The sequence below is a fragment of the Lagenorhynchus albirostris genome, chromosome 5 (genome assembly GCF_949774975.1).
Source record: "Lagenorhynchus albirostris chromosome 5, mLagAlb1.1, whole genome shotgun sequence".
In the NCBI taxonomy this organism is placed as follows: domain Eukaryota; kingdom Metazoa; phylum Chordata; class Mammalia; order Artiodactyla; family Delphinidae; genus Lagenorhynchus; species Lagenorhynchus albirostris.
The window spans coordinates 27,902,124-28,007,845 of record NC_083099.1 but is presented as its reverse complement, the minus strand read 5'-3'; the positions used below and the strand labels follow the sequence as shown (position 1 = coordinate 28,007,845).

General features: G+C 48.3%; 2 protein-coding genes across 5 annotated transcripts in view; one reads left to right on the top strand and one right to left on the bottom strand.

Moving 5' to 3' along the window:
• Nucleotides 1–6,803, bottom strand: part of NME9 (NME/NM23 family member 9) — a 23,587-nt gene extending 16,784 nt beyond the window's left edge. The window contains 2 exon segments of the mRNA XM_060149768.1: nt 519–576; nt 6,774–6,803. Of these exon segments, the coding sequence (XP_060005751.1) occupies nt 519–576; nt 6,774–6,803 (88 nt within the window).
• Nucleotides 6,804–21,849: 15,046 nt separating this feature from the next.
• Nucleotides 21,850–78,808, top strand: MRAS (muscle RAS oncogene homolog). 4 transcript variants are annotated; one of them, XM_060149773.1, is made up of 6 exons: nt 21,850–21,947; nt 46,714–46,924; nt 69,577–69,730; nt 71,082–71,181; nt 76,090–76,169; nt 77,874–78,808. In XM_060149773.1, the coding sequence occupies exons 2-6, from the start codon at nt 46,732–46,734 to the stop codon at nt 77,971–77,973; spliced, it is 627 nt and encodes a 208-aa protein (XP_060005756.1). In that variant the 5' UTR covers nt 21,850–21,947; nt 46,714–46,731; the 3' UTR covers nt 77,974–78,808. The 4 variants fall into 4 exon arrangements, with proteins under 4 accessions (XP_060005756.1, XP_060005755.1, XP_060005754.1 ...); XM_060149772.1 differs by lacking the exon at nt 21,850–21,947 and adding an exon at nt 22,243–22,386; XM_060149771.1 differs by lacking the exon at nt 21,850–21,947 and adding an exon at nt 22,243–22,632.
• Nucleotides 78,809–105,722: the final 26,914 nt, after the last annotated feature.

The following is a 105,722-nucleotide window of genomic DNA, read 5'->3' as shown; positions in this document are numbered from 1 at the left end:
CATGCTTAGTGTTATAAGGCACTACGTTTGGGGGTAAATTGTTGCTCAGCAATAGATAATTGATACAAGGATGACAGCGACGAGGAGGCCCAGTGACAGTGGCTTTGCTGTTTCCTAATGACTGTGCAGCCCCTGGTTCCACTTGCTTGGGTTGCCTGTCTCTCCTTCCAGCACTTGAGTTCTGAGAGATCCCGTATTCCTTTCAGTACCTTCCCCTTTTGTGCCTCAGGTAATTAGAAGAGGTTTCCGTTGCTTAACACCAAACAAGCCCTGAGTATGGCTAACCATAATCTAAAAGAAGGGAACCCTGCTATCCGGCAGTACTGACTAGTTTCCTGAACTGAACTCACAGATGTTCAAGTCAGATATGTATTTAAACACAAAGAAATTACCTGGTTCTTTATTTATGAAACTCGAGGTTATAGGAAAATGATGCTCTTGGCAGTTTTCTCTTCATGGTTCAATATGTCATTTGGCAATTTTGAAAAGGATGGGTCTAAAAAATTATCTTAAATTACCAGTTAGTCCTTTGGAACTGAGCATTTCCTCCCAAAGTTCCTGGGTACTGATGTTGACCTAGCATCAAAGAGAAGCAAACGCTGTATTACTGAGGGTGACGATGGGGAGACAATTTTATGTATTCATTTGCTCCAGGTATCTACCTATTGTTCTCTCTCGCTCTTGTTCTCTCTCTCAATGAAATACTTACAAATACAGCTCAGCTGTCATCTTTCCCCAATCCTCTCTTCTCTTTTCTCTCTCCTCCTGCCTCCACCCCCAAGAATAACCACTATCCTAAGAAAATCTCATTTAAAAAATTTTTTAACTTGTTACTTGTCCAAAAATACTATATAAAATTGTTTCGTGTCCCTAAATATGCATAAATGGTACCATACTGAAGATATTCTTTTTCAATTTGTGTTTTTACTCAACATTCAATTTTTTTTAATTAATTTATTTTTATTTTTGGCTGCATTGGGTCCTCGCCGCTGCGCGCGGGCCCCCTCCAGCCGCGGCGCATGGGCTTCTCACTGCAGTGGCCTCTCCCGCTGCGGAGCACGGGCTCCAGGGGCGCGGGCCTCAGTAGCCGTGGCTCGCGGGCTCTAGAGCACAGGCTCAGCAGTTGTGGTGCACGGGCACGGCCGCTCCGCGGCACGTGGGATCCCCCCGGACCAGGGCCCGAACCCGTGTCCCCCGCGTCGGCAGGCAGGTTCCCAACCACTGCGCCACCGGGGAAGCCCAACATTAAATTCTGACATTTATCTGTATCTATGTACAGAGAGGTACTCATTTTTTTGTGTGTTTTTATACATTTTATCGAGCTATAAATTATATATAATGAGATACACAGAACTAAATTGCTACGAATCAATGAGTTTTGACAAATGCACACATCCAGGTAACCACACTCCTATCACAATACAGGACATTCCATTTCCCAGAAAGTTCCCTCCTTTCTCCTCCCGGTCACTCCGCAGTCCTCATCCCAGGGAAACACTCATCTGCTTTCCGTCATAATAAGTTCTTTTTGGGCTTCCCTGGTGGCGCAGTGGTTGAGAGTCCGCCTGCCGATGCAGGAGACACGGGTTCGTGCCCCGGTCCGGGAAGATCCCACATGCCGCGGAGCGGCTGGGCCCCTGAGCCATGGCCGCTGAGCCTGCGCATCCGGAGCCTGTGCTCCGCAACGGAAGAGGCCACAACAGTGAGAGGCCCGCGTACCGCAAAAAGGTCATTTTGCCTATTGTAGAGCATCATATAAGTGAAATAGTACAGCATGTCTTATTTTGCACTGGCCTCTTTGGCTCAGCATATTTGGGGGTTCATCTGTGTAGTTGTGTGTCAGTGGTTTGTTCATTTTTATTCCTGAGCATGTTCCATTGTATGACAACATCACAAACTGCTTGATAGAGAGTTTGGGGCTCTTATGAATAAAGACTTAGGAACATTCTTGTTAAATCTTTTTGTGTTCGTGTTCTCAGTTGTCTTTGGTAGGTAAATACCTAGGAATTAAATTGCTGGAACATAGGGTAAGTATATATTCAGTTTAATAGGAAACTGCCAGTGTTTTTCCTAAAGTGCTTGAACCATTTTAAACTTCTATCAGCAAAGTATAAGAGCTCTGGCTGCTCCTCATTCTCACCAAAATTTGGTGCTGTGAGGCTTTGAAATTTTAGCCACGCTAATGGTGATGTAGTGGTATCTCAGTGTGGCTTTCATTTCTTTTCCCTGATGACTAATGGTATTGAGCACTATTTAATGGGCTTATCAGTCTTTTGTATATCTTCTGTGAGAAGTGTCCATTGATCTGTCCATTTTCTTAAATTGGGTTGTTGACCAATTTAAAGTATATTATTAGATTATATATACTTTTGGTGGGGGACAAGTTCTTGTCAGAAATATGCATTATAAAAAATTTCTCTCCAAGTTTGAGGTTGGCCTATTAATTTCCTTAACAGTTTTTGTTGAGCAGAAGTTTTTAATATTGATGAAATCAAATGGATTAAATTTTAGTTTTATGGTTAAGGCTACTATGTCCTTCTTAGGAAACCTTTCCTCAAAGTCATAAAGATGCTTTCCTATTTTCTTCTGGAAGCTTTACAATTTAGGCTTTCACATTTAAGCCTGTGAGCCGTTTGAAATTAATTTTTGTGAGGGAACGATTGGGGTTAATTTTTTTTTCATGTGTAGGTATAGTTGTTTCTGCAAAAGTTGCTGAAAAAAATTTATTTCCCTATTAACTTGCTTTGTTGAAAACCAATTGATTGCATAAGTATGGGTTTATTTTGGACTCTATTCTGTTTTATTGACCTATTTATTCTTATTCCAGTACTATACTATTTTGATTACTGTAGCTTTATGATAAGTCTTGGAATCAGGCTGTGTAAGGCTTCCATATGTGTTTTTCTTTTTCAAGATTGTTTTGGCTATTCTAGCTCCTTTACATTTTCATATACGTTTCAGAACCAGCTTGTCAATTTCTGCAATTATTTTAACTGGGATTGCATTGAATCTATGGATCGATTTGGGATAAAACTGAAATCTTAACAAGACTGAATCTTCCAGTACATGAACATAATGTTTCTTGACACTTATTAAATAGTCCTTAATTTTTCACAGCAACGTTTCATAGTTTTTGGTGTGTATGTTTTGCACATCTTTTGTTAAATATATCGCAACATCTACATCCTAAGTAATTAACAGTTGCGTTTATTGCCATTTCTTCACATTTTTCTCTTATCTATCTACAAAGTATTTTGGTTTATATCAGAAATGAGAATCAAAGAAATACATATTATAAATAGTACATTATTAATAGTGTACATTTTTGTATAATGTTTTTATTTGGAAATAATTTCAAACTTACAGAAAATATGCAAGTACAGTGTAAATAATCTTATCTTGAACTATTTGAAAGTAAATTACTAACCTGATTTCCTGTTATCCCCGAACACATTATTCAACATAACCACAGTACAATCATCAAAGTCAAGAAATAAACACTGATATATTATTACTATCTAATCCCCAGAGCCCATTTAAGTTTTACCAATCATCCCAATAATGTCCCGAATAGCAAAGGATCTAAACAGAATCATGTGCTGGATTTATTTGTCAAGTCTCTTTAGTCTGTCTTAGTCTGTAACAGTTCTTCAGCTGTTCTTTGATTTTCAGGACCTTGATACTTGTGAAGACTACAGGAGGGTTATTTTGTAGAATGCCCCTCAGTTTGGGTGTGTTTGGTGTTTCCTCCTGATTAGAAGCAGGCTGTGCATCTTTGGATTGGTTGGAATGGTTGAATTGGTTAGAACTGATTGGATTAGTTGGAACTGATTGGGATTAGTTGACACTAGTTGGATTGGTTGGAATTAGTTGGATTTGTTAGAACTGGTTGGGATTGGTCGGAACTGGTTGGCTTGGTTGGAACTGGTTGGATTGGTTGGAATTAGTTGGATTAGTTGGAACTGGCTGGATTAGTTGGAATTGGTTGGATTGGAATTGGTTGGATCAGTTGGAACTGGTTGGATCAGTTGGATTGCTTGGAATTAGTTAGATTGGTTGGAACTGGTTGGATTAGTTGGAACTGGTTGGATTGGCTGGAATTAGTTGGATTGGTTAGAGCTGGTTGGGATTGGTCAGAACTGGTTGGATTAGCTGGAACTAGTTGGATTGGTTGGAGTGTCAGAATCAGAAGAATGTTCTCTCATATTATCCTCTCAGGTGACACACACTGTTGATCTGCCTCCATGATGATGTTCACTTTGACCACTTGATTAAGGTGGTCTGTCAGACTTCTGCACTATGAAATTATTCTCTTTCCCTTTGTAATTAATAAGTTTTTGTGGAGAGCTGCTTTGAAAAAATATAAATTAAAAGACCATGACAATTACCGCTCATTGTTAACACAGGTATGCTAAGGTGTTTGTCTCTTTAAAAGGGCTGGAAACATGTAACATCTGCAAATCCTCTATTAAACATCCATCTTTCTAAATAATTCAGGCTTCCATATATTTTTTGTTTCTATGAAAAAAAAAGAAAGAAAAAACAGAAAAGTCTTCATGATGCCTTACATGCTGTAAGAGAGTTGGACTGGTGTCATCCTGAGCCCACAACTATAGTCCTGAGGAAAATGATAGAACTCAGGAGTCCTCACCCTCTCTCTCATAACAGTCACTTTCAGAGACTCAGCTGTCAGTCAGTGGCAACTCTCTGTGGTGCACCCCCATCATGGACTGAGCCACACCAGGGCCAGGACTCTCTGGACAGCTGAAGAACCTCACTCCTAGGAGCAGCGCAGGAACAGAGAGGTATGGGAAATACCTGGACCTCGAGAAATCCTACATGAGGTAGAGAATGAATGGCGAATGTGTGGCACCTTTTGGCCACACTGTCTCTTGATATCCTGCAATTCCTGTCTTAGTCACAGAAGGAACCCTAAATAGTCTTACCCAGAGAGAGAACAGGGTTCCTGGGTTGGCAGACCCTAAAGCACTGCTTTCAAGGAGTTGACCTGGTAGACAGGCAACGCTTACACAGATGCCTCAGTGCATAGCCACCCCGACCTCAGCAAATGGGAGCACTTCCTTTGAGGACCGCAGTGAACTCAGAGCTCTGAGGAACACGCGTGGAAAAAGAATTGGTGAAAAATGCTATTACTCTCAAAGGGGATATAAGGTATAGACACAAGAAAAGACAGTCGTATGGGGCAAAAATCTTAGAGCCACGACAGACAGCATTCAGACCAGCCTGGAAATGTCTAAAGAAGTCTCATCATAACAACTCTGCTGGTTATGCATTATCCGTCCTGTTTACATAAAGAGCATGGAGGCTCAGAGAGGTTGAGGAAGTCATTCACAGAAATAAGTGGTAGGAGCAGGTGCTTAGAATTGATTTACAGACAGAATACAGACAGAGGAAAAGTTTTATAACTCTAGAGTACTAGAATATCAATGCTGGAAGGCCCTTAGGTATAATTCACCCGACATCCTCATTCCACAGGTGAGCAAGCTATAGCCCAGAGAGGTTACGTGATTTATCCAAAGTCCCGGAGCTGGCTAAGAGAAGAGGTAAGAACTACATCAAGTCTTCGACTTCCAGTCCGAAGATCTTCCCTCCTCCCCCACCCCGCCCCCTGCACACTATCCTCAGCCTGACGTTGCTTTCTCCCTTTTAAAAATCACTAGGCTTTTGGAATTCACATGTAAAGTGCTGGTGCCACGGAGAACAATAAAGGAGAAATCAGATGACTCAAGACCACTGCCGCTCTTCTCTCCAAGAAGTGCCTAGAGCCTGATCACGTACCCTGATGGACTGAACTGACTATGAGACATTTTAAAGTGTGCTTTCAAAGGTATCCATATTATACATCATCCAGATGATCTTATGATAAAGCCCTCCCTTCCGCTGCCAGGACCCATGCCTGCATCACTTAAGAGTCAACCACCACTTACTGTCCAGGACCAGGGAATAAAAGAGCAGACCCTGGCTTATGGAGTCACTTATCACAGGCACAAATGAAGTAAGGCACTCTATAATGAAAGTGTAGCGCACAAAATATCAAAACATATTTCTTGAATAAGCGAATGATTTTAGAGAGTAGTGGTGTGAGAACTGGGTCTGCAGAGAGGGCATAGTTACAGACACATGGCCAAACTTAAAAGAACCGATACCATATTCTCTCAGCAAGCCACAATTATACTTCAACAAAAAAAGATGTCAACATCGAATTATACTGATTCATATTTTCTTGTTTTTTTTAGTTTTACGTTAATTCATGTTTGAGTGTTATGGTTGCATAAGCACTATAAGCATAAACAGCTTACACCCAAGTTTATGTGTGTTTATATTTAAGTGCACAAAAAATTTGTCATCACTAGAGATCCAAGATAAGGTTTTTTTTTTCCCTTTAAGATGGAAGGTACAATATTCAAGTTCGAGAACGCTGTCTGTCACATACTACTGGCAAACAATATCTTTTTTTTTTTTGCGGTACGCGGGCCTGTCACTGCTGTGGCCTCTCCCGTTGCGGAGCACAGGCTCCGGACGTGCAGGCTCAGCGGCCATGTCTCACGGGCCCAGCCGCTCCGCGGCATGTGGGATCTTCCCGGACCGGGGCACGAACCCGTGGCCCCCGCATTGGCAGGCGGACTCTCAACCACTGCGCCACCAGGGAAGCCCACAATATCGTTTTTATACTCCACTTCCCGCTCCACACCATCCTCCTCGCCCCCCAACCCCAGTCAAGTGCTGGAAGGAAGCTTCTCTTTGAGGCTTACCTGCAGGGGCATTTCCTTCTTGCTCCCCATGGCACTGCAAAGAAGACAGAAGCTCTGTTACTGACAAAACGTTGCGCTGATCAGCAAGCCGAGACCCTCCTTCAGACAAAGCCCCCCCGCCCCTTTAAGTTAGAGTGGCAGCAAATAAACGCAATGATGCAAAATGAACACCCCACGGGAGAAGCAGAGCTTGCGGCCCGCGGGCTCATGGCTCGCCGGAAGATTTTCTGCGGATTTGCGGAGCCCCTTTCCCGCCCCGGAGCTGGCCAAGGGGTACGCGCAGAGGCCAGAGTACGAGCTCCCGGGCCACGCAGCCCGTCAGGTATCCGAGCGCCTGCCGAGGAATTCGGATGGAAAAAGTCTACAGAACCCTGCTATCCCTACTGTTCCAATTTATTCCTGGGAAACTGAGTCACTGCAAACAGATACACCGTCTTCAACCTGCAGCGAGAGTTTCCAACAAAATTTGCTGCGACCCAGCCACGGTCGTCATGGCAACACAGCGCTGGCCTAAGGCGGCCAAGAAATAAACAAGAGTACACATAAGCCACGCCTACTCTGAGCCCAGCGGAAAGGCAGGAGGGTGTCCCGCCCCTTGCTGTCAGAATTGGACTGTAGGAACACTTTCATTGGCTAAAGAGGTTGTCCCTGTCTGGGACATATGAACCCACCAAGCAAAGACCCGGTGCATCCATGTACTGTAGAGTTGCATCCTCGAATCCCTGCATCCCTTCTGTCCCACCAGGACTGGCATGCAGCTTTTCTATTGCTAGTTAATACATGCCGGGCAGGGGTGACTCCAGGGTTTGAGGGTCGGAAGAGGTTCCCTTTAAGACAAAGAATACAAAATTACAAATTCAAAATTAAGTATGAAAGTCAAGTGGAGCAAATAGAAAACAAGTACAAACCTGTTGTAAATGATCTACACCAATTAAAAGACGGAAATTGTCAATGGATAAAACAACAAGGCCCAACTGTATGTTGTCTACAAGAAATCCACTTTAAATATAAAGAGACAGGTTTAAACGTTAAAAAAAAAAGACACTTAAAAGCAAAGTAAAGGGGTGGAGAAAGCTATGCCATGCTAACACTAATCAAAAGAAAGTTGGAGTAGCTATATTAATTTCAGGCAAAGCAGATTTCAGAGCAAGGAAATGTATCAGGGATACAGAGAGGGCACTACATAATGTTAAAGGGATCAGTTCTCCAGGAAGACATAACAATACTTACTGTGTATGCACCTAACAACAGAGCATCCAAATACGAGGCAAAAACTAACTGAACTGCCAAGAAAATATAGATAAACCCACTATTATAATTGAAGACTTTAACACCACATCTTTAGGAATGAGTAGATCCAGCAGGCAGATAATGAGCAAGGATATAGTTGAACTGAGCAAACATCAGCCAACCTGATCTAATTGACATCTAGACAATACTTCCTCTGAACAGCAGAATACAGATTCTTCTCAAGTTCACGTGGAACATTCACCAAGATAGGCCACATGCCACGTCATAAAAATGCCCTAACAAACTTAAAAGAATAGAAATCATACAGAGTATATCCTCAGACCACAATGGAATTAAACTAGAAATCAATAATAGCTGGTGAAAGACATCTAAAAGATTTATATAAATGGAGAGATATTCCATGTTTGTGGAGAGGAAGAATCAATATTTTTAGATGTGATCTATAGATTAAACACAGTTTCAGTCAAAATCCCAGCAAGCTATTTTGTAGATAACAACAAACTAATTCTAGATTTTATATGAAAAGATAAGAGACAAAGAATAGTCAACACAACAGTGAAGAATAACAAAGTTGGAGAACTGACACTATTGGACTTCGAGACTTACCATTAAGCTACAATAAGCAAGACAGCATTTTAGTGAAAGAATAGATACATAGATCAATGGAATAGAATAAAAAGTGCAGAAAAAGACCTGTACAAATGTAGTCAACTGATCTTTGACAAAGGGGTAAAGGAAAGTGATTGTAGAAAGAATGGTCTTTTCAAAAAATGGTGCTGGAGTAATTGGACATCCATTTGCAAAAAAAAAATCTGGACATAGACCTTACACTTTTCACAAAAATTGACTCAAAATGGATCATAGACATAAATATAAAATGGAAAACCTTAAAACTTGAGAAGAAAACAAAGGAGAAAATCTAGGTGAACTTGGGTTTGGCAATGACTTTTTAAGATACAACATCAAAAGAATGATCCATGAAAGAAAAAAGTTATAAGTTAGATTTTATTAAAATTAAAAACTTGTGCTCTTCAAAAGACTGTTAAGAGAATGGAAAGACAAGGGAGAAAATATTTGCAAAACACATATCTGATAAGGGACTTGTATCCAAAATATACAAAACTCAACAATACGAAAACAACCCAGGATTCCCTGGTGGTGCAGTGGTTAAGAATCCACCAGACAATGCAGGGGACACAGCTTCGAGCCCTGGTCCGGGAAGATCCCACATGCCACGGAGCAACTAAGCCCCTGTGCCACAACTACTGAAGCCTGCATGCCTAGAGCCTGTGCTCCGCAACAAGATAAGCCACCGCAATGAGAAACCCGCGCACGGCAAGGAAGAGTAGCCCCCACTCACCGCAACTAGAGAAAGCCCGCGCCCAGCAACGAAGACCCAACACAGCCAAAAATAAATTAATTAAACAAATAAGTTTATTTTTTAAAAAAGTAAACAACCCAATTTTTAAAATGGGCAAAAGATCTGAACAGATACCTCACCAAAGAAGATATACAGAGGAAAAGTAAACAAATGAAAAATACACTCAACCCCTTTTGTCATTAGGGAATTACAAATTAAAGCAATAATGAGAGACTTCTACATACCTATTAGAATGTCTAAAATTTTTAAAAAGAACTATGTTAAATGCTGGTGGAGATACAGAGCAACAGGCACTCTCATTTATTGTTGGTGGGAATGCAAAGTTGTACAGCCACTTTGGAAGACAGTTTAGCAGCTTCTTACAAAGCTAAGCATAGTCTTACCATATGATCTAGCAATTGTGCTCCTATATATTTACCCAACAGACTTGAAAACTTATGTGTACACAAAAACCTGCACATAAATATTTATAGCAGCTTTATTCATAATCACCCAAAATTGGAAGCAACCAAGATGTCCTTCAGTAGGTGAGTGAGTAGTCTGTGTTACATCCATACAATGGTATCTGTAAGACACAGCATTACCGACTGGGTCTACTAAGCGCAAGTGATGTTTTTGGCCACATGGTGGTGGTTATTCAAGTTCTTGAATCGTTTGAAATCTCCCTTAGATCTTAGTTCCCAAAATAAAATTCAAATCAGGTACTAAACTCCTCCTGCCAGCACTCAGAGAGATAAAGACTTTTTATTCACTTTAAAAAGGTTAGATTTCTCATCACGTGGTCTCTGCTATAAAATGCAGTCACAACTTTGCCAGGCTAAACCACAGAAACAAATATGGGGAATAACATGTCTTTACACCCTGACCTTACACTTACTGTTCTGTGTAATTAGTAATAGCAATGCCTTTTACTTTCAAAAGTGTACAGTTTACAGGACTTCCCTGGTGGCACGGTGGTTAAGAATCTGCTTGCCAATGCAGGGGATACGGGTTCGAGTCCTCGTCCGGGAAGATCCCACGTGCCGCAGAGCAACTAAGCCCATGTGCCACAACTACTGAGCCTGTGCTCTAGAGCCCGCGAGCCACAACTACTGATCCCGTGTGCCACAACTACTGAAGGCTGTGTGCCTAGAGCCTATGCTCTGCAGTAAGAGAAGACACCGCAGTAAGTCCACACACCGCAACGAAGAGTAGCTCCCGCTTGCTGCAGCTAGAGAAAAGCCCACGCACAGCAACGAAGACCCAACACAGCCAAAAATTAAAATTTTTTTTAAAGTGTACAGTTTAAACAGTATGGAACCTCCTCAATTTTCCCCCAAATGGATCACTCCAACTTTTAACATCTTGATTTAATGAAATTTCCATCTGTTACCTATTTTATGACATGGGTCAGTGATTTGATTGCTTTGCCCAGAAGTCAGATACCTTTTTCAAAGACACCCGTTTTAATTAAGCCCATCCTAAGGAAGGTACTTTTTCCATTTGTTTGTTTTGCTTTGTTTACTGCAAAAACTTCCAACTTAAGTGTTACCACTGTGTTTTGGAGTTTGAAAGACTGGAAACAAACAAACAGACAAAAACCCTTCTTCCTCCTGCGAGTTATGTTCATTGCCACAAGGTGGTGGTTTCCTCAAGGGAAACACTTCTGTGATCCAAATTGAACACCAGGAGCATTTTCTCGATTAAAACTCTTCAGAGCCATGATGTGACTGTGTAAAAGAAGAATGAACCTACTCACTTTAACAGCAAATCACAAACCAGAGCAAATTATTTCCCCAGATAACTTCCAGTCTTCCATGTTAGATAAGAATGTATACATATAATACATCTTTGTCTAGGCTGACAAATATCTCTGCTTCTGGATATTATGTTTTCTTTTTCCATAAGTACCAGCATGTCCCTACTGTAACTTGCTCTGAGGAAGGCAGCCAGGAGTCATAGAACTGGGAACTTTCGAGTCTAATAGGCTTGGGTGAGCCCTGGACCTACCACCTACTGCCCGTGTGAGCTTGGGCAAGTTACTTCAACTTCTTCAACTTCCTCAGCCTCGGTTTCCTCGTCTTTAAAAGGAGGAGTATAATACCTACCATTCAGGGATGTTGTGGAGAGAGATAATGCCTTTTAAAGTTTCTGGACAGTAAAGCCGTTATTGGTATTGTTGTTAAAGTATCATGTTTGGAGTGTAGGATCATTGCTGGGAGGTAGCTTCCCAGACAAGGATCAAGATGACCGCTCCCTCCCTTGCCTACAGATGGAGCCATTGGATTAGTTTTCCTCAGTCAGGGTGGACACGGTTAGTGTTACTCGGGGGCCTAAGTGGTGAAGTATCAGATGTAGAATCTTCCACACTCTGCCCCTAGCTGCCAGCTTGATGTTACCAGGATGGCTTTAATGACCAGAAATTTTACATTTTTTTTTGAAATTTTACATTTTTGATGAGATTTAATTTACCAATTTTTTTATTCTATTTATTGTTTTCTTTGTCTGAAGAGATCTTTTCCTAAGGAATCTTTGCCTACTCCCATGAAGACATACCCTTTATCTTAAAGTTATAATACTAGAAATTATTTTTTAATTATAATAAAATAAGTTATTTAAAATTCACATTTAGATGATTAAAATTCACATTTGAGATGATCCATCTCAAATTCACTTTTTCATTGAAATTTTTATTGAGATAATTATAGACTCACACAGTTGTAAAAATAACCTTGAGAAAATCTTTGTACACTCTGCCGAGTTTCCCCCAATGGTAACATTTTGTAAAACTATAGTATAATATTGCAACCAGGATATTAACATCAATACAATCCACCCATCTTACTCAGGTTTCCCTAGTTTTAGTTGTACTCATTTGTGTGCGTGTGTGTGTGTGTGTGTGTGTGTATGTGTGTGTATTAGGTTCTATAAAATGCTGTCATATTTAGGTTCATGTATTCACCACCATAGTCAAGATCCTGAACACAAGGATCCTCTGTGTTGCCCTTTATAGCCACAACCACCTCCCTTCTACATATCTCTCCCCACCAGTCCCTAACTTCTGGCAACCAGTATTATGCCCTCCGTTTCTAAAATTTTGTCATTTAAAAAATATCTAGTATAGCACAGGGAATTCTGCTCAATATTCTGTAATAACGTAAATGGGAAAAGAATTTTAAAAAGAATGGATACATGTATATGTATACCTGAATCACTTTGCTGTACACCTGAAACTAACACAACATTGTTAATCAACTATACCCTAATATAAGATAAAAATTTTTTAAATGATATCTAAATCATATCACACAGTATGTAGCCTTTGGGGATTGGCTTTTTGTCATTCAGCATAATTCCCTACAGTTGTTGCATGTATCAATATTTTGTCCCTTTTTAATTGCTGCACATCCCACAGTATGGTTGTACCACTGTTTCAGATTAATTTTTCTGGAGGATATGAGATAGAGGTCAAGGTTCTTTTTTTTATTCCATATGAATTTCTGACTGTGCGAGCACCATTTGTTGAAAAACTTTCCTTTACTCCATTGGATTACTTTGGCACCTTTGTCAAATATCAATTGGTTGTTAAGTGTGAGTTTCTTTCAGGACTCTCTAGTCTATTCTACTGATCTATTTGTCTATCCCTATGTCAGGACTCCTCTGACTTGATTATTATAGTTGCATAGTGTTATGGGCTGAATGTTTGTGTCCCCTCGGAATTCATATGTTGAAACCCATTTCCTAATGGGATGGTATTTGAAGGTGAGGCTTTTAGGAGGTAATTAGGTTATGAGGGTGATGCCCTCATGAGTGGGATTAGTGCCCTTATAAGAAGAGGCCAAATCATTAGCTAGCTCTCTTTCTGCCATGTGCCATCCTAAAATTTGTGTGGACATCTAAGGTCTTAATTCTAAATGGCCTCTGAGTTCTCTAAACTTCGCTAATATTTATCTCAAAGATTTGCATGTGTCTTGGAATACTACCATATACATATCTGTTTTAATGTAAAAATAATGTTTTAAAATCCTAACCATCAGAGATCTAAAATTCTTCTGTCTTGTTTGTTGACGGGGTGATGCTATTGGATTTCAGAAAATTGGGCTAAATTGAAATGAGCCAACCTTGCATTTTCAGTTTCAAAATCCAAGCAATTTCCCTTTTTCTGACTTGGTATTATAATATTTCAAATACTAAGACATGAAAACACATGGCTACAAATGATGATCATTTTCCAATCATTTTGCAAGCTGGGGCTGGGCATTACTCAGAAGTGGTGCTGAGGATGCTGGTCCCAGGCTCTGAGCTGCAGAATGATGTTGGGGGCTGGCCACATTGTTAATGTGGCAGAGAATGGCTCTCACTCAAGATCAGCTTCTTATCAGCTGCCAGGAAATGGGTTTTTTCATCAAAGGGTTTTTTTCAATGAAGAAAGATTTCTGACACTTAAAATTTTATTTTTTACCCTGCTGTCAGCAATATAACTATGATGAGCCTGCGTGTAGTTTTCTTTGTGTTTATCCTTTTTGGAATTCATCAAACTCCTTGAATCTATGGATTTATGTCTTTCACCAGTTTTGGAAAATTCTCTGCCATTGTCTCTCTGAATACAGTCATTTCCCACTTTTTGAAAGTTCACTTTATGTCATCTTGCTTTTATAAAAGACCTACATTAGTACATGTTTTCACTAATAGAAAGAAATCCATAGAGGCTTTTCACTTTTAAGGAAAAAGGAAAAAATCAAAAATAACATTCAGCATTTGTTTTGCATGGAGCTGTTACAGAGGCAGCAAAAGTAGCATTGCCACACTCCTTCCCAGGAACTACATTCAGTGTCTCAGCATCAAGGCACCATAGCTTTGAATGGTGTCTGTGAGCATGTGTGCCTTATTTCAATTTATTTTGTGCATCTATTAGCACAAAGGTAATTGCTATTTCATTTTATACTATTTCAGCCTATGAAAGTTTTCATAGGAACGTTCTACTTTCAGATAGTGGGGAAAACCTGTATTGCTTCTGTTTCATTTTCTCTCTCTCCTCTCCTTCTGCGAATCGGGTGATATGAATGTTAGACATTTGAATATGTCCCACATATCTTTTTGATACTATTATCTCTTTTTCTCTCCATCTTTTTTCTCCCTCTGTGCTTTAGTTTCAACATGTTCTTTTGACTCATCTTCAAGTTCATTAATTTTGTGCTCAACAGTGTTCAATCTGTTATTAAACTTATCCAATGAGTTCTTGATTTCAGTTATTATACTTTTTAAGTTCTAGAATGTTCACTTTGTTTTTATAGTTTTGGTTTTTTGGTAGATTCCACTTATCTGGTGCCATTTTTCTCCATCTAATCTGTCTACATTTTTCTCCACTTTATTCAACATATTAATCTAAGTGAAGGTTTTATGAATTTTTAAAGTACAGTTTACCCTTGAAAGGCACGGGTTTCAATTGCACTGGTCCACTTTTACGTGGATTTTTTTTCAATAAATATACAGGCTGGTGGCCCTCGGTATCCACGAATTCCACATCCACAGATCCAACCAATTCAACCAACTGCAAATCGCAAACTGAACACATGCTCTGAGGTTTGTTGAATCTGTGGATGCAGAACCAGCAGATACTGGAGGGCCGACCATGGGGCTTGAGCACCTGTGGAGTTTGCTGTCTGCATCGGGTCCTGGAACCAATCCCCTGTGGGTACCGAGGGATGACTGTGTAATACACATACAGTGAAATGTGTAAAGTGTGCTGATCATTAATGCACAGCTTATTGAACTTTCACGTTGGTATATATTCATAAAACCACCACCCACATCAAGATACATAACACTTCTGGCACTTCTGTCCCACCCAAGCTGTTATCTTCCTCTCGCCCAAGAGAAAACCACTATTCTGACATCAATCACCATCAGTTAGTTTTACCTCTTACTGGACTTCATAAATGTCTTTTGCATCTGGCTTCTTTCACTTAATATAGTATCTGTGAGATTCATTCCTGTTGTTTTTGTATCATTCTTAGTTATTGCAGTAGAGTATTCCATTGTGTGAATAAGCTACAATTTATTTATTCATCCTCCGGTTAATAAACATTCGGATTGTCTCCTGTTTAGGGGCTAATTTCTCTTAGAAATGTACCTAGGAGTAGAAACGTTGAGTCCAAAGGTAGCTGTATGTTTAGTTTTAGTAGATTCTGCTAAACAGTTTCTCAAAGCCAGTTGTGCCAGTTATCAATTTATTGCCTCTCAGATCCAAATCCATACTTAATGACCTGCCCCGTGCTAGTGGAGCTGGGCCCTGCAAACATTTCTCCTTTGCCATCTGGCACAGGGTTAAGGTTTGTCAGTAGGGAGCACTGGCAGTCACTGCAGGAGAAAGAGGACTCTCTTCCTGGTTCTGATGTTCTCACCTGGAAGACTCCTGCAGCATGTGGCAACCAGAAATACAAAGCACATCTCCATGGGCAGCTTCCTCCAAAACCCCAGAGGTTGACCTTCCAATGCATCACTCCTGGGGGAAGTTTTCCAGCAATTTCCACGGTGTGGCGCCCTTCCAGGGATGGCTTCCCTCAGCACCAAGAGGAATGCTTTCCAATTAATACCATCTGCATAGACCTTCAGCAAACCTCTTCATCATCCAGTGGGTCATGGCTACATAATCTCCAACAAGGTATGGTTCTCAGCCCCCTGGTAGAAGGTGAACGTTGGGACTCATACAGACTTGTTCCTTCTTTGGGTGCTCTGTCTCAGTCCAAGAGGCTTCTACCGACATCTGCTATAACTATCTTCTTTAGAGTTTTCTTTTCTCCTTAGTAGGTAGTCCCCTCTAAAACTTAATAATTCTTTATATTAAAATTTCCTGTCCAAAGTACTGTGTAGTTTCTGTATCCTGCATACATCCTGGCTGATGCATGGATATACCATTTTACACCTCCACCAGCAGTGTATGAACGTTCCAGGTCCTCCACAGTCAAAGTCCTGTCTACTGACTCCAGTATCTGAATGATCTGGGTGTCTACAATTTTTTCTCTTCCTTATCAATTATATGTTCATGCCTCTTCACAAGACTAGTTATGTTTTACTATACACACACATTGTAAATAAGAAGTAGAGAGACTCCAGATGATGTCATTTGACCCACAGTGTTCCCTCTTTCCTCTGACAAGCAGGTGGGTTGAGGAGTGATCATCTCAATCCATTGAAGGATTGAGCTGGGTTGTGGCTGGGTTTCAGTTTTTACAGGACTCAGCGTATCTCCAGTTTATCCCTATTCCTCATGTGTGGATTTTGATTGAGAGCCTTGCAGATCTCTGTCTCCTAAGCCATGGAAGGTTATGGAGAGTCAGCTCTGCCCTTCAGAAGTTCCCAGTCCAGCTCTCTGGACACTGTCCCCACGGAGCTTCAAAATCTGGCAAATCTCAGGAGGAGGCAGGAGCTGGCCTTGTTTTTGAGGCAGGCTCTTTCTTCTTGGGAAGGCTTTATTTTCTAAGCACTGTGGGACTTTGGAAGATTTCACTCTGCTTTTTAGATGCATTTAGATTCGTTCCAATACCATGTGACCAGTAAAAGCTTTACTGGTTTCTCTTTATTCCATTAGAAGTCTTCTTTCTGGACAAAGATTGATCATCAGCCAGTGCCCCGAATTAGCAAATGTCCTTGGGGAGGGGAGAGGGAACAGCTGGAGAGCCTCATCTCATTTTGTTGCAATAGGAGAATTGACCAGCCGCAACCTACCACGTCCTACTTAGAAGAGGAAATCTCCTGGGCTTATGAAACTCAGAACTCTTTTCAAACTATTGTCCCTAGCATGTGTTTCAAAATCTTAGAGTAGACTTTTCTTTCTTGACAAATTTCTATCATGTCACTACCCTGAGGCTATAGGTGTCAAAACACGGTTCACGGGTGTCCCTGGTGGCGCAGTCATTGAGAGTCTGCCTGCCAATGCAGAGGACACGGGTTCGAGCCCTTGTCTGGGAGGATCCCACATGCCGCGGAGCAACTGGGCCCGTGAGCCACAATTACTGAGCCTGCGCGTCTGGAGCCTGTGCTCCGCAACAACAGAGGCTGCGATAGTGAGAGGCCCGCGCACCACCATGAAGAGTGGCCCCCACTTGCCACAATTAGAGAAAGCCCTCACACAGAAATGAAGACCCTGCACAGCCATAAATAAATAAATTTAACATGGAAAAACAAACAAACAAAAACCCACGGTTCAGTGTTTTTCAAACTGTAGGTCACAACCCATTAGTGGGGCGTGAAATCAATTTAGTAGGTCTTGCTAGCATTTTCTAATGAAACAGAATAGAATAGAATAGATCAGAGTGCATGGCACATAGTAACAGTAAGTATTGTTTCATGAAATTTTTGTTGCACTTGTGTGTGTATGTCTGTGTTCTGGTTTGCAATGTCAAACCTCTTTATTGCTATGGGTTGCAGGCCAAAATGTTTATTTATTTATTTTTAAAAATATTTATTTGGTTGTGCCGCGTCTTAGTTGCGGCAGGTGGCTTCCTTAGTTGTGGCATGCAGGCTCCTTAGTTGCGGCATGCCTGTGGGATCTAGTTCTCTGACCAGAGATCGAACCCAGGCCCCTGCATTGGGAGGATGGAGTCCTATCCACTGTGCCACCAGGGAAGTCCCCCCAAATGTTTAAAAACCGCTGGATTTTAGTTTAAACAGAGGAAGGACGAAGTGGAGAAAAATAAACGATCAGAAACAAATGTTAGTTGAGTATGGACAACTCTGGGGAGAAGTTTGGCCATGAGTGGGAAGTCGATTGATTAAAAGCTGCTCTTCTGGGGGCTTCCCTGGTGGCGCAGTGGTTGAGAGTCCGCCTGCCGATGCAGGGGACGCGGGTTCGTGCCCCGGTCCGGGAAGATCCCACATGCCGCGGAGCGGCTGGGCCTGTGAGCCATGGCCGCTGAGCCTGCGCATCCGGAGCCTGTGCTCCGCAACGGGAGAGGCCACAACAGTGAGAGGCCCGCGTACCGCAAAAAAAAAAAAAAAAAAAGCTGCTCTTCTGGCCCCAGAGAGCAAGAGGGAGCCCATGCAAAGGATGGACCTCAAGCATCAGTAACCTTAAGCATCAGAGAAGGAAATCTTGGGAGACCTCGCTCCTAGTGGGGCTGGGGCAGCTGGGGCAGGTGCAGAGGGGTAGCAGGGAGAGCTGAAGCTGAGAAACGGCTGAACCTGCGTTGGTAAAGCCCATGACAGCCCTGAGAGAAGACCATGGAGTTCCTGGTGGCAGATCACTGGCCAAAGGTCTTGTAGTTGGCACAGAAGGAAGGTCAGCTGAGGGAAAGGACAGGCCTGTGGGTGGGGTGAGGCTCTTCGGCTAACCCATCGTTGGCGCTCCAGGGCCAGCAAAAGATAAATTCCAGCCACAGGCCCGAGGAGACTGGGACTGGAACAAGTGCTAGTGTTTTCTTCACCTTCTCCCTGCTTTCCCAACACCACACACACACACACACACACACACACACACACACACACACACACACACACAACTGACCAACCTGCCCGCCGAGGCCACCAGACATAGGGGAGAGAGTGGAGGCTCTGTGTTCAGAAGGCCCTGACTCTCAGTCCACTGGCTGGGTTGGACTGGGCTTGTGGTCTCCTATGTCTAAAGCAGGGCCAGTGAGACCTTCTGCCCGGGTCCTTGGGAGGCGTGCAGACCCATCACTGTGCCCGTGTCTGGCATGCTGTGAGGGTTCCGGAGCCCAGAGCTGCTTGAACCCCCAGGGGCCGCACTCGGGCAGAGTTCTGGAGGAAGGTTGTGCCACTGTGACCTGGGTGGCTCCTGGCCGTGAAGTCCACAGGCACCCCAGGTTTGCCTACTGAACCCCAAGACACCGGTGTGGGTCTTCTGTGAGGCGTGGCACTCAGCAAGGTTTGGGCAGAGAGGCTGGCATGGGACGCCCTGCAGCGCATCAGGCATGTTTGCTCTTGTCGCTGAGCGGGGAAGTTCTACTCTGGGTCACAGCTCCGATCTTTGTCCTATTCCAGGAACTGTCTCCTGGCCTCGGGTCTGGCCTAGGACCTCAGGGCCTGAAATTTGGCCTGAGCCCTGCCTGGGTTCTTGACCTTCTATCAAGCCCCATGCACACCTGGTCAGCCATGGGGATCTGCTGGAGTTTGCGGAAAGATTTCAGCTCAGTCATACCTCAGCCTATAAGGTTTTCTCCCTCCCTTCACAGCCTAGCTGATTGGTCTTTGCCCATCAAACCCTGGCTCCATCATTACCTCTCACAGAAAACCTGCCCTGGGCACTTGCCCCTCCCCACACTGGGTTACGTGCCCCTCCTCTGGGCTCCCTCTGCGCCGCCTCTTGATTCCACACCACTTACCCCTCCGCTGGTGCTCTGAGTTTGCTTGGAGGTAGGACTGTGCACAGCACCGGCACGTAGTAGGTGCTCTGGCAGCATTTACTGAGTGAATGAACCATCAATCCCAGGCCTCCCTTTTCTGCTCGGTGGCCCTGTTCTCTAAAGCTCCTGTTTGCCAGCAGCTGAGTCCTGCTTTATTTCAGGGCGCAAAGAGCGGAAGTGGCAGCCCAAGTGGGATGAACACCCTGTTGTAAGACCCCAGCCATAATCTGCAGGGTCTAATCTCACCATTAGAGAATCCCAGGTACTTGTGTGTGATTACTAGCTGGTTAAGAACCTGTTTCTAATGCAAACAGGTTCTTAAAGCTTTGTGTATGAAAGGGGTATAAAGACAAAGCTTTGACTCCTGTGCAGAGACAACCAGGACACACAGACCCCTGCCTGCCTCCCCCAGGGCCTGTGGTAAATGGAAGGGGGAGGAAGATGCAGGTCCCAGGCCAAGACCAGCCGGTCGAGATGAACATCTGTCCCTCAAGGCCCCTCCTCAACCAGTTCTTTTACTCCCTACCGAGATGAGATACTCTTGATGGTACCCAAACCTTCCCCCGAGCCATGGGGACCCGAGGGGTCCACGGGGCCTTCAGAGCAGCAGGTGGGAATGGCTGCAGAGGGCACAATAGCTCTCACCAAATGGCTGCTTGGATGCCTGGGGTGCCAACTGAAACCACCATGGCATGAATGACTCAGGGTAGCAAAGTTTCCTGAGACCTGGGGTGGTGGGTGAAGCTCTCAAAATGATAAGGGAATGAGTTCCCCAGATGTGTAAAGCTGGTTCCAAGTCATCATCAAGGTCCGTCTACAAAAAGAACATCCTCAAAAATGACACTGATAATCTAAACTACAGTGAGATATGCCCCCCCCACACACACAATGGCTGTAATCAAATAGAGATGATAGGGCTTCCCTGGTGGCGCAGTGGTTGACAGTCCGCCTGCCGGTGCGGGGGACACGGGTTCCTGCCCCGGTCCGGGAAGATCCCACATGCTGGGGAGCGGCTGGGCCCGTGAGCCATGGCCGCTGAGCCTGCGCATCCGGAACCTGTGCTCCGCAGCGGGAGAGGCCACAACAGTGAGAGGCCCGCGTACCGGAAAAAAAAAAAAAAAAAAGAGAGATGATAACAAGTATTGGTGAGGATGTGGACACATGGAATTCTCATACATTGTTGGTTAGAATATAAAATAGCACAGCTGCTTTGGAAAACAGTTCGGGGGTTCCTCAAAATGTTAAGCATAGCTAGCATATGACCCACAAGTCTACTCCTAGGTATTGATATATACCCAAAAGGAATGAAATGTTCATACAAAGACTTGTACACTAATGTTCATAGCAGCTTTATTCATAATAGCCCAAAAGTACAATCTGTCCATCAGCTGATGAAAGATAAACAAAATGTGGTGTATCCACACAATGGAATGCTATTCAGTCACGACAAGGAGTTATGTATTTCTACATGCTGCAACGTGGATGAACCTTGAAAACATCCTGCGAAGTGAAGGAAGCTGGGTCACAAAAGACCACATGTATGATTCCACTTTCATGAAATGTCCTGAGTAGGCAAATCCATAGAGACAGAAAGTGGATTAGTGGTTTCCAGGGGCTGGGGAAGGCGCAGGGAATGGGGAGTGACTGCAAATGGGTTCGGCGGTTTTTGTTTGTTTGTTTGAGGGGGGGGGTGTTATGAAAATGATCTGGAATTAGGTAATAGTGGTGGCTGCCACTTTGTGACTATACTAAAAACCACTGAATTGTCCACTTTAAAAGCTGGAATTTTATGGTATGTGAATTACATCTCAATTTTTAAAATAAGGAAAAAATGACGCCGATGGAGAGGAGTTAGAGGAACTGAAACAATGAAATGGATCGCGAGTGTCGCCCGTCCCCGTCCGTCGCCTCCATCTGAACGAACTTTAGGCCCAGGAACCTGGCACCGAGAGGGCCTGGGGGAAGCAACGCTGGGGACTGGATCTAGGAAGAAACACGGCCCGGGATTCGAAGGGAACGCGGTTAAGGTGGCGGCCTGGGATCGCCTAGGTCGGGGGAGGCGTCTGCAGGCTCAGAAGTTGGCCGGGCGGGAGCGGAGATGTAAAGGCTGGAGTGCAGAGGCTCTTAAAGAGGCCCGGGCGAATTCCCATCCGGCGTCCACTTTAAAGCCAGCTCCGCCGCGCAGAGGGTAGGATCTGGGTAAGTGCGCGGGGCCACGGGGGAGGCGGCGGCGGGGTTCCGTGGCCGGGTCCGCTCGCCCTGCCGGGTCCGGGGCGCTCGGCGCGGATGGCCTGAGCATCGGGCCGCGCGTCCTGGGAATCTGGGGCCCACGGGGTGTCAGGGTCGCGGCGCCGGGCCCGGCCCCCACTGCGCCCACGGCGGCGGCGCTCTATTTTTAGCAGCCGCTGTTGCATTATAAGGAATGCGCGGCGCGCCGGGCGACCAGGGCGCGCGCGGGCTGCGCGGTCGCTTTAAGGAGGCGCCGGGGCGGGGACAGGCCAGAGCGGCCGTGAGGCCGCGGGCCGGGAGCCGTCAGTCCGGCTGCCGCGGGGCCCGGCGGGCGCGGCGCTCCCTTCTCGCCGGTGCGGGCATGGAGGAGGCGGCCTGAGGCCGGAGCCGAGCCGGGCTGGAGCGCGCGGTGAGCGGTCGGCTGGGCAGGCTGGGAAGGGAGGGCACCCGGCCGGGCGCTTTGTTCCGGGGGGGAGGTGTGGCCGCCCCGGGCCCGGCCGCGCTCGCCACAGGCGGACTACGCTCAGGGGCTGGCGGAGAGTGGCCTTTTGCCCCCACGGCAGGCTCCAGCGTGACGGTGTGCGATCGAGAATTCGGAGACGATCGAGACCCCAGTGAGAAGGGCCTGCCCACCGCACAGAAAGCCCCTTTCATGGTAACCGCCCTTGGGTTCCTTGTCTGCCCTGGCGAGAACGCGCGGGGAGGTGGGCGGCGGGACTCGGGTGGATGGAGGCGGAGTTGGGGGATCTTTCCCCTTTTAAAATGGCGTTAACGAGGGCAGGGATCGGCCGAGGGAGTTGTCAGACTCATCTGAAAGATGAAAAGCAGGCTGCTTCATAAACCTTTGCTGCGCCGGGGGCCTAGGTCTCTGGTCACAACCAGGGCCCGGCTCATTCATTGACGGGAGCTGCAGGGACGCCCACCGAGTGTAGGGCACAGTGCCAGTTACCGCGCCGCGAGGAAGGTAGGGGTGCAAACTGAGCGACAGCCCAGCGTGGTCGGTACTGGGATGAGGGAAGCACGGGGGCTGTGGGAGCAGACAGCGTGGAAGGGCAGGGAAGGCCTCCTAGGGGAGGGGAGGTGATGCCTGGCGGGAGCGTGGGCACTGGACACCAATTAGACTTTGTGGCTGGCACTGAGGTCTGTGCTGGCCAGGGCCAGAGCCGAGGCTGGAGAGGTGGAGAAGGGCCACTTCATCCCGGCCCTGATCCCCGGAGCTCTGGGACTGCCCCTCCTCCTCCCACCAGCGCCTACTCCGAGCAACCCTCCCTGGGCTTGAATGGTTCTTGCCCCTTAGGACTCACACGCTATCCTGGACCTGACCAGAGAGGGTGACTGACAAGGCTCAAAATTGTGGCCTCAAAAGAGTGACCTCCCCGGCAGCAGGAATGATAAGGAAATCTGACTAAAAGCCCTGAAGCTCCGCTGTAATAACAGCTGCCAGCAGGGCTGACACAGACCAGGCACTTGACGTGGATAAGCTTGCTCATCATTTGACAAGACTCCTGCAGAAGGGCTTTATCATGACCCCCATGTGCAATGGGGAACAGGGGCTAGAAAGAGTACCTTGCGCAAGATCATATCTAGGGTCCATGATGTAGACCCCGCAGCCCCTCAGGCCCCTCTTGTGAGGGTCTGGCTGACCTGGCCTGAAGGCTCCAGGTGCAGCTTGTGTTAGGCTTTGGCTCTATTGCCTTTCACTGGTTGGGTGAAGTGTGGGGTGGCGAGCTGCTGGTATTAATAACTGACACGTGTCAGGGGCTTTGCAGTGAACAAAGCACTTTCACCAAAACAGTTCTTAGAGTTTCTCCTACTTTTCTTCCCAGGAAAGAAACTTGAGCTGGCTAACGTTTTTGTAAGTCTCCTAATTTCCTGTAAATCGCATGTGCCTGCTGACTGGGGCTGAAAATGTTCCATGAAAACATTCATGGTTTTGACCCCCAGTCTGTTCTCACTCCCAGCCAATTAGCTTTTCTGTCTGTGGTTTAAGGTGTAGTTTGTCCTTTCTCTGCTAGGTCAGGAAGGTTGGAGCTTTAATGCTCTGGGGTTTTCGAGGCGCAGAGTCTGCCAGCCTCTTTGGGGGTGCGGGTGGAGGTTGCATAAGCCGGGTGCTCTGATAGAAGCTGCCCCCCGCCTCAACATTTCCTTAGGGGGGGGCAGTGTGGCCCTCTGCTGAACCCTGGTGGGGCAGTGACAGCCTTCCAGGGCCGCCAGCTCTGTTTGTATTTGCCACTACTTATGTTTTCACCTACCTAAGACATCTTTGTGACAGGTATAACTTTTATTAGCTCTAACCGCAGGTATTTCACACTTTCATTTGATCTGAGCTGCTTATAGAGAGGCAAGTCCATTATCCCTGGGGTTGGTTCCTGAGCTTGAGTGATCACCTGGCACCAGGGAGGACTTCTGGGCTCTGATGGACTGAACTAGCTCCTGGGGTGCCTGGTCCTAACATCAGCCTGATTCACATGGTGACCAGCCTGCTGCATCAAGTGACTTCTTGGGGAAATGTGGCCTCCATTTCCTATTTCACATCTGGTGTCATCATTGTCTACCAATGAAGTCCCCCCATATGGAGCGTGCCTCCCCACAAGCGATTGAAAACATACCTGCTCATGAGCATCACGTAGTTTGCACAAACCATACACATGTGAACGAATTGGGAACACGTTCTTGTGCAAAGCTGGGATGTTCTCAAGTGTCCAAAGAGTGTGCATTGAGTTCCAGAGGCTCTGTACTTACCTGGCCGGGGGCAGGTATCTGGCTGGCTAGGAGGTAAAGTTACCTTTGTCTGGGGATGGGAAAAAGGAAGGAACTGGGTGAGCACCCTGTGCCCGGGGCATCTGGCAGCTATGCATGGTCTAGAGGCTGAGCAGAGAGGTCGAGCTTTGAGAGGAATTTTGTTGCTGGACTCTGAGGCCTTGCCACCCCTCACCGTCTTGGGTGATGCCACTGGGCCCTGTGGTACCGGATCAGTGCGGGTGCTTTTGGCTGCAAATAACGTAACCCAAGTCATAGTGGATTAAGGAGAGCTTAGATCTCCCAAAGATGTTCTCAGCTTTTGTGAAGTCTCTGGCCACAGGGATGGGATATTAGTGCCACTTCCAGCAAGTTCTTGCACGGGACAGGCAGCCAAGAGGGCTGAGTGTTCAGAGCAATGATTTTTACCTTCTTGGGCCACTGCCTCTTTAACATGCCAGTGAGAGGCCCAAAGAAAAGTTCCTTGGATGTATGAAGTTGGGCATTCAGTCTGGGAGATGTGTGGATCTCTAAAAATGAGCCCTGGATCCCAGGGTAGATCCCTTGCTTCACTACTGTTCACTGAGGACCTACCCTGGGGCTCTGCCCTCCCAGCCAGGCCAGCAGGCTGTCGTGGTAGAGCCGGTGTCAAGAGTGGAAGTAGAGCGGGACGGATGTCAGTTCTCAGCTGTGGGTGGAAATCCATGCAATCAGCTAGTGGGTCTGTCCTGTGGAACTCTGACTGGGAGGGCAGTGCCACCACCTCCTGCTTCAGGCAGCAGAGGACGTTGTCTAGGCCGAGGTGACAGCCATACTGCACTCCCTGGTGTCTGCCATGCATCCCCTTGGTGCCCATCTCCAGTCTTCTAGGTAGCGTTCCTGCTGCGCATAATGAGGCTGGTCCCGCCTGTTCTGAGATTCCCCTGGCCTTCCACTGAGCTCCACCACTGAGCCAAGGGCCTGTAGCCCCTTGGTATGATCCATGGCAGCTTTCTGCAGCCATCCCCCTTGTAGGGGTCATGAAGTAGCAGTGTGTATTTAGTTTTTTAATGTCGCTATCATTGTCCTTTAGTATTTTTAAAATTAATTATATGTATTTATTTTTGGCTGCGTTGGGTCTTCATTGCCGTGTGCGGGCTTTCTCTAGTTGTGGCGAGCGGGGGCTACACTTTGTTGCGGTGCGCGGACTTCTCATTCTGGTGGCTTCTCTTGTTGCGGAGCATGGGCTCTAGGTGTGTGGGCTTCAGTACTTGTGGCTCATGGGCTCTAGAGCGCAGGCTCGGTAGTTGTGGCACACGGGCTTAGTTGCTCCGCGACATGTGGGATCTTCCCGGACCAGGGCTCGAACCCGTGTCCCCTGCATTGGCAGGTGGATTCTTAACCACTGCGCCACCAGGGAATCCCTCCTTTAGTATTTTTGATAGCTTTACTCGGTGGAACCTGTTGATGGCCAGATGGCCAAATGACAGTGTGGGTCATCATTGGTTGTGAAATAACATTCTGGGTCTCAGAGAGGCATATTTTCACCTACGGAACCTGGCATCTGGCCACCTAAATGGATAAAACATCGTGATTTGGATCTGGGTTGTGTTGCTAATGAGAGTTTGGACGGTACCAGGAAGGGATTTGGCTGTGCAGTGCGTGGCAGTAGAAGGAGGGAGGGGGTATGGAGAGTTCAGCGCTGTGATTCAGGTCCTCTGTGACCGTTGACAGGGCCTTGGGAGAGTCCTGTGCTGCAGGGGCCCAGGCTCTGTCTGCGACTTCTCTGCCCCGCCCTCAGGGTTGTCATGGGGATTAGATGAAACACACAGATGAGAACATGCTTGGGAGACCAGAAAGGGCCGTAAGAATTAAGAGCATTATCAGTATTCAAGCAGCCTTCAGATAACAGAATCATAGACCCAGAAGGGGCCCCTGGAGCATATTCAGTCTCAATTCAGACCCAGGAGAGCACATTTCTCATAGTGATGAGGGAGATGGTTTCAGGTGGGACACATCTTAATAGTTATATATATATGTATATATACACACACTTCTGTGTACTATAAAAATACAGGTATGACATCAAACCCTTTTTTTTTTTACTGGCTATTTTACTCAGATTAAGGCTGAGTAAGAATTTTAAGTTAAAAAGTATGGTGATTTTAAGGTAAAGATTAAACCAGTAATAGTTCAGTAGTAGACAAATACGGCCCAAATGGGAAAGTGACCCCTTGAGTAGAGGCTGGGAAACTTTCAACAGGGGGTCCCTCTGGTGCAGCCTGTGAGGGGCAGGTCTTAGCTGGACGCTTTCAGAGGCAGGGTGCTTGACGCCCCTTAAATCAGTTTACCCCATTTGGGGATTCACTTATCCTGGCAAAGTTCTTTTCTTTCTCCCTTTAACCCGTCCCGCTGGATCTGTGCCACGTGAACCTTGACAATCATGCTTTTCTCCAGCACAAGCAGCCTGTGCTTTCTCCAACTGCTCCTCAGGTGGCATGGCTTAAAGACGGCCTCTCTGGAGGTCTACCCTCTCTCCGCTCCCTCCTTCCCGTCTCTTCCTTCCCTTCCTTCAGTGAAGACTTGTGGGCTGGCCTGGGGTAGATGTTCCGCATTGACCATCTCTAAGCCTCACAGCAGTTTTGCTGTTAGCCTCTTACAGATGTGGAAATGGGGGCTCAGGGTGGTTAAGTAGGCATCCCCACGGCCATGGCCTGAGAGGAGCAGAGCCTGGAAGGAGTCTCACCAAGGTCTCTCTGGTCCTGGAGCACATGCTCCGTCTGTTACTCGGTGCTGCTCCCAGGACTGATGACTTTGGTCATTTGATGACACGCCCCTTCTCTCCTGGTGCTCATGGGACATGGCCCACAGGGTTCTGGCCATATGTAATCAGTGCTGCAGTGGAGCGAAGGCCTCGTGAGGAGAGGGGACAGAGCAGTTCATGCACAGCGACGCTGTGAAGCAGCAGAAGCCACGGACGTGCAGGCGTGGCTGGTTGGCAAGAAAGGCAGAGGGAGCCTAGATGGAAGTGGTTTTCCCCGACTCTCGTTAATCTCACTGTCAACCAGGAACCCCTCCATCATTTGTGCACTTGGTATATTTTTTAATTTTCAAAAATATAAAAAGATGAAGGATAATATATAACAAGCACCACGTACCCGTTACCCCAAATGAGCAGATGCGACCGTTTTGCCGGCCCCTGATCCCTTTGGCAGGGCTTCAGCGCATCCTTGGTCAGGAGGCCTGGCTGGCTGGGCCTGCCCTCAGCCTCCGGCTGGCTTTTAGAGCCTTGCTCCCAAGTTTCCGTGTCTTGGCTCTTTTACCTCCACGTCCCCAGCGAATTCACTGAAAATGCCACCTGGGTCTTCATCAAGGTTGTCGATAGATCCTTTTGCTGCCTGAACTCACCCCGGGGAGGAATGAGTGTGCATCTCGGGATTGAACCTTTTTCAAAAAGTTCCTCTATCCGAATACATACTTGCCTTGACCACTGTGGCTTCAGGCCAGGCTGTGGAGCATCATTTAGTCAGAGCTGCCCAAAGCGAACTGTAATTTAAATGGTAAATGTATATATTTGGAAAAGAGAGAAGAAAACCCCATGATTTTCTTTTTATCATTAGATGACACCGACTTGTGAAGCCGCTCATCGTCAACAATCTTGAGCAAAATACATTTCTGGTCTAAAGTGCAGGACCGCTTTACAGGAAGGAAGACCAGAGTGCAACGTAGTACCTTTGTAACCCCTAACGTGGCCTTGCCAGCCCTCCCTTTCCTCGGCTCTCACAGAAAGATGGTGTCCCAGGTGTGTGGTCCCAGGTCCTCCCCTCTGCCAAGCTCTCCAGCTGCAGAGGGGGAAGCTCTCCTTGACTACAGGAGACAGGAGAAGGCTTCTCCCCCAGCTGTTTGCAGCCTCCTGCTACCCGCCCCGCCCCCGCCTGACCCCACTCCCGAGCTGGAGCCTGACGTGGCCCATTTGCAGGTAGCTTGGGCTTGACTTAGGGCAGTTAGCAAAGCACCACTATCTAAAGCTGCGCAGAAAAGATGAAAAACCTTCTGGAAAAGCCTTGCCTACCCAGGCAGATTCCATTTTCAAGGAGTCAAGGAGTTCAAACCGGGGACAGAGATGTGAATGAGTTTCGTAATAGAACACGGAGATCTGAGGCGTCCCTGAGTTTTCTTTACTAAGTGGTGAGAATGAGTTGAGATGTTTTCCATTCCCGAGTTGCCGACAAAGGATAACACTGCCTGCGTCCTTTCCCCTGACTCCATGGAGATGCTGCAAAAGCCAGCAAAGGCTGGGACCCCAAAGACCTCAGAAGGACCTGCTTTGTTGGGGTTTGTCTTGCAGTAGAAGCGGTCAGAGACTGTACCAATGAAGGCAACTAAGCATATTCTAAAGTCCATTCCTATTGGTTTATGCAAAAATACACATACATGTTATGTTGACGGCCTACTTTTTAAAGAAAAGCTTTGGTTTAAAAAGAATCTGCTATACATACTGTGTGTTAGGCCGTCCCTAGTATCCTAACTACCCAGATTCAAAGTACAAATATTTGTAGGCATGTGGTGCTGTGTGGAGATCGCTGAAGATGCGCTGGAGTTGGGGAGGCCCACTCTCCGCTTAGGGCTGACTATTTTTAGGGGGGCCTGGGGACAGGTTCTTGCCTCCCCAAAGCATATTATATATTCACTTCAAGAGCAAAATTCATTTTAACTCAGTTCCAGTTTTTTTTCTTCTTCTTCTTTTTAGCCTTTAGAACTTTAACACACCTTCTTGAAAATTCCCCCTTTTAGATGACCGCCCAATTCACCCCTTTATATTTTAAATCCGCTGGGAATGGAGGTCCCGGGGAAGAGGCGGAGGCAAATGCATCTTTCTTGGCGAGTACCATTCTCTCACAAGGAGGCTCAGCAGCCCAAAAATAGCATCTATCATGTTCTTCTTTCAATGCCTGCTTTATTGTAACTGGAGATGATGGGAAAGGGTGGAGCCACGGTCCCAAAGCCTCGGGGGCATATATTAAATACTAACTTGTAGGAGACGTGTCTTCTCGGTGGTCCCTCCACACCCACATTCCTCAGGTTGAGATTCCCCGGGCGACAGAGTCAAAAAGGCCTAGCACTCCCCATACGCTCCGCACACCCATTCTCTTCCCGCAAAGGAAGTCAGGCCCCGGTGGCCTGCTGGCGCTCCCGGGAGCGAAGGTCAGCTGGCATCAGAGCCTTCCGGGCCACCCCACTCAGTGACCCCCGGCCCTGCCTGCCCGCAGTGGCCCCAGTCCACTTATCTGGGGCTGGGTGGGTGTTTCCTGCATGTTTGAGATTTTAAGCAGGAAATCAAAATAAAGAAACAAAGCCTTTGTTTTACTTCTGGGCTCAAACTGGGGATGGCTGGAGGGATGGAAAAGGGGAGTGGGAGCAGCTCACTTAGCACTTCCACCAAATAACCATTCTAATAAAGCACTCAACAGGGGCTGTTTTCTCCTTAGGGCTGGTGTGTGTGGATAGGAAAGCTGGGTGGAGGCTGGGAGAGCCTCTGTGTGGAAGGAGGAAGGAGAGGGCCCCAGGCAGGGTCTGGCACCACCAGCGATTGGCAGCCAGAGGGGCCTCGGAACCTCAGCCCTCCCTCTCTTCCTCAGAAGACCCACAGGAGAGTGGGAAGGGGCCCGGGCTGCAGGCCAGAGGGCCCCCCTGCTGAGTCTCTGCCCCCCCCTACCTGTCCTCTGTGTGACCTTGGGCAAGTCCCCATCTGCCGTGGGCCTCCTTAGCGGTGTCTGTAATAGGGACAGTGCTGCTGTGACACATGTCTCAGGCATCCCCACCCCCCTTTCTCCTCTAGCCCGTCCATGCGGGGCCAGGCCCTCATCCCACATATGTGGACATGGAGAGGTGCTCGCCCCAATAGATCTTCATTCTTCCCCAAAGAGTTTCTCCCTGTGCAGGTTTTCTGAGTGTATCATTTATTTTTCTTTGAAGATTACGCAGTCGTTGATGGAAACCGTCCCCATCTGCAGTGTTTCTGGGGACTGCAGGTGGGGACCATGCCGGCAGGCCATCTGAGCTCCGGGCTCAGCTGCCACACTTCGCGTGGGTACCATAGGCGTGGCTTCCTCACTCCCTAAGCCCCGCGGAGCCACGGCTATTGTACGTAACAGGCTGTCACCAAGGGCCTCTGAGAAAGGGGGCTGCCCGTAGCTTAGAACGGGGCAGAAGTTGAAACTGAGCGTCAGACACCCTTCCCTTGCTGCTCACACCCTTGGAGACTTTCTCCCCGGCTCTCTGTCTCCTCAAGCCTAGTTGACTGCCATTTTCCAGGGACCAATTTTTCTGGGCACTTGCCCCCAGAACTTCTGAAAACTCCCAATTTCCATTACTTTTGACTATAGAGGAGTAAAGACATGGAGACAAGGCTGGGAGCCTACCCTTTTACTCCTGAAAAGAGCCAATAAAGAGCTTGTCTGAGCAAGAGGCATGCACCCCAGACCCACACCGTGACCTTCTGCAGGACCCACAGCAGGAGCTGTGGGGTGGTTACTGTCACTGTTCCAAGCCAGGTCAGAGTCTTAAGTCGGGCTTTCCCAATGACCAGAGCAAACTCAAGTGTTAATCTTTTTTCCTTTGTGTTAGGACAGTGTTCAGAGTAGCTGTGAGGATTAGAGCTGATGCAGATCAAGATATTTATTGAGCATCTTCTTGGTGTCAGGCATGCGCTGGGCTCCAGAGATACAGCGGAGAATAAAACGGAGGATGGGCCCTGGCCTCCTGGAGCTGACAGTCTGGTGGGGAAGACACATTACATCATAAACAATTAGGCAACTGAGTGCAGCATGCAAAGTGCTGTCAAGACAGACAGCTGGGTGTCTAGGGAACTAGAGCAGTGACCTCACCTAGTCTGAGGTGCTGGTCAGGGAAGTGTGGCATGTGGTCAGGACATGATAAACAGGCATTCTAATGATCGGCCCTGGCCACAGCACTGGGCCTGATTCCACCTCCAGCTGATTGCTGCTACCCATTCACCAAGGATAGTTTTGCACGGAGAGGTTTATACGTAATTTGTCCGAGGTCACACAGCTAGTAAGTGGCACAACCAGGATTCAAAACTGGGTCCGTTGGATTCATTTCCACGCTCCTGACATCTGCTCTGCCTCCAGCTTTACCCTACTTGGGCTCGTCCCCCGCCCGCCCCCCCCCCAGCCCGATAGCATGGAGCTCCACAGTTTCTCCTTTCTCTGCACCCCCGAAACAAGCCAGCACGGACTGTGGGTGGTGATCATTCCTCAGATCGTCCCGGAATAGAATGTGCTTCCTTGCTGAACCCTGGGGTGGCCCAGCGGCAGGAGCAGTGATCCTTCATCCCGCTGGGTGGCTGAGGTCTCCCTATAGAGGAGGCTGCGCTGTGCGCCTCTCGGGCTGAAGGTGGTGATTCAAAAGCAGCCGCTTCCTTCCCCTCCTGCCCCCGGTCCTGAGTGCTCTGGAGCAGCCTGGAAAGTAGCCTTGTGTGGCCCCAGGAACCCTTCTGTGCAATTTGGTGGAGTGGATGTTGGAGAGAGTTCCCACAACATACTTATGAGGATGACGACGATGATGACAGTAATAGTAACACTTTCTGTGCCAGGCACTGTTCTAAGCACTTGCGTGTATTGGCTCCTTCTGTCCACAGAAAAACGCTGTGAGGTGAGGACGTAGATAACAGATGAGGAAACGGAGGTGCACACCCGGGTTGAGTGATTTGCCTGACGTCACATTCCCAGCAGAGGGGCAAATGCTTTGATTCATGACTTCTTATAAAAGTGCTGTATATAGAAAAAAGAGAGGTGGGCGGCCGGTCCCCTGGCCAATGGCAGCTTCTAGATGTCTCCTGCCCCTTGGGAACGGAGTAGGTCTGCCCACTCTGCCCTTTGCCCCCTCTGCATCCAGGACTCGCTGTCTGGCCTGGCCAGGCTGGGTAGGAGGGCAGGAAAGATGCAGCCACTCTATAGGGTTTGGGGAGAGAGATGTGAATAATGGCCTCCTCCCCTTCCGGAGTTTGGCAGGGTCCCTGAGAAGACAGCCCTCCCCACCTCCAGCCTGGTTCAAGCCTCCACAACAAGGCGGCTGGACCCTCCCACCCTGGTCCTGCTTCCCTGGACTTTCCCTTTGCTGAGGAAAACCCCACACCTCCCCGGCCGCTCATTGCGCCTCGTGTTCAGGAAGTTTCCCTTTTGTTTTGCCCCAGCCCTTCTCTCTGCAGTCTGCTTACTCGTTTCGAATGGGGATTGGGTCACCTCTCCTCACCTCAGGGAAGGGCCTAGATCCTGTTTCTTTCTCATTTTGGGTCGAACATAAAATTTTTCACATTTTTCATTTATGATGTTTAACCTTTTGAATACAAACGATGGAAACAAATCAAAGCAGTGGTCATTTTTGAATGTGCCTTTCTGCCCTCTTCCTCCGAGGGCTCTGCCGTGCTCCTGGGGTGGCTGTGTGCTCTCCCCCAGCTAAAGACGGCTAGACCGGAAAGTTTCCAGGCTGAGTAAGCCCTGCAGCTGCTCCGCAGTGTCACTGCCACTTCCTTTAACCTCACACCTCTTTGCGGCCGAAGCTAGGCCAGGCCAAGGCAGTGCCAAGGGTCGTCTGCCTCGGAGTGGCCACACCACTCAATGCTGGCATGCTCGAGGTGGCAGGGTAGCAGCAGGTGCCCTTATAGGCTGCCCGCCCCCCACCCCAGGGAGGTGATTTATTTGGCTTATATAATGTGTAAAACTTTTTAATTGGTAGCCAACATGTAAAAAATCATTTTCACATAAAAATTCAGATTTCTGGCTACCCTTTAAAAATTTTGACTGTCTGGAAGCCCCGTTGCAGATATGCTTCTGTCATGGCGGTCAGGTGGTGGAAGGTACCAGTGGCCTCCTGTTTACCACAGGCTCCACTGCTCCCTATTGCCTGTCCCTGTCCCCTTCTCTCATTTATCGACCTGGCCTCTGCCTACACATGAGTTTGGGGTGTCCATTTGTCTCCTGAGTCCCTCTTTCTGCTATTGTAGGGTGAAGCAGTTGAGATAGTGGGTCAGGTAGGATGCGGGGGGCTGGAGTTTAACCATTCAGCCCTGGTGAGAAGCATCCATCTCATAGGCAGGGGGTTGCTGACACAAAGGGAGGCCTGCCCCCGGCATCCAGGCCTTCCCTTTGCTGTCTGTCACCACCCCTGCCCTTCTCCTGGGCCGCTTACCTGCTGCGCTGGTGTGAAGCCATAGGTTCCACGAGGCAGCAGCTCTGGGCTGGGGCAGCGCTGAGGGACAACCTGTGAAGCTGTGCCCCGGTTGCCTCCGCTCGGGAGAAAGACAGTATGAGAACCTCTGCCTTGATGCCATCAGGGAGTTCTGGGGACGGGGTGTGGCATCCCCAGCCCGAAGGCAGGGATGGTCAGGGAGCTGGGCCCTGGGAGCTACAGGGGGCTCAGTGCTCGGGAGTGTGGCTGACAGGGAAGGACCCCCTTACGGTCACCCACTCCTCCTCTGGGCTGGTGCCCACATGGTATCTCCCTTGTGAGGGCCACCACCCCACTTCTCTGTGTGGCTCACAGCACTTCAGCCTACCCGCCACCCAAGCAGAATCCCAGCCAACTCCCAGGGTCACCCCTGCATTTGGGGAATGCAGACGGCAGACGCCGGAAGCGTTTCTGTGCGGAAAGCTATGCCAGGGCTCCAGGGTGACCCCGAGATAAGGAAAATGAAGCCCCGCCTGTAGCCCCCAGCCCCACCCCCGCGGGGAAATGTGACAGTAAAACAACTCCCAGCTCCTAGCTTTGAAGGGAGAAGAGGCAGCGTGGCCATGTGGCTGAGCCGGGAGCTCGTGGTCACTTGCAGGCGGCGATGCGTGGCATGGACAACCATGGAACCTCGGGGACCTCAGGGGCTAAACAGAGCCTTCTCCACGAGGTGGCTATGATGAATCGGCGGAATAGCGGCTGCAAAGCACTCTGGCTGCCACCTGCCACCTGGCGGCACTTCGTAGATGCAGGCAAGGCGGCTCAGTGGAAGGAGGCCTGGGGAGCAGGAGAGGCCGGGAACGAAGGGGTGGCTTCGGGAGCCTGGGGCGCAGGGCGGCCGTGCCTCCTAGAGGGAGTGTTTTCACAGGCCGGGGAGAGTGAAGAGGCAGTGCGGGCAGACAGCATTTCCTGGCAGACTCCGTGAGGCCCTACGAATTGGGCACCGCCCCTGCCCCCAAGGACGCTGTACTAGGAATCAGTGGGAGAGAGGCTCTGGGCGCCGGGGACGTGATGCCGGGCAGCTCAGGGAGGGCCCGTGGGGAGAGCTTCAGGCTCCGGGGCGGTTTCCAGGAGGAGCACTGCGCCCGGGCTCGGTTGAGGGGTGGCCGCGCTGGAGTGGCGGGAGGGCGGCGCCAGTGAGGGGGGCCCAGGCAGAGGGCAGAGCCAGCCACGGAGGGAGATGTGCCACGAGGTCTTGGCCTGGGATTTGAGGTAAAGGGATGTTGGAGCTGGCGGGGGAGGCCGAGGAGAGAGGGGCAGGGCGGGCTGGCGGGGGTCCCGTGTGCGGGGTTGAGCCTGAGCAGCCCGGGGTGTGGGGGGCTTGCAGGAGCCCCTCCTCCAGGCATGGGCCGAGGGAGCAGCTGAATCAGGATGCGGAGCTGGCTGCCAGCCTTTGGGGAGTCTGAGAGCCTCACTTTGGGGAGCCCCAGAGTGTCCAGAAGACGACCCTCCGCATTGGGGTGATGGCCAGGGTGACTTTCCCGATGGGCATGCAGATGCCGGCCTGAGGCTGGGAAGCTCCTCCTCAACTTCGGGGGGGACTGCCCGGCCCTAGGGAAATCGGAATGGCCCCCAGGACTGAGAAGAAGAATCCAAAGATAAAGCCGCTTCCTCCTCTCTGCCCCTCGAGGAAGCTGCGGGCCGGGCGGCAGCCCTGCCCCTCACCCCTGGACTGAGTGCAGCCCCAGCCTCCCTGTGGTGGTGGGACACGGGGACACAGGGTGCCGGGCATTGGGGTGCGACCTCAGCCCGTGAGGACGTGGGCCTGTGAGGGCCAAGCGGCCAGGTGGCAGCACCCCCATGGCCCGGGGATGCCAGTGGAGCACGTTGTTCTGAAGGGTCGTGCGGACCCTGAGACACCGAAGCCCCCGTTAACCCCTCAGCCCGGAGACCCCCGCAGACCCACCCAGCCGCCTGGACTAGCTGGGCGGGGAGTGGGGCAGAATTCTAGTTTTTAGCTGTCGTCTGGATGCCAAATCCCAGCTTCACCCTTTCCCAAGCCGTGCCCTCGGGCACATGCCTCAGCGCCTCTGACCCTGCTCCCCGCTGGTAAATGGGGAGGCCAAATGCCACCCCACACAGCTCTGCCTTTGGGCCTTTGTGGCCATGCCAGCCCCGCCTGCGTGGCCTTCCCGCCCCCACCGGCCCTGCAGCTCTTTCCCGTCTGCTTCCCCTCTCCTCTCCTCCGAGCTTCTGGAGCCCTCAGTTTGTCCTGTGCGAGTTATGCAGCGTCCGCTGGGCTTTTCTGGCTGGTGAACTTCACTGCGGTCAGCAGAAAGGGCTGTGGGCCTGCTGGACCGTGCGGCCTTCCAGCGAGCCTGCATGGCGCGCCTGTGGGGAGGGGAGGGTCCGGGGGCCTCGGGGTCACGCGGGGCCCCTGTGCTCCCCACCGCCTCGCCCTGCAGCCCCTGCGCTTGTTCCTTCATCATTCTGTGCTGAAGAGCATCCACTGTGTGCCCAGCACTGTGCTTAGTGCTCTGGATACAAAGACAGACGCCCCCAGATGTCAGGCAGCCAACGGGAGCTCCTCCCCACTCCCCTTCCCCCCGCACCGCACACGTCACACATTCTGCGCTCCAGTCACACGTGTTGCTTGCAGAACTTGGCACCTTCTTGGTTTTCCACACCTCTGTGCTTTACAGCTTTGCAACTTCTGGTCCTCACCTGGGATATGCTTGTCCCTATCACTTCCCTTAGCTGATACCTACTTGGCCTTCAAGACCCCATTTTGTCATTGCCTCAACCGGGAAGCTTTCTGCAATGCCCCCAGGCTGAGTGAGATGCCCCCGGCTGCCCCTGTGCTCCCACTTAGCCTTGTATACTGTAGTCCTCTGTCTGTCTGCCCCTCCCCCACACACACCCCACGAGCCCCAAAGCCAGGCGCTGGGGCTCATTCATCTCCGTCTCCCCAGCTCTGAGGACCAGGCACATTGGAGGTGCTCTGGGAGTACTGACTAGACGTGCAAGTCTCCCGGATCTGACCCTCTGTGTGTACTGGGGGAAGGGTGGCCAGCACCGGTGGCCTGTCCACTTTCCTCCTCCTGGATCATTCTCCTCTGGGCTCAGGAAAAATGGGCCCTTTCTCATGTCATGTGTCCTTAACAGGTTTTTCTTTCCAAGGATAAATCCACCAAAACAGGAGGAACCCAGAGAGGGGCTAGGCTTTAGGATGGAGAGCACTTCTGGGTTTAAAGACCAGAGGGAGAAACCGTTTCATGCCGAGTTCCCAGCAATTTGGTATCTGCTGCGCAGTCTATTCAGTGAACAAGCATCTCCTGAATATTTGGGGAAATGTCTTTGAGGAGCTTAATTTTCCTTCATCATTGGGTCAGCAGCATGCGGGGCTTGTCGTCCTACAGCATGGCTGCAGGAGGCTGCCCCCCAAGGTGGAATGGGGGAGCTGAGACCAGCTGGCAGATGGGCGTGAGAGCGCCCCGAGGACGGAGTGGCGAGGGGCTGAGTTCCGTTGAGCTGTCATCTGTGGAACCAGCCAGTTTGCAGGGCATAAGCTCAGGAAAGACTCTGGAGAGGCAGGAGGGCTTCCTGCAGGAGGAGGGACGTGAGATGGACTGCGAAGGATGCTGGTGATGGTAACTCCCTGATGTTTATTGAATGCTCTCTATGGGCCAGACACTGGGCCAAGCAAATAAATGTAGCCTATCATGACCACCACAAGTCAAATGCTGCCACTGTCCCCACTTTTACAGAAGAGAAAACCGAGGGACAGAGTGTAAGTAACTTGCCTAAGGTTGCAGCTGTGCGAGTTCCTAGCTCAGGCTCCTTGGTGAAGGGCTCCAGTTGAGGCGCCAGCCCCCAGCTTGGCGGGGAGCAGCCGGTGTGTAGGACCACAAGGAGACAGGCTGGGGCAGGGACCAGCACAGTGGAGAGGGGCCCGACAGGGGTGCTGAAATAGGAGGTCTCAGAAGCCCCTGGTGTTCCCACGATGCTGGGCAGCTGCCTGATCCCTCAGCTTTCTCCCTGGTCCTCAGGGCAGGAGCACCTGGCGGTACCAGACCTGTGCCCTGTTTGGCAGACTTTGTCCCAGTTGGGATGGGGGGGGTGTCTGTTCCCAGTGACTAGTATTTACCCTGGGTGCCCCTTGGGCCCTGACCTGCTCGGCTGCTTCTCCCACAGGGGCAGCAGTCCGGCCTTGGAGGCCTCCCTGACTCTGACACCACCTCCCTGGCTCACTGCTGACCTCTTCCCAGCACTTCGGATCTGCTGCCTCTGGCCTGGCCCGCGTCTGCACCCACCCGCCACTCTGCCCCACGAGAGGTTGCCTAGCCTGACGCACTGGCCGTGGGCTCTGGGGCCACACTCTTGTGGTTTTAGATCCTGGCACTGCTGCTTTCTAGCTGGCTGACCTTAGAAGAGTTACTTGACTTCTTGGTGTCTCAATTTCTTCAGTTGTAACACAGGGACAAAGTTCTACCTCATAGGGTTGTTACGACAACTAAATGAGTTAATTTGGTAACATCTTCCAACAGCATCAGACACATCGCCTACGTTAATTAAGTGCTCCTATCATTTTTAACATGATCACCCTTGTAATTATTATAGCAGGTCATTTCTGGGACTCACAGCGCTGGGTTGTAGATGGCTAAGCTCCAGGCTCTGTCAGGAGGTACTCACACACTAGCAAGTAAGACCCTAGTGTTAATAGTTGTGATATAAGGAAGCACGTGGTACTTGGGGTTCATGAGTAAGGTCAAGGGCCTGGCTTACTTCAGGCATTGGCCTTTGTCTGGATCTCAGGACTCCTGTCTGATATTTCTGCCCTGCTGTCAGCAGTCCAGGTGTGATCCTGGCAGAGGAGCTTGGATTTGATGGGGTAGAAAAGCAGGGGCTGATGTATTACCCAGAAGACTTGGGTAACAGAGTTCTCCAGAGGTAGCCAGGCAGGCTCCCCCAGAAGGTCCTGAGCCCCTCCCATGGAACAGGACGGCCAGTAGGTGGGATGTTTTGGAGGGAACCTAAAGAGTAGGGGGTTTGATCTGGGACGGCAAACAAGTTTCCTCTCCGGACCAATCACCTGGTTGTGGCTGCCAAGGGTGCTGCGTTGAAAAGGGTTGTAAGACTGAGCAGGAAAGAGGACCACGATGGACTGTGGTGTCTGCCATTGGCGCTGGGAAAGCGGGGGAGGCACCCATGCCACATACCATCCAGACCTGATGATGTTTAAGGTCCTGTACAGCATAAAATAACACACGGTTGGATTGGTGGTTAAATCTTAATAATCAAGTGAGCTGAATGCACTGGCTTCCCGGAGGGGTTGAGTGATGCAGTGACAGTGCTGGGCTGGGATTAGCAAAGGTGGGAGACAAAGGGCAGAGCAAAGTCTTAGGGAGGGGAGAGTGGAGCCTTAGGGATGCCAAGTGGCCTAGACCCCTGGCGGGGCCGCACGCCACTTTTGCACAGCCTGCAAATCAGCAGCCCTGGGGAAGCTGCCCATTTCTGGGAATTGTGCAGAAGGGAAGGGCAGCTCCTGGAATGCAGAGCCGTTTCCTCCACATGGGTTGGGTCACCCCCCAATGTATCCTCATCCCCCTGCACTGGGCACACCCAGACGTCACAGAGATGAGATTAGCTTCCCAGGGCTGATTCAGCTCAATGTGAATGAAAGTCCATTCACTCTCCCAAGAGCTGCATTAATAATGAACGTGTCCCCCTCTTCCAGCTTTATTTACCAGACAACTTGTAGTTTGACAGATGGGGTTAGGGGAGGTCTTTAAAATAATTAGTATGGAAATAGAGAAGCAAAAAGCAGTGAAAACTAAACCTTCAATTAAGTTGGTAGCATCTTTGGGAGAGGCTCTGGGATGACCACTGCCACAGCTCCTATAGTCAGAGAAGATGAAGAGTGCCCTATGGGTTACGAGTCACAAAGACAGTCAAGGAAAAGTCCTGTGATGTTGCAAAACTAATGACCGAAAGAATTCTAGGCAGTGCAACACGACGTTTCCAAGCCTGACCTTCGGTGTCTGATCCACCCACTGCTGATGCCCACTAAATAGTGGGGGTTGTTACTGCTATGTAACCTCTCCTGGGCACCTTTTCTTCTGGCTAGGACCATGACATCACTTCGGAAGTGGTGCTTGGGGGATGGGGAGCATGGAGAGGCCAGGAAGCCCGTGAGCCCCTTGACAGTGTCTGCAGCCAAAGCCATTTCTTTTACCATGTGCCCACTTAGAAAAATGGGCAGTGTTCTGCGCTGTTCTTCTGGGAAACAAGCTCTCTAGAAGCCCTAGAAACTGGGAACTTGGGGAGAAGGCAGCAGATTTGGTAAGAGATAATAACAGTGGCACTGCTGTTTTGGGGGGCTGCTGGGGCCCACTGCTGTCCTAGGATTTGTTACTATGTTGGGTCCTCCAGCAGCCCTATGCGTTCAGGTGCTCTCAGGGCCATGGATGGGGCAAGCAGGGGTCCAGATCACTAGGCTCTACCACATTGCAGGGAACCCAGGGGCCCAGCTGCTTTGCACATCAGTGCAAATATGCCCTCACTGGGGGGCCCTCCAGTTCCCCCCCCACTGGGACTGTAATTACACATTTTTGAGGGTCCTGTTCTGTTTTATAGATGGGGAAACTGAGGCTCCCTGAAGTTAAGAAACTCGCTCCACGTCACACAGGGAGTCCGTATCAGAGACACAAGTGGAACTCAAGCTGCCTGGCTGAAGAGTCCAAGGCTGTGACTGACGCTCCACCCCAAGCTGCCCCCCTGAGAACAGAGGGGGCTTTGCACAAGGCTTCCCAGGAGGTCTCAGGAACTCCCTCCAAGCACACTTTGAAAATTGCTGGGTGAAAAGGTTATTCTGGGGTCATGGGTCCACCCAGCCCCCACTTCCTAGGGACACGAGCCTACCCCTGTCCGAAGGGAGGGTGTCAAGCCCTGCTTATTGGGCCAGTATGGAGTAGTCAGTCAGCGAATACACCCTGAGGTTCCCACGTGTTGGGCCCTGCCTGGCCCTGTGAGAGGTCAAGAGAATGAGGAGACGTGGCTGTTGTCCTCTTGGAGCTCCCCAGTTGCTGGGAAGACGAAATCTGCCTTTCAGGAAACAACTTCAAACCAAGCAGGCCCAGGGTGCTAATCGTGGGGAGAGAAAGGGAGCAAAAGACAGTCACCAAAAAAGTTTATTTCTCAGCCGAAAGATGCCTGAAGTTTTCGTATACACGTCATTAAAATCGTTGAGGCAGTGATACTGCCTTTTAGAGAGAAGTTTCCAGTATGAGCCGGGGTTTGGGTTGCTCGGGCACTGGGAAGGGCTCTGGGAGCGGTGGTTGCCATGGGAACCAGCGCTCGGCGCCTCCTCCGCCCAGGGTCTGCGGTTCCAAAAGTTGGTTTCTGAGTGGAGTGGGCTGTCTGGAACCTCGGAGCCATTTCCCATGGAAACAGTGTTCTAACTGATGGGCGACGTTGCCACACGAGCCTATTTAATCTGACTGCAAGGGAGCTGAGGTGGCAGCGGAGCTTCTGATGGGGGCGGGGGAGGAGGCTGGGAACCGCGGAGCCTCAGAGTGGAGGGAGGGAGGGAGACTGTGGGTCCGCCTCTTCTGGGAACAAAGTAAACAGGGCGAGAGAACAAACATTTGAGCACCTTCTTTAAGCTGGGCTCGCCTCATACATTTTAATTTCCCGCTTAGAGCAATCCTGCAAAGGATGATTCTCTAGCCAACTCTTTCAAGTAAAAAAACTGAGGCTGTGAAAGGTTAACTCGCCCAAGGTCGCTCAGCTGGTGGGCAGGAGAGTATCAGGCACGGAAAATTGGTGGCGAGACTCTAAAGGGAGCCCCGGGCCCACCTTATTCCACCCTCCCACCTCGAAGGGGCCATCTATGACCCCCAAATGGTGAAGAACCAGCGTTCTAGAATGATCTCCAAGGTGCCGTTTAGTTGAATAGACTGGAGAGGAGAGGGATGTCCTAAATGGAAACAGTTTGCTCCTTAAGCACCGACCAACATTTTATCCTGTGGTGACTTTCGTCATAGCCTCTGGTGACTTTAAAAGTTCTTTCTCCACACCATGTGAGATCAGCCGATTTTGTAGGAGTGTGGTGCACGCCCCTTGGCGTTTTGACTGCCCTCCCTGTTTACAAAGACATCATTTTAGTCAGGGATTATTTCGGGGGAGGTTGAAGACTGGGAAAACATGTGCATGAAGAGAAGATCTGGCCGAGAGCCCTTATAGATTGAGGGGTTTTCTGGACTCATGGTCCCGCCTTTGTAAACCTGGGCTCACACTTGCTTCCAGGAAGGGTCTTATCTGTGTGATCCGTCTGACTTGGGAGGAGGAGGGAGACAATCCCAAGGCCTGGCCGGGAGAGCTGCCCCCGAGCCCTCTGTGTGGGGAGGCCAGTGCTGTGGCTGGTGGGTTGTCTGATGGTTGTTCAGAAAGGCCATTGTTGGGCCCCCAGTTCCTCTAGCTGACGTCTGTCCTTGCTGATGTGGTGCTGGGCCTTGGTGATCCAGGGAGGGACGAGATGCATCCCTGCCCTGTTGTGTACAGTAAGTATAGAAAACTTCAAGTGTGGTGGTGGGCTCTGCACCAGGAACTGTGGGGCACGAGGTCGAAGGGGGTGCCTCCCGAGAGGCGATTCTCGGCCTGGGCCTGACCTGTGAAGAGGTGTGCGCTCTCCCCAGGGCCCCAGTAGGAGGTGGGGTGGGCAGAGGGCTCCACAGGACCACAGGGCACACTGGGGAACACAGAGTTGCTTGGGAGAGAGTAGTGTCAGAGGCTGCAACGTGGGTCCCACTGGAGAGGTCAGCGATGGCAGCCAGTGACTGCCTTGAATGTCCAGTGAAGGGGCGAGGACTTGACCCATCAGCCACGGGAAGCACTAAAGGGTTTCTCCCCACGAGGGACCCAGTCCAAGGTTTGTGTTAACCGTGCGTTCTAACCCTGTTCCACTGAGTCTGAGGTGGGAGGGAACCCCAGATTGGCCCCCCGTGGTCTCTCAGGGCCCAACTCCTGAGTGCAGGGCACTGTGAAAGGAAATCAGCCCTCATCTGACCATTTCCTGCCAGCTGCCTTGCTTCGCAAGCAGAGGGCGATTTTTTTCAAGTCCCCAGGTGGTTCTGCTGTGGGTGGTCTGAGCACCGCCTCAAAGGTTGGTCCTCTATCATATTTACTAGTGTATTTCTCATCTTGTTTTATTTTGAGAAGAAAATCAAGGGAAACGGTTTTCCTTCCCGATACCTTCCCACTCACTTAGTATTTTTTTATTCACGTTGCTGCCAGCGAGAAGGGAAGGGAGCTTTCATTTTTATTTATTTTAATTTTTTTTATTGAGGTATAGTTTATTTACAATATTATATTAGCTTCATGTGTACAACATAGTGATTCAAATTTTTTATCGATTATACTCCATTTAAAACTATTATAAAATATTGGCTGTATTCCCTGTGCTATACATCATATCCTTGGAGCTTATTTATTTATTTTTTACATCTTTATTGGAGTATAATTGCTTTACAATGGTGTGTTAGTTTCCGCTCTATAACAAAGTGAATCAGTTATACATATACATATGTTCCCACATCTCCCTCCTGCGTCTCCCTCCCTCCCACCCTCCCTATCCCACCCCTCCATGTGGTCACAAAGCACCGAGCTGATCTCCCTGTGCTATGCGGCTTCTTCCCACTAGCTATCTATTTTATGTTTGGTAGTGTATATATGTCCGTGCCACTCTCTCACTTTGTCACAGCTTACCCTTCCCCCTCCCCGTATCCTCAAGTCCATTCTCTAGTAGGTCTGTGTCTTTATTCCCATCCTACCCCTAGGTTCTTCATGACATTTTTTTTTTCTTGATTCCATATATATGTGTTAGCATACGGTATTTGTCTTTCTCTTTCTGACTTCACTTTTTTTTTTTTTGCGGTACGCGGGCCTCTCACTGCTGTGGCCTCTCCCGTTGCGGAGCACAGGCTCCGGACGCGCAGGCTCAGCGGCCGTGGCTCACGGGCCCAGCCGCTCCGCGGCATGTGGGATCTTCCCGGACCGGGGCACGAACCCGTGTCCCCTGCATCGGCAGGCGGACTCTCAACCACTGCGCCACCAGGGAAGCCCGAGCATTTGTATCTTCTTGGAAGGGAGCTTTAAAAACAGCCTCTTTCATAGGCAGACACGTTCACGCTGGCTTAGTGTCACCATCCTCCCCAGGCTAGGACAGCAGTTCATTTTTGTCTCCCTCACCTCCCCTCTGGCCCCTTTGGACCACCAGCTCTGTCACGTGGGAGAGCTCAGTGTGTTGAAGGCTCAGCTTAACCCCACTGTCATCCCCACCTGGGGGGATGGGGGAACCAGATGCTGGGGCTCAGCTGGCACCTGGTCCTTCTATCCCGCACCAAAGGAGTTTTAAACCCCCACTCGAAGGAGAGGGAATCGCACATTTTCAGGTGGCCCGAACATTTTATTTGGTGGAAATATTTTTTTTAACATCTTTATTGGGGTATAATTGCTTTACAATGGTGTGTTAGTTTCTGCTTTATAACAAAGTGAATCAGTTATACGTATACATATGTTCCCATATCTCTTCCCTCTTGCGTCTCCCTCCCTCCCACCCTCCCTATCCCACCCCTCCAGGAGGTCACAAAGCACCGAGCTGATATCCCTGTGCTATGTGGCTGCTTGGTGGAAATATTTTAATACTGTTCAGCTTTTCTGATACACAAATAGAACACATGCTTGTTGTAGAAAATTGAAAATCTGAGAAAGTGTCCCTAAGTCCCCTGTAGAGACAGCTACGTGCCAATCCTCTCTATGCCTAGAACCACCCTAGACATGTAGATTCATAGATGGTAGCTTCATGGAAGTGTAATCATATGTACTTGCTGTTTTTGCAGACTGGCTTTTTTTTTTTTCCATGTATATTATAAACCTCTTCTAGGCTAGGGAATATCGTCCTTCTGAATGGCCGTATAGTATTGCATTGTATGGATAAATTTTTCTTTAACTTGCCCCCCAGTATTTAAGTTATTTCCATTTTTACCCCTGTTCTTAACATCTTTGTACACTTGTCTGATTACCTCCTTAGACTACATTCTCACATGTGGTATAGCTTTGAGAGAGGATATGTCTGTTTTAAATTTTGATGTATTTATGCAAGTGTATTCTCAGTCCAGTTTGGACAGATTTACATTCTCACCCACAACGTGTGAAAGCGCCTACTTTCCCTGCCACTGCAGGGAAACCCTAAATGTCAACATCAAGCTTCAGTAACTGCAAAAGATTATGCAACGACTCTCGCCTACAGCCCCATGCAAATCAGCGTGGCCACATAACCTACATTTGTGTCTAACGTCCTTTCTGTTGAAATCTAGAATGGAGGACTCTTTTAGAGCTAAGAACAACTGTGAAAACCCAGCCCTTTAATCTATTACGTAAGGGAACTATGGCTCAGTCAGTGGCCTTCCCGAGCAGCAGTGATTGCACACAGGACACACGGTTCGTTGTCCCCTGGCATGCTGCCTGCCCCCCTACCCTTCTATGAGTCCTGAAGCTACCCAGGAATGGCCCTACCAGAGGTGGTTTGTGCTTTTCCCTAGTTAGCATCTTAGGCCCCTGGCAACACCCTCAAATTGTTCTTTAGGTGACTCCCCTCCCTCATCCCGCACCAGTGTTTAGCCTTCGGTGCTGTCAACCTCCTCCTTCTGGAAACCCTGGGCTTCCATCACTGTGACAGATCCTGGTTCCCCTCCTATTTTTCTGAATGCTCCTTCCATGCTCTCTGCCCGCCTCTCCTCCTCGGTACTTTGTGATGCAGTTTCCAAAGTCACTCTTCACTGCTCTGCCATCACCTCTACACAGTCAGTCCTTATCTGTTCAGGCTCAGTTGCTCTTTAGGATCCTGGTCGCATATTTCCAGCCCCTGCCTAGTCAGCTTAGCTCAACGTTTCTCAGCCTTGGCACTGTGGACATTTTAGGGTGGTTAATGATGGGTTCTGGGGGTGTTTTCCTGGGCATTATAGGATCTTTAGCAGCATCCCTGACCTCTGCTGACTAGACGCTGGTAGCACCCACTTGGTTTTGGCAACCAAAAATATTTCCAGACATTGCAGGTATCCCTGGGGGACAAAATTGCCCCTGGTTGAGAACCACTGCCTTAACTGGACTTAACGTCATCAAAATAAAACTTATCCCTGATCCTCCTCTTCTTCCTCCCCAACTAAAAGAGGGGTTGACCAGATGTCACGAGAGTCTGACCCGACTTTCTGCATGATAGAGGCCAAGGAGATCAGATAACAGAGCCAGGATCACAGAATTCTGAGAGTTGGAAGGGGCTCAGAGACGCTGAGCTCAGCTGTGCTAAGCTGTTGTGACTGTCTTTTCCTTTAAGCTCAGACAGCCTCCCATTCTTCTCAGCACCACAGTCCAATGACCAGAGTTGATGTGAAAGGCCAACCTCCTTGCCCTCCCTGCTCAGACTAACGTCCACGTGTTTAACTGTACAGGACTAGGGCGGAATTTGATGGTGGAAAAACTTGGTTGACATGGCCTTTGGCTGGTTAAAGGCCGTGTGGCATGATATCCCCAAGACCGGGCCTGGCACATAGTTGACATTCAGTAAATGGTTGAATAAATCATTTTAACAGTTATTGTCTCTGGGTGAGGGACCTGGGGTAGCACTTTTCTCTTGCATGTCTTCATTTTCAAAACTTTCTACAACTGGGAGTATTTGTTACTCTGTAAGAAAGGAGGAAGCCCCGTGAATATTTTCCCCTGAGTCAGAGAAGAAGAAGTCCCCTGTCTCATTCCACCTATCTTGCCTCCCCAGGTCTGACCTACCAGCAACATGGCGACCAGTGCCGTCCCCAGCGACAACCTCCCCACGTACAAGCTGGTGGTGGTGGGAGACGGGGGTGTGGGCAAGAGCGCCCTCACCATCCAGTTTTTCCAGAAGATCTTTGTGCCTGACTACGACCCCACCATCGAAGACTCCTACCTGAAGCATACAGAGATTGACAACCAGTGGGCCATCTTGGACGGTGAGACGCGATGCAGCCCTGCCTGTGGGTGGGGCGTTACGCGGGGGTCAGGGAAAGTCGATAGGCTTCAGCAGGGCATGCCAGTTTCTTCTGTGTTGCCATTATGGGATGGTTGGTATAAGGCTGTGTATGTTTTCCAGGGTGAATTCTGAACAACTCTGTGGAAACCAAAATGTGTATTCGACAAAGAGGCAAGGCTAGAATCAAGCCAACTCAGTGATGTCATGTTTATTTCTCTCTCATCAGAAGCTCTGATTAACATTTATAGATGTCTCTAGCTAATTAAAAAGGGGGAAATCAATTTTTTCTCTTAATAAACATAGTTTATTTGATAATTGTCCCTGGGGTGGGGTGGGGAGTCTTGCATCTGACATTGTGTTTCTAGTTTAGTCTAAGTTGGTCTGGAGTAGCAGTTCTCAAAGTGTGGTAGCCAGACCAGCTGCAGGGGCACCAGCAGGAAACTTAATCGGAAATGAAAACCCTCAGGCCCTACCAGTTCAGAAATTCTGAGGGTGGGGCCCAGCAACCTGTGTTTTAACAAGCCCTTCAGGTGATGAAGTTAGAGAACCACTGTTCTAGATTCTTACTGATTCTTACTTTATACCATCTGAGTCTCGAAACAAAGAGCCATTAATCATAGAATGTCATTCTATGACATTTGAAAACCACTGGGATAGAAGTCCTCTATCAGACATGTGATTTGCAAATGTTTTTTTCCTAGTCTTTGGCTTGGTTTTTATTCTCTTAACAGTGTCTTTCAAAGACGAGAGTTTTTAATTTTGATGAAGTTCAGTTTATCAGTTTGTTCTTTTAGGTGACTCTCCACCCCGCTTCGTGTTGTGTCTGAGAAATCTTTGCCTGACCCAAGGTCACAAAGGTTTTCTCCTATGTTTTCTTTTAGAAGTTTAATGGTTTTAGGTTTTATATTTAGGTTTATGATCTATCCTGAATTAATTTTTGTATATGGTATGAGGTATGGGACAAAGTTCATCTTTTTGGTATATGGATATGCAGTTGTCCCAGCACTATTTGTTGAAAAGATTGTCCTTTCCCTACTGAATTGCCTTTTTTGTACCTTTGATGAAAATTGATTGTCCACATATTCTGTTTGATCTGTTGTCTGTCTTAACACCAATAGCACACTCTCTTGGTACCTGTAGCTTTATAATAAGTCTTGAAATCAGGTACTGTTAAATCTCCAACTTCATTCTTTTTCGAAGTTGTTTTGGCTAGCCTAGGTCCTTTGCATTTCCGTATGAATTTTAGAATCAGTTAAATTCTAAGATTCTAGATTTTGATTGAGATTGTGTTGATTCATATTCGTATGGATGAATATGAGGAGAATTGACATCCTAACAACGCTGAGCCTTCCAACTCACGAACACAGTATCTCTCTCCATTTATTTAAGTCTTTTTTAATTCGCTTATCAATTGTTTTGTAGTTTTGAGTGCATAGGCCTTTTACATATTTTGTCAGATTTATACTTACCTCTGTATTATAAATGATACTGTTTTTTTAATTTCAGTTTTCAATTGTTTATTGCCAGTATATAGAAATACAATAGAATTTTATATATTGTAACTTGCAGCCTTGCTAATTACGTATTAGTGCTAGTGGCTTTTTTATAGGTTCTATTAGGTTTTCTGCAGAGATGATCATGTCTGTGAGTAAAGATAGTTTTACGTCTTCCTTTCCAATCTGGATGACTTCTGTTTCGTTTTCTTGCCTTATTTCATTGACTTAAAGACATACTTGTCTTGTTCTTGATCTTCAGGAGAAAGCTTTCAGTCTTTCAGCATTAAGTATAATGTTAGCTGTAGGGTTTTTATAGATGCCCTTTATCACGTCAAGGAAGTTGCTTTCTATTCCTAGTTTGCTGAGAGTTTTTTATCAGGAATGAATGTTATGAATGACATTGAATGTTATCAGGAATGTGATATTGTCAAATGCTTTTTCTGTGTCTATTGAGATAATCATATGGGTTTTTCTTTTTTAGTCTTTAATATGGTAAATTACATTGATTAGTTTTTCTAATGTTAAACCAAGATTGTATTCCTGGGATAAACCCCACTTGGTCATGATATATTATCTTTTTATATATTGTTGGCTTTGATTTGTTAAAAGTTTTTTAGAATTGTTGCATCTATGTTCTTTTTTTTTTTAATAAATTTATTTTATTTATTTTATTTTTGGCTGCATTGGGTCCTCGTTGCTGTGCACAGGCTTTCCCTAGTTGTGGCAAGCAGGGGCTACTCTTCGCTGCGGTGCACAGGCCTCTCACTGCGGTGGCCTCTCTTCATCTCGGAGCACAGGCTCCAGGCGTGCAGGCCTCAGCAGTTGTGGCACGTGGGCTCAGTAGCTGCGGCTCACGGGCTCTAGAGCACAGACTCAGCAGTTGTGGCGCACGGGCTTAGCTGCTCTGCGGCATGTGGGATCCTCCTGGACCAGTGCTCAAACCCGTGTCCCCTGCATTGGCAGGCCCACTCCCAACCACTGTACCGCCAGTGAAGCCCCATCTGTGTTCTTGAGAGATGTTGGTCTGTAGTTTTCTTGTAATGTCTGAGTAATTCTGGCTTTATAGAATGACTTGGGAAGTATTCTCTCTTTTTCAATTTTCTGGAAGAATTTCAATGACATTGGTATTACTTCTTCCTTAAATGTTTGGTAGAATTCACCTATGAAGACATCTGGGCTTGGAGTTTTCTTAGTGGGAAGGTTTTTAACTGCAAATTCAATTTCTTTAATAGATATAGGGCTATTCAGGTTATCTATTTCTTCTCCAGTGAGCTTTTGTAGTTTGTGCCTTTCAGAAACTTGATCGTTTCATCAGAGTTATCAAATTTATTGGCATCAAGTTCATAATATTCTCTTATTATCCTTTTATATTCCATAGGATTTGTAGCGATGTTACATCTCTCATTTTTGATATTGGTAATTTGTGTCTTCTCTTTTTTCCTAATCAGGCTGGCTAGAGATTTGAAAATCAATGCCATTGATTTTCACAAAGAACCAGTAAATTGATTTTTCCTATTTAATTCTATTGATTTCCATTCTTATGTTTAGTGTTTCCTTTTGCCTTCCTACTTTGGATTTAATTTGCTCTAATTTTTCTAACATCTTAAAGTGGAAGCTGATGTCATTGATTTGAACATTTCTTTAATAAGATATTCATTTTGGTGCTATAAATTCCCCCTATCTACTCATTTAGCTGTATCCCACAAATTTTAATATGTTGTGTTTTCATTGCCATTAGGTTAAAAATACTTTCCAAGTTCCCTTTTTATATCTTCTTTGACCCTTAGGTTATTTAGAAGTGTATCATTTAGTTGCAACTATTTAGGAATTTTCCAGAGATCTTTCTGTCATCGATTGCTATTTTAGTTTCATTGTGTCAGAAAACATACAATATATTATTTGAATTCTTTAAAACTTATTGAGGCTCGTTTTATGACTCAGGATATGGTCTATCTTGGCAAATATTCCATGTGCACATGAAAAGAATGTGTATTCCACTCTGTTGGGTGGGGTGTTCTACGAATGTCAACCAGATCAAGCTGGTAGTGTTCTCTAAGTCTTCTGTATCCTTACTGATCTTCTGTCTACTTGTTCTGTCAATTATTGAGAGAGGGGTGTTGAATTTCACAGTTTAATTGTGGACTTGCCTATTTTTTTCCTTTTAGTTCGATCAGTTTTTGCTGCATGTATTTTGACACTCTGTTGTTAAGTGCATAAGTGTTTAGGCTGGATCATCCTCTTGATGAACTGACCTTTTTATTATTATAAAATGACATTCTTTATCCCTGGGTTTCAACACTGTGGCCTAGAAGCTCTCTCAGGGCAGTAAGCTGGGAAGCTGAACGTTCATAGGTGCCTTCCCCTGTTTTTTGTTTGTTTGTTTTGGCCTTGGCTTGCAGGATCTCAGTTCCCCAACCAGGGATTGAACCCAGGCCACAGCAGTGAAAGCCCAGAATCCTAACCACTAGGCACCAGGGAACTCCCATGCCTTCCCCTCTTTTGTATCCCATCTCTCAGGGGTCACCATCCTTTGTTGCCTGATGTCCAGTGTCTTGAAATCCAGTTTCCTATATTTTGTCTGTTTTTTGGTTGTTTAGGTGAGAAGGTAAATCTGACCCCCAGTACTTCATCTTGGCCAGAACCAGAACCAAATCATCACTCTAAAAAAATACAACAACTTTGTGTATATACACTTTAAAAGGGCAAATATTATGGTATTTGAATTTGATTTAATTAATTTTAAAAAGCATCCCTTAGGGTTTGTCTGCCGCCCTGGAACCTGGAACCGTTCCACCAGGTGCCAAGCATATTCTCACGTCAGGGATTTGTGTCTGGTGTTCTCTCTGCCCAGCACGTTCTTCCTGCAGAAAGACAGTCTCCTTCATTTAGCTCTCCGTTCAAGTGTCCCTTTGTCTGAGAGGTCTTCCCTACACTAGTACTCACCCCACCCCTGTCACTTCTGTCCCCTTGCCCAACTGTTTTTCTTTATTCTGCCTTTTACTGTTGAACATATATTTATATGTGTTCAATATATTTTTCTGTTTGTTTGAGTTTTTGTCACTCCCCACTAAAAAGTAAATTTATGAGAGTAGGGACTTTATTTTATTTACTGCTACATTCTCAACATCTAGAATACTGCTGGGCTCATAGTAGGTCCTCAGTAAATGTCCGTGGAATGAGTGAACGAATGAGTCCTGAGCAATATATGTGCAATCATAGGTTTGATGTGCTAGCTATATTATTTGCCAACTGACATCAAAATAAATATATATAACCATTAAAATTAAAAACATTTATGCAGTTTCTAAAATCATCTCATGCATCACCCATTTGAATATATACCACTCTTTGGGATATACTGAGTTAAATAAATGTAAGCAGTTTCTTTACTGCAGGGCTTGAAAGAACCTTCAATATACAAACATACGTTATAAGTATATTGGAAGAATATATTATCCTTAGGGTTTCCCAAAGGACCATTTTTTTGCACATCATTCTGGGCTAGTTCCACAGAAGACATTCTGAAAAGCATTGCATAATGCATATGTAAGAGAGTAGCGTCATGCCTGGTTCAATAAATATTATTTCTATCTACTGCCATATTAACTTCTCTAACTTTTTTTTTTAATGATGGAGATTTTTTTTAATGTTTATTTATTTATTTATTTATTATTTATTTGGCTGCACCGGCTCCTTAGCACATGGCTCCTGAGTTGCTGCAGGCGGGCTCCTTAGTTGTGGCGCATGGGCTTCTTAGTTGTGGCATGCAGGCTCCTTAGTTGTAGCATGCGAACTCTTAGTTGTGCCATGCGTGTGGAATCTAGTTCCCTGACCAGGGATTGAACCCAGGCCCCCTGAATTGGGAGCATGGAGTCTTAACCACTGTGCCACCAGGCAAGTCCCTCTAACATTTTTTAAAAGTAACTTTGGATATTAGATTACCCAAGGTTGTTTCTAGAAAAATATTTTTTTTTTCCTCAAGGGTGGTTTTAGGAAGATTTGGGGATGACATTTATAGCAGTGGAGGAAGCATGGCCACAGCATTACTTTATAAGTGTGAATTTGCAGAGCTTGTGTTCTGAAGCTCCTGGGCTCCCCTTAGGTGCTACGCCTCTGATCCTGCCCCCAGAATCAGGCCTGATTTAGGGCATTGCCCACCCAGGCCTGCCTCAGGAGTAGGTACTGGATTCCCAGATTAGCACACTTCTCTACTCAATTAGGTCTTGTTTTAAGAAAAGAAAGGCTTAAAGCATTACAGCTAAATACTAATTAGTCTGGCATTTAAAAGGTTGTCCCATATTTGGGGAACTTTAATCAAAGGCTGGTTGTATTAGGCTTGGGTGTAACTCTGACCCCTACTGGGGCTGAACTCTTCTGGGGTTGTTGGCTGCCCTGGGATGGACGGGACTACCCGTGACATCCTTCTTCCCTGGAGCCCACAGCATCCTGGGGGAGGTGCTAAGCCTGGGATGCCTGCCAAGCACTCTGAACTCTGGGGTTTCTCTTCTTCCAAATTCAGAAAGAGAAAAACATGGCAGCGTGATAATGATGATGAACAGGAGGAGACAATAATGATATCTGTTGGGCAGTTACTGTGTGGAAGGCCCGTGCTATGTACTGTTCATCCTTACAAACACTATTGTGGTAGCTACTTTTGTTATCACTATAAAAATAAAGCACGGAGGGAGTCACACAGCCAGCAATGGTTTCAACTTCCCTTTGTCTCCTGTACTCTCCATCAGTGTGGCTGGGTGGGAAAACCTCTCCCACCTCACACAGTTGGTCCCTGCACCTCTGGGAATGGAGCTGAAATCCCAGGGAGAAGGGGGCGTGGCCTGGACTATCAGGGTCGGCAGACACACACACCTGCCCTTTCAGCTCCTTGCCCAAGGTCTTCAGAGGACCAGGGGCTCCAGTTCTGATCTGAATCTCAGAGCAGAGATGCTCAAACTTGCTCAGGGGGCCTTCTCTGTGGTTTCCATACTGAAGAGTCTCAGTCTTCCCACTTACAAACCTATTTCTTCTTGTCTTTCAAGGAGTCTCATTGCCCTGGTGCTCGCAGAATCTAAAAGACAGGAGATGGCCGACCTCAGGGGCCAGCAGCCAGGTTCCCCAGTGTCTGTGGGGCCCCCCAACATTGGAGCAAGTCTGCTCTGTGTTCTTTCCCACAAGGGTTTGGGACCTTTGTCTCACCTTGCAGTGTTAAGGGCCCAACTCTGGGGGCATCGCCTCCTCATCATCTGGGCCCCACCTCTGCGCTGTGGGGCTGCATCGGCTCCCCATCTCCCTCTTCGGGGGTCTGTGGCTTTGGACCCCATCACCCTGTCTGTCAGCTGTATGACTCCCCGTACCCCAGTTCTCCGGCTTCATGAATCAGGAAGACCCGAGCCTTAGTCAAAGTCCTGGAGGTTTTTTTGTTGTTGTTGTTGTTTTTTGCGGTACGCGGGCCTCTCACTGTTGGGGCCTCTCCCGTTGCGGAGCACAGGCTCCGGACGCGCAGGCTCAGCGGCCATGGCTCACGGGCCCAGCCGCTCCGCGGCATGTGGGATCTTCCCGGACCGGGGCCCGAACCCGCGTCCCCTGCATCGGCAGGCGGACTCTCAACCACTGCACCACCAGGGAGGCCCAGAGTCCTGGAGTTTTGTGTTTGTTTTTGTTTTTTTTGTGGTAAAATATACGTAATGTAAAACTGACCATCTTCAGCATGTTTAAGTGGACAGTTCTGTGGCATTCAGTACATTCATATTGTTCTGCAACCATCACCCCCATCCATCTTCAGAACATTTGCATTTCCTCCAGCTAAAACCCTGTACCTGCCAAACAAGAGCTCCCATTTCCCCATCAGCCCCAGCCCCCGGCAACCCCCATTCTACTTTCTGTCTCTATGGTTTTGACTACTCTAGGGACCCCGTACGGGTGGAATCATACAATATCCGACTGTGACTGTCTATTTCACTTACCACATGGTTCACCCATGTTATAACATGTGCCAGAATTCCCTTCCTTTTTAAGACTGAATAATATTCCACTTTATGCATCTACCACATTTTGTTGAGCCTCTCATCCGGCAATGGCCATTTGCGTTTTGGCCATCGTGAACAAAGCCGCTGTGCACGTGGGCGTACAGATATCTGCTCCAGTCCCTGCTCTCACTTCTTTTGTCTTGGAGTGCTTGCCTGCCTGTTCTTCCAGTCTGTTTGGAGCTGGAAGGCTCCTGAGCGCTGTGGTATCAGCCCCCTTTACTTTACACCTGAGGAAACTGCAGTGCAGATGGAGAAGTGACTGCCGGGCTCAGACCTCTCTAGAGGCAGAGCCAGGCCTAGGGCCTCCTCACTCTGCCAAGTACGTCCCATCCTGTCAGCCTGCCTCCCACTCTGACCCAAGCCTCAGTCCTGCAGGGTAGGATGTTGACCAAATCTTCTGCCCACTTAACAATCTGGGCCTTCCCACCCACATGGCTGCCAGCCCCGCCCTCTGCCCAGCCAGCCTCTGGAAGCTGGCATCTTTCTTCCATCGACAGAGGACAGTGGCCTTGCGGACACCCCTTCCCACCTAGGGGCTCTTGGGCCCCGCTCTGCAGCCACTCTGTCCCCGGCAAGGGCTCAGTCTCTGCAAAGAGTGAAAACCCTGGCTCCCCTCCTGCACCCTCAGAAGCTGGGACGTTTCCACCCTGGCTTCTGCCCAAACCGCAGACACAAGTGCTGTTGTCTTCACGGAGGGGCCTGGACCTGGCTTTTCCCCGAACACTTGAATCCACATTCTTTCTGGGGAGGTGGGGGGAGGAGGACGTGGGTAGGGCAGCAAGAGGACAGGAACACTTACTGAGAGTTTTTTCTGAGCTGGGGGCTTTGCATGGTGGGCTCTATGCTCAGCAGCCCTTAGGCCAACTTCAGAGTAGACCCCTCCTTGTGGCCCCCACTAAGAGGGGGGTATGGGCAGAGCTGGCCGTCCTTCCACCCGTCCTCCCACCCATCTTCCCCTTTCCCTGCCCACAGTGATGTGGGAGGGATTTCCCTCTTTCTTTTCCTTTCTGAGGGAGCATGGCCGCTGGCCTGAGATTATGCAACTCAGCCCCGCAGACCTCTCTGCCTGACCCTTCATCTCACCTCCATCAGCCATCCCTGCTTGAATGCTTCCAGTGACGCAGAGCTCACTGATCTCCAAGGTGCCTGGGGCGGTGCTTGCTGGTAGAAAGCCCTTCCTGACCCTGAAGCCTGGTCGCTGTCGCTCCTTCCGCCCTCAGCAGTGTTAGCAGCTACTGCTGGACAGCTGCGGGAGCAGGAGGTCTGCGTTCCCAGGGGGAGGGCTCTTGGGGACACAGGGTAGCAGCGGTGGCAGCAATTTTCCGATGGTACGGAAGTATTTTACCATTTCACCCACTGGTGCAGTGGCACTGGTGTGTACTGGCCGAAGAGCAGCTGTGCTCGCCTGTAAAGTGAAGACACTAATCTCAATTTAGCAGGATTGCTACAAGGATGAAATAAAGCAATCCCCGTGAAGCACTCAGCACAGGGTCCGGCCAGTACGCAGCAGTACTACTGTACCAGTGGGTAAAATGGTGAAATACTTTGGTACCATAGTAAAATTGCTGCCAGCGCTGCCACCCTGTGTCCCCAAGAGCCCTCCCGCTGGGAACCCAGACCTCCTGCTTCCGCACCTGTCCAGCAGCCCTGACTGGTAGGTCAGGGCCCTGCAGGGGAAGGAACTAAGACTCAGAGAGGTGAAATAACAAGTCCAAGGTCACACAGCTACTTAGCACCCCATTCCCTCTGACCCTGAAGCCAAGGATATCTTGCTCTATGCTCATCTTAGCCCCACTAGCCAGCCTGGGAGCTGAGGGACCGGCCATCAGCCAGTGACCTAGAGTCAGTTCGGCAGGGCTGAGTGGTGAAGGTCTGAGTGCAGCGTGCACCCCTCCCCCTTCCGAGTCACAGCACAGCCTGGGGGTCATTCCAAGCTTGTCAGCACCCCAAACCCCAGGTTTTCCTCTTACTCACCTTGCTGACAGTCAGGTCCTAGACTCCTGCAGTTAATTTCGGATTTTGCCCTGATTTCAGAACTTCGAGTTGATCCCTGTTAGAAGTCACGTGACCGGTCTGCGCTAAGCGCACCAGCCCGGTCAGCCCTTGTGTTGGGTGATGCTGCCAGCTCCAGGCCGCAGCGCAGCCGCTGTCAGCCTGTTGTCACCAGGCCCCAGGTCCGAGTGACTGGGGGCTCCTCTTTCCCTTGGGCCCAGACAGCCTCTGGGCCAAGACCACCTGCCCTCATCGGTGGGGTCTGTGCCCAAATGGGAGAGAGCCTCATAGCTGTTGACTCCCTAACTATCCCTTAGGGAGTTTGGGATTGACGTGTACACGCTGCTATATTTAAAATGGATAACCAACAAGGACCTACGTGTATAGCACAGGGAACTCTGCTCAGTATCATGTAACAACCTAAAGGGGAAAAGAATCTGGAAAAGAAGAGATACATGTGTATGTATAACTGAATCACTTTGCTGGACACCTGAAACGAACACAACAGTGTTAATCAACTATACTCCGAGATAAAATAAAAAGTTAAAAAAAAAAGAAACATCACAGATTGTAAGCTCCTTCAGGAGAGAGCCTTTGCCCACCATTGTATCTCTGGTGCCAGCAGCGCCTATTGGGTGCTTAGTCATTGTTTGTTGAGTGACGGAGGGAACGCAGCACCTTGTGAAGCTCAGCACGTAGAAAGCCTCGGTAATGCTTTTGTTGCTAGGGCTGTTCTAATATGATTTATATTCAGAGAGTGGCTTGGTGCTTTCAAGAATAGGTCCTATCACGTGTGCAGATGAGGGGTCACTGACCCATCTGCCTGCATCTGGGGAGGTCCAGAGTGAGGCTTGATCCCCTGACGTGGAGCTTCCACCTCTCCCCTCCAGTGTTGTGTGGATCGGTCCCCGAGACTTATGTATGTGGGACTGTTCACTAGTTCATTCTAGAAATACTTCTGGGTACCTGTTGCTGTCTTTGGGGCGCTTTGCGTGCAGCAGTTGGCAAAGCCAGGGCCCTGCTCTCATGAAGCTTCTGGTAGAATGGGGGAGACAGGGCATAAACAAATATGTACTGTGTCAGGTGGTGATGAATGCTGTGAAGGAGAATGAGGCAAGGTAGAAGGGAATAGACAGTGAGGACGGGGTTGCTATCTAATCTGTGCCCATTAGGGAAGGCCTTCCCGATGAGGTGGTGTTGGAACAGAGACCTGAAGGTAAAAGCTGTGCCTGTACCTGGGGGGAGAGAATCTTGGACGGAGAATCAGGTGCAAAGGCCCTGAGGCAGGGATGTGTTTGGGGAATAGCTAGGAGGCTAGAGTGCAGAGGAAGTGAGAGAGAAGCTAATAGGAGACATCAGGGAGATAGCTAGGGGGCAGTGATCTTCTAGAGCCTTGTAGGGAAATAAGCCACTGGGGGGTTTTGAGCAGAGGACGGGCATGGTCTGACTGATGTTTCAAAGGCTCACTCTGGCTGTGGTGTGGACAATAGACCAGAGAGGAGCCAGGGCAGACTAGGGAGACCAGTTAAGAGGCTCCTAATGGTAGACTAGGGCATCGATAAAGGAGGTGGTGAGAAAGAGAGTCTGGATGTATTTTAAGGAGGAAGTAACAGAATTTGTCGATGGAGTATGTGGGATGGGGTAGGAGTATGGAGGGAAGAGCCTTTGACCTGGACAACGGGTAGAATAGAGTTACGTTTATCAAGATTAGGAAGACTGATAAATCAACTATACTTGAATGAAATACATTTTTAAAAATATTTTTAAATAAATTTTTAAAAAAGGTTAGAAAGACTGGTAAAAGCAAGTTTGAGGGAAAAATTAAGAGTCTAATTCTGGATGTGTGAAATCTGAGATGCCTTTCACACATACAAATAAAAGTCAAACCAGCACCTGGGGTCTGAGTCTGGAGTAAGGGGAGGTGTGCAGGCTGGAGATGGAAACTTGGGAGTTGCCACATGAAGCCATGAGACAGGAGACCTCTGAGAAAGTGAACGTGTTTAGAGATGGGGTCCCGGGATTGAGCGCAGCGACCCACTGATGCTCAGAGAGTGATTAGGGTCAGAGAAGAAGCAAGATAGAGTGACATACCAAGGCCAAGTGCAGAAGGCTCTTCAAAAAGGAGGGAACCATCAAGTGCATCAGATGCTGATGAGCGACCCAGTGGGATGAGGACCACGAAGTGTCCACTGGATTTAGTGACACGGAGGTCATGGTGACTTGACAAGCTCAGCTTTGATAGAGTGGCCTGATAACAGTGGGTTCAGGAGAGTGGAGAGGGGGAGGGAGGGAGACGCAAGAGGGAGAGATATGGGAACATATGTATATGTATAACTGATTCACTTTGTTATAAAGCAGAAACTAACACACCATTGTAAAGCAATTATACTCCAATAAAGATTAAAAAAAAATAGAGAGAGTGGAGGAGAGGAAGGGCAGGCAGTAAAAACAGATCAGTCAAGGAGTGTGGCTGTAAAGAGGACGAGAGAAATGCACAGTAGCTGTAAGGTGTGAGGTCAAGGGGAGGGGTTTTTTATTTTTAATTTTTTCTTCTTTATCTTTGTTCATTTCTTTTAAGGTGAAAGAAATTATACCATGTTCACATACTGATGGAAATGAACCAATAGGGAAACAGATGATGCAGGAGGGGGAGGAGACAAAATAGTAGCAGTGTGCTTCCATGGGTGACAGGGGACAGGATCCAGTGGGCAGCTGGAGGGATGATGGTCTTGGACATGAGTAGGCCGGGGCGTCCACCGCAGAGAGGGGAAGGCGGAGCACGCATTTCAGAGAAGGGAGGTGGGTTTTTTCCCTCAAAATTTAGATATAATTCACATGTAAAATCCCCCCCTTTTAAAGTGTACAGTTTAGCGGCTGATAGTATATACACAAAGGTGTGCAGTCACAAACTGCTGATAGATGTCACAGATCAGCGAGCCCTGGGATCACCACTGTCTCATCCTCGACCTTTTCATCACCCTCCAGGAAACTCACACCCATTATCCGTCATTCCCCCCACCCTCCCCTCCCCCCAGTCCCCAAGCCACTCATCTCCTTTCTGTCTTTATGGATTTTCCCATTCTGGACATTTCACATGTGTGGAATCATATAACATGTGACCTTTGTGTCTGGTTTCTGTCCCCTAGCACAGTGCTTTCAAGGTTCATCCATGTTGTAGCATGTCTCAGGATTTCATTCCTTTTTACGTGTGAATAATATTCTAGTACAGTTGATCCTCGAACAACGTGGTGGTTAGGGGTACCGACCTCCCTCGCAGTTGAAAATCTGCTTATAACTTTTGACTCCCCCAAAACTTAACTACTAATAGCCTGCTACTGATCAAAGCCTTTACCAAAAACATAAACTGTCGATTAGCGTGTATTTTATACGTTACATATATTATATACTGTATTTTCACAATAAAGTAAGCTAAAGAAAATGTTATTAAGCAAATCGTAAGGAAGAGAAAATACATTTACAGTACTGTATTTATCAATACCATAAGTTTATGTCATCTGTTTATATCTGTCTGTCAGTACCTACATCACTTTTGTCTTACAGGGTACAAAGCACTGTAGATATTATATGTGTTACTAACACTAAACATCAAAAATGAAAGGATACTATGAAAAAGAAGTTCATATTTATACACAGGTATAATGATTCATGCATTGATAACAAAGAAGCAGCGACATGAGCACTTTATGGTAGCCTAGTGTAACCGATACAGCTGTTTCCCAGTAGCCTAGCTTTAACACTAATGAATGAATCGTTATAAAGTTTTTACAGCATACAGTATTACAGTCATATTCATAATACAGTACTGGAAACACTGTTACTTTTTTTTAGAAACCACTTACTCGTGATGATAGACTCATATGCAGTTTCTCTAATTACAAGCTGAGGAGGGGAAGAGACATACTCTGCAGTTATGTAATTCTTTGAAAGCAAAGTTATAAAACAATAAGAAAACTAACAGATTAGTAATTTTAAATATCACTCACCTTATGCCTAATGTAAGGATAGGCCATCGACTTCAATACAAGTCTTGCACACGATGTTCTACACATATATTTTTGTATATTTATTGAAAAGAATCCCCGTATAAATGGTATAAATAGACCTGCTCAGTTCAAACCCATGCTGTTCAAGGGTCAGCTGTATATGGAGGGACGACATTTCGTTTATCCATTCATCAGTTGATGGACACTTGGGTTGTTTCCGCTTTGGGTCTATGATGAATAATGCTGCTGTGGGCATTGGTGTGCAAGTTTTTGTGCAGACATGTGTTTTCAGTTCTCTTGGGTACACCCCTGGGAGCGGAATTGCTGGGTCCTGTGGTAACTCTGATTAACATTTTGAGGAACTGCCAAACTGTTTTCTAAAGTGGCTGCATCATTTTACTTTCCTCACCTGCAGTGTATGAGGCTTCTGCTGTCTCCAAGGCGGGTTGGTTTGGACACTTGTGGAGTTTAGCTCCTGATAATCTGTTTCTGATCCTCAGCTGTGGGTGGAGGCTTGAGGAGAGAGGAAGCGGTGGGAAATGGTGGCCTGAGAATGGAGGGACTGGATGGGGATGTGTTTAGATTTACTGGGTGTTCCAAGGGTGCCCTGCGAGCTGCTCTAAGGGAACCAGGCCAGCTCAGCTGAGCTCTCTCCTCCTGGCTCCACGTGGCTGCCCAGGGGCAGATGTGGAGTAGGTGAACGGTTTGGGGTGACCAGGTGGGGGTGGGGGGAGGAGGCCTAGCCTCCAGGACTTTGTCTTCCATCCCCACAAACCTCAGGTGTTCCGTCCTCACCCCTCCTTTTAGGCCTGCCCCTCTTCACAGGCCTTGGGGACACTGCTGCCAGCTCCTCACTCAGGGACTGGCAGAGCCAGGCCGGGACCCAGGCCCCCACCTGTCTCTGGGATGCTCCTGGGTCCCTGGTTACACAGGTGAGCCCCGCTGCTGCTCTTTCCCCTCTTTCTTCTCTTCCCTCCCTGAGAGCGACATGGAGGTGGGGTGCGGGGAGGTCCAGGCTCCTCTAAGAATCCCACAAAGCCATGGATCCCCTCCCTGAAAGGGTGTGCACCCACACATGCAATGTGCCCACCAAGTCCATGAATCTGTGGACCTCATGGAAACGTCTCCCAAGACCTCCCCCACTTTACCCCACTTCTGCAGCTGCAGCGGTATGGTCATGAGAACAAGTGTCCCCTGGGGCCGGTGGCCAGCACTTTTCCCCTGGGGTCAGCTAGTCAAGGTTGGGGCCACTGCCAGAGGAAATCTTCCCCCATCGCCAGGGAGCCAGCTGGCGCCTGCCACGGGATTTTAGCTCCCTCCCCTTAGAGCGGCCTGGCTCCCACACTGGGCCAGCACTTTGGAGAAGGAGAAAGCGGCCCTTTTTCTGGGAACAGTGCCTGGTCGATGCATCCAGCCCTCTGCCCGGCACCCAGCCTACCCCATACACACCCTCTCCCAGAAAGGGGAGGCTTCATCACTATTGACCCTCAACTAGGTGGCATTTCTTAATGGGAGTCTTTTCTTAGGAAGAGCACAGGCTTCGCTGCCTGACTGCCCTGTAAAATGGGCACATCCCTCCTGCCTTGCACAGTGGGCCCGTGCATGAGAGGGGTATAGAAAACACCACGCACGGTCCTTGGAGGCATATTATCTCCAGAAATGGTCATCTGTGTTGCTTCATGTTCCAGAATCCTTACTTCACCCTGAAGGGTGAGTTATAGGACTTCAAAAGTCTGTTTTTAGTGGTTTCCCTTACACCTGGCGTGAGCTGCTTGAACACAATAACTGCATTTCCTGTAGCCTGCGTGCGATTTGTCCAGTCATTCTGTAAATATTTTTTGAGCCCTTCATTGGGTGCTGAAGCTTTTGGGGGACCCAGGGAAATGAAAGCCAGACTCCCACGCTCTGGGGCTCTACCACCTGGTGGGGAGCTGAGCCCGGCCTAGAGGCACAGTCTGGGAGGAACCAGAGCCACACACACCAGCAAGGGTTCAAAGACGGAGGTCGGAGGTCAGAGGCCGGCGGGGCCCTCAGGAGAGGAGGAGGGCTGTAGCCCTTCTGGAGGGCAGCTGGGGGGAGCCCCAAGAGGGCATTCTGGTTGGAGTCATGGCTGGGCAAAGGCCTGGAGTCGAGACACAGCCCGGCCAGATCCACACCCTCTGGTTGAAGCAAACAGCCTGGATGAGCTGAGGCAGCTGGGCCTTGGGGAGTTACAGCACCCTCCTCCCCAGCGTGTGGCCTTAAGCAGATCCCTTTAACTCCCCGGGCCTCAGTTTTCTCATCTGTGCAAGAGGGACAGTAATACCTTCTTTCCAGGGCCATGAAAAGCACTGCAAGGACGTGTGTGTGTAAAGCCCCAGCGTGGCGCTTGCCGCCAGTCGGAACAGTGAGTGGGACTGCGCTTAGCCAAAGAGCTTGGACTGTACCTTGAGCTGTGGGCCAGTGTCAGAGCCACCAGACCCCTGGCCAGGGTTTGCCTCCCTCTGGGAGCCCTGGAGGAGGAGGAGGAAGGAGAGGGAGAGACCTAGGGAGGGGGATGGGGGAGGGTTCAGCAGGGACCCAAGCAGGTGCTGCCTCCATGCTGGCTGCCCGCCGGCCTGGGGCCCCATCCCCGCCAGCATGTGGGCTCGGCTTCTGAATCCACCAGATCCAAGAACGGCTCCAGGGTTTCCACTTAAATCCTCCTCAGCAGCACTGCAGGGCCCGTCCACCCCCGGGTGGGAAGACTGGAGCAGGGCGGATGGAGATGCACAGCACTGGCCCCCGCTGTCTCTCTCCTCCCTCTTTCTCCAGTCTGGCTGCCTCTGTCTGTCTCTGTCTGTCTGCCCGTCTGTCTCGCTCACACATGCACACATTGGCAGAACACCTCTCACAGTGACTAATACTTCCTGTCTCAGGAGTCCTCCTTACCTTCATGACATTAGGCATGGGGGATGCAGGCAGAATCATGATTTTTTTTTTAAAGCATAGCTGCCCGTTTTCTGCAGCCTCCCCAGAAGTCTTGGAGGCAGAGCTGCTGACCAGGGGCCTGTGACCAGGCTTTTGCAGGATATGAGGAGGGGAGGGGTGGGCAAGGGGTGGACCGCAAACCAGACAAGGCCCAGCTCGGCCCCCACTCCTCCCTGATTGAACCTGCCTTCCTGGGGCCCAAGGTTTGGAATTTCCATGGGCGCCCTTGGCCCCCATTCCCTGTGTTGCATGTCCTCGGGGTGCCCCTGTTCATTCTTGCCCCTCCCTCTGAAGCACACTGCCTTTGCTTACACCCTGGTAGCCTCTGCTCGGGGTCCTCCTCCACCTCTTCACAAGCACCCTCCTTCAGCCCCCTCCCTGTTTGGATGCCAAACTCTCTCTCCCCTGACTACATCTCTTTCCTTTCTGGACCTTCAATAGCTCCCCAGTGCCCCCCAAGTTCTAACATTTTAGTTTAGGATCCAAGGTCCCAGCCTCTGATCTCCCTGTCTCCTCTTTCTCTTTCTCCCTCCTCTTCCCAACACAGACCTTTTCCCCCAGCACACCAGCCTCCTCACTGCTCTCTCCTTTCCAGCCCCCGGGCCCTTGCCCATGCTGTTCCTCTGCCTACGAGGCCCTTCCCCAGGCTCTGTCTTTTTTTGTGTGTGTGTGGTACGCGGGCCTCTCACTGTTGTGGCCTCTCCTGTTGTGGAGCACAGGCTCTGGACGCGCAGGCTCAGCGGCTGTGGCTCACGGGCCCAGCCGCTCTGCGGCATGTGGGATCTTCCTGGACTGGGGCACGAACCCGCGTCCCTTGCATCAGCAGGCGGACTCTCAACCACTGCACCACCAGGAAAGCCCACTATACCTTTTTAGATTTTCAAGTGGATAGTTTCTTTTATACTCATGTTTCTGTTCATTTCTGATGACCCATATGACTTATGCTTTGTGGAATTTGTTGAAATTTTTATTTATGGCCTAATATATGGCCAATTTTTATGACAATTTCACGTGTGTTTGAAAATACTTATTTATGGTTTTGAATGTAAAGTTCATTCTTTCAGTCTCTCAGATTACATTTGTGAATTGTATTATTTAATGATAAATCATTATTTTGGGAGTCACTTGTTCTATCTCTAAGGGAGGACTGTTCAATTCTCCCACAATGATTGTGGGATTTGTCATTTCCTACTGTTTTAAAAATTAGTTTTTTATACATATATATATATATATTTTAGGCAACATTCTTATATGCTTATGACTCATGACTTTGGCATTTCTTGATGCTGTACTTTTTCCTATTATAAATACCCTGGTTTGTTCTGTTTAATTCCTTAGCCTTGAATTCTGTTTTGTGGATGCATGTGGCTAGCATATCCTTTTTTATCTTTTCATTTTTCACTCTATCTGTGTCATTTTGTTTTAGACGTGTCTTTTATAGTAGCAGACAAGTGGATTTTGTACTGAGTATCTGCTTTTAATGGGTGAATTTAACCCATTTGCATTTACTGTCATTCATCATAGATTTATTTCTGCCATCTTATTTCATGTCTACTTTTTTTTTTTTTTTTCGGTATGCAGGCCCCTCACTGCTGTGGCCTCTCCCGTTGCGGAGCACAGGCTCCGGATGCGCAGGCTCAGCGGCCATGGCTTACGGGCCCAGCCGCTCCGCGGCATGTGGGTTCTTCCCGGACCGGGGCACGAACACGTGTCCCCCGCATCAGCAGGGGACTCTCAACCACTGCGCCACCAGGGAAGCCCTCATGTCTACTTTTTAAACTTTCTTATTTTTGTATAGTTTCATTGGATTGGTCCCGTTTACTTAGTCCTGTTTTTCTTTCCTCTAATGATTAGGAAGGTTTGAGTTTTATTTCAGGTGGTTATTCTATATACATATGTGTGTATATATACTTATGTTTTTCTATCAACATCTGGATGTAATCAATATCTTTAAACTCTTCCCAGATAAGGCAAGCACTTTAGTAATGACTTACTTTTTCCCAGCCCATACCCTCACATACAGATCAGCATAGATTTTAGTTCTAAATTGCCATTCATTTTCTCCAAGTTGTGTTATATTTATTTAAATTTAACTCTTAGGTTTTGCTGTTTCCTTTGCATACCATTGGTACCATTGTTTATAATACCACTCGTCTTTCTTTCGTGGATCTATTTTTCACTTTGCTGGTGTATATCCTCCAAGAATTCTCTTAGAAATTGTGGGTAATGTAATTTCTAAGGCCATCAATGTCTGAAATGACTTTTTCTCTGTTCTAGAGGGTCCATTTTGATTTTCAACTCCCTGTTGAATCGTTTTTTATAAGTTCTGAATGATCAGATTTTTAAATATCTTAGACCTCTAGTTTTTGTTTTGGATAATATACACCCTCGAAATCTATGAGCATATTAACTACAATATTACCTGAATGTCTTTTGCTATTCAGTTCAGGCCTCCCCATCCCCACTTCAGCCAAATCCATGCCATTTTCATCTGTTTTCTTGACTGCATTTCTGAGTGGGATTTACTTAGGACCAAAGGCTCCACTCCCTCTGGGTGAAGGTTCAGTCTTCGTTCCCCACCCCCTCCCTAGGAAATTGGGGAAACTGCCTCAGTCACCCCACTGGTCCTCAGCTGTAGATCTTATTTTCTTAGCCCCTTCATTTGCTATCCAGACCAAAGAATTCTAGGATATCAGAACTCAATCCTGAAGACCCAGGAGCCCTGCCCCGCCTTTCGTCCATGAGGAGACCAAGGCTCTGGTGCGTGGGGCACAGCCTGGGTCCGTGTGTCCGCCGAGCCTTGCCCCTCGGCCATGCTGAGTGACTCAGGAGGGTGCGCAGGGGCAACAGGCTGTGGGGACGAGGTCACTTTCTCAGGCACGGGCTCAAGATGTCTCCTGAGGAGACGTGGCTTCCTGGGGGTCCTGGATAGCCCGTCCTGTGGCTTTCCTTGCCATCCACACACATGTAGATGGATATATCCTACATCTGTATCTCTTGCCCCTCTTCTAAGTTTCTGACTGAAGTCTGCAAATGCCTATTTGAAACCCACATAGGTGTCTGAGAGGTTCTGAAGTGTGTGTCAAAAACTCAGCCCTGGGCTTCCCTGGTGGCGCAGTGGTTGAGAGTCCGCCTGCTGATGCAGGGGACACGGGTTCGTGCCCCGGTCCGGGAAGATCCCCCATGCCGCGGAGCGGCTGGGCCCGTAAGCCATGGCCGCTGAGCCTGCGCGTCTGGAGCCTGTGCTCCGCAACGGGAGAGGCCACAACAGTGAGAGGCCTGCGTACCACAAAAAAAAAAAAAAAAAAAAAAAAAAAAACAACTCAGCCCTCCCAACCCTTTTTTAACCGTCTTCCCCACCTCGGGATATGACACCACCGTTCATTTGGCCCAGGCCCCAGACAGCCACTGTCCTCAACACTCTTCTCTCCCACTCCCACGTCTGCATATTTCCACCCAGAACGCCCCGCTCCTGTTGGCTCTGTCTTAGAAAGTGGCCTAAACCTGGTCACTTCTCACAGCGTCCACCCCATCCCATCGCTGGTCCAGCCCTCCATCCTGTCTTGCTGGTTAACCTGGTCACTTCTCACAGCGTCCACCCCATCCCACCGCTGGTCCAGCCCTCCATCCTGTCTTGCTGGTTAACCTGGTCACTTCTCACAGCGTCCACCCCATCCCACCGCTGGTCCAGCCCTCCATCCTGTCCTGCTGGTTATGGCATAACCTCCTACCTAGTGCCGCTGCTTCTACTCTTGGTCTGGGTTTTCCCAACAGCCAGGGTAAACTTTTCAAATGTCCTATAGATCATTTCGCTCATTGGCCCAGTCTCTGCGGTGGCCCGTTTCTTGCTTAGAATGAAGTCAGCCTTACCCTGGTGCAGCAGCCCACCCCCCCCATCACCTGCCCCCACCTCCTATCCTCCACTCACCAGTCCCTCCGCTTCCCCAGGCCAGCGGGCCTGCCCTTGCACACCTCCACGCACTGTGTTCCCTCTGCCGGGAATGCTCTTGCCCTCGGCCACGTGGCTCCCCCTCCCCCAGCATTTAGTCACTGTTCAAAAGCTTCTCCTAGAGACGCCATCCTTCCCTATCCAAAATGACACCAACTTCTTCCAGTTTCCTTGAACTGGTGTCATTGTTCTTCATAGTATGTGCTCATCTTTACTAGATATAATATTATCCATTCATTTATCTGCCTTCCTATCAGCGTATATGTAAGTCCTATGGGAGCAAGGATTTTGCCCCATTCCCCCTGTATCCATAGTGCCTAGAACACTGCCTGACACACAGTAGGCTCTCAGATATTTCCTGAATGAATGAATGGATGCATGAAACCAAATAGACTTCACATGCATTTATTCATTCAACTACTATTTGAGTACTGTTTGTGCCAGGCTCTGAGTAGATGAGTGACACACAAACCAGGTCCCTGCCTCTGGGAACTGACAGTCCAGCTGGGGGCCTTTTCATGGGCAGTGAGAACAGCGTCATGAAGGGTCTGTGTGGGGGTGGTGAGAGTCATGGGGGCTCAGGAGCAGAATTCTGTGAGTCAGAGCCTGCTCACCAAGCTAGGGGAGCAGAGAGGAGGGGTGGCTGGGGGAAGGAGTCCCAGGCCTGGAGGTAGGAGAGGACACAGGTTCACAGCAGACGCTCCTATAGGGCTTCTTTGTACCAGCACTGCTCCGAGGGCCTGAGTACATTCACTCAAAACAGCCCCGACAAGCCCCATTTTAGGAAGAGGAGGCACAGAGCAGTGAGCTTGCCCAGGGTCACACCCTAGGGATATGAGGAGCCAGACTCAGCCCAGAACCCGGCTTCGAAATCGGTAACTAGCCGCTCCGCTGCGTGCAGGAGAGGGGAAGTGAGTCTGGGGCAGGGGCTTGCAGGCCGCTGAGGGGTTCAGATTTCACAATGCCCACAGGGCTGGAGCCGGCCAGGCTTGCAAGTCTAAAGGGAGACACCCCCGCCCCCTACGCCGCTGAGGCTGTGACCTCTCTCTGAAACAGTCAGGGAGAGCATTTTATCTCTGGAGAATAGCGGTGCGGGTAGTGGAAGAGATGGATGGGTTGGGGGGAAGAGCCTTTGTGGAGAGGTTCCCCCCGCAGCCTCCGTCTCCCCAGCTGCCTCAGCTCCCACATCCCACCACCCTGTAGCAGCCGCATCCTAGGTGGCGAGGGCCCTGGCTCTTAGGGGGCTGCTTCTTCTCCTCGCCCTGCCTGGCGTCTGTCCGCACAGGGACTGAGGACCCTTCCTGACCCGGGGATGGCCTCTTGGGGCTTCCCTCAGGCTTGTCCCAGGGCTCTCCTCCAAAGGAGCTGCAAGGTAGAGGCATTGTGTCCATTTTTTTTTTTTTTTAGTTTATTTATTTTTATGTTTGGCTGCGTTGGGTCTTCGTTGCTGCGTGCGGGCTTTCTCTAGTTGCGGCGAGCAGGGGCTACTCTTGGTTGTGGTGCACAGTCTTCTCATTACGGTGGCTTCTCTTGTTGCGGAGCACGGGCTCTAGAGCGCAGGCTCAGTAATTGTGGCTCACGGGCTCTAGAGCGCAGCCTCAGTAGTTGTGACACACGGGCTCAGTAGTTATGTCTTGCAGGCTCTAGAGCACAGGCTCAGTAGTTGTGGCTTGCGGGCTCTAGAGTGCAGGCTCAGTAGTTGTGGCACACGAGCTTAGTTGCTCCGCGGCATGTGGGATCTTCCCGGACCAGGGCTCGAACCCGTGTCCCCTGCACGGGCAGGAGGATTCTTAACCACTGCGCCACCAGGGAAACCCCATTGTGTCCATTTTACAAAGGGGAAAATGGAGGCTCAGACAGTCAGGTGACTTTCCCAAGAATCAGCTTGTAAGGGCTGCAGCAGGGCTCCAAGCCTAGGTCTGGGGACTCCAGAGGGGTTTTGCAGCAGAGTCGATCACTGGCTTTATGAGGCTTTTCTGTAGGCAGAGAATTAAGGCCCAGGGAGCGCCGTGGGCTGGAGTCAGTGGGTCCACAAGTGAGTCAGTTAGAGCCGAGGTGTCTGAGGCCCCGCTGGACCCTTACCAAGCACAGCCTGGAACCTCTTGGGGGGAGCTCGATGGAGCTACCCCAGGGGCCGCAGCAGCAGCCTCGGGGTCCACAGGCCCCAGGGGCTCCAGGGTGGGTGGTGACAGCCCCTGAGCGGCCTCATCCCACCCCAGTTCTGGACACAGCCGGACAGGAGGAGTTCAGCGCCATGCGGGAGCAGTACATGCGCACGGGGGACGGCTTCCTCATTGTCTTCTCGGTCACGGACAAGGCCAGCTTCGAGCACGTGGACCGCTTCCACCAGCTCATCCTGCGCGTCAAGGACAGGTGAGGGCGGCCAGGCTGGGACCTCCCCATGCCTGGCTCAGGGTGGGCTCTGTCTGTCTGTCTGTCTTTCTCAGATCTTCAGGTGAAAGCTGAGGTTCGAGGGGCAGAGCTGAATTCAGACCTTTCCACACAGCCAGAGGAGTCTACACGCAGCCAAGGCCTCGAGGCGCCGCCCCCCCCCCCGCGCCATCTCTCCTAAACTGTCCGATGAGTCAAGGAATCATAAATAACATCTGTTTTTCAGCTCCAATGTAACCAAATTTTATTACAGTCAAAGAAAAAGTGAATTTTCTCTCCGGCGTACATCGTAACTGGTTACATCACATTTGACTGTGAGATTTCTAAGCCCCTATTAAAGGCTCATGTTTTCCTTAGCATAATATGGCGTAGCTAAATAATTTGGAGTCTGTTTTAAGCCCAACTGGTCTCTTCAGTTAATTGGCTCTTAAAGAGGCAATGTAAAAGTAAAAGGACAAACTAATAGGAAAACAGCAAGCTTTGAGCAAATCTCGAAAATTCAAAATTTTCGGAAATTTCAAAATTCGAAAAATCCAGTTAACACTTATCTCAAAGGCAAAGTGTTAAAAACTTTTCAAGGTAAAGGGATATACACTCACACACACATACACATATATACACATAGAGCTCCAAGAGACAAATGTGGGTTAAGCCGCTGACTATAGGAATCTCTAAAGAGAAAACATACATGACACAGATACGGGAAAATATTCAACCTTCTTGCTAATCAAAGAAGTGCAAGGAAGAAGGATAAAGTACCATTTTTCACCCATCAAATTATAATTTCTTTATGAAAATACTCAACGCTGACAAAGACTGGCATTTCATTCACGTTGGGTCAGCAGTTTGGCCCCACGTGTCCACGGGAATCTTTAAGGCAGACGTGCCTCTTGATCCCCGCCTTCCACTCTGGGGAGCCATCCTGATTTTGCGGCTGCCATTTATTGAGTGGCAGCTGTGTGCCAGCCCCTGGCCCTGGTGCTCTTCACAAGTCACTGCCGATGGCCACAGCATGATGGCCTGCATGGGTGGTGTGTCAGGGTGACTGGGAGATGAGAGGAAGCAGGTCTGGGAACCTGGCCGCTGGCCCAGTCAGTGCAGAGCCAGGGGATTCCCAGGAGGGCCTGCACTCACCTTGCAACAGGCCTGAGGCTTCAAACCAAGGCAGCGCGCAGCCCCCGGGTCCCTCTTCCATTCCAGGAGATGTGGAGGGAAAGAGTCTGAAGTTAAGCCAGCCCCATAGGGAGGTGCTGTGTGCTGTGTCAGGTCTGAGGCGTGGGTGCCCCGCCTTCACCAAGGGAAGCTCACAAGTTGCTGTTCCTTTTTTTCCCAGGGAGTCGTTCCCGATGATCCTCGTGGCCAACAAGGTCGATCTGATGCATTTGAGGAAAATCACCAGGGAGCAAGGAAAAGAAATGGCCACCAAACATAATGTAGGTGGTATGTGTGTGTGTGTGCACGCACGCGTGTGGGTGTGTGTGCGCGTGTGTGTGCACATGTGGGTGTGTGTGCGTGTGTGTGGGTGTGGGGGGGGTGTCGGGGTGAGGGCTCAGGGGATGTCAGTGCCCCCTCACTCCTGCAGTCCTAGTCTATTGGAATGAAACACAGGCCTCCTAGGTAGTGGGCTAGATCCACATAGAGGCACATGTGATGTGGGATATTTTGTGAAACAAGACGACAGGCCAGAGAGAAAGCACCTTCTTGGCAGTCACTAGAGGCCCTGCTGTCGAGAGCAGGTACCTTCACCTCCTGGCCCCGACGCAGCAGGCTCCTCGCTGGGCTGTGCAGAGGCTTGGCTGCGTCCCTGTCTCTGAGCCAGTGCCTGACTATGTTCAGAATCGTCAGATCAGCCGCCTTCACTGAGCCCTGCTCTGTGCCAGGCATTGTGCTGGGGGAGCATCTACTCCCCGTAGCCACACATTGAGGTAGGCACCACTGTCTTCATCAAGTGATCAAACCGAGGCTTGCCCAGGCCACACCGTGCATGTCAGCAGACACCTTTGGGTTGCTTTTTTTTTTTTTCTTTCAGTTCACTGTGATGCCCCTTTGCCCACTGGATGGTGGGGTCACTGGGCTTCTTCCCACCCCTCCCCCCGCATTAGCACAACCATGCCCCAGCCTCAATGGTCAGTTATGTAGAAGTTCACCCAGCCTTCTGGAAAGTCTGCAGGGTTGCCCCTTCCCTCTGCCCGGTGGGCCCAGCTCCGTAAGTAGAGGGAGGGGCCCACTGCGAGTTCATTTTGCTTGTCTCTGCCTTCTGTGTTTATTCACGTATTCATTCAACAGTCCTAGGCCCTGGCAAACAAAACTCCTTGCCTCAGGGTGCTTGCTTCTAGAGACGGCAGCAAATTAGAGCGTGTCCGAAGGTGACATGTGCTCTGGGGGAAAGTAAATCAGGGAAGGGGGTAGGGAACGTGGAGTGGGGGGCTGTTTTTACACATAGGTGGTCAGGGAAAGCCTTACTGGAAAGGTGCATATCAGTGAGGACTGACAGGAGGTGAGGGAGTGAGTCCTCTGGATATCTGGGGAAAGCATGTTCCAGCAGAGGAATAATCAGTGCAAAGGCCCTGAGGTGGGAGTTTGAGGAACAGCAAGGAGGTGAAAGGAGGCTGGAGCGGCCAGAGCAGGAGTAGGAGGGGTGAGTAGCAGGAAGTGAGGTCAGAGCGGGGGGGTTAAGGCCTTATGGGCTTTTTTGCTCAGAGTGGAGGGGAAACCACTGGAGGGTTTTTGTTTTTTTTTTAAAGAAGATGTTGGGGGTAGGAGTTTATTAATTTATTTATTAATTTTTGCTGTGTTGGGCCTTCGTTTCTGTGCGAGGGCGTTCTCTAGTTGTGTCATCGCGGTGCGTGGGCCTCTCACTATCGTGGCCTCTCTTGTTGCAGAGCACAGGCTCCAGACACGCAGGCTCAGTAGTTGTGGCTCACGGGCCCAGTTGCTCCGCGGCATGTGGGATCCTCCCAGACCAGAGCTCGAACCCGTGTCCCCTGCATTAGCAGGCAGATTCTCAACCACTGCGCCACCAGGGAAGCCCCACTGGAGGGTTTTGAGTGAGGAGTGACATGGCCCGACTCATGACTGAACAGCTTCCCTCTGGCGCCCGTGTGGAGAAAGGTCTTTGGGGGCTGCACCGTAAGCCGGGTACCGGCTGACGTGCACCCTCGTGGTGCCCGTGGAGGTGGCAAGGAGCGGGTGGATTCTGGTGTCTTTCTGAAAGCCGACAGGATTTGTCCACAGATCGGATGTGGGGTGACAGAGAAAGGATTTGAGGAGGATGCCAAGGTTTGGGGCACGAGGAACTTTCAGAAGACTGGAGTTCCACTAGCCGAGCAGGGGGACTAGAGCACCGAGGACGTGGGGAACACCAGGAGCTTTGTTTTAGGTGCTTAGTTTGAGGAGCTGAGGGGATAGTCAAGTGGAGGTGTCCAGACTGCTGTCAGATACACCATCTGGAGGTAAATATTGGAAATCAGCAGCATGTGGGTAGAATCTAAAGCCATGAAACCAGAGTAAATCTTCAAAGTTCTCATCACAAGAAAAAATAGTTCTGTAACTATATATGATGGATGTAACTAGACTCATTGTGGTGATCATTTTGCAACATACACAAATATCGAATCATTACGTTGTACACCTGAAATTAGTGTTATTTCAGTTCTACCTCAATTTTGTGTGTGTATATAATTGTGTATTTATGTATACACACACATAGAGATAGAGACAGAGATATATACACACAAAAAGAAAAAAGCCATGAAGCCCAGGGGAATGGGTGTCGTTAGGGCAGGGTCCCAGGCTTGAGGCTGGGGACACTTCGATGCTGTGGGTATGGGGAAATGAGAGGAAGCAGCAAAAGGGACGGAGTGGTCAGTGATGTGTGAGGACCAGCGTGGGGCCTTGGGAGCCAAGGAAAGAAAATGCCTCGAGGAGGAGGAAGTCATCAACCAAGGCAGGTGTGCTCAGAAGTCTCCAGGTGAGCACCTGGAACTAACCTCTGGGTTTAGCATTAGACGCAGGCCTCAGACAGTAGCGTGCCCGTGCCCTCCACCGGCCAACCTCCTGCACAGAGAGAGGCCAGGAGCCATTGCATCCCACAGCCTTGGGCTCCGCACGGTGAGCTCACGCTAAGAGCCTTCACAGACCCCTGGGTGCGTGCGTGGCTGGCTGGGGACGGGGGAGGGGCGCTGCACGGGGGTAGCAGCAGCCCCATTCTGCAGGTAAAAGGGAATGAGACACAGGGCGCTGAGGGAATGCTGGGGGCTTCACGGCTGGCGAGGAGTACCCACCCATCCCCACTAGAACCCGGATCTCCAGTCTCTCAGCTGACCTTGCTCCTACAGCGAATGCTGCTGCCTCATTTATCATTCGACCAAATGACCCTGTGAGCTACTGTCCTGATTTTAGAGCTCATAAGGCAAGTTCTTCTTTAGCTGACCGAGGCAGGTCGCCCCCATCCAATGCAGGAAGGTGGCATTTCCCGGCCCTTCGGTGGAGTCACATAGTACTACCACTTATTGCAGGGTTTCCCTTAGTTTAAGTCTTGTTACTACGACACCCTAGAATTCTAAGAACCCAGATAATGCGCATCAGTGTTTCTTCAGAAGCAGGATCCCTAGAAAGAAAGCGGAGGCGTCTGGGGACCTGGGCGTGCTACAGCGGCGTGCCTGTGAGCAGGCAGCGGAGGTCCGAGGCCCCAGGAGCCTGGGACTTACGAGTTGGCAGGATTATAGGAGGTGAAGAGCCTCCGGGGAGGTCCCAGCCCCAGCTGCCCTCCCGCTTCCCCGCTGGGTGAGTGTGCACAGGGAAGAACGCTGTCCTGCCCTCACGAGCTTGCACAGGACTCTGGCTCCCAAGAGCTATTGGGGCACCTGCCATGCCTAGAGGAGGCTCCGTAGCAGACCTCAGCACCTCTACCTGTCCGTGCCAGGCCATGTGGGAAGTGCAGCGTGCACTTGGTCCAGATCTTGATTCTCTGCTGGCCACCGTGTGGCCTTGGGCAAGTACGTCACCACTCTGAGCTCAGTCTCCCCAGCTGTGAAACGGAGATAACCGCTTACCTCAGAGGGTTAACGAGAGGATTAGTGGGGTCAGGGACGTTGAGACCTGGGAGGCCAAACAGCCCACGGTCACCTCAGTGAGCAGCCCACAGTCCAGCAGCCTACAGTGGAAGGCAGTTTCCTCTCGGGGTTATCAGAGGCTCAAATATTTGTCAAATGAAAATTTCCAAGGTCTGAGCCATGTCCTTTGTACTCTGCCCTTTGTGTCTGGGTCGGCTAGAGCAAGCCCCTGCTTGAAGCCACAGCAGTGGGTGAACATCTGATCTCTCGCGATGATGGGAAGATACTTTATGATGTGTCCTGGGCAATCAGTTACGACATGCTCCTCTAAGATAACGACTTACCCTGTTACCCCGGACCCCCATGCCTTTAAAGTGTTGATTGTTTTTATTTTCTTCGCTGTGCTTTTCCTTTTCAAGTGTGCTATAATGAAATGCCTTAATTTTGTAATCAGGAGAAGGTTGCGAAAACTACCAAAGTTCTTCAGTCTAATCATGATTGGCTCACCTGCATCTCATCTAGGGGGCCTGTGCGTGTTGTCCGGAGTCCACACGCTCGCCTCTTGTTGGGGGAGTGGGCATGAGCCTCCTGGCTTTGTGGGGTCCCTGTTTTCCTCCCTGTGCCAGTCCGAGGCTTGGGGTAGACATGGCCCTATAGGGTCCCCTCAGCCACATCTCGCAGTTACTGCTGCCTTCCAGCCGGGTAACGATCCTCGACCTTCAACGTGCAGACATAAGCCTTCTGCAAACATGGCTGAGCTCCGGGCTCATAGATGCAGACCAAGCAAGAGCTGGACCAGGCAGACGGTTGAGGTCGGGGTGAGGTGCAGAGCACCGGGGTCGCCAGGGTGCAGAGTCCTGCCCAGGGCCAGCCTCGCCTCAGCCTTTTCCACCGGCCTCCCCTCTGGAGGGCCTGAGAAGAGGGGCAGAATCCTCTAAGGTAGAGAAATAGACCTCAGAGAGAAAACTGAATAGAATCAGAACATACATCAGTTTGATAAATGAAACAGCCTTTAGTCTTCAAGTGTCTAAAAAGATCATTTTTATTCTGTTGTTAGGGGGCTCTTAAATATCTCTGTGACCGGAGAACACGAGAGAATCAGAAAAGCTGTCAGTAAAACTTTCTGACTTTATAGAGTGAGAAACCGCTGAGGGCTTGAGGTTGTAGGAGCTGGGGTTCCACGGGGGCTTCGCAGGGTTCCTTGGGACCTCTGAGAATTTGCCTCTTTAGGGAACAGGACTTTGTAACGCTGTTACAGGAACTCCGTAACGCTGCTTTGCCTTCCAGATTCCATACATAGAAACCAGTGCCAAGGACCCACCTCTGAACGTCGACAGAGCCTTCCATGACCTGGTTAGAGTAATTAGGTGAGTGAGGCTCGCCTGCCTGGAAGCAGGGCCTCTGTGGCCAGACGGACACCGGGAAGGCTGGAGGAGCATGGTGCCGTGTCTGAGGCCCAGGCTGGGCAGTTCTGGGCCTGGTTTTGGATTTCTTTTTTTTTTTAATTTAATTTATTTATTAATTTTTTGGCTGCATTGGGTCTTAGTTGCGGCACGCAGGATCTCTGTTGCAGCATGCGGGCTCTTCATTGCAGTGCATGGGCTCCTCTTTAGTTGTGGCACCCACGCTCCAGAGCACGTGGGCTCAGCAGTTGCGGCACGTGGGCCTAGTTGCCCCGCGGCATGTGGGATCTTAGTTCCCCGACCAGGGATCGAACCTGCGTCCCCTGCATTGGAAGGCGGACTCTTAACCACTGGACTGCCGGGGAAGTCCCTAGTTTTGGATTTCTTACACTTCTGTCCATCTCTGTCCTTCCCACCTACCTTTGCTCTCCCCGACTCCCTATACGTGAAGCCACAAGCTAAACAAAGTGCTTTCCTGCGCGAGGTGCCTCCCTGGCCTCCCCTCCATCCCGCAGCTCAGGCTCCCCGAGGGCAGCGCCTCCATCCTGCCCCCGCTGTTCTCCCAACACCAAAGCTGCCAACACGGTAAAAAGTAGGCCCTTCTCCTCTTCCCTGATGTCAGAGCACCCCTTGACATTTCACCTGAACAACCAGCATTCTGATCCCCAGGCTGCAATCACAGAGGCTTTGTACATGTGTCTCCTTTCCAGCCCCTACCCACTGTCGGTCTCCAGGGAGTGTCAGAAATCCCAGGCTGTAGTCTCTTGTGGATTCCTTTGCATAGTCAGGTCCAAACCTTAATCATCTCATGCCTAGACGACGGAGACAGTGTCCTGGCTGGGCTCACTGTCCCCCCAGCTTTGCTGTTGCCAAAATCTTCAACGTACAGAGCGGCCTAACCAGTGGTTCTCAGACAGCATGCGTTTGGTGTGTTGTCGTATGCCGACCTGTAGGGCTGTTGCTTAGTCATGGAATCGCCGTGCACTTCCCAACCTACCGCCTCTCAGCCCCCCCAGTGCGTGCACACACTCACACCCATACACACACACCCGACAACCCCCTTTTCTCATCATTCCCCAGCGTGGACTGTGGTTTGCAGCCTTCACCTTATGCTTTAGCTGGCAGTCCTGCACGCGGGAAGCGATTTTCTCATGGGCCTTTGCCTGGAGTTAGGAGATGCTACCACACCAGGAGGGGGTGATGTCTTGGTTATGGACCTCGAGTTCCAAGGGCAGGTTTTAGATGTAGGAAAAATGAACAGGAAACACGTAAAAAGCTTTTGTGCTCAGTTGACCTGTCATTTTATTTAAAATATGAAACACAGACATAGAAGCCAACCTTCTATAACATATAACATAGCTTGTGATTGAAATAAACATAGCCACAGCATGGTATCAGGAAGTCTCACCAGTAGCATGACAGGTTTTGCTCTGCCCTCTCTCCCTTCCCACTTCCTCGCCTTAGAGACACCGTCCAGGACAGGCTCTCTTCCTCCAGCATCCAGGACAGAGGCCCCTTCTCCCCCTTCCCCTCCCCCTCCCCCAGCCCCCTCCCCCTCCAGAGCCAGAACTGGCCTCCCAGCCACAGACCCAGGGGCAAGGGAGGAGAAGGCAGGGAGAAGCAAAGCCCTTTCTAACGTTGTTATTCTGCCCTTCCTTGTCTCAAAAGGCAACAGATTCCGGAAAAAAGCCAGAAGAAGAAGAAGAAAACCAAATGGCGGGGAGACCGGGCCACTGGCACCCACAAACTGCAGTGCGTGATATTGTGATGGCCCGAGGCCCTGGGCACAGTGACCGGGAACTGGCCAGCCCTTGGGACCCCTCCACTGCCTAACCGCACTGAAGACCATTCTAACCATGACCCTTGGCCCAAGGACTTGACACAGGAAGGGAGAGAGGGAGGGTGGGCAGGGAGGAGATAGAGTCTGGCTTTGCTGGAAGGGCACGGGCTGCCCTGTGTCTCAGCAGCAACGAAGAGGCAACAGTGAACAAAGCAGCATCCAAGTCCCTGTGTTGATGCAACCCGGTCCCTCCCCGCTCCTGGCGGCTGTGTTGTGTCTTTGAACTACATAGTGTGGGTGTGATGTGGAAGTGTTTCTCCACGTACAAAAACAAGCCATGATCACGCTTCCCCCACCCCAACCCCGGTCCACAGTGTCTGAGCTTGGGTGTCTTTTGTAGATTTTTAAATTATTTTAGGGATTGTTATTTTATTAAAGGGGTCTGTGCCCACTGCCTGGTGAAGTTTCAAGTCTTCAGCAGACCTCTTCTATAACATGTCTGGAATATGGTTGTTTTTTAACTGAAATTTCCCAGCCGTGCCAAAACTCAACTCAACGTGAAAGCAGAGTGACGGAGAGACCAGAAGTTCACGGGGACCGTGGCTGGAGGCCTCGGGAGGAACAGACCCTACTCATGGCCTCCTGTAAACTGGAGAGAAGAGAGACGTGTGTACCCAGAAGGTTTTACTGTGGTTGAGGATGCAGATAGTAGGGAACAAAATTTTGTTTTGCTGAGGGGAGAGACGGGCACGTCAGTTTTAAAAGGGCTTCTCATTACCCTGGAAATATATAAATTTTAAGTAAGTTTATTGGAGTCGCAAAAGTGTTCGTGTATTTTTCAGGTGGTGTGGGTTAAGTTCTGTGTTCTTCGCAGCCGTGGGAGAGGGCTTTCTCCCATCACCTGTGCTGTCTGGTGCCTCTGATACAAACACACTGAACAGGCGTGTACGGTCTCTGCGTCGAAGTCAGCTAACATGGACACCATCTGGAAAACTCTGGTTCGTGCTAAATCTTAACCAAAAATGATCCAGTACTGTTCTTACTGAAACAGCACCAAGACCTGAAGCCATTTTCCCTTTGAGTCAACTGACTCACTTCTTAAGCCCAGTAAATGAGCAAAACCCCTTGAAACATTTGCAAACTTAGTATTACAGGTTGCCTTTCTGGCAGGAACTTTTATTAACCTCTTGGATCTTAACTATGCTATATAAGTGGAGGAGAAAGTAAGGTTGGGGTGCCGACATGGCTCCCATATACCTGTTTCTACAAGGGGCCAGCCCCCTAGCTTCCTGACCACGCCCACCTGCCTCTCAGGTGCTGCTGGTGTGAGCCAGACTGGGGCGGGATGGATGGACCGCACACCCTCGAGAGAGAGTCAAAAGATGAGGCGGTCGGCTAGTGACCTTAGTTTCCATCTGTTACAAATCAGGCCACCAAGCAAACTAGAATATCCCTAGTGAGTGGCCTGGTCACCATTTGGAGAGAGAAACCCGGGTAAAGTGAGCACTCAGCCAGACATCGAGACCCCTGGATTCTTCCCTAGTTTTGAAAATGCGCTGAGTCCCTAACTCAGCAAGAGCACCAGCAACGTGGTGGAAGGGGAGCGCAGCCAAAGAATGATTCTGATGCCGGAAAAAACAGTTGGGACTTCTGTTTGTTGGAAAACCAAACTTCTTTGTCTAAATGGCCCTTTTTTTCTGACCCTAAAAGGAGGGATAACAAAGAATATTCCAGATCAGGCACTTCAGAGCTTCCCAAGATCCTGTAATGTTAATGGGCCTTCTAAACACTAACAGCACAAGGCTCTTTCCAACCAATACGCTCCTCTGAGCCACACCCTAGCAGCCCAGGTGCAGTTGGGTGGCAGCTGCAAACTGGAGATGAGGAAGAGGCAAGACAGCGGGAAGAAGGAAGGATGGAGGTGCGGTGATGGAGCGAGTTGGAAGAGCAGGACAGGAAGCCCGGCTCACGGGGCAGCGTCCGCTTCAGAAAGGTCCCGGGCACGGACCACCACCAGCACCCCTGCCCACTGTGGAGCCTGCAGCTCCCTGACGGCACCGGATGGGGGAGTCTTGTTGGAAACAGATCAGTTGACTGAGAACGAAGCCCTTAGCTGTGAGTGTAACCAGATGAAGAGATTCCAGCTGCTTCTAGGCCCTCCGCCCAACAGGGCAGCACATCGGCCCCACCCCCGGCCCCATCTTGCGTCTCTCCTGCACTCAGCCCACAGTGCCGGAGGGAGAAACTGGGTGAGGGATGGCCTCCTGCAGCCTCCCTGTTGAGCTAGTGGTCGGCCTTCGTCTCCCGTGACCTCATTTTCCCCATAGGTGAGATGGGTAAATAACACTTTTAAAAGGCGGTTCTTTGCGTTTTAGAGAACTGTGGACACTTGTGGCAGTGGGGGCTTCTGCACAGGCCTGAGTGGAGCATACCCAAGGGCATCCCCGGTACACGGTCACCTGGCGGGGTCAGTCTGGAAAACCAGTTGGCCGTGCTACTTCCTGACTGTGGAGCCCAAGGGGACTTGTGTCTTTGGTGGCATTCTGGTGTTCCCACTGGTTTTCCATCTGAATTAGTGCTCCCTTCATGCCCGCTGGAGCACACCCTTCCTGAAATCCTCTCACCCCATGCCTCTGCCACTGTGTGCTCTCAGATTTCCTTCTAACATTCTTCTGCCCCTCCCCCACTTAGAGGGCTCTTTTCTCCCCAGCAAGTAATGCTAGCCATCCTCTCCACCCCCAGCCTGGGGCGATGGCCACTGACTTTCCCTCACAGGGGACATTTGGATGGCTTCTGTTAGGACTTTGCCCCCCATCTTCTTGTGGAGAATGCCTGTCAGCCTGGTGCGGCCTGCCTCGTGTTCCTAGGAAGAGTGACCCACTAACACGTGGCAGCTCTAACCCAAAGGCCCCTCGGACGTGTTACAGAAAATCCGGAGCCAGAGACAGTTTCCCTCCATTCGCAGCCCATTGGATTAGAAAGTCCATGTCGGGTTTACTTAGAATGAAAGATACTTGAATTACTGAGCGCCCGTGAGCGCCCAGCTTCTGTTACACAGTGTTAGCCATTGTCTACACAGGTGGCCATTGTCGTGAAATGAGAGTGATGCCTGAAGATCTCAATGATGCTTGAGCCTTTTATGTACCTTTTATTAAGTCTTTGTGTATCCCAACTCATTAATAAAGAAAAGAAGAGGAACACTTGTCTGTCTGATTTCCTCTTACTCAAATATTCCTGACGTTTTGCTGAGAACATTAAAAGTTGTCAGCGTCTGACCCAGAACACTGCCCTCTTGCGGAGAAGACAGCTGGTGACTCTGAGGGTTGTCCCCGTCCTGCCGGTCTCCCGATGTCCAGCAGCCCTGGATATGGGCTCTGCCTCTGACTTTTATGTGCCTTTGAGCGAGTTACCTGCTTTACTCTTCAGCTGCCCCGCCTGTGAATGGGACAATGGTGTGCGCTTCCTAGGCAGACGAGGGCTAAAGCTAAGTGTGGGCGTTTGTGGTGCAGATCCCAGAAATGACGCTCTTTGTAAAGGACACCGATTGGATTGTCTGATGTTGCTTTTCATGAACACTGCCCCCTGCCCCCATCTGCAAGATCACAGTCTTTCATATAATGTGATTACATTTCTCTTTTGATTGAAACTGATGGGTAGTTGGCCAAGCTGAGCCTCTTTGGATCTTTTTCCCAGGGAATAGAGGGCCAAAGCCCTCTCTTGGTACTTCTTTGGGTGATGACAGCTGAAGCGTGTAAACTTGGAGGCTAGGGGTGCTTCTCACACCCTCCACGCTGGGGGCAGAGGAGGCCGGACTGCAGACTAGAGCAGGAAGGGGTGGTGTGGCTGCCCGCCCATTCATCCCTCCCATGCAGACTTCCTGGGCACCACCACGTGCCAGGCATTGGGCTGGGTGCTGGGTGGTGGTGAGCAGAGCAAAGAGTCTTCTGATAGATCTCCTTTAGTCCTGTCTCCTTTAGTCCCGTCCTGACCTACTCAATCAAAACCTGCATTTTAACAAGATGTCCAGGTAATTCACATGTGCAGTAAAATCTGGGTATCACTGCCCTACGACATCAACCCCAGCATTGGAATGAAATCTAGCCTGGACCTGAGGCGGGAGATGGGTGGGCCCCAGGCTGAGCCGCTGGAGTTGGTCCCCTGTGGACAGACACTCCACGATGAAGACAATAGCAGGAGGGAAGAGGAGCTGAGCTCTGCCCAGATAAGAGACAAAGAGACCACCTGTCCCTCATTCTGAGGCCAAGGAGAACTTCCTGACTACACATGCGCAGAAAGGCTCCTCGGGGACCAAAAGGGGAGGGGCATCATCCCGTAGTAGGTGATGTCAACCTACCCATAGGCCTCTTCACTAGACTCCATCTTGGCTAAGAGATGTGCACGCACACTGGGGAGGACGCTGAGTTACACCAGATATACCAGATACGGAGTCAGAGCCAGGCAAAGCAAGATGATTGGCCAGAGGAAACCCGGAAGAAATGCCCCGTACAAGTGATTCAAACTACCACGAGGGCACGACTCTCCCTCTGAGCCCACCCATGTGAGTCTATTCACACGTACTCTTTTTTTTTTTTTATTTTTTGCGGTACGCGGGCCTCTCACTGCTGCGGCCTCTCCCGTTGCGGAGCACAGGCTCCAGACGCACAGGCTCAGCGGCCATGGTTCACGGGCCCAGCCGCTCCGCGGCATGTGGGATCTTCCCGGACCGGGTCACGAACCCATGTCCCCTGCATCGGCAGGCAAACTCTCAACCACTGCGCCACCAGGGAAGCCCCTCACACGTACTCTTTTTACTCCTAATGAACACTTCATTTGTTTCACTACTTTCCATCTCTTTGTGGAAATTCATTTCTGTCTCTGGTGGTCTAGCGGCTAGGATTCAGCGCTCTCACTGCTGCGACCTGACTTGAATCTCTGGCCGGGGAACTGAAATCCCGCTTCAAGCCACTGCAGGCCGAGGCCGCCCGAGATCAGACTCACTGTGCCTCAAGACCCAGTTCAACCACGTTCACCCAGGGGCAGCCTCATCTGCTTTCAACGCAGCAATTAGAGCTTGCTCCTCTGCCTGAAACAGCCGCGAGGTTCTGCCTGGCCAGGCAGCGAACTCAGAAGTATCCCCACAGCCAGCAAGTGGTTTCCTTAATTAAGGGAAGTGTTTACACAAAGGCACATCGGATCCCAGTTTGCTTCTCAAACTCTCTAGCATTTTTCCGAAAATGTGGACAACCACATTCAATGCACAGAGCTCCGAGTCCGAGCTGAGAACACATAAAGGCTCTGTGTTCTTGGAGCTCTCTCTAAAGGTGGGTGTTCTGTGTCAGCTAGGGATACTCTCATCCCCCAAGACTTTCACTTTGCGGAGCTCCACCACCGTGCCAAATAGCGCACTATCATGCTAATGTGAAATTTTAAACCTAAGAAAAGAAAACTGAGTTCCTACCAGCCAAGAACTGATGGATGCTTTCAGTAGAACTCACATCCTGGCGATGATGTGGGAAACCAAACTCTGACTCAAACCAGCTTCCTACTCAGTCACGGGACCCGCACCTGGGGTGATAAAATAATCGGGCAGGTGGTTCTCAAAGTTGGGTCCCCAGACCGGCAGCTTCAGCACCACCTGGGAACTTGTTATAAATGCAGATGATCCAGGCCCATCTCAGACCTACTGAGTCAGAAATTCTGGGGGCTTCCCTGGTGGCGCAGTGGTTGAGAGTCCGCCTGCCGATGCAGGGGACACGGGTTCGTGCCCCGGTCCGGGAAGATCCCACATGCCGCAGAGCGGCTGGGCCCGTGAGCCATGGCCGCTGAGCCTGTGCGTCCGGAGCCTGTGCTCCGCAACGGGAGAGGCCACATCAGTGAGAGGCCCGTGTACCGCAAAAAAAAAAAAAAAAAAAAAAAAAAAAAAAGAAATTCTGAAGTGAGGCTCAGCCCTGTGCGCTTTAACAAGCTCACCCGTGATTCTGATGCTCCCTAAAGTTTGAGAACCACTGAATTAATACCTGTAGGTAAACATGAAAATTCCTACCACGTGGAGGTAAACGGCAGCTTGTTTTGTTCTCGTCTGCAAGACAGCAGCCGGCTCTCTGGGCAAAGTTGCCCAGATCCTTCCCCTCTCCTTCCTGTGTCTGATTAACAAGGGTCCCTTAAGGTCTGGAGCCCAGGGACACTAGTACAGAGGTTATTAACCTTGGCTCCGTGAGGTGACAGGTGGGGTAGCTGACCCCCTCTCGACCCCTCCTCAAAATCATATGCAAAATTGTATGTACACATGCATTCTTCTGGGAAGACAATCGTTTTTATCAGATTCCCACCATACCACCATGTTACCCAGTGAGAAAATGAACCGGCCCCTTGAACCTCTTTTTCTGTCTGCGGGCCCTTCTGGTAGTTTCAAGGCCACTGAGAGTGGGGAGAGGAAATGAAATGAGCAAAGGCCCATCTTCTAAGCAGCTCTGACAGCATCCTTCACACATCCCTGCATTGCTCCCACAACACCCTGAGGGAGGGGGCGGCCTCAGCCCTTCTCCCCGTCCCCCACATGACTAAGTGTGTGACCCACACACGATTCTCCCACCTCTTCCCACCGGGGTTACCACCACCTGCCGCTCAGGCCCCAGCACCCTGGGCCAGAATTGGCAAAGGCGAGAGGAAATTCGGGATGCAGTGTTGGCCTGGGAGGACTTCGCCAGCCACCCCAGGCGGGAGTGGGGGCTGGGAGCCAGCTGCAGAGGAGGGATGTGAGGCGTGTAGCGAAGGCGCTTGGTGTCCGATGCCATCATCTCAAGTTTGTAACCAGTGGTTTGCAAAGGGCCGTGTATCAGTGTTAGCATCACTTCGGCAGTTTTGGAAGGAATCTCGCTGCCCAGGCCACACCCGCAGAGGATCTGGTGCCGTTGGCTTGGGTCAGAGCTCCCCAGGGGATTCGGCTGTATGGCCAGGGCTGAGGCAACCAGCTGGGTTACACTGTATGATGGTCCCTTGAATCCTACGGCTTCTCAGTGAAAACTGGTTAATAAAAGAAACAACTGCGTGGAGAGCCCAGCCCTTGGTAAATGAACACTTGACTACGAGCCTCTGGGAGCCTGGCTTAGCTTGTTGACTGGTCTGGTCCAATCTACAATGACGTGTATGTCCCCAGGTCCAGGGGAGGGCCTGGTGCTACAGTGTTAATGCTGAATGTTTATTAAATGGATTAATAGTTATTACAGATATCAGCAGATATCCATGTCTTCAAACCTAAGTCAGATAGGTTCCTACTTCCCTCCTTCGCCCCCAGTCCCCGGCCTATGGCAGCCCCAGGGCAGCTGCAGACTCACTTCCTGAGGGTCAGTGTCCCACAGAGGCTTCTGCCTCTGACTCCGTCCCACAGACTCTCCACTCTGAAGTTCAGCCTCTGCCTCAGTTTCCACAAAGGAAGCCCACTCTCAGTAGGCCTTCAACCCATACCTCGCCAGACCCCCTCCCACCCACGCTTCCCCCAGCAGCAGCCTCCCCGGTCAGCTGAACATCGCCCCTCAGGTTATCTCCCCCTTCGCCTGGTTCGCTTTCTTTCGTCACAATCCCATAACCCCTTCCTCGGGTACAGTGTGGTTCCAACTGGGGGACCAAGGTTCCCGTTTGCCTGTGACAGAGGAGTTTCCTGGGATGTGAGACTTGCAGTACTAAACCCAGGACAGGCCAGGGCAAACTGCGACAGTTTGTTCCCCCTATTAGTAAGAATGAAAATTTTCACCTTGTTCTATAACAGCAATACTAATAATTATCAATTAGGTGGCCGTTCTCAAACGTTAGCATCCATCAGCATCACCTGGGAGGCTGGGTAAGACACAGGATTTTCTGATTCAGCAGGTCTGGGATAGGGCCCGAGCATTTGAGCTTCTCCCAAGTCCCCGGGAAGTGATTCTGAGAACCCTGAATCAGCTAATCCATGTTCCTTGGTCTGCACAGGTACTTAGACCTCACACGCTAGTTACCAGCGAACACTTCGTGGAGCTTACGGTAAGCCAGGCGCTGAGTTACTTGTGCATATTATCTCACCCCGTGGGGTAGGTGATAGGGCACTTGTTCACAGAAAGGGAAACCAAGGTCCAGGGACAGCCAGGGCTGACAGGGCCTGGCCTTGCATGCAGATCTCTCTGGCTCCCAAGACTGTGCTCCGTCTACAACCACCCCGGCCTCGCTGAGGCTGAGCGGGTCCCACCAGCCACCCCACCCTTTTAAATTTTAACCTGCTTGAGGCAAATCTTTCACTGCATCTCCCACATCCCCGCCTTCTTCCAAGTGAGCTGAAGGCAGATCAGCTTCCCCCGAGTGACTCAGCAGAGGCATTTTGAACCTAGAGCACTGTCATTTTCCAGAGCTTCTGCAGTGGGCCTCCTCCCAGGGGCACCGCCTAGCCCATCTGCTGCCTTTTTCCAGCCTAGTTTTTCTGAGCAAGGGCAGCCAGCCAGCCAGCACTTAGCAGAGTGGGTGAAACCCCAGCGGCCTCAAGGTGTAGTCTGGGACCTCTGGCCTCCAGCCTGTGGGAGCAGCCTGCAGCCAGGGGCCCCCTGGGACCCCTCCTCAGCCCTACTTGAAGGCAGCCTGGAGGAGTCCTTGATGCAGGGCACCAGAACAACTCCTCCCCTGCCCCTACAAGCCCCCCAACAGTTCAGACTTTTGTTCCTTCTCTGCGGGTGGCATTATTGGTGCGCAGAGCTGCGTGAGGTGGTGTCCAGAGCACGGCTGCCCGGGTCTAGCCCGGCTGTGCCAAAGGCCGGTGACTTGGGCAAGGTGCCTGACCGCTCTATGCCTCGATTTCCTCATTTGTCAAATTTTTAGGTTTGAATTAGATATATACACTTTTCAGAATAATGGCTGGCACGTAGAATCTCTTATTTAAATGTTAGCCAAGATCCCAGAATCAAATCAGTAAATGCCTTTGGAGTGCCTACTAGTAACTACAGCCACCATTTATCGACCACCTAGCAGTCATTGTGCTTTGCCTGGGTCACCTCACTTAAGACTCGGAGGGGCTGGGTGACAGCCCCAGGAAGTGAGGTACTAGAATCCAGTCCAACCTGTCCCATGGGGCCCCACTGCCTCTCTCGTGGGGCAGGTCCAGGGCTGGGAATCAGCCGTCCTCCCTTGGAGGGCCAGCCTAGAAGGCTCTGTCCTACACCCCCATCCTCTGGCCTCAGCTCCTGCCCTCCCACCTCTCCCCAGTATGCCTCCCTCCCCCGCCCCAAAGCTCTTCACCACCTGAAGGGCAGCTTCCAGACTCCAATCACTGCCTGTTATCTTCTCCTCTCCTGGTCCAGGGCTACTCTGAGTTCCGCTCTTACCCAGCTCCCCTTGTCAAGCAAAACATAGTCTACCTTCATGGGAAGCAATTTGGCATCCAGCATCAAGAGGTTTAAAACACCCTACCCTAAAAATTCCACTCCTGGAATCTTTTCCTAAAGAAATCATCAAAGTTGCAATGAATGATGAACAGAGATGATCTTTGCATTCATACGACAAAAAAATTGGAAATGATCTAAGTGAACAATAATTGGGAATGATTAAATAAATAATGCTATACCCACATAATGGAGTATTACCCAGCTATTAAAGAGAAAATGTGTGAACCAGCGTAAGAAATGTACATTTCCTTTATTTCCACCATCCCTGGATGTTATCATCTTTTTTGAAATCTTTGCTTAATGGAAACGTGAAGAAAATGGTATCCGGTCTCTCTTTTATTTTCATTTCTTTGACCACCAGTAAGACTGGACGTTTTAAAGCTTGTCAGGTTTTATTCCTTATAAATTGCCTATTTATGCCATCTCTTCGATTTTCTATTGGAAATTTCATTTTTCTTATTTATTAGTTTTTATGTATTATTGACCACTTCTATGTCATATTTATTGCAGAAATTTTCCTAGCATCTAATTAATCTTTTAATCTTATTTATGATGTGTTTTTACACTATAGATATTTTTAATTTGAAATGTTTAAAACTATCATCTTCTCCTTTATGGTTTTTTGCCTTTGGTGTGAGACTCACAGGGTCCTTTCTCATCCAAATATTATTTTCTTCTAATACCTTTATATTTACACCTGTTTTCCAGATGACTTGCTCTCCATTGAATAATAAAGTGGAATCACCCGTACCTCATACCATTGTAGTGAAGATCAAATGAGCGAATTCAGGCAAAGCTCTCGAATCGATAACGGGCACATAGTAGGTGCTCTGTCATCGTTAGCTATCCTTAACTTAAACCTTACTTCATTGGAAATGCATTCTGGGGTTCCATGTAAAATAGGTTTCAGCTTTGTGTTAAGCCAGTTGTCCCAGCAAAAAGCCTGTGTCTGAAAGGTAATCCTTTTGTTGACCCCAGAGTTCCAGAGGGAATTTCCTTTGCAGGGCAGTGAGCTGGGAGGGCGTGAGGCTGCCCCGAAGCTCCCTGTGCCCGCTCTCACTCAGGACGTGTCCCCGTGCTAAGTTCAAGACCTCTGCCACAGCAGGTTTCCTAAGGATAGGGGACAGAGCCAAGACATGCTCAGCCTGACTGCCATCTCCTTTCCCAGCCCAGCTTCAGGGCCTCCTAGCCTCAGTCGTTCCACAAACCCTCCCTTCACTAGGGCCTCCGGGACCCATGAGATCCGTGTTTTCTCTGACCACACCCCTCCTACAGCCCATTCAGTCGGCTGGGCCAAGGTCACCAGTGGCCCCCAACCTAGACAGAAAGTCTGGGCAGGAGCCAGGGGAAGGGCAGGCCCTTTGTCCTGCACTGGGTGGCAGTGAGGGGGTGAGGGATGCTCTACCCCCGGGCGAGGGAGGGGGTGTCACCCGGCCAGGCTCTTCGGCCACTGCTGGTTCCTGGGTCCAATAAGGGCCAGATTTCCTCTGTCTGAAGCTGACACAGGGTTAATCCCTCTCCCTTGTCATTCACCTCTGCAAGGAGGTTCTTCAGAAATGACACACATGTTCGCTGGGGCACAGGGGAGAGGTGGGGTAGCTATAAGTAGCATCAAAGTTTGGGGAAGGAGATGGGATTTATTGACAGAGATGCCACTTTCTGTCAGGCAAAGAGCTGAAAGGCCACTTGTTGAAGGCTTGCTCTGTGCCGGGCGGGGCCGGGGCTACCCGGTGTGAGGCACCACTGCCATGGCATTTGTGTGAATGGTACCCCGGGGCCGCACAGAGCTGAGCGCTTTCACCACACCACGCCTCACTGCATCCCCAGGAGGAGGACACGCAACTCCCCTCAGGAGAGGAACCTGAGCTTCAGCGATGTTAAACAACTCCCTCCAGTTCTCACAGGCCTGAGTGGCAAAGCCAGGACCTCAAGTGTGTCCTCCATGTGAACTCCAAACTGGGATCAGAGGACACTGCCTCACCAACGACGTGGCCTTGGCAAGTTATTCCAGCTCTCTGGGACCGGGTTCCGTCATCTGAAAAACAGGCTCATATGAGTGTTTACCTCTATCGTCGTGAGGATTAAATGAGTCAATACATTCTAAGAGCTTAGAATGCTGTGTCTGGCCTATACAGAGAATGTGCTCGATACTTCATAGCTGCTGTTCTTGGCGTTACCAGCATTGTTTTCGTAGTGGTAGCGGCACTGCTACTACGTGGGTATGTGTTGTCCGCATTTGAGGTTCCCCTGGCCTGCTCCGGGAACGCCAGGGAAGCCGGGCCAGTGTCCCTCTTGTCCACCAGGTGGCACCATCGCAGAGAGGATGGGTCTCTTTCCAGCCTCACGGGGTTTGTACCGGAAGGCCGCCGGCTCAGCTCCCCCCCCGTAGGAGTCCTAGGATATCAAAAGTCAGACCCCTCTACCGCCTGCCCCAGCTCTCACCCTGCCCTCTGGGACTTCCTGCTCTCTAGAAGGCCTGCTTGGATACAGCTTCACGTACACCCTGGGGACCCCGGGTCTGGCGTGTAGCAAGTGAACACACAGGTCTAGGCTGGAGGACCCTCTTTAGGAACCGTTAGATGAACCCCTCTGGGTCTAAACACCCACCACCTTGGGAGACCCCAAGTCCCTGGCCTCTGGCCTGTTCACTCTGCAACCAGCGCTTACCAAAACGTGGTGTGAGGCGCTCTGCCTCAGTCACAGCTGGAGCTCATTAACAGGGCAGATTCCAAAGCCCCACTTGGGCCAGTGGTTCGCAACAACTACATGTCACCTGGGAACTTGTAAGAAATGCAAATTCTCCCCGCTCCAGACCCACTGAATCAGAGACTCTGGGGTGGGGTCAGCAACCCGTGGTTATCAGGCCCTCCAGGTGATTCTGCTGCATTGGGCAATTTGAGACACCCCGGCCGGCTGGCATTCTCCCCTCTTCTACCGCAGCAGGAATTCCTCTCTCCAGAGCTCCGGTGGGTCTGTGTTATGATTGCCAAGGGGCTGAAGTGTTTTGTCAGTGGTGTGGTTAGCGGTTTGTGCGGTGTGCCACCTGACAGGGTTGTGATAGGTACTTTCCCGTATGACGGTGCTCAAAGCTATCATGGTTTTCGTTTTTAATCTTGATGAAAATGTGTAATGTTTTCATGACAGTTGCTTAGCAAATAGAACCTGACTTGTGACAGCCGACTTCACAGATTATCAGATTTCATGATCTCTCTTGTTCCTAGCAACGACACTACTTTTCTGCTCTGAGGCAACGGGAGGTTGCACTGAGACGTTGACAGAGCCAAGGGGGAAGAGATGCTGGCCCTTCTCTTACCCGTCCCCTCCCCCCATGATGTTATGAGAGCCCCGACCCTCGGCAAGTGCCAGGCCTGGGAACGGAACAGCGTGGTACCCGGAGGAACGGGTCTGTACCTCTCATTCCCCCATTCTTTAGGAAGCTCACAAACTCAAATAGACAAACTTTTTGCAGAAAGTGTGAACAGTTCATTCCTTTCCCTCTTGGTCACCTCTAAGAGAGGAATTTCACAGAACTCAGCATTGCCGTCCAAATCCCCCACGTGTATGGTGAGAGAGAAGAGAGAGACTTATTTCCTGTGAAAATGGTCCTGGTGGCATCATGTAAACAAGGCTCTCTTACTGATGCTGGAAGGCAACGGAAAATAAAGATTTTTTAATTTTAATTACAAACAAATGTGTTTGTTTCTCAGAAACGCTCAACCCAGTTCTCATGATTCTATAAATAGAAGAGTAGTGGGTTGAATAGTGGCCCAAAAAAGATATGCCCAAGTCTTAAACCCCAGTACCCGTGAATGTGACTTTATTTGAAATTAGGGTCTTTGCAGATGTAATTAAGTGAAAGCTATAGTGATGAGATTATCCTGGGTTTAGGGTGACCCCTAAATTCAATATCTGGTGTCCTCATAAGGAAAAACAGACAAGATCAGAGACACACAGGGGAGGCCATGTTAAGACGAGGGCAGAGATTGGAGGGAAGCAGCTACAAGCCTAGGAATGCCGTGGGTTTCTGAGAGCCTCCAGAAGCTAGGAGAAGGCATGGAACAGACTGCCCCTCAGAGCCTCCAGAGGAACCAATCCTGTCAACACCTTAATTTCAGACTTCTGGCCTCCAGAACTAGGAGAGAATGAATTTCTGCTGTTTTAAGCCACCCCGTTTGTGGTAATTTGTTAGCGCAGCCCTAGGAAACGAACACAAGAACATTATGTGCTACTTTATGGCAATAAATGTGGAAGCCTACAAAGAAAAGGAATGATTTTCTAACAGAGTATATTGCCAGATATGACCCAGAGAGAGGAAGAAAATGTGAAGAAAAGAGTAACAACAGAAAAACTTGGAAACGTTGTTAAAGATTTATCACTTTCTAAAAGGCACCATGGGACTTCCCTGGCGGTCCAGTGGTTAACACGCCACACTTCCATTGCACGGGGCGGGGGTTCGATCCCTGGTCGGGGAACTAAGATCACGTATGCCTCATGGCACGGCCAAAAAAACAAAAAACAAAAAACCCCGGCACCTGGGACGTCCCTGGTGGCACAGTGGTTAAGAATCCGCCTGCTAATGCAGGGGACATGGGTTCGAGCCCTGGTCCGGGAAGATCCCACATGCCGCGGAGCAACTAAGCCCGTGTGCCACAACTACTGAGCCTGCGCTCTATAGAGCCCATGAGTCACAACTACTGAGCCCGTTCGCCACAACTACTGAAGCCTGCGTGCCTAGAGCCTGTGCTCCGCAACAAGAGAAGCCACCGTGATGAGAAGCCCACGCATCACAAAGAAGAGTACCCACTGCTCACCTCAACTAAAGAAAGCCCGCGTGCAGCAACGAAGACCCAATGCAGCCAAATATTAAAAAAATAATTAATTAAAAAAAAAACGGCACCATGCCAAGACTGTTTTACACCTAAGTTTACTTAACCAAAAGGAACAATTTCCTTGTTACTCAAACTGTGCAAAACTATACGGAAAAGCCCCTGAGTAATTTCATAAAGCTAGAAATACCTTCGTGTCCAAGTCTGGTAAAGCACGTAGAAAACAATAAATGAGAAATTTCGTGTATGAAGTAAGGACAGATGTTAAAGTGTACTAATAAATCAGGCCATGTATGAAAAGCACACTGTGCCGTGATCAGGAGGATTTAGTCCAGTGTGCGGGGCTGTAAAGGCAGCGCTTCCTGATGTCTGAGTTTTGGCAGAACCTGGCAGGCCAACAGCAAGAGCAGAGCTGGCAAGCACCTCCCTTTCTTGAGGGAGTCACCTGACCTCTGCCAGCCCATGAAAACGTCCATGAGGTTAACTGAGGGGCTGAGGAGGAGGCGGAGTGAGGGAGTATTCGGAAAGCAAGTGTTGCCAATGAGCGTACCCTCCCTCACCCTGGCCTTCCACCTCAAGTCAAAGGATGGGCTCCTGAAACCTGAGGGACACAGGACCCAATAAAGACTCAAGGTCAGAGACTGGCTGGGGCTGCCATTGTCTGATAGCAGATTATGGGTGAGGACTGTCTTAAGAAAGACGAATGGATAAAGATGATGTGGCACATATATACAACGGAATATTACTCAGCCATAAAAAGGAACAAAATTGGGTCATTTGTAGAGACGTGGGTGGATCTAGAGACTGTCGTACAGAGTGAAGTAAGTCAGAAAGAGAAAAACAAATATCGTATATTAACGCATATATGTGGAATCTAGAAAAATGGTACAGATGAACCAGTTTGCAGGGCAGAAATAGACACACAGATGTCGAGAACAAACGTATGGACACCAAGGGGGCAAGGTGGAGGGGGAGTGGTGGTGGTGTGATGAATTGGGAGATTGGGATTGCCATGTATACACCAATATGTATAAAATGGATAACAAATAAGAGCCTGCTGTATAAAAAAATAAATAAAATTCAAAAAGAAACGCAAAAAAAAAAAGGCCTGCACTTCAGACCTTCAGGCCTTCAGCAGTAGCATGTGCATATTTCCTCTGGGCCAGAGGTGGATCCTAGGGAAAGAGTGGGACTTAGTAGAGATTCCCCACACTGGGCAAAAGGACAGCCAGGGGACTGAGGGAAGAGGTTGACACTATCAACTCGAAGAGGCATCGCCTGGATCAAAGTCTCCACAGGAAAGAGCCTCAGGGTTGGGGAAGCAAAGCCCTTCTCAGTAACTGCAAGAGCAACACACCCCAAGGGCACCAACACCAGGTGACAAAGTACCAAACTAGTAGGACCTTCTCACTCCTCAACTCTGCTCTATCCCAGAGGGCCCCTGTGATTGTTAACTCTACATGTCAGTTTGACTGGACCATGGGGTACCCAGATATTTGGTTCAACATGATGCTGGGTGTGTACGTGAGCGTGTTTGTTGATGAGATCAGCACTTGGGTCGGTGTACTGAGTAAAGAGGATGGTCCTCCCCAGTGTGGCTGGGCATCAGCCGATCCACTGAGGACCTGAATAGAAAAAGGTAGAAGAAGGGAGAATTCACTCTCTCTGCCTGATTGCTGAGCTGAGATAATGTCTTCTCCTGGCCTCAGATTAGGAATTACACCATCGGTTCCCCTGCTTCTCAGGTCTTTGGACCCAGACTGAGTCATGCCACCAGCTCTCCTGGGTTTCCAGCTTACAGACCCAGATGCGGGGACTTCTCAGCTTCCAGAATCATGTGAGCCAATTCCTTATAAAAATTTATCTCGATATAGATGTAGATATCCTATTGGTTCTGTTTCTCTGAAGAACCCGGAGCAATACAGCTCCCAAAACAGCACTTAGAAAAGAGGTGAAACCCCTGTCCCCATCTCAGATTTCCCAGTCAGAGGCAGAGCTAAAGGAGAGGAGAAATTTAAATTAGATAAAAGGTTGGAGTTTTAAATATTGGATTGAATAGGGCTTTTTTATTACTAAAATGAAAGTGTTCTTAGACTAAAAATAATTAGAAAAGCTGAAAGCTGTCCAAGATTTCATCCAGAGCAAGGAGGAGCACACCCAGCGAGTGGGCTTGAAGGATGGTAGAAAAGGTTTGCTTTCTGCTTGTACCTTACTAAGTAGACATTTATACAATAAGCTGGTTCCACACTGCAAGTGTGGCTCAGTAAGAGGATAATTTAAAAATCATGTGGTCATATCTGTAGATGCCAGGAAGACATTTGATAAAATTCAGTGCACTTTCCCAACAGAAAGCACTGGATAAATTAGGAATAGAAAGAAACCACCTAAAATTTTAAAAACTGTTTACTGAAAACCAAACACTAGTATCTATTTTTATTTTAAAAATTCAGAAAAGTACAAAGAAAATCACAAATCATTCATATTCCCATAACCTGAACTAATAATAGAACATATTTGCTTATTGTTTTTTAAAAAGAATAATTATTTCACTGCATAATCATGTTTGTTAAAACAAATTCAAACAATGCAGAAAAGCACAACCACACAATTTTTCTTTAACCACCAACCAGAAACAATCATCATTAATATTAGGTAAACATCATCCCAAGTATCTTTCAATACATATTTACAGTTAGAAGGTTAGAGATACATACATGAGTATTAAATTTAATTTTACTTAAATTTGTATCTATATTCATGAGGAATATTGGCCTTTTTTTTAATAATATCTTCATCTGGTTTTGGAATTAAGGTAATACTGGCTTTGTAAAATGAATTGGGAAGTATTCCATACTTCCCTATTTTTTTTTTTTTTTTGTGGTACGCGGGCCTCTCACTGCTGTGGCCTCTCCTGTTGGGGAGCACAGGCTCCGGACGCGCAGGCTCAGCGGCCATGGCTCACGGGCCCAGCCGCTCCGCGGCATGTGGGATCTTCCCGGACCAGGGCACGAACCCGTGTCCCCTGCATCGGCAGGCGGACTCTCAACCACTTGCACCACCAGGGAAGCCCCGTACTTCCCTATTTTTTTAAAGGAGTTTGTATAGGATTGGTTTTTATTTGTAAAATGTTTCATAGAATCCATAAGTGAAGCCTTCTAGGCCTGGAGTTTCCTTTGTGGCAAATTTTAAATTAAAAATTCAACTTTTGAAATTAATATGGGGCTATCCAAACTTCCTGTTTATTTTTGTACCCGTTTAGGTAGTTTTTGTCTTTGAGAGAACTGGTCCATTTCATCTAGATTGTCCAATTTTTGGGCATAAGGTTGTTCATAATATTCTATTCCCTTACTATTCTTTTAATTTCTGTACAGACTATTGTGATGTCCCCTTTTTCATTCCTAATATTAATATTTTAGGTCTTCTTTCTTTTTTTTACCTTTGTCAGTTTAGCTAAAAGCTTATCGATTTTACTGACATTTTAAAAGAACCAGTTTTTGGTTTCACTGATTTTTCACTATTGTTGGTCTATGTTCTATTTCATTAATTACTACACTTGTCTGTATGATTTCCTTCCTTCTACTTACTTTATGTTCCACTTTGTACTTCACTATACAATTTCTTGAGGTAGGGACACAGATCATTGGCTTTAGATTTTTCTTCTTTCTAATATAAGCATTTAAAGCTATGAATTTTTCTCTTATTTAGCTGCACCTCACAAAATTTTATGTGTTTTATTTTCTTTATCATTACATTACAATATTTTCCAATTTCCTTTGTGATTTTTTTCTTTGACTCATGGATTATATAGAAGTGTTTTTGAATTTCCAAATATTACAGGCTTTTCTAGTTATTGTTATTTAGCTCTGATTTAATTCCACTGTGGCCAGAGAATATACTCTGTATAATTTCAATCCTTTTGATTTTATTGGTTAGCATCTGGTGTACCACATACACTTGAAAGTAGTCAGCTATTTTGTGGTGCAGCGTCTTGCAAATATCAGTTAAGTCAAAGTGTAATAGTGTTGTTCAGATTTTCTATATCTTTGTTGATTTTATGTCTAGTTCTATCAATTGGTGAGGGAGGAATGTTAAAACCTCCAATTATGATTGAAGCATTGTCAGTTCTCCCTTTGCTTAATTTTTTTTAATGGTGGAAAAGGAGGAAAAGGGAATAAACACCAGATGGAAAAAATTGAAAGCAAAAGGCAATTCAACAGACTTAAACCCGAACTTGTCAGTTATCACCTAAATACAAAAGGACCGAACACTACAGTAAAAACAGAGATTTCTGATTAGTTTGTTTAAATGACCTAACTTTATGTATATAAGAGACACACTTTATTTATTTATTTATTTATCTATCCATCTATCTATTTATTGGCTGCTTTGGGTCTTCGTTGCTGCATGCGGGCTTTCTCTAGTTGGCGGCGATCGGGGGCTACTCCGTTGCGGTGCACGGGCTTCTCATTGCAGTGGCTTCTCTTGTTGCGGAGCACAGGCTTTAAGCATGTGGGCTTCAGTAGTTGTGGCACGTGGGCTCAGTACTTGTGGTTTGCAGGCTCTAGAGCACAGGCTCAGTAGTTGTGGCGCACGGGCTTAGTTGCTCCGTGGCATGTGGGCTCTTCCCGGACCAGAACTCAAACCCGTGTCCCCTGCATTGGCAGGCAGATTCTTAAACATTGCGCCACGAGGGAAGCCCAAGAGACACACTTTAAATATAAGAGCACAGATAAGTTGAAAGTAAAAGGATGAAAAGAGATATATCACACAAACAGTAAGAAACAGTAAGGACAGAAAGCTAGACAGGTTATATTCATATTCAAGACAAGGAGAACTATCAGAGATAAACAGTGACATTTTATTATAATGGTGAATTCATTAAGAGACAATTATAAATGTGTATGTACCTAATATCAGAGCTTTAAAATCCATGTAACAATATTTGACAGAACTAAAAGAAGAAAGAGACACACCAACAACCACAGTTGGAGATTTTAACACTCCTCTCAATAACTTAAGAATAGAAAGACAAAAAGTCAGTAAGGATACAGAAGTTCTGAACTATACTATTAATCCTTTTGATCTAAATGCCGTATACAGAATATGATACTTAACAACTGCAGAATACAACTTCCTTGAAAGCACACATGGAACTAAGATAGAGCATATGCTGGACCATAAAACAAAACAGCATATTTCTGAGGATTGAAATCATACAAAAGATGTTCTGCAACCACAATGGAATTGAATTAAAAAATCAACAATGAAAAAAGTAAAAATTTCCAACTATCTAAAAATTAAACAGGAACTTCTAAATAATCAATGGATCAAAGAGGAAATTACAGTGGAAAATAGAATAGTTTTTAACTGAACAAATAAAATACTATATCATATTGAACCTAAACCTGACATAAGAGTAAATAAAATACCTGAATAGTCATAGGTGTTAGTGAAATTAAATTAATAATTAAGAACCTTCCCACAAAGAAAATTCTAGGCCCAGATGATTTCACTGGTAAACTCTACCAAACATCAAAGGAAGATAGATATAATATAAACCACATACAAACTCTCTTTCAAAAATAAAGGAAAAAGGAAACTTCTCACCTCATTGAAGAGGCCAGCATAATCCTGATATCAATAACTGACAAGGAAAGAAAATTACAAGAATGGAACATTTCAGACCTATATCCTTCATGAATACAGACGCCAACATTCTATTAGCAAAATATTTGCAAAGCAAATACACTAATAAATTAAAAGGATAATACCTTTTATGGGTTTTTTTCTAGGCATGCAGGGTCAAATGTATACAACCATTTAATTTAATACCCATAAATCAATCACCATAATTTGCTGTGTTAACAGAATAAGGGGGGAAAATTGTATGATCATCTCCACGATTCAGAAGAAGCATTTAATCAAATTCAACATCAAATTCAGCAAACTAATATAAAAGGGGAAGTTTCTTAATCTGATGAAGGGCATCCTTAAAGAATTACAGTTGAATCATGCATAATGATAAAATATTGAATGCTTTCCCTCTAACAACAGGAACAAAACAAGGATTCTTCTCTCATTCTATTCAGCATTGTACTGGACGTCCTAGCTGTTCCAAAAAGGCAATGGAAAGAAATTAAAGATATAAAGATTGAAAAGGAAGAAGTAAAAATGTGCTAATTGGCAGATAACATGATTGTATTTTTGATTGTATTTTTAGAATATCTAAAAGAATCTACAAGCGAACTAGTAGGTTAAGTTAGTGAACACAGAGTCAATATACAAAAATCAACTGTATTTCTATATGCTAGCCACTAGAACTAGAAAATAAAATTTAAAAATCAACACCACTTACCATAGCATCAAAAATGTTTAAAACCTAGGAGTAACTCTTACAGAAATTGTGCAAGTCTTCTATTCTGAAAGCTACAAACATTGTCCTAAACGAATGAACAAATAAAACCAAGCCTCAAACTACAGAAGTCCTTACTAAATGAATGTATATAATATGTTCATATGTTCACGGTTGAAAAACTCAATATTGTTAAGATGTTATAGGCAAGATTCTAAAATGGGCCCATGATCGCTGTCCTCTGGTATTAAGTCTTGTATAATCTGATCTGTCCCCCTTGAGTGAGAGCAAGACCAGTGGCTTGCTTCTAGCCAACAGAACATGGCAAAGGTAACAGGCTATCACTCTTGTGATTATGTTATGATAAATACAGGCAGTCTTCACTTTGCACCGTAGTGTAGGACAAGCGGAAACCGTTCAAAGTGAGCTTAATAATCTGATTAGTTTAAGAGAAAACTTAATGGGAAAAATTCTGATTAGTTCCTGACCTTTAAAAATGCTTGACAAAACATTAAAATCTCCCATACTGTTAATTATAAATATGTTGGGAAATGAGAAAAATAGTAAAGCTAATATTTATTTAGGACACTGTAATTTAAAATATTGGAAACATTGGCAGTAACTATTAAGACTAAAACTTCACATATCCTATTACCAAGCAATTCTACACAAGCCCAAGAGAGTATATGTCCACCTAAAAATATGTGCAAGAATTTTCATAGCAGTTTTATTTATTATAGCCAATAACTTCTTTAGAACCCGCTAAATTTCTGTGTTCAGGAAAATGAATCAATAAATTGTAGTATATCCATACAATGGAATATTACACGGCATTTTCCAAAAAAATCATGCATACAACAACACAGATTAATGTCTAAAACACTGAGTTGAGCAAAAAAGCCAGACACAAAGGTATACATACTCTTGGGCTACTGTTGGATTTGATTTATATTAAGGTCAAGAACAGGCACATCTAATCAATGGTAATAGAAATCAAAAGAGTGTTTACCTTTGGACATGGGTAATAACTGGGAAGAAGCAAGAGGAAAATTTCTGAAGTGATAAAGATGATCCGTATCTGGATCTGGTAATAATACTGATGTATAATTGGTGAAGATTTGTTAAACTATACCTTTAAGATCTGTGAATTTTACTATATGTAAATTATGTTCCATAAAAATATATAAAATTTAAAGAGAATGTTTGTAACGGTTTCAATACAGTGCTTTGCACACAGTATGACCTGAATAAATGTTAAAAATTTGTTATTTTAAAAACTTGTAGGATGCAGTTGTAGCAGTGCTTAGAGGGAAATCTATAGCTCTAAATGCACATACTATAAGAGAAAACAGGTTGAAATTATTATCTTAATTTATATCTTAAGAAGCTAGCTAAAAGAAAAAATACAAGCAAAGTAAATGCAGAGAAAGTAGAACAGAAATAATTAAGAAGCAGAATCATTGAAATAAGAAGCAGACATAAAATAAAGAAATTAATTGAAGCCAAAAGTTGGTTATTAGAAAAGATTAATAAAATCAATAAACCCCTAACAAGACTGATTAAGGGGACAAAAAGAGAAAACACAAAGTACCTATAACAAGAATTTAAAAGGAACATTACTACAGATCCTACAGACATTTAAAAAAATAATATTATAAACACTTCTATGCCAGTACATTTTAAAATTTAAGTTAGATTGAAAAATTCCTTGAAACTACCTCACAATTAGTTTTGAAAACACAACTGATTAAGAAAAGAAAGAAAAATTTAAGGTCTTATAATTATTAAGGCAATTTAACATGAAATATAGAATCACTGGGTTGAAGCTGAGGGGCTGGAGGTAGAACTGCTGCCAGTGTGGATTTGTGCAATTGGACAGCCCGCTAGTTTTTAAGAAGGGCAGTGGGGACAGAGGGGACTGCCCATCTCTCACTTGGTCCCTGTTCCTGCAGAGCCAGGTTTGCACCTTGGCCAGCACTGGCATGCATTACATAGTAGTGATTGCAGCAGCCGTGACAGACCTCCAAGTGGGGTTGAACTGCAGTGTCAGTGTGGATTACCTGAGAGACCAGTGACCTTCCACAGCGGGCACTCCTGTCACTCCTGCACTTCCACCACTCCTGTATCTGCCAGTCCCGGGAGGATCTGTGGGACATGACCTTCTATCGTAGGTGTCACCCAGGCAGGAACATGAGGAGCAATTTCCGGGTGAGTAACAGGACTGTAACTGACAACAGATCCCAGATCAAAGAAACACATGTGTGAAACAGAATAATTGGTTTCTGACAACACTGTGTGGGAGAAGATGCTAGATAGAGATTCTCTGCTGAAAACTAGGACTGCTGTCTGAGGTCAGGGGAGTGCTTTTGCCTGCTTCTAGTCACAGGAAGAAGCAGCTCAAAATTATATCAGGTCCCTAAAGAGTAGAGTGGAGTACGTTAGTAAAAAAAAATATATATTAGCTAGCCAATCAAGCCAGAAGAATAAAATTAGGGGCTTCCCTGGTGGTGCAGTGGTTGGGAGTCTGCCTGCCGATCCAGGGGACACGTGTTCGTGCCCCGGTCCGGGAATATCCCACATGCCGCGGAGTGGCTGGGCCCGTGAGCCATGGCCGCTGAGCCTGCGCGTCTGGAGCCTGTGCTAGGCAATGGGAGAGGCCACAACAGTGAGAGGCCCACGTACCGCCAAAATAAAAAAAAAAAAACTAGCTCTGCTTATATGTCTTTGTACAAATAGAGAAAGAGAAGTGAGGAAAGATATAAACCAAACAGAAACATTGATCACACATGGAGTGCATGATTTTAAACTTCTTTATATACCTTTGTATTATTTGTTAAAGCAAGCATGAATTACTTTTGTAATTTCCTGAACGTGAATAAACTAAATTTGACAAACAAATGAGAAACATTATGGTGTTTCCTAAAAAAATTAAACATGGAATTACCACATGATTCAGCAATTCCACTTCTGGGCATATACCCCAAAGAATTGAAATCAGGGCCTCAAACAGATATTTGTACACCAAAGTTCATAGCAGCATTACTCATAAAAAGCAAAAGATGGAAACAACCCAAGTGTCTATGAATGGAGGAGAGGATAAAAAAAATGTGGTATATACACACAGTGGAATGTTATTCAGCCTTAAAAAGGAAGGAAATTCTGACACATGATACAATATGAATGAACCTTGAAGACATTGTGTTAAGGGAAATAAGTCGGTCATAAAAAGATAAATATTCCACTTATATGAGGTATGAAGAGCAGTCAAGTTCATAGAGACAAAAAATAAAATGGTGGGTGCCAGAGGCTGGAGGTAGGGGAGAACAGGGAGTTATTGTTTAATGGGTACAGAGTTTCAGTTTGGGATGATGAAAAAGTTATGGAGATGGATGGTGTGATAGTTGCATAATGATGTGAATGTACTTAATACCACTGAACTGTGCACTCAAAATGGCTAAGACATTAAATATCATGTGTATTTTATCACAATAATTTTTTTCTTCATTATACAGGGACTTCCCTGTGGTCCAGTGGTTAAGACTCTGTGCTTCCACTGCAGGGGGCATGGGTTCAATCCCTGGTTGGGGAACTAAGATCCCAAATTCCGCGTGTAGCTCAGCCCAAAAAAAAAAAAAAGAAAGAAAGAAAATTATATAGATAATACACAAAAACATTCTTGCTATAAGTCAAACAATACAGACAAAACTAAAGTCTTTCTTGACACCTTTCTTATCCAGATACATAGCTTTAAAGACATTGGGTCTTACTTAATCCTCATCACCAGCCCATGATTTAAATATTACAATGATCTCCATTTTACAGATGAAGAAACTGCCCTGCAGAGAAGTGAAGGACCTTCCCTGGAGTCAGAAAGTCCTCCAGTCTAGATTAAACTCAGGCAAACGAATTACAGACTGTGCTCTTGCCTCTCTCTTTGTGTCAAACTCTGGCTGGGCACCGAGGACATAAGATCTATTGGACACAGCCACTGCCCTCATGGAATTCTCAGGCTGATGGAGAGGGTAGACAAAATGAGTCCAGCCCCACGTGCAAATGTAACAGTTAAACTACTGACATCTACAGAGCAGAGGCTCTTTATCTTTCTGTTCCAAAAGAGATGATTTTACTAGATATTATTTCTTTTAAAGATGAAGTTGTATGGGCTTCCCTGGTGGCACAGTGGTTAAGAACCCACCTGCCAATGCAGGGGACACAAGTCCAAGCCCTGGTCCGGGAAGATTCCACATGCGGTGGAGCAACTAAGCCCGTGAGCCACAACTACTGAGCCCGCGTGCCACAACTAGTGAAACCCGCATGCCTAGAGCCTGTGCTCTGCAACAAGAGAAGCCACCACGAGAAGCCCACGCACTGCGACGAGAGTAGCCCCCACTCGCCACAGCTAGAGAAAGCCCATGCGCAGCAGTGAAGACCCAATGCAACCAAAAATAAATAAACAGATAAATTTAAAAAGAAAAGATGAAGTTGTATGTAGACTTTTTTAAAAGTTGGGTCTCAACTCAAATGTCACCTCCTCAGAGAGCCCTTTCCAAATTACTTGGGTTAAAACAGCCCTCTGCCCCTTGCCAGTCACTCTGTCTCATACAACTGACTGCCTTTCCTCACAGCATTTTCCCTTACCTGCTATTTTCTGTTCTTTATTCACTTGTTTGTTGTCTGTATTCCCCACTAGAATGGCAGCTCTGTGAGAGCAGGGATCTTGTCCATTCTGTTTACACTGAATCTCCTGTGGCTAGAACAGTGCCTGGCTCTTAGTCAGTGGCTGTATTAGTTTCCAAGGGCTGCCGTATCAAAGTACCACAAACTGGGTGGCTTAAAACAACAGAAATTTATTCTTTCACTGTCCTGGAGACTAGCAGTCCGAAATCAAGGTGTTGGCACGACCAAGCTCTCTCCGAAGGCTCTCGGGAAGAATCCTTCCTTGTCTCTTCCTAGCTCTGGTGGTTGCCAGCGATCTTTGGCCCTTGGTTTTGTACTGCATCACTCCAGTTTCTGCATCTTTCTTCACATGGCCTTCCTCCCTTTGTATATCTCCTCTGTGTCTCTGTTTCCAAATCTCTCTCTTTATCAGGACGCCAGTCGTTGGATTTAGGACCCACCCTAAGCCAGAATGATCGCATCTTAACTTGATTACGTCTACCAAGACTCTATTTCCAAATAAGATCCCATTCACAGGTACCAGGGGTTAGGACTTCAACATATTTTTTGCGGGGGCGGGGGGGACAAAATTCAACCCACAATAGCAGCCAGTAAATATACTGAACAAATGAGCTAGCGTTCTCTGGAAAAGTGGTATAATATGATGAATTCTCAAATGGGTTCAGGCAAAGGGTCTGGAAGTCATCATTTCCCCCAGGTTTTGCTATGATCAAACAGAACATAAAATGTCTTTTGCTGGCTGTAGTAACCAAAGTAGCATGTCCAGGTCAAGGAAAATAATGGCTCCAATGTTCTAGGCACAGATTTGACCTCAGGTGGGATATCGAGTTTTAGATGCCATATTCTCAATGTTCTTATATATTTAATTTATGAGAGTAACGTAATGACATTATAAATAAATTTAGAAAAGAGAGAAAAGAAAATCAACCATAATCCCACTTCCCTAATGTACCTTAGAGGAAATTTATGTGGGGATCATTCCGGTTAGAGGGAACAGCAAGTACACAAACCTTGAGGCATAAATGAGCTTGGTGTGTTCAAGGAGCAGAGAAGGCAGTGCAGCTGGGGTAGCCACGTCCCGCCAGGTGTTCCAGGTCTCATTCTGGACATCAGCTCCCAAATCAACAACCTTCCTTCTCTGGTAATCCTCCCCAAACACACTAACCCAGGAGGGGGCTGTGGTGTAGACCTGGTGTGTGTTAAGAGGGAAGGGGATAATAGATACAGTTGGGTCCTCTCTCCAAGGCATTTGGAATTGGGAAGGATAAGGGTCAAGCAGTCTCTCTGTGAAGCTCTGTGACCCTGGAAGCTGTGAGGAAGATGCTGTGTTCTCTACTTCAGCCAAAGGCAAAGGAGGCACGTCAGCGAGGAGAGCAGCAGGGTTGCTGAGCCGAGTCCAGCCAGTTAACTTCCGGGTCCATCCATCATGGGAGTCAGCTGCATTCCTGCCTCAGGTTCCAGGGTCCTTCCCTAGAATCTCTATCATACTTTCTCATTCCTTTAGCTCAAGTTGACCTGGGTCAACCACTAGAGGAGTGTTTTGAGAATGGAGTTCTGTGGTCAAATAATTTGGGAAACAGTGGGTTAAATCAAATATAATAGCTTTTTATCTGCAGGACTTCTCAGAGCCTTTAATAGCATTAGGTACATTCAAAAAGGAACTCTCCAAAAAGGAACGCAAGTGAGATGCATTTCCTACATTGACTTCCTAGGTTACCCTGGGAAATGTAGTGTAACAGAATGTTAAGCTGGGAGGTTTCAGCTTCTGCTTTGGCCAGTCCTGGAAGACCAAGAACAACAGAGGAGGGTCCAGCTATTATGACCACTAGGAACACACGTGTTGCTGAAAAAACTCATCACAGCCAGTAATTTTATCCAGGAAAGAGGAAGGAAAAAGCCAGAAAGACAGACAGAGAGATGCCTGAAGGACAGAGGAAAAGAGAATTCAGTTACATTGTGCTTGCTGTCCGTTGGGTCTGGTCCTTCAGTAAAACTACTGAAAGAGTGTAGAATAATTCCAAATCATTTGTCAACTCCAAAATCACATTCCAGTAATCGATGTGCTCACTCAGGTGAGCCGCCTAAAATGCATGTCACCCACAAGACCTTCACCTGCTCTGATCATTCAGAAAGGATTAGGTAGAAACCTTGGGCTTCACAACTGGCCGCCAAGCACCCCAGGGCTTGCTCATTATTTCTCTTGTTAGTCACCATCGCTTGCGGTGCCGGGCGCCCCCAAATGAGGAGGACTGGCCCGGCCCGGGAAACTCCCGATCTGGTTGATGCAGAGAATGATGTTCCAAACTGACACCCAGCACAGAGGGTGGGAGTGCAGGGTAGAGAGTGCTGTGGGGCAGAGGAAGGACCCTGAGCTCGACCAGGTGGGGCGGGGCGCTAGGTCTAAGCTTTATAGGTGCAAGAGGAGGGGGCAGCGATACAGGGCTCTAAGGTCCACCCAGGGAGCTCAGACACAGGGCGGGG

Excerpts from the sequence above, each read along its gene's own strand:
- MRAS (XM_060149773.1), top strand. The coding sequence starts at position 46,732 with ATGGCGACCAGTGCCGTCCCCAGCGACAACCTCCCCACGTACAAGCTG. Across the intron at positions 46,925-69,576 it reads CCAGTGGGCCATCTTGGACG|TTCTGGACACAGCCGGACAG; the intron begins GTGAGACGCGAT and ends ATCCCACCCCAG. Across the intron at positions 76,170-77,873 it reads GACCTGGTTAGAGTAATTAG|GCAACAGATTCCGGAAAAAA; the intron begins GTGAGTGAGGCT and ends TTGTCTCAAAAG.